Source organism: Calidris pugnax, unplaced genomic scaffold (assembly GCF_001431845.1).
Source record: "Calidris pugnax isolate Ruff unplaced genomic scaffold, ASM143184v1 scaffold183, whole genome shotgun sequence".
Classification (NCBI taxonomy): domain Eukaryota; kingdom Metazoa; phylum Chordata; class Aves; order Charadriiformes; family Scolopacidae; genus Calidris; species Calidris pugnax.
This window is the reverse complement of record NW_015090930.1, coordinates 2,970,030-3,114,208: the sequence shown is the minus strand read 5'-3', so window position 1 is coordinate 3,114,208 and position 144,179 is coordinate 2,970,030. Positions and strand designations below refer to the sequence as shown.

The 144,179-nt window shown below is 40.3% G+C and overlaps 2 protein-coding genes and 1 long non-coding RNA gene across 3 annotated transcripts in view; all 3 read right to left on the bottom strand.

The window, feature by feature from the left end:
• Window positions 1–3,500, bottom strand: part of SLC6A5 (solute carrier family 6 (neurotransmitter transporter), member 5) — a 41,048-nt gene extending 37,548 nt beyond the window's left edge. Inside the window, exons 1-3 of the mRNA XM_014951583.1 lie at window positions 3,243–3,500; window positions 1,799–1,972; window positions 238–765 (exon numbers count right to left, since the gene is read on the bottom strand). Coding sequence (XP_014807069.1) covers window positions 238–765; window positions 1,799–1,972; window positions 3,243–3,500 — 960 coding nt within the window. The remainder of the gene's footprint in view (window positions 1–237; window positions 766–1,798; window positions 1,973–3,242) is intronic.
• A 25,019-nt stretch (window positions 3,501–28,519) lies between these two features.
• LOC106893536 lies at window positions 28,520–30,609 on the bottom strand. Its single transcript, XR_001413095.1, has 2 exons — window positions 29,539–30,609; window positions 28,520–29,208 (listed from the first exon to the last, which is right to left on the bottom strand). It is a non-coding gene; the product is annotated as an uncharacterized LOC106893536 (long non-coding RNA).
• A 12,943-nt stretch (window positions 30,610–43,552) lies between these two features.
• PRMT3 (protein arginine methyltransferase 3) lies at window positions 43,553–104,863 on the bottom strand. The gene is made up of 16 exons (XM_014951638.1): window positions 104,836–104,863; window positions 104,582–104,714; window positions 103,750–103,832; window positions 102,612–102,661; window positions 101,294–101,396; window positions 99,375–99,528; window positions 95,999–96,140; window positions 92,909–92,974; window positions 87,110–87,231; window positions 83,777–83,876; window positions 74,518–74,596; window positions 68,413–68,600; window positions 65,470–65,556; window positions 54,028–54,078; window positions 53,737–53,824; window positions 43,553–44,241 (listed from the first exon to the last, which is right to left on the bottom strand). Exons 1-16 carry the CDS (start codon window positions 104,858–104,860, stop codon window positions 44,132–44,134), a joined length of 1,581 nt encoding a protein of 526 aa, XP_014807124.1. The 5' UTR covers window positions 104,861–104,863; the 3' UTR covers window positions 43,553–44,131.
• Window positions 104,864–144,179: the final 39,316 nt, after the last annotated feature.

The following is a 144,179-nucleotide window of genomic DNA, read 5'->3' as shown; positions in this document are numbered from 1 at the left end:
CATTGGAATTAGCCGGGAGTTATCGATTTTATATCGGTGTTACATTATTGGCACCCACCAGCAGCGCAGACCCCCTCTCCCCTTCCTCCTCCCCCCGCCGCAGCCCCATCCCCATGACTCGGACCTGATTTTAGGGCTTCAGCCCCAAATCGGTGCCGAGGGGCAACAATCTCTCCCTCCCCCGAGCTGGAGGGGAGGAAAAGGGGGGAGAAGAGACCCCGTGAGGAGCCGACTTACCCCCTCCACTCTGCCGGGGAGGACAGAAGTGTTGCCATCTGTGCCCAGTACCACCGTGCTCTGGCTCAAGGTCACCCAGGCGCCTTTGGCGTTGTTTTGCTCCAGCGTGCTCTTACCCGGGGTTAGGTTTGGGTCCCCGCCTGTGCTCTGCAAAGCAGGAATTTTGCAGGGCGGGATGGCAGCTTGCCCGGCGCCCCCGGCCCCGGGGGTGTGCTTGCAGGGAAAGGTTTCGGCGGATTCCCTCCGGGGAGCGGAGTTGGCTTGCAGCGGGGTGCTGCTGAGCTTGCAGATCCCGACTTTGGTCCTCTCGAAATCATTTGGTTGAGCTTCTTCGGAGAGAAGGGTTTTGTGGTCGTTGGAGAGCGATCGGGGCAGCCTGGGCACGGCGGCCGGGGCTGGCGGCGGGGGGTTCTGCGGCTCATTTTCGGGGCCGGTTCTTACAACTCCCGCACCTTCATGGGGTCCAGGAGCAACGGTTTCAGGGCTGTTCACAACCTGCTTGCTCATATCCCTTTGACTGGTGGAATCCTAAAACGACAACGTCACATATTTTACCAGAAAGGGAAAAAAAAAGGAAAAAAAAAAAGAAAAAAAAAAGGTTGGGACTGCAGAGATTCTACGAATTTCTTTCCTCCTACACGAAACGCGTGCGCTAGAAAACCTGGATACAGAACTGTCGCAGAATTTGGAGGTGCCCCGGCTCGCCTGCTTGCCCTCTCATTCAACGTTAATATTCGGGGGGGAGGGGCGGGGGGGGGATGGGAACAATAAGGTACACAAAAAAAAACCCCACAAACTCAAACGAAAAACCGCACCAGCGTCCGCAAACCCGTAATTCGAGTTTAAATAAGCGTTTCTACAGCACTGCGCCGCCAGCCCTCGTTAGATTTCACATCACGACTGTAGGATGCTCCCTTCCCTATCACCACTGTAGAAAGATTCTTTAATTTTACGCCCCATTTCCTTTCTGTCATTCAACAATGCACATCGGGGCTTTTTTTTTTTTTTTTTTTATAGATCTTTCCTCTCTCTTTTTCTTTTTTAAAAAAGCACATCGGGGTTTTTTTTTTTTTTTTTTTTTTTATAGATATATAGGCAATAGACAACCTGCCCTGTAGGCAGCCGGAGATGTTAAAAAACAAGCGAAATAGTGCTGGTGAGCATTTCTGAGCCGGCTACCACCCTTCAAAACCCAACAGCAAGACAGTGAAACGCAAAAAATAACCACACCACCACAGCGGGATTAAAGTCATTAACAGCTGGCTTTCCCTATTCTTTTCTTTATATTTTCGACTCGCACACTTCTCTATATTTTTTTTTAAACATTACGGTGTTCACTAAACAGATTATTGACGACAGTCCACCCCGCCTTTCCATCTAGTTTAAAATTATATTTTAAAAAGCGTTTTCTTTCGGTACCTTAAACAACCCGCAGACGATCCCTACCTTCTCCATCAGTTTAATGTTAGCTTAACAAATACACCTTCTTTTTAGAAGGGGGTCTTCCCAAAACTACCGGTCACCGCCTCCACGGCAAGTTTCCTCTTCCCCTTCATCCCACCATCCCCGTGTCAGGGATGATATGTGCAAGGACTCGGTCACTATCCGAGAGCACCTGGGGGTACCACCGTCCGTCCCCCCCCGCTTCTTTCCCCCGCAGCAGCCCTACCCCGCTCCGCGGGAGGCTTCCCGCGTTGGCTCCGCGGAAAATCCGCGGAGATCTCCCCCTCCGGCCCTTTCCAACACCAAAGAAAAGAAATTAAGCACTTACCGCGTTTTACACGGCCGCAGATGGACTCGGGAGAGGTAAAACCAGCAGCACAGGCAATTGACGGACTGGATTTTGCCCAGTCCAGAGCAAAGCTTTCTATAGTTCCTTGGGAAAGACTGGGTTTGCGTCAGTGCATAGCAAGGTGCCCTTCGTTTGACATTTTCTTGATAATAAGAGTTTGATAAATCATTCCCCTTGGTTTGGGATTTTAAAGGGAGCAGCAGCAGGCAGAGCGCCGCTGGCTGTCACTCAGGCGGCAGCGGGATTGCGTGCTCCCTGTGACTCATGTGGGGGCTGATCGCTAAACCCAGTCCAGCCAGCAGCGCCCAAGAACTTTCTGCTGGTTAATTAGAGGGAACATGTGAGAAACACGTAGTACTGCACCCAAACCGGCAGAGAGATGGGGAGAAACCTTCCATTTCTACCCCTCTCCCCTCCTCCCAGTTTCTGTAGTGTGTAATTCCTTTTTTTTTTCCTCTGCCGTTAGATCAGACGTTATAACAACTTACATATATAAAAAAATATATTTTTAAAATATATCTCCACATACCTATACAGACAGAGATAAGTTCACTGCGTGTATAGTACACAAACACATTTTAATTGTGTCTTCCCTGTTCTCGTTGCACCAGACAACACTGTATCATTTATTTTTACTGGGTTTCGTGGGGGGGAAACCCTCAGCCCTAATTAAATTAAAACGATACACATAATAAAGCCATCGCCGCTGTCATCAAAACTATCTTAACAGTTAAGAGGGAGCAAAGAGGACGGCAACCGCAGTCAACTTGGTGGTGGTCTTCCCCCACCCATCAAAGCATTTATGTTTGAGAATTGAGGGGAAATTACTCATCATTAAAAGTCAGACATTAACCCGAGAATTGCTTTTGCAACGAATTCATCCCAAATCCCCTCCCGTGCGTGCCATTTGCTATTTGAGGGGCTTTCTCAAAGATTTGCGGCGCACAAGATAACTTTGTCCAACGCCAACAAAAATAATAATAATAAAAAAAAGCAGACTGGCAAATCGGGATGCTCCCTAAACAACCTTCCCGGTTCTTTCAACGTCAGAGATGCTGTTCCTCCGCATTACAAGCTGCTGGCGTCAGCTTCTCCGGAGAGGATTTTATATTTTAGCGTAAGCGATGCGAAGTGTGCGCCCATGCGGGGGAGGGGAGGGGAGAGGAGGGGGCTAAACTCGCCATCACTCACGTTTGTGTTTTTTTTTTTTTACGTCCTTGATTTTAGGGGTTGCTAAGGCGGGGGTTTCAGTGGACAGAGTAAATAAAAATCGCAGTAGCCCCCCGATAATTTTGCCAAGCCTCCGGCCGCCCGGTGGCCGACGTGAGGAGGGGACCCAAGAGCTTTTGTTCCACCGCAGGCAGCCGGCCCGCAGCGCCAGGCTGCGGCTCGGGGTGCGGGGGGAGCTGCGGGGGCTGCCCCCAGCTCCTCTACAATCCAGCCCAAATCCCTTCGCCTTACACCTGGGCATCGCGGCCGGGGGCAGAAATTCCGCCGCAGGAATTATTCAAAGCACCGCGAAAGCCAAAGAAATTGAGGCTAGCAATGCAGAACATCGAAAATGTTTGGGTTTGTGGGGTTGGGGGTTTTTTTGTTTGTTTTTTGGGGTTTGTTTTTGGTTTTGTTTTTTTGGGGTGTTTTTTTTGTGTTGGGTTTGGGGGTTTTGGTTTGGAGTGTTTTTGTTTTGGTTTGGTTTTTGTATTTTTTTTTTCCAGAAAAGATCACCCCATCTCTCAACTGCAAAACGCTTTCCCCTTACAGCAGAGCTTCAGAACACGTTTAGAAATAACAGAGCTACCGTTAACTTATTACGCTGTTGCATCAAACACATACAAGCACGGGGGCCTATCTGTAATATAGGTGTATAATTATCATCATCACATACGTGTGGGGGGGTATTTTTACACGTCCACACTCTATGTGTAGATTGGTCCTATTTTCAAATACTCTCTTCTGCCTCAAACTCTCCCCCGGTCTACTCAAAAATGGAGAGGCACGCACAGAAGCTAGTTTTATAGGGGAGGAGAAGAAATCGGTGGTATTTTGCAGCCTCCCCCTCTTAGCGCATCCTCCAGCCGCAGAACAATCTGGTCGGAGGCAGGGAAGGCAGCAGGGTCGTTACCTCAGTTATGCTGCCCTTCAGGTTAAATTAACGCCTCTAAAGGCACAGATTAAATTAAAAGCGACAAGGCAGCAGCGTTTTGGTCGTAAGGACCCCCAAACCTCTTCTAGATGCACAGGATTGACCTCATTTGTTTTTCAGAAAATGGAAACTTTTCCCCCCCCCCCCCAAGCGATATTTTTACTTTCTCCGTCAGCACTGAAACGTGTAATCGAAGTTTCGCCCCCGGAAAAGAGGAATCGATTTCCTTTAGTTTCAGAAAAGGCAGGAGCACCCCTCTTTCCCCCCTGTAACCCGGGGAAGGGGCCTCTCGGTGGGGCACGGAACGACGGACCCGTGTTTGGGCAAGAGGGAAACCCCCAGAGAAACACGGCTCGGATGCCAACATTTTTTCCTCTCCCTAACACCCCCTTCACCGGGTATCGAGACTGCAAAACCCAGCTCAGATAGGGACCCCTGCCCTTGGTCGAAACTCCAAGTTTCGGTGATGGTTCCTTTCAAAACCAAACCAAATCCCCCCCTCAGGTGGGGTTTAAATGCCCCAATTAGCCACCAGGAAGTTAATTAAAGCTACTTTTCTGAGCTCTTTCTTGGTTTCTCATCATCTTTTCCATACGCCTGTCCCGGAGCCGAGCTGCCCCTTCCCACCTCCGAGCACGTAGCGAAGGGATTAAGGAAAAGGACGTGGCTGCGGGTCACACCGACCACACACCAACCCCCCCTCCCTCGGGGGCGATGTCACCGACACAAGGTGACAGGGTGTCAGGCTGTCCTGCCTGGAGGGGTCCCTACCCCTTTCTCAAAGCCATGGCCACCGGGGCCGCTCAACACCGCCCCTGGGAAGGAGGGAGGCTGCTCCGGGGGTGAGGGGGCTCCTTGGTCTTTCCAAAAAAAGCCAAAAAAATGAAGACACGCCGGCACCCCCCTCCTTCCCTTAGACAACCCCCTTGGGGGGCGCCTGCTTGCGGTGATCCCCCCGCGGAGGCGGGGCTGCCCGCAAAGCGGCCGAACAAGACCAGCTGGCTCGGAGGGTGCCCCCCTTCCTCCCTCCTAACACGCACTGTCCTGCCTCCACGCCGCATTCGTGCGGTGCCAAGTCACGACAGGACACGGCGATGACACCTCTCCGCAATCACGCCGACAGACACCCACGCAGTTCCCAGCCCTGCGCTAAACCCCCCACCCCGGACTTTATGACCGGGTTAAACATTGCAGCTACTGGTCTTAAATCTGCCTCCTCCTCCTTCTTCCTCCCCCCACGGGAAAGTTTGCCTAAAACTGACGGAGGCAGTCGCAGCAAGAAGCTGCCCCCTCTCCCCCTCCTCCCAAAACTTCCCGCCCCCGTTTTCTCCAGCCGCAGCCTTTGCCGTCTCCGCAAGTGCCACACGCTGAAGTCCCAGCTTGTCCCCTGGTCCTCACTTAGGAGGGGAAATCGGCTTGTGTCAAGCAATCCACACAGCACATTAATTCATGCAACTAGCGGGAGGTTTGCTTCTGCCTTCCTCTCTACGGTATCACCTTTTTTTTATTATTATTTTTTTTTTTTTTGCACGGAGCCTTCCGGCAAATCCAGAGAAAGCCGCTTTGGTGGGAGCCCTCCACAGAAGACCGCCATTTAAACTCCTTTCTCCCTTCAAGCTAAAAGGCAAATATAATGCTAAGGGGATCAGGAAGGGTGCGAAGACCTCGGGGAATGCCTTTAACTGCCCGGTTAGGATTGCAATTGAATGGCCTTTTTATTAAAGGTAATTAGATTAGAGAGCTGTTAAACGTCGGCTGTGAAATGCACTGATTCAATCTCTATCGCGCACTTGGTGGGTTTGACTTCCAGTCCGGTGTGGTTTTCTCCTCTGGTCGTTAGACTGAGGAGGAGGTGACACCGAACGCGGGCAAGTCCCCGGCAAGTGGGAAGAGCTCCTGCTGCAGCTCAGGACAGTCTCATAACCCCCTGCCCGAGAGAAGGGGGGGTCAGTTCCCCACCGCTGCTCTGAGGAGGCAGAGCTGCAAAGCAAACCTCGAGCTGGTGAATAAACCAGGGCTTGGAAATTTTGCAGAGAAATTCTGGTTTGGGGTAGCTCGGAAATGTTAACATACGTGTAAAAAGAAAGATTATGGCTTTACTTATAACCGACAATGGTTTTAAACCGCTATAGTGATTAATAGTATAGTAATACGTAACGCAAAGCCAAGGGCAATGTTGTACTCACTCAGCTGCGTTAGAAATCAAAACCAGCAAAAGCAAGTATCGATAAGCCAGATCTTGCAAAGTGATACTTCACCTTCAATATCTTGTATTTCCCTTTTCATTCTATCTATATACATGAATTTTTATAGCCTTAATTCAACTGAACAGTTTTTCCATGCAGAGAGCACAGACCTTTTCTTAAGACAAATACCCACCTTATCAGGCTGCAATATTTTGCCTCTCTCAGTTAATTACATCCAAATAATGAATAGACTGTAAGAATCTTTCAAGTGATAATTACCTGTTATTTTTCTCCTGTGAAATGCCTCAGGCTCACCTTCTTATATATTAGCTCTACTGTACACTTCGTGATGAGCTTGCTTCCAATTGCCTCAACCCACATAACTCACTGGATGGCCCTTGGATTTTCAGATAATTGTCTAAGCCTGGGATTGCTCGTTGTGAAAAAAAGTCGATTCCCGGAGAGATTTAACTCCTTCGGCGGAGATCACTGTAAATAACAGAACTAAAAGAAAGGGGGATCAGGTGGAGGGAAAACAGAAGCATCTGGAGGGAATTTCTGCACCACTGGCCAGGCATTTATGCTCCTAGCAGCTATTTAACCCATACATACATGTTTCTTCATTTGTCCAGACATTTGCCTTAACCACAGGGCATAATCTCAATACGGGGTATAATGACCACAGCTTTGAACTTCCACTTTGTGATAGGACAGGGCTTAAGAAAGCAGCACAAATTTAATGCAAAATTATAAAGACATACAATATATCTATAGAGTTTTAAATATATTCCCATGATTTACCTGTGCCATCAAGTCAAGGGTATTGTTTCTGGTGCCACAGTAAGCTCCAGGCTTAGCCTAGCCCAGCCACTTCTCCCTGTTCAGGTAAGAATGTACCTGTGTCACATAGCAGGACAACCTCTCCTTACCCTGAAAACAAGATAAAAATACATCTTTTTGAACTAGTGGTGCTCAAAACCGGATAAAGAGCACCAGTTTCTTCTAACTGTACAAATACATAATAAACAGGGGTAGCACAGAGAACAGAGAAATACAGCTCCTTAAATCCATGCTGTCTCTATGCAGCGAGAGCTGCAGAAACACCACATAAAGGAGTGCTTTGTAGAGCAATCCAAGTGGCTTCTGGATGTCATCAACCAGGTGGCTTTATCTGTCTCGGCACAAATCTAAGAGGGGTGACAGGACAGTGGTTGTGGGACAAAGAGGCTGGAACAGAAGCAGGTCCTGGCTGTGAAAGGATCCTGGCAGCAGCCCCGGTACCAGAAACAGCAGGTCAGGGAGACAGGGACAAGGAACTGCACATGGAGGGAGGTTGAACCCCAGCACATTCACACAAGAGGTTTGCCCGCAGAAAGGTACCTGAACCATCTCTGCTTGGGAAGTGGGGGAAGTTTTGGAGCACACAGACTCATTTGTCAGCTGTGAAGCATCAACTCAGCTAAATTTAAATATTAATAAAGATTATTACTCTAAACGATCATACAATCATTTAGGTTGGAAAAGACCCTTGGGATCATGGAGTCCAACCATCAACTCTACTCTACAAAGTTCTCCCCTACATCATATCCCCCAACACCACATCTATGATATATAGAATATATATTCCTACAAGGCTATATGAAACAAGTAATTCTCCAAACTGTCGTACCTTGGTCACTTGTTACCACATGAAAATACCACAATAAGGTTTGAAACCCTGGCCACAAATGAAAGAAAATATTATAAATCTCACAAAACGATAGAAAGTTTATTTCCTAGGCAGATTCCCTGGGAAAAGACCGTGAACATAATGGAAAAGATACAAAATTCTAGCAGATAACCAGTCCTTTTTAACAACTCCCTGCCTTATTCACTTGTGGCTGTTAGTCAAACCCAGTAAGAATGAACTATCATGGCACGCACCTCTGTGAGGCTATGGGAGCTTTCCAGGGGTCAACACCATTGACTGCACGGTCCCATTTTAAGAGGGGAAGATAATAAACATACTAATGTAACTACTTCAGTATTTCACAAGGCAACTCATGATAGTCATTTGGAATTCTGTTGGGGGGGTGGGGGAGAGAAAGAAAGCCTTAAACTTGTCCTGTGGTGTCTCACAAGAAGTTCTTGGTTTGTTTAAACCAGAGTGTTTTGCATTCATTATTTTTTTCCCCTTCTTTCACTGTGAACAGGGAAACTCCCCAACACATAGTGAATCGGCTAAAGTGATTGTCATATAGAGCTAACAGAACTGTTATCCCTCTGTCACCATAAAAACATCCCACACTTCATCTTGCAGACTGCCAGATCAAGAAACCCAAGGGCTGGTAACTCATCCCAGTGTTGGGATGCAAGTCTGAATCGGTGAGTGGTTTGTAGGACGTCCATAAGAGCAGCGAACTTTTAAGGTCGTATGTTAAATCTAACTTTATTTTGGCCAAAGAATAAATGCTAGGGGAAAACTTTCAGCTACTGCTTCTCTCCCTGGGATGTCCTTTGACACGGTCCCCCACAACATCCTGATTGCCAAATTGGAGGGGTACGGATTTGATGGGTGGACTGTTCAGTGGATAAGGAACTGGCTAGATGGTCGCATCCAGAGGGTAGTACTCAATGGCTCAAAGTCCAGATGGAGACCAGTCACAAGTGGTGTTCCTCAAGGGTCCGTGCTGGGGCCGGTGCTGTTTAACACTTTTATCAATGATATAGACAGGGAAATTAAAGGCACCATCAGCAAGTTTGCGGATGATACCAAGCTGTGTGGTGTTGTCGATACACTAGAGGGACGGGATGTCATCCAAAGGGACCTGGACAGGCTGGAGAGGTGGGCCCAGGTGAACCTCATGAGGTTCAACAAGAGCAAATGCAAGGTTCTGCACCTGGGCCGGAACAATCCTCGCCACCAATACAAACTAGGGGGTGAGGTGTTGGAAAGCAGCCCTGAGGAAAGGGACTTGGGGGTGCTGGTGGACGAGAAGCTGGACATGAGCAGGCAGTGTGCAGCTGCAGCCCAGAAGGCCAATCGCATCCTGGGCTGCATCAAAAGAAGCGTTGCCAGCAGGTCCAGAGAGGTGATTCTGCCACTTTACTCTGCTCTGGTGAGACCTAGCCTGGAGTATTGTGTGCAGGTCTGGAGCTCTCAATACAAGAAGGACATGGACCTGATGGAGAGGGTCCAGAGGAGGGCCACAAGGATGATCAAGGGGATGGAGCACCTCTGCTACAAGGACAGGCTGAAGGAACTGGGGTTGTTCAGCCTGGAGAAGAGGAGGCTCCGGGGAGACCTAATAGCAGCCCTGGCCCTGGGCAACCTGGTCTAGTTGGGGGTGTCCCTGCTGACTGCGGGGAGGTCGGACTAGATGACCCTTGGAGGTCCCTTCCGGCCTGGGAAATTCTATGAATTCTATGAATTCTATGAATTCCATGAATTCCATTTGGAGGACATCAGTAATGACTCCCTTTTCTGAACCAAACTGGTCCCAGTGTACTTGAAACAGCTCTATGGGAATATACTGGTGGAAACACTTCCCCTAATCACATCCTCCTTAGCAGACTCCCAGTGTAAATCCAGACAGAGTCCCTATTCTGGGGTCTAAGCCTTGGGTACGAGAGTGCTGGGTATGCCAACGCTGTGGCAGCTGGGATCTACCCTGTGGTTGAGGAACAGAAGACAGGGATATATTACATCACCACTTTTCAGCTCCATTACACCGTCAGATGGCTCAAAGGGGCTGGCATCACAGCAGAGAATCTGGCTTACAGCTTGTACACATGTGGCTGTTATTCAAAGCCTTCTCAGCTGTTAGTCAAAGCAACATAATCCTGTAACGTCTGCCCTTCACTAAGTGAAGCACTTCACTATGCTCCATAATCCCAGTGCTTTTTCCGGTCATGCTGAACTAGACTTGAATCTTAACATACCTTCAAGATACAACTCCCAACAATATTTGCAATAAAAAATTACATTACAAGTACTATTTACTCCCCAAGACAATCCGTGCATTCCGTTTAGGCTATTGGATTTAAAACAAAGACATTGAATTGCTAAAAACAGTTAGAAAAAGCAAGTAACCTTCTACCGGTTTACATACTGAAGTCAGGTGTAAGCATTCCCTTGAGCGTCAATCTCCAAGTCATTAGTCCTGAGGTTCGAGATTCATTGTTTAAATGACCACTTTGTTAATTCCTATGGTTCATCTCCTGAAATTCTGGGCAGATTCAACACTGAGCTCCAAATATACTTAATGCCTTTATCATATGAAAAATTCAAGGTGATCCACCCCCTAACCAGACTTCAGTGTTAAGATAATTTTCTTATTAAGCTTCCCAGCTCACTCCTACACTTGTCAGTGAGATGCTAAGAGATGCAAAAAAAGATCACCAGAAATATTTCAGTGGCCAGTTTCTCCTGAGTACCTTTTTCATGTAACCTTTCTTTGCCCTTTCCTAATAAAGCCATGTTTATCTGGGATATTCAGAGGATGCTTCCTCATCACATTGTGAAGAACTTAACAAAATATAGCTAAATACCATTATTTCTCCTCTGCAGCTAAAAAAAAACAGACAGGAAGGCCCAGCACATTGGATAAAACCAGAGAAGGAAGGAACCTACCTAGGACGAGGTGAGACTGGAGCTTAGCTGTGTCACAAGCCTCCCAGGTGACCTCAGGCACATCACTTCATGAGAGTTTGAAAGAACACGGACAGCGACCTCCGTTCTCCTCCTCCTGTTCAGCAATATATTCTTCTGAGCTCAGGTCTGACTCCAAGGACTTAAACCAGTTTCATATCCCCTTGTCTGACCTCTCACTAGAGGGGCCAATAAAAGAATTGGGATAAAAGAACTCAGGTAAGTAACTTTAAAAAGTATGAGCCATCTTAAGTTTATGCAAAAGTTATTGTTGTGCTAGCAGCCAGGATGAGGTTTCACAGTTTAAGGAATTAAGTTTACCCCTCCCCACTCCTCAAAAAAAACCTCTGTCAAGCCTTAATGGAAAGAAAAATTGGTACAAAAACCTGTCTATGAATCAATCTTTATTACATATTTTCATAGCCTTGATAAATATGACACTGCGATAAAACTATGTCTTGAGGCCATGGTGCAATGGTTAACCCATTCTGTGCTTTCCAAATTGCATCATACTGCTAGAAAACCTTCCTCAAGACTTTAGCATTTTAAGTACCTTGGCCTGAAACATCTCTTTTCCAATCCGGTGATTCACTTATTTCTTGTCCTTTGCACAGAACATCAATTGACTTGGCTTTATTTGCATTGTTCCTTCACCGTAGCATCTCACACTGACACCAGAAGATTAACTCTATGTTCAAAAATAGCTGGATATTATTAGGAAGCAATCTGAATCAGCAAAATCAGATTCCTCAGAGTCGCAGGAAAAAAAGTCTAGTGCTCCAGCAGCCAACTCTGTATGGATCGTGAGATCAGGTAACAAATCATTTTCAGTGCAAAGCCCAAGACAAAAAGAGCCTCACCGTTGTCTAAGGTAACAGTTACCCCGCTGGATCTGTACTTACAATTATAAAGAAGTCAGCAATACTCTAGAGCTGAAAGACAGCACTCATCCTGGAGCAATCTAGAAGCAGTTTCAAAATCACACTTGGTGGACAGGCACAAGGGACTAGAAATTAGTGGAGAAATTGTGAAGTTGGAAATTAGGTGTTAGTGGTCGAAAAAGTAAAGTTTGCCATCTGCTCATGGTCCTTAATGGTCAAGTTAGTCAAGCGACATTAGCGCAAGAGGAATAGATTTAGCACCACAGCATCTAGTGCCTCCACATGCTGGGGTCTGAGATCTTTGAAACTGGAAGTTAAATCCTAGATGGAAAGGACCCAGAGAGATCCTAATGACAAGCCTGCTTCTACCAGCTTTGGCAAAGCAGCTTCATTGCGCTTTTTAAACATTTCTATCCTAGCTTTTCTCATTACCTGACATTTTGCAAGCAGAGTCCCATTCACTATGACAAGAATTACTGTCATTCATTCGACCGGTCATTGAGTGTCTGACCAGCAGCTTAGGCAGCACTCTCTCAGATCATTCATATTTTCCACGTCAGAGCATGGATGAGGTGGTGTAGTGGGGCTGTCTCATCAGCAGGAAGACTGCAAATATGAATCAGCACAAGACAGAGAAGCTGCCCTGTCAATCTTTGCTTTCTCTTTTCCTCTCCTTTGTGGTTCTTTTCGCCTTGTTTTGTGATTTTTCACACTGTTGTTTTAGGGTTGTGGGGTTTGTTTGTTTTTTTGTGGGGTATTTTGGTGTTTTGGTTTTTTTTTAAGTAGCTCTTTTTTTTTTTTAAAGTAGTATTGGATTCTAACAGCAGCAGCAATAGAAAAAAACTCCAACCTCTCACCTGTTTTTATTGTTTTTCCACAAAAGAAAGTGTTTGCCACTTCTGAAACCTTGCAGACACCTAATAGAGAGGATTATATTCCCCATTTTCCATTTTTTTTTCTTAACATGCCTTTAATAAAAGATAAAAAAAAAAAAACCCAAACCTTTTCAGTTAATCCTATACAACCTTTACTTTCAAGATGTCAGACTTGCCTAACTATTTTACATTGTACAGCAAGACATCCATGCAAACCTCTTTCCTTTTCTGGATTTGCTACATTAACACAATATGGTCACATTTTCAAGGAAAAGTCTGAGATGGGAGGTCAATGCTCAGCCACAATTCTGTACAAGATTCTTATATTTGGGCTCAGGCATTCCCAGCTGATGACTACTCTTTTCCTCAATAAACACATGGGTAATGAGGGAATCTCTGATGGGTTTGACATATTGTCCTGCCACTTCTCACATGTGACTCCCCTTTTTTAAAAGGCAAAAATGTGACTAATTGACACAAACGACATTTATGCAAAAACAAGAGACACCCCAAAAGCAAAACTTCTTCATTCAGAACACATCAAAACACAGACCCTCAGAGCTACTTATGGATTAATTCTCTGCCATTTATCTACAATTTTATTTTATCTCTAGACGTTGTGCACCACATGCGGGTGGATGTTACAACAGCCAAGAGCAGCAGAGAAAGGAAACACACAATCTATTTATTGAGCAGGCCGTTTTCCTGACTAACTTAACAGCAGACTTCAATGAAGCTCATACAACACCTTACCCTTTCTTAGCTCTGCCCTTACCAGCCACCATAAAGCACAGCCCAAACTGGAAAAGGAGATCTGCTTCACTCAACCACACCAGGGAAATGCTAAAAAAATCCAATACGGAAGACAGGAAAGCCTTAACAAGACCAGCACACACACTGTAGGAGAACAGATCAACAAACAGAACCTCAGGGCTGTGGAAACCAGGAGTGGAAACACCCATGGTGCAGATTTCACAGCCCCAAGAGGTGACCAGCCCTTTTGCTTCAGCAGCTTCCCCGTCTGAGCAACTCACCACGGATTCACTCCGACTCTGGATTCAGACAAAGCTCATCATCCTTGCTCTACCCATCGCAGGCATGGAAGGCAAATGGTTCCTTTCCTCTTCAGAGGAAGTTTTGGGGTTTTTTTTAAAGTTGTATTTAAAGTTCCATTTCCCTTGCTCTTCTCTACCTTGAGGTAAATAGGTCTCAGCCTATTCATTGCTTCCTTTGTGCTCAGTTTTTCTATGTCTCTGCTCACTTTTGTTTGTCTGTTCTTACTGCAATTGTTCCATCTCTTCCTGAAATGACACTTACACAACTCTAGCTACACATGTAAAATTAAATACAACTTCCAAACCATTTAGAGATTTTCAAATGTGGTTAGAATTTAAACAGAGCTCAGTGGTTTTCAGCTAAGTTAGATGCCTGTTTTTCTTAGAAATTTTAAAAATTCATCCTACTTCAAAACAAAGCTTTACAATGAAACTATTTAAATCATAAAAACAAGCTCCCTCTCTAATTCAATTATTTCAGATATTTCCCTTTAAAAAATATGTGTAATACCACGAGTCAAAACTAAGGTGTATATTTTCAGTTTGAACTTAGCAGATTTGTAAGCAAATCAGTTACTGGGTTTGGGGGCAATGGCAGCCCATGTGCATTGCAGCTATCAGTTCATGTATTATTGAAACATACTAAAATATAATTCAAATCACATGCATTTGAAGCATGAGTCTCATAGTTTAACAATATGGTTGCCCTTGTTACTGAACTCTTCATTTTACTATAGTTATATCTTCTGAAGTTTATTTTTTCTGTGAGATTTTATTCTAAAGGTAGAAGAATCTTGCTCAGTGCCACGTGTGTGACTGGCACCATGGGCTCGGTGTGCAGTACTGTGATTGATTGCATCTCTCACGTACCTCTGCCTTTGTGTTTTCCACTTCAGATACTGGAAAAGCAAAAGAATCATATTACTTATGAAAGACAGTAATAAATATTCATAAACAGACATTTTTTATACATAATACTTTTCAAAGTACTTTTGATATTTCAGTCCAAACTTCCAATTATTTTGATGGGAGACATGCCTAACATTTGAATAAACGCTTCAACTAAAAAGCATAATTTAATACTCTTTTGTTCCATGACAAGATATGGTGAAGGGATTACAATTACATTCAGTACCCTTTCCGTAGTTTCTAAGGAAACAAGATATCACATCAAATTCTGCTTTATTGGAGATTGTATATTAAGAACTTCGCTGCAACTTAGCATCTAAGCCTCTCCAGATATCCTTACTGCAGAATTGTTGCTTTTTGGATTACAGGTTTCAATTGCAGTGGCTCATTGAGTGATGCTATGAAGCATTTTTTCTCCCTTAACTTTTTTTTTTCCTAAAAGTGTTTTCTCTGCTGCTGTGTGACCAATTCCTCAGTTCTCTTCAAGTTAGAAAAAAAAAAACAAAAACAAAAAACAAACAGAGGGAAACCTATAATTCACACATCTGCATCTCCTGTGTTGTGACAACGATGTCTCTCTTACAATCATAACAACTCCCCTTACAATCAAACAACTCCCCTTAGTTGTAACCGGGCAAATGGATAGAAAAGACAGAGTTAGTTACATGAGATGCTTGGAAGAGACTTTTTGACAGAGGAAATACTTGCATTTCAGCTCTGCCACCTCGGCGTGGGCGTGGGATTTGGCCAGGTGAGGAGATGAGGTGGGCTGGCTCACTCGTGCTGTCACCATCCCTGTCCCTGAGGAGGAAACAGCCACGGGGCCATTCAGACTAGGGTCTGGCATGGTATAGTGAGCCATAGGGTCTCACGCTGGAGACAGTCTGTGCCTGCACCAACGTATGCAATATATCCACCTAGACAAACCAATCACTTCAGTGTCAGTATTCTCATCTCTCCTATGGCAGAGGAGATTTTTCAGAGCAGTAGTCAGTACTTTATAGGAACTGGTACAAAACAGACGACACAGAGACATCTTTGATCTAGAGGATGGCTCCTGCCTCTTTCTACCCAATTTGCCCGTCTTTGAGCAAGACATCATTACTCAACTTTGAGCAATAACATTTAGACAGACAAATGAAATTGATGTTGATGTCTGGAGACTTTAACCTGAAGAATTTCACACAACTTGGCCAGATGTCCTTTCTGCAGCATCCTGCTGGGATTGACAATTATTAGTGGTTTCGCTTCAGACATAAAGAAACCAAGACTGTTTGGTCTGTAGCAAAGAGGCAAATTCCAGATATTACATAGCCCTCATCCTGAGGAAAAGCAAAGAACCCCTGAAGAAAGTGAAGGAGTGCACAAATGCATACTTCAATGCAACTTTGATTGAGGCAAATACAATTTGAGAGCACGTGTCAGGCACAGGAGAAACAATCAAAACCAAACCCAAACCAGATTGGAAATGAATGTACAGTCCAAGGAGTAGCAGCAAAGAGGTCTGCAAGACAGAACTGTTTCTTCTGCAGAGATGATCTGGAAACTATCAGCAGCTCGTGATAACAGAGTTAGCAATGTTGAAATAGGGCTGACCCAGGATCTCTTAATTTGGTTTTGGATTTATTTTTTTTAGCCTAGCAAGATCATTAAAAACTGCTGCAAAACTCAGATTTAGTTACAACAGGCAAGAGGACCTGACATACGGCTTCCCCTTGGACAATCCCAGGCAGGGGAAAGAGGGATATATGCACCCTCAGTATGGTGTGATTACCACTGAACACACTGAGCCTCGAAAGCTTCTATGTGGAGCAAGATTACTATTAACACCTATAGTAAGTTTTTATATCCCTTTCAAATCCCACATAACCAGAGGGAAGCAAGCTACTGAAAAACACAGTCCAGAGGATGTACTACAAAAAGATTAAGTGTCATCTGCATGATCTACAGTTGGCCTTTCATCAGATCCACGCGTAACCCCCTGTAAAAATCCTCCAGGTGATAGCTCATACTCTCCCTTCTGTTTCCATGCTACTGAGCATGAAAAATAGCTTCGCACCGTAAGCCTCAATAGGCTGTTAGGGAGCGAAGAAGAAAAAGAAATAAGACTTGTAGAGGCTTCTATGAAGTACAGGAAAACGTAATAGGATCTGGAGATATTTTCTTAAGCCATATGGAGTTCTAAGTGGAGTTAATTGCTATACCAAGTTCCACGTAGGTATTTTATTGCCTTTTATTAACCTTCCCTTTCATCTACATTCTTGTTACCAGCTAGGCTTACACATCTCTTAATTCAGCTCCAGTTCTAGAGAAAAGATAAATTACACTTGGCTAACTCCATCTAAGATTTTATTTTTTACAGAAGGCATAGAAGAGCAGGTAGAGGTGAGGCACTCTGGAAAGAGACTGTATTTAAAATATTTTATGCAAAAAAAAGCACATGATAGATCTGCCTGATCCCCCACTCTCTCTGGTTCTCCACATCACCATCTTTTCAAACAGACTGGTGAAATATTGCTTAATGCATAGTAAATGTCAAACAAACAAATAAAACACTTTGCCTCTGGACCACTTCCCCTCCTCCTCCAAATAAAGAAAGCTGCAGAATAAAACAGAATGAATGCAGATGGGGAAAGCGATTTGAAAATATGTATTTGTCCTCTTCCAAAGGATCACTATGCTTCAGTGTTCTAAAAATACAGCTGGCAACAACAGAATTTGCTGAAAAACAGATCAACTAGCAATGATCTACTGAAAACAAGGTTTGCAGTACTGGCAATAGATTAGCTGGGCATATGGACTAATGGGAAAAGCTTCCATTTTGCTCTCAGTGCTATAACAACACGTACAAACATGAGAAGTTATTGAAAATATTCAAGCACAGGGTCGTCCTGGTCCTCAAGGAGCAATGGCAGAACTCAGGAAAAACCACCGTGTTCTGGCAGGCATATATAAGAATGGTATTTTATTAAAAAACCCATTAAACTCCCCTGTAAGTTGACTGAATGCCTTTTCCCAGCTCTGTAGATGATCAAGACAATTTTTTGCTAGGAAAAAATCCACATGCACAGAGAAAGGGTGTGAGTGTTGTAACAACTCAGCCATTGCTTGCTTATTCCACTGACTGAAGCAAGGGTTTCAGATGGTAACTACACAAACAGGCTACAAGCTGATCTTACGGCCTTGATTTTGCTGAGGTTTTCCTGATGACAGCTCTCTTACCCGCTTCCTTCAATAACGTCTCAATTACTTCAAAAGTAATTAACTGTCACATGGATGACTAAGTCAGGCACAAAACATCTGATTAAAAAAAAAAAATAGTTGTGAGTGAAAAACAAAGTTCCACTAAGGGATGGGCTCAACCACAACCCTAACTCCACAGTACATTCCTTAGCCAGATGTACCTATGTTTTGTCTTAAGACTTGACCAAAAGAATGGATTAAAAGGCAATCTGAAAGCCATGAAAAATTGAGGCTTTTCTAGCCCTTATAGCACATCATCTGCCTGTTGATTTTTTTTTTTTAATATAGGAAGATGAGAAAAAGCACGACACTTTTGCAGTCTTAAATCATAGATAAGTTAGTCTGAAGAAATAATATTCAGAGAGTCTGTTTCAGAGAAAACAATCTTAAAGTATCTTTCACTTAAGACACTACAAAGGGCCCTTCACTTAGGCTTTTCAGAAAGGCAAACTCTTGTAAAAAATAAATCTCAGTTTCAGCAGAGCAATAAAAAAAGAAAATTAAAATCATTAGTCACTTCAGAAAATTTTGATCACAGCTGAATGGTTTGGTAGTTAAAGACGGAGCTTCCTATTTTTAACTCAACATGCTCTATTTCTGACTGCATTAACCTTCCTTGGCAGGTGCATGTTTCCATGAAACCACTACCCTTCCATTTTCCTCAGATGACAGTATGTGCCATGCTGCTCTTTGCAAGAGATGTTGGTTTCCTCTAGGTGACAAGTAAAAAAAAATTAGGGCCACCCATTTCCAGGTAGGTTGCGAAGTCCAGGCCTCATCTAGTACCTTAAAGGTGGTCAAAATTACATGCAAACCAATTGCAAGAGGATTATTCCTACCTTTAGGGACACTACATAGTATCTGTTATTTTCTAAGCTAAATCTGCTTCAAGGTCTACATAGATGCAACAGCTGTGAATGCTCTAAAAACACAATGCTTCCAAAATTAACATCAATCTATATATTAAAAGGAGGCAAGAGTTTCCTACTGCTTTATCTTCTCAGTGAAAGGTTTGGTACTAATTCACGAGCTAGCAGCACAGCACAGCTGTAACAGCTGAGTTGCAGAGAAGTCCTCCTCCTCACATCCAATTTTCCAGTTGAGTAGACTTTGTTTCAAGAACGTCCAGTGTTGTGACAGAAGTCAATATTATTAAGAAATTCCCTCTCTTCAGTGCTCCCCCTCTTTGCATAACTCATCAGAAGGTTTAATCAAAGTTCAATTTTACTTACTAAATCCTACTTGTATTTCAGGCTTAATTACCTAAACCATCATTACCCAAACTGGATCAACACTTCTTCAAGGGAGCTCTCTTCGTGGTATGTGCCACCCAGGATCTGTAGTTCTCCGCATGTTCCCCATCAGCTCACCTTTTTCTCCTGCCACCCTCGAGCTTCTCCTTTCATCCAGGCAGACTGCAATGCTCAGGGATATAAGGCAGTAGAACCTGGTAATTTTTAACAAGATTGACTTTTTAATGAAAACTACCGCAAAACAGTGATACTGGAGAACAAAGGTAAAGAGTTAAGCAAACACGTACTAATTTGATTGGATAGTACTGGATGAACAGTGTCCATTTTATAGATTTTTTTTTATATATATTTTTTTAAATCTGGGTCACTAAATGTATTCTGTGAATGTCACTTACTAAGAGTGGAAAAAAAATTTAAGATAGAGAGAAACCTACAGTAGCGCAGATTATATTCTAGTAAAATGGCATTATGTCCATGAGATGGGTTTTCACCAGTGGAAATTTCCCAGATGTGCTGTTTGAGGTAAAACAGAACCAATTTTCTGTTCAGCAATTTTACTTTTTAGCTAAGGCTCTTCTAACTCTCTGAAATTAATCTAAGTACCTGAATCACCCACATCCTTGTACTCACTGCACATTACTATTGCATGCAGATGTGACCTCTCCCAAATAATACAAGTCACTTTGGAAAAATCTACCCTGTATTTTGTATAGGCCATAGCATCCTTCAAGATGCTAGAGCGGCAAGAAAAAAAAACATTTTCTCATGGGTTTTTGTTTGGGGTTATCCCCAGCTTCACCTGGCTCTATTTAGAAGAAAAAAAAATATTTGAAAAGCCTCTCAATCACTATGTAAAGCAGGATTATTTTAGCATCTGCCAACTGAATCCAAAGAGAATAATTTTATTTGGGTTGTGGCTCTCACTTGTGAAAGGCTAACTTTAGTTAGTGTGTTTTCCATGGGACTTATTTGCTCTCCCTATTTCCACTGATGTTTTGAGCAGTACCCAAGTGGAAAATAGAATTAACATGTTGAGTAAGCTTTATTCCTCTTTAATTTGTTATTGCTGTCATTAAGAGTCTTTTATTTTGCTTTGCCTAATTGTTACAGGAACACCAATAGAAACATAAATCTGTATGTCGGTTGTTTCATGGTAGTTTTTCCATGAGGTGAGTCTTTTCCATTTATCATGAAGGACTCCAGAGCGTGCTGGAACCTGGGGGCATTAGTAAGTCAAAGAAACTGAGTAACACTCTTGCTATTCAGAAAGGGATATAAATTAAATTTGTTTCTATTTGGATATATGAGAATTGGCCAACTAGATAAAAATTCAGAAGCAGTTGGTAGACATCAGGGGACAGACTGTTACTTACAGATTTATGTACTGAGAAAGTACAAGCTTTTGAAATATTCTATTAACAAAATGTGCATAGTACCTCACTAGCCATAAGGTTTCTCCTTGCCCTTTCTGCCTTTGCCACTCAACAATACCATTAAAAATACTGCTTTTAACTGTGAAGTTAATTGTCTACCTATGAATTTTATATAAGGTCAAAAATAATATCAAATGTTATGTGCTCTTTTTTACTAAACCTGGAAAACCGAACATCTTCAGGTTCCAGTCCAACTATATAGATGTAACTCAAACTGACTGCTTTTTCAACCTCTTTAATCACACAAGCCCTTCTGCAAATTTATCTGCAGTGGTCATAACATGAAATGCTAGCTTTTCTCTCTGTTTTCCTTGCCTTCTCATGTAATACAATATTTGTCTTTTAACTGGATGTCACTGTTTCACCAGCATTAACATCTGCCAATGCCTGTGTAAACAATCTCTTTGGCACTTCTTTCAAAGTTTGCATATTAAGATTTTATTTTTTGTTACCTTTGAAAACTCTTAGATGTCGTTATTATGCAGTTAATCAATACTGTAAAAGCAGCAGCAATTCCCAAAACTGGTTTCTAAAAATAAAATTATCGTCACTTTAATCTCCATACAAGTCTTTAGTTTCAACTCTTGATCTTCCAACTCCCCTTCCAGGAAGGGTGTGGGTTCTTCCTACTTCCTACAGAAAGTCAGTCATAGCCAGGCTGTGACATTCCACTAACCTTGGTAAATACACACTTCTGTGGTTTTTCTTTCTGCAAGTAATTTAAACCAGGGACAGAAAATATTAAGCATCATTGCTATAGAGAACTTCAGGCACTATTAAACCGATAGCAGAGAAACATCCTTGAAAGAAAAAAAATGAAAGAGGTCTAAAAAACTTACAAGCAGTCTACCTTTTTCGGTTAACAGCTGTATCTCCCAAACCAGCTTTCTAAATCCTCTGTAGAGCTTTATCTACTTGAAGCTGAGGCTTTGTTTTTTTTCTGGATCACAGAAGCTTGATCTATCTCAATATAGCACACCCTATAGGACAAAATTTAGAAGGTCAAACCAAGGTGCATGCAGAAAACTCCTATTAGAGACCCCAACATGATGCACACCAAAAAAAACGTTCTGTAATCAAAGACCAGGAGCTTCCAAGATTGTCTTTCTTGTTTAGCTGCTCCATGATGGGTAACACCAGGAAGGTAAGTTTTACAGCTTAGCTAGCTAAACATTTAAAAGCACCGCAGAAGATGAAATAAGCAACAGATAATAATTTGGGAAAACCCCTCTAGTTTATAGCATCTAAGTAGCAAGTGGAGCTATGAGCATCCATGCTCTTTTCAGGTGAGGTTATTTATCTTCAAGTACACAGACTTTGGGCACAGATTTGCAAGCAGGAGAAGGTAGGCCAACCTTCAATTTTATTTGAATATTAAAATAACTTTTATGAATCACTAGTCACTCTTAACACCTCTGACCTTGGGCTAAGTATTATGTAAATTACCTTAGCATGAATAAAGATTGATAACTGGTAGTTGAGAATATTCCTAGCAAAAAAGGTTAATTATTGGATTAAACATTAAAAACTTCTGTACATTCAATGTTCTTCAGAACTCCTGGACTTCATTATTAAGCATGCCAAAAAGCATACTTTCCCAACCAAAAAACTATAATTATTTATATGCAAACCACATTTTTTCTAAATTATTTCCCATTTGATAAAGCGTAGAAATTACTGCGATGTATATTATTAAAGACAATTCAACGGGATCACAATCATAGTAATTAATCTACAAGTGTCTTTTTATAGAAAGATTTAGTTTAGCTACAAAACATTGAGTGAATACAATATGCGTTTGTAAACAGTATAATTAGTATATGGTATTTTGGAAATCCATGGTGCAAACTGGAAAATTTCAGTATACTTCCAGCATGGCTGTGTATATGAGTACGTATGGGTATGTATAGGAATATAAATACTGGAAAGACACACATATACACACTTCCATAACACTGCTACTACCTACCATGCAGGCTCTTTGGTTTTGCAAATGAAAAATCTTTGCCATCAAATGATCGTTGCCACCTACAATTTGGGGCAGGTAAACTTTCATCCCCTTGGAAAACAGACATGCTATTAGCACCAGGTATTCATTTGCCCCTTACTGTGCGCAAGTTTCACAAAATTAATTTATACAGTGAATTAAGGGTCCTAAATATCCCTGACGCCAAAAAAACCTTTTTTCTTCATGCGCATGAAACTAGATTGCACACAGCTTACGCAAGGTATCATAATATCATTTCATATTACTTCATGCATCTCACCATTGACCTGAAATTACCAATCTTAAGTCTTATTTTCTTCTTAATATCCTCCTAGATATGCATCATAGGCCAAATCAGATTTTTAGCACGCTTTAGTGGATCTCCATTAGTGACAACAACTAATTCATGCATTTTAAGGCCCGTAACAAGCCTTTGTTTGTTACCTGTCTCATTGCCATTGCATCCTATTTGTGCCGTGCCTGCAAACTGAGCCCACTCTGGGCCGTGCCAATTGCTGAAGCAAAGCTTACACTCGTCCACAGTTTGTCGCAACTGTCCAGAATAATCTGTACATTTAACATTTGGAATACAAGAAGGAGCAGGGAGAAGAGGAGCAGTCCAGGACTGGGGACACTGGGGACAGATGGGTGAGAGCCTTCAGATAACAGGAAGGTCATCAGAAATAAGAGAATGCTGTCAAGGCACATTAGAAGAAGCTCAAACCAAAACCCAACAAAACAAGAAAAAAAACCCAGAGGCCAGGGACAAGAGAGACATGGTCTGAAACGGAGCCAACAGCAAACAGCTTTGCACACCATGTCAGACAAGAAACACATGGGGAAGCAGGTTTGAGCAGGACAACAGCCAGTCAGCAGTGGAGTTTGCTCTCCGCATGGAAATCTGCACCTGGACATACCCGTATCTGGGACAGAGAAGGAAAAGAGGAGACAGGGAAACATCTCAAAGAAAGAGAGGCAGGCAAATAGATGCCAAATTTGCATTTCAAAGCTAGCGAGATCTAACCCGTAGGATATACCAATTTGGTATTTCTGAGCCAGGAAAAAAAGATTTTGTCACATAAGGAATTGCTTCTAAGAAAAACAACACTGTAAGGTATTTGACTTACTGGTTTTATGAATTTGACAAGTACTATCAGATGATAAGTGAAATTCAGGCTCTCTACAGTTTACTTTTTTCTTTCTTTTCTGAATATATGAGCACGCACTTAAGTAACAAATCTAGGTCTGAAACTATGACTATCCCAGCTGTTAAAAAGGTATTTTTAAAATCAATACACGAACGACTGATGAATGGCTATTTCTACAACTACAACCCGGCTGTATCATCATATCGTAAAAGGAATTTAAAGAGTTTGTAGGGAGCAAATGTCCTTGGCGGTACAGAAGCAGGCGAAGGTATTGTAACTCCAGGTCAAAAGAACACCAGAAGTTGCAGATGGGTGAGCAGAAGGGCTGGAAACACGTGGGAGAGACCACAACCCTACACACGCACATCAACATGACCAAGCAGCAACTCTGACCATCAGGGACTCCAAACACCCAGTACAGACAAATCCACGTGATTCTCATCACCCTAAGACAAAAATACCAAGATAAGGATGGTACTGTTTGCTTTTCCTCTGCAATGAGCTGTGGCCATTTCATCAAACAGGTCAGACATCAAGTGGCCACACAAGTACTGGATGTCAAGACCTGGAATCTGCAATGCAGCAGAGCTAGCTGGAGGAAAAGTTGTTACCATCACCCGGAAAAACAAATATTCTTACAAACTATGCAGAATGCACAACTTCCCATTTCCAGCTGTTGCCACAGCATTTTTACTGCTGGTGGGGTTTGTGTTCGGGCTTTTGGCTTTTTCTTCACATTCAGTTACAGATTATTTGCACCTTTGGCCACACGGACCACATGCCTACAAAGATTGACATTTTGCATGAAGTATTACTGTCTCTCACTGGACAAATTCAGGGCTATTTCTACTCAAAGCAGTTACTTTCCACTCTTCTGCCTCCAATTCATTCACTGGAGTCCCCTTAAAAGAGTATTTATTAATTATATTTCCTACAATATTTATTTCTCAGACTTACAATTAGGAAACATAAATAACTGATTGTACTGTCATATGAATCCTGTATTATTCAACTGCTAGGTTGAGAAAAGCCACTTAAAATTGATGGGCTGTTTCCACAGGACACTGCATGACACTGGCTATTAGATCAATTCCCACTTGTCTATTTAAAATTCTTTGAAACTCCAGTGCCTTTACCAAATGACTCTCCTCAGGCTTTACATTAATAAAGGTCTTCTCAGGATATCCTCTCTCTTGATGCAGTTGTTTTGTTTTTATAAGAGTTAGCATTTCCTTTTCTTTTACACATTTTCAAGCATCTTTTAATTTATAATCTCCTGTTATCGAAGTCTACACAAACTCCGTATAGAATCATAGTATTGTCTATGTTTGAAGATGATCTAGTCCAACCATCAACCTACCTGATAAAAACCATCACTAAACCATGTCTCTAAGCTCTATGTCTACCCGCCTTTTAAATACCTCCAGGGATGGTGCCCCAGCCATTTCCCTGGGCAGCCCATTCCAAGGCTTGATAACCCTTTTAGTGAAGAAATTTTTCCTAATGTCCAGTCTGAACCTCCCCTGGCACAACTTGAGGCCATTTCCTCTTGTTCTATCACCTCTGACTTGGGAGAAGAGACCGACCCCCCCTGGCTACACCCTCCTCTCAGGGAGTTGTAGAGAGCAATAAGGTCTCCCCTCAGCCTCCTTTTCTCTAGGCTGAACAACCCCAGATCCATCAGCCTCTCCTCATAACACTTATTCTACAAACCCCTCACCAGCTTCCTGGCCCTCCTCAGGACCCGCTCCAGCACCTCAATTGTCTCTTTTGTGGAAAAGGGGCCTAAAACTGGACACCGCCCTCGAGGTGGGGCCTCACCAGTGCCTGAGCAGAGGGGGACCATCACCTCCCGAGTCCTACTCCCCACACTGTTCCTGACACAGGCCAGGATGCTGGTGGCCTTCTTGGCCACCTGGGCACACTGCTGGCTCATGTTCAGCCCACAGGCCACCAACACCCCCAGGGCCTTTTCTGCCAGGCAGCTCCAGCCACTCTGCCCCCAGCCTGGAGCGCTGCAGGGGGTTGGTGGGACCCAAGGGCAGGACCCAGCACTAGGCCTTGTGGAACCTCATCCCGTGGGCCTGGGCCCATCCATCCAGCCTGTCCAGGCCCCTCTGCAAAGCCTTCCTGCCCTCCAGCAGGGCCACACTCCCACCCAACTTGGGGTCCTCTGCCAACTGACTGAGGGTGCACTCCATCCCCTCCTCCAGAGCACTCAGAAAGATGTTCCAGAGAACCGGCCCCAGTCCCCAGCCCTGGGGGACACCACTGGGGACCGGCCGCCAACTGCATCTCACTCCATTCCCCACCACTCTCTGGGCCCGGCCTCCGGCCACTTTTTAACCCAGTGGAGAGTCCTCCCGTCCAAGCCACGGGCAACCAGTTTCTCCAGGAGGACACTGTGAGACACTGTATCACAGGCCTTGCTAAAGTCCAGGCCAACAACATCCACAGCCTCTCCCTCAGCCACCAAGCAGGTCACTTTGTCACAGAAGGAGATCAGGGTGGTCAAGCAGGACCTGCCCCTCGTGAACCTGTGCTGGCTGGGCCTGATCGCCTGGGCGTCCTTCATGTCAGTGAGCACCTCCCCCAGCTCCCTCAGGACTCTCAGGTGGATCCTGAGATTTCGGGGGCTTCATTCTGCTCCCCATCCCTGTCTGCCAGCCCAGGGCTCTGGGTACTCAGGGAACAACCTACTCTACTACTAAAAACTGAGGAAAAAAAGGCATTAAGTACCTCAACCTTCTCCTCATCCTTTGTCACCGTGTCACCTCCCACATCCAATACAGGATGGAGATTCTCCCAAGTCCTCCTCTTGTTACAGATTTACAGAAATTCTTTCTATTGTTCTTAACATCCAAGGCCAGGTTAAGTTCTAGCTGGGCGCTGGCCTTTCTAATCTTTTCCCTACACAGCCTTACAACATCTTTGTAATCTTCTTGAGTGGCCTACCTATACAGGCCATTGCAATCTTTTTATTCCTTTCTTGCCTTCTATATAAAAATTTATACCAACATATAATCTGCATTTCTACAAAATCTGCAGAATTATTGAAAAATTCATGTTGGAAGATCACCTACTCCAACACCATTATCTCAAAGTACTAGTTAAACCAAAAACATGTGAAGCTCCCACTGTCTACTACATATCAGATGATCAAAATCAGATGCACATTCTTCCAACTTCTGGCTGCCACAGTACTCAAAAGACCAAATGAGAATTTTGCTTTATCTCTCAATATCCTGCATTTCTACAGCACCTTTCGGCAAAAGACAAAATTAGCGGTCCACCCTTTAGCCTGCATGTTTACTGTCTAATACCAGTAACTCTGTCACTAACTCCATTCATCAGTCCAATGCCAACGGCTTGCTTTATATCTAGAAGGTCAATTGTTCTACAGAGTTGAACAGTCTTCAGTTTCAGATCATCAGCCTCAAGCATTTTAACAACCAAAGATAATCCATGTATTTTCAAAATTAATAACGTCACCAGACTAGAAAAGAAGTCAGCACATCACTGAGACTTACACATCACAGGGTTCATACTTACCAGATAGTACTGTGAAATAAATCTTGTGTATTTGATTTTTTGCAGGTGCAATTGACTCATTTGTTACTAAGTTTTTATAGCGAAGTCTATCCTGAAAACAAAATTGTGAAAATACACAGGATTTATAAACGCTGTACAGTCCTGCTTAGCATAAAACCAACGCATCGAAAAAACACCACAAGCAATGAATTCATAGCTACTACTAGGTGAAGATAATAGCCAAGGTGTCAATATGGGTGGTCATGCCCGCATTTAGACCGTTAAAATGAGTTAACCAGACTAGGTGCTCAGCACCTGAACATTCTTACTACACCACATATGTGAGCTGAGCTCTTGAACATCTAGATGTTTCATCAGGATATTTAAAAGTTTAAAGATAACTCAATAGTTTTCAAGAAGGAAAGAATCCCCACCCAAGCCAAGGAAATTATCCGGATGCAAATTAGTAACTCCCCTGTTTCCACAAGAGCATAAAAGCAATACCAGACGAAATACAACTCCGCAAGTCTGTTTTCAGTTGAAGATATAGTAGCACTGTAGCAAATGTCACCTCCTTTTCATTGCCTGCTTCACTGTAGGAAATCAAGTGCTGCCTTGCAGGACCCTTTCAGCTTTTGGAATGCAAATTTCCACTTTTCTGCCAAATTGGCATTACCAATGGTAACACTCTTCTTTACTTACAGGCAAAAGACTAAGTATTTCACCTCATGAAACAATATACAATTACCTAAACTTTGTTGAGCAGATTCCAAGGGAAAGAATACCCTTCTCATCTTAGTCCTTTATAAAAGGTCCTAACATTATTTTAACAGCAGCTCAGAGATCACTGGCAAAACATTGCTATCTTTGCATCTTGAAACGATTTTTGAAACCATTCACAAATATATGTGTACAATACAAGCACAAACTGCTTAGCGTTACACTCTGTTCCAACTCTCTTGCAGTTTAAAGTGTTGAAACATCACGACACACACATCAATCCTGGATTGTTCATAGCCTGTTTCTGTAAGCAACAAAATTCACCGTTTCAGCAATTGCTCCTATTTGTTCATAGTATTTTTTCCTAAAGTTGCTGAAATATATGCTTCCATCCACCTATGCTCCAGAAAAAACTGTAGCCACAAATAAATGAGCCATCACTGGATAGATAGAAGAATTTCCAATTACACAGAAAAGAAGGAAACCAGCAACCGGCTTATATAACATACTCAGTTCATTTACTTAGATAAACGTAACTGAAATGTGATACAACTTTTTAATTACAGAACTGTAATAAAAATAAAGTCTTTGTTGCTGCCATCCTGCAGTTGCAATTCCAAACTCATTTCCTCTGGGATTTTCCAGCTATTGTTGAGGAGCACTGGCACATGATTTATCTTCTTCTTTCGTAAAAAAAAAAAAAAAAGTTGCAAAACTATTTTGCCAGTTGGAGAATAAAACAGTATTGACAGATTGTATTTATTATTCCTTACAGCAAGACTTCAATCTGATTTTTCTCACACAGCAGTCTCACATAACCCCAAACCATCTTTCTTCCCTTCCCCACGTCACACGAAACACAGCAGAATCTGATTTTGTCATCAGTCTCCACATCCCAGCGCAGAAGCATCCAAACAGTACTCTCCCAATTCTAGGTAAACTTTTCATGTTCTTGTGTGTGTGTATACATACACAAATCCAAGAGTTTACCTTTTTCAGATATTTAGAAACAGTTATCAACAGTTAAATCTGGTATTTAAATTTGACATTTCCCAAAGTTCTACGCGCAGAGTTTTCACTGGAGGCTGTAGGTCTGCTGCGTGTCCTTCACTGAAAGGGTTATGAAGAGGGACCGTGGATCCTTTCTGTTTTTGCGGACTGTTATCTTTCCTCTCAGGGCCTCTCCTGCAAAAGTAAAAAGGAAATTACTATGCTTAAATTATTGAATCATGCACAGTAGCAGCAAAGAGGTATTACATACCCTTATGTTGGATGACAAGGTATTCCAAATTAATCAGAATTAACCAAATCTATCAAGGTTTCCTTTATATTTTCAAAGCTCTATGCAATGGCCTCGATAGTAAACATAGGTCAAACTGGCTGCAGTTACACCTGGTGAGGTGCTGAGTTATGTCTGATGCTTTACTTCTCAGATGACCCACCCAAAGGGCTGCTATGCCAATTATTTTACTTGTAATTAGGGAAAAACCCACTGTATTCCTTGGATACACTAACCTCTCTTTGTATCTGGTTGAGTTGGATCTGCACGTCAGTATCCAGCATTTCCACGGACACACAACTCTCAGCTGGACAGGTACTAAGTGTCGTGCATAAAGAAAAAAGCCTCCATCCCTGAGCTTCAAATATCAGCTTGGTTTCTCATGAAATTATGTATAAGATCTTTAAATTCCTGAACATAGATTTCCATCTATGAAGTGAGCAAATTATTAGCAGTAATAAAACAGTATAAAAAAGCAAACTTGCTAGTCCACAAGATTTAATATTGCATTATTCCTTTGCTGTGCTCCCTAATTTAAACACACCACCACTACCAACTTTGAGTGAAACCAAGTAACCACAACAACCCATTCCACTTCCCACTGCATATGCCATATGGTTTGTATTTGCACTACCTTTGATTTAAGCTCTAATTCAGTAAAGTTTTTATCTGGGAGGAAACATTAACACAGAAATCTTCACAGCACTTCAAGTATATACATTATTAACAGCAAGTTTTGTTGCTCTGTTGACCACAACACTCATCATGTATGTGCTTCAGCTAAAACCAGAGAGAAAGCTTTGATGCAGAAGGAAAGAGCTGAGAGACATCTAGAGAGGCACAATTCTCACTTTTGGTGTGACTAAATTTATGTAAAAGCTTTTGTCCTAGAGAAATTTCAGGCCTTGATGTTTCTGTTGAACACTTTGTCCTAGCCTGCACCGATCAAGCCTGGTGCCACCCCAACCAGCAGCTACAGTTCCAAGGCACATCAAGTTCTTCCACATTTCTTCTTTACATAATTCAAAGGTCTGTTCTAGCTTTTAAAAGCACTTTCAGATTCTGAAATAAATGAGGAGAAAAATTAAACCTGCTGTGCCGACATAGGAAAATTGGGTATACTCTCTAAGGAGATATGCTTTACCTTTCACACACAAGATAGGAGATTATTTGTGGATCTTTAAGTCCAACTTCATGATCTAACAGTCCATTTTGCCTAATGCAAACATGCTCAATGGATAAGATGTGAAAAGCCTTTATAGCTATGCAACTTTCTGAAACTTTATACAGGACTAAACGAAGGAACAATGAACCCACTTCTCTATAGGCACAGCTTTTGTCATTCTGCACCTCCTCATTAGCAAAAAAGACCTTGACCTAAGAAATACATCATAACTTATCACTGTCAGAGAACTGTTTCTTCCCTGTGTTTTGGAATCATCTTCATGGTCTGACAGATACTTGACATTATCTTAGCCTGGCAGATCCATCACCCCACCACCTTACTTGTCATCAAGTGAAAAATACCACGTACCAGTCATGGAGAACTTACATGTGCCGGGCTGAATCTAGTCACGATGTCTACGCATAGGAGCAGAGATTGTTCCTATCCCCAAACCACCCCAATACTGCCACCAGGCAAGGCCACCAACAAGCAGGATGGCACTGCAGCTGGTTTCATTCCTTCCATGGTGCCAGGAGATGCAGCTGGGCCTGCAGGCCAGAGGAGCTGCTTGGGGTAACATGTCAGCAGGTATCGTTTTTATCAGAGGGATTCTGCATTCCTGAAGCAACTGCTGAACACATTTCCAGTGTAAAACCACCTTTTTGGAATAGACATGACAGAACTATACACAATATCTCCAATGAGGTCTTGCATGATTTTTTGTACAATATTAAAGTGCCTTTGCTTCTAGTAAAAACACCTCACCTTTCTCTCAGCTGCACGTCAGTAGCAGCTCCCTCTCACCCCCTGATGAAGCAATAGACCAACACCACCTCGCTTTCTAGGTTACTTCAAAATGAGAAGCCCCAGTTGTACAGAAAATTTCCCTGTAATCAGCTTCTAAGAGTTCTTAGGCCATTATAGTATTTAAAGTGGATGATTACTCTAATCCACAAGGTCATATAATTCTTCCTGGAGGAGAACTCAGGGTGAAAGTCTTCACAAAACTCCCCTAAGTCATCATTAAGATATTAATTGTCAAGATTAACAAGGCATTTCTGGTATTTTGAATGGCGACCTACTATGCTATCTACTAGCTTTCACACCATGCTCTCAGTACTACCCTCTAATCAAGTAACACCCTGCAACAGACCTAGATCCATCCTCACTCATTCAGTGCAAAGGCTCCTCCTCAATTTCAAAGACTTGAATGAGGCCCCTAGAGGCTGCGGCACAGTTAACATTGCTAAAAGAAGCACTCCGCATTTGGGTATAGAAGTATCAACATTCCCAGAAAGCAGTTTGAATTTAGAGATGACTTAGACCTACAAGGATCAATCATTTCAGAGACCTCAAATCAACTTTGCTCAATGATCATTTCAACCACCACAATGAAGAACTTTACCCAAAGACAAATGTCCACAGGGTAACAAATGTCAGAAATCAAGATGTCTGTAAAATCTTCTGGGAACCAGGCTGCTAAAACACGAGCGGCAGACACTGAGTACATGTGTTTTTCCAGCACAAGATGTAAAGAGATGTTATACAGGGCAGCCATAAGGACATCTCTGAACAAGGCAACATGCTTTCATGTTGTAAGTCCATGCCTCAAAGTTTAGGAGCACTCGAGCTTTCATAACAAATCACTCTGTACTTTTCGCTTTATGCGGAAGTTGCAGTAATGAGGAAGCCTACTGAGTGCAAAGTTTTCCTCCTACAGCATCATTTGTCGGCAGAGATTGCTTTTTAAGATCACTGTCATGCTGTCGATAGACAACAGAACTCTACTAGTCTTTTTCATTCCATGTGCAATTTACCACCAACAAAAAAATACTGCAGCTTTTCAAAAATCAATCTTTCCAATTCATGTGTACCACTATGCAGCAATACCCAAGTAAATTTCAAAGCAAAAATCTCTTCATAGGGAAGTTTATAAAACCTAAAGAATTGAATATTTATTAATCTCCATAAACATGGCTACTAACATATAAAAGCACAATAATGGATGCCTAATCAAAAGAGGTGTTGCAAAAACAAGAGAGAAAAGGGGCAGTTCCACTTGAAAGTTCCAGCAGACTGAGCAGTACTTCTAATCAAGTACTACTTGAAGTACTTCTCAGTACTTCAAGAAAAAAACACCAACTCCACACACACAACCCCTCACCCCCCCAACAGTTATAATAAGGTGATATAAAACTGATACATTCCGGCACTACACCTCCCACTACTAGATATATCTTCATGTTCATTGTACTAATTAACTCATTAACAACATCTTCAGATAAGGTATTGTTTTATCAGCATCTGACTTGCCGATAACAAAAACAGATAGAGAGGAGATCTGTAAACATGTCCAAGACACTGATGCTACAAATGGGAGTAATTTCTCTAGCGATACAATAATATTATGAATTATGGACATTACAGAGGACAAAGTTTTAACCTTGTGGCAACCCATTTAAGTCACTGTAGGATACAACGATTAAGTTTTCACAAAAGAAACACCTGTTGTACTACAGCAGGTGGTGCTGTCCCAACCCTTTGTTAGTTTTTCTACGAGTTTTTGTGCTTGAGAAAAATTACGTTATGTAGGGCAAACACCAACACATTGTTCCCCATTCACAATTGCTGGAGACTCAGAACACGAAGGCATTCTGCACTGGTATGGAGGACAAGAAGGAATCTAAACCAAAGCCCAGATCCATACAGGTATTTTCAACAATTGCAAGCCTCATTAAAAGCCTTCTCTAGCTCCAATTTCTGCGTTTCCCAAGACCTTGCTCTTTAGGTGATTGGTGCAACGTGAGGATGCAGAAAACATTGCCCTCTATAAACATGTCATTGTCATAAATTCCTCTGGGTTTCTGTCCTTTTCACCCCACAAGCTTCTGGACCGCTATTCCCTGTACTACGATATCTAACTGTGCAATTCAAACCAAGACAACACATGAAACAGTAAGGTCCTAACGTTACAGTTTATGTCATCATCACCAAAATCCAGAGTTTACTAATCGTGGCTCTACTTATTTTTTAAACAGTCATCCACAAAACAATACCTGCACTTCCAAACAATACCCTTTTGTTTCCACGTGCCTGCCCTGCTCTCCAGACACGCAGAAGCAGACTGGCCGTGCCTACGCCAAACCCAGAGAGATTCTCCACAGAACAAAACTACCAGTTCACTTCCACCCACCCAGGAGGATCTTAATTTTGTTCTCAGGCATTTATTCTCTTCCCATATGTTGCTATAAGACATTGGCTTCCAATCCAACACAGGTTTTATCAGCACATTGCCTCTACGGAGTATATTAAACCACTCCTAGGTACTTGCAATTAAGAATGGCATTTCATGACCTCAAGGAGAGCAATATAATGAAAACAATCATGCAGATACTACAGCAGCAGCAGCACAGAGGTCCCTGGAATACCCCAGGGCATTAGGGCTTACCAGTGTCCCCCACCAGCGCAGGGCTCTCTGCCACGTTTCCTGCAACTGAAGAAAGCCCCTCACAACCCCGTGAGCACATCAGTCATTCCTCACAACCTGCTTAGAGCCTGGATTTGCTTGTCCCCTCCACGCTTCAGTTTCCTGTTCAACTCCACTGAGTCTATTAATGCAGCTAAAATGCTTATACCCCACCTTGGGCCCTCTTTCTGGATCCTTTTGCTGAATGAAAGATGTATTAGCACCTACATTCAACTTAAAATCCTGACCTGCGCTAAATATAGACCTTCCATCGCTTGAAGGTCAGAAAGAGAAAAAAAAAAACCAACACCCAAGCTGAACTTAGTTTCTGGGAGGAGTTATTATATTTGTGCCATTTTCATCCAGACTCCAAGGAGGAATAAACACGGTCTCTCACAACATAAAACAAAAACATCACCTGAGAGAGAAAATCTGCTGAGATACAAAACAAACCCCAGGGAGATACATCCCAGCGGCCTCAGCGCCACAGATGAGCGAGTAGAGCTGTCAAGAGCGAGAGAATTGCTGAAATGGGCTGCATCTATCACCACGTCAGCTATGTCTTGCTGGTGGATCACTCCCTTTCAGGACAGATTAAAATGTAAGAACTAACTCAGAGGTTGATGACTTGAGTTCATGCTGTAGTTGGTAACATTTTCATTACTATATTCTGTTACCGACAGTAATTAGAGTAACCTCAGTAGCGCTTTCATCAATGCAAGCGTGCATTGCCCTGTATGACTGCATCCTTTTTGATTTTAATTTGTGTGCTTTAAATTGCATGCTTTATCTCACACAGAATCTTACTCGGTAACACTCCTAAACCGTGCTGTAAAGATCTAGCAGAGGAATTGTTTCATCCACAGCTGAGATAGAGATCTCTGGAGCTCATCAACACTGAACAGCAACTGGAATTTCCCCGAGACACTCGGGGATCACATTTCCATGATTCTAGATGCTCTCTGTATTGCACCTTCAATGTTTATGTTTCACATCAAAGATGGGACAATCAACAGCACAGTGTGACCCCGTGACAACACAGAAGAGGACAAACTGCTACACACCAGATCCCATCGGTATCAGCTGGAGTTCTGCCCAGAAGCTTGGGGTTGCTCACTATCACAATTCATTTCATTTCTTAAAGGTCAGATATCCGAGTCCTTTTTTCCACCTTCCTTAGCTTCCACCCCTGTTATTTTTTTTAATATGGCATAATGTAGACAACATAGTTTCTTCTTGCTCTTGGTTTTCCCAGAGTGTAAGATTTAGAAGTTTTGCTTCTTAAATACATACATTTTAATTAAAAGAAAAAGTGTAAAATACCAGACTTCCAGACATAATGAAACCTAATACACTGTTCCAGATCAGAAATTCTAATTAAGTTTCAGTATCTCCTATCGCTAATAATCACCCAGTCAGCAAATACCACTGACGAATTCCTTCCTCCGCTTGCCTTTCTGCCCCCAAGGTATTGCTGCCCCAATACTTAATTGGAAATTAAACAGTTTCTTACAGCACAAGCTGGCCACACTTGTACTCTGATTTAAAGTTCACAATTAGAGATGCTTCTAATGGTGGAAAAGAAATAATCAGTGTAGGAGAAAAAAAAGTCTTTCTTGAAACATGTAAAATTGACATTCTGCAACCAACGTTTTGTGGCAAAGAACTCTGAAATGTAACTTTCCAGAATATTCATGAGTTTCTTGCTTGGGAAGAGGAAACAGAAAGTGAAGAACCAAAGATGAAGATGCATGAGAAAGACATAAAGGTTCCTGCAGATAGGAAGATAAAGATGCTAACATTAAAACAGATTGTAAAAATAAAGTAATCCATTTAGTGGTGACCCAGTAACAAAGCCTAATGAAACAAATTGACCATGTTTTACAAGTTTGCTGCTGATCTTTGAAGACCAGGCATCCTTGAGTTTACAGCTCACCCCATGCCAAGGGGATGGCAGTTTTCCTCCTCACTATCAGTGTTACACCGTGTATTAAGCCAGTTGAGGACTTGTGCCTTTAGGACTGTCAATTTAGATTTCATTCACACTAAATCTAAACTAGCAAAGAAAAAAAACCATTTTAAAATAATTGTATATTTGGTCTGTGCTGGTATGCTAATTTAAAATCAGAAGTATTTGTCTTGATAAATTCTAACCTAAAAGACGCTAAAGAGGCATTTCTTCCTAACAGTTTAGCATTTAACTATTCATTTAATTTCACAGCATGTATTTTTCAAAAATCAATAAACCCAATACACAGAGGTATCCTACCCAATCAGCTAAAAAGCAAGGCTAACCCCCAGCAACACACAGCAAAAGATATGCTGTCCTGGTGGTAAAGCAACATTTTATGTTGCCAGCTGGAAGACTCGGGAGAAAAAGTGACCTTAATATACTCCTTTACTGAAGCCAGTGGCAAATAAATGCACTGAAACAGTTAATACGCTTCGTTCTGTGGAAGAGCAAACCTAAAGCCTTTGCTCTACAACTCAGTTAAGCTGGTTGTTCTGTGAACACCCTCAGGACAGTCCACAGGTCCTGCCCTTTTCAGCACAGGATTCCGGGAAACGATGGCACCAATTTGGAAGTCAGAAAGAAATGAAAGCGAAAAGAAAAAAAAATATCCAATAATCGAACACAATCCAAAATAACTCCAAGGACCAGAGACTGTCCACTGGCTATGTCATTAAAATCAGAAAGGAAAATATGAGACAAGAAGGGAAACAGACAATTGCGTTACACCGCTGCCTTGGATTATCCTGACTTGTGTTTCTCACCAGCCCCGCCGCTGCAGCGATGGCTGCGGGCAGTGACAGGCATTAGGAACAGACTTGTTTCCGTGTCCTTATTAACTGGTGTCCTCAGACGCTGACAATAATGTGTATAAAATACAGTCTCCAGTTGTTCTGTGCAGAGCAGCGCTGAACAACCAGATCAGCTGGGGCTCCCGCAGGGGAGAGGAGACAATTTGGACCTGACGGATGAGATGGACTCACCGAGCACTGAGCAGAGCGCGGGCCAGGGTTCTGTGTCTGTCTCAGAGCTACCAAACCTGCCCCATTCTCCCTCCCCCTATATATTGATCAAGGCAAACACCACCACAAAAGCTGGGGTCACTTTCAGAAAACGTGTTCCAACACAGAAATCACACAGAATATGTTATTGATAATCACATCCATACAGCATAGCAAATGCCCCAGTCAAGAAAGAGAACAGTAATACATCATACTTCTCCCTTGTCCCAAAAATCCCAGTAATCGCTGTCACAATCACATGTAACTCGGTGCAACAACACTGCAATATTGGTCCTTATAGGCTTCCTAATAGATCAATTGGGGATTTATTCTTATACCTATAGGGAAAGCGGAAGCTATTCAAGTGATACAAGCCACAAAAGCTGCCCCACATCTTAAGAACTCATCACGGTCTGTATTTAACTACACAAGGAAAACAGATTTATGTCAAAAGAAGCTAACACCAACTTTCTGATTTGTGGGTTATATAGTTCTCATTTATTTAAAAGCAACTGACCACCTCAACAAATTATTACTGTTTTGCACCAAAATGTACTCGAATTTCCTGAATTTCATTTAACACCACAAATTCTGGCTTCTAACGTGTCTTTTCAAAGAAGCAGGCTTGCAATAAAACCCTATTTTGGCAATGCAGCTGTCACAACTCAAACATAACAAGAATATTGCAACTGTGCTGCACAAACACTTCCTTCAGCATTGTTTAAGTGCACAGCTACATAGTGAGATTAGAAATAAGATCTGCAACTGCTGAGGATCAGATCTGAACCTTTGAGATGTCTGCACTGATTTGGGGCTTGGAAAACAAAACACAAATCACATCAAGCTCTGTGTTGGTTCAAACTTATAAGATCTATGTGTCTTCACGTCATTTTATGCCCGACACTCACTCACTTGAAATAATACAATAAAAAGAAGGGATTTAATGTCAGCCAGTCGACATCACAAGTGAAATGCAAATAACCCTGCTAGCAGAAGATATTTTTAGGGGATCTATCGCCAATATAATTATCATACATTCATGAGAAAGTCTCACCTGACTTACTGGAAGACTCTTCAAATTATTACAGTTTAATGAGAAATACCTAACATGACTGAATAAGGTTGATTATTTAACTGGGGGCTTTCCTGAAAAGGCTGGTAGGCTGGGTTCAACAATAACTCTGGTAACTGTATTAGCATCTTAATTACATAAAAATAATAGTGGAAACGTGACAGAAAATATTAGATTGACTTCAAATCACTAAATACAAAGGGGAAAAAAAGGGCCCTCGCACAGTGCTCCAGAGACTGCAGAGGCAGCACTGAGCAAGACACGAGACTGGAGGCAACCAAGCAGCTGCTGTGCTTGGCACTGTGGGTGCCGGGGAGCCGGCACAGCTGGGCACAGCTGGTCACAGCCCACCACGCACAGCTCTCAGCCAGTCCCTGGCTTCCCGCAGCCAGCACCCTGTGCCTGCTCTGGCCACCACGGCACAACGGGAGCTGCCCACCACACTGGGCCACCCTCCCCTGCACAAGGTGGACACGGTCTCAGTCTTCTCCCTTGGCTACGCGTAACCGGAATTCAAATATCGTATCATTGCATCCAAGTTCCTACTTTCCTCCATTCTGGAAGGATCACTTACTTTTCTGACATTTCCACATCTACAGCCATTTATCACTGCACTCGCTAAAACGGCCGCGTTGAAGCCTCTGAATGTGTGTCCAACAGTCCCCATGGACAAATGTCACTGTCCCCATCAACGTAACTGCCTGCACAGGCACCAACTCCAGCATCCTCCACTACTGCATGTTTGATAAAACTCATGTGTTACCAGCTAGAGGGTTAAAATAGTTTCCCTTAAATGAGAAGCATTTTCATCCTTGTAGGGCAGGATGAACAGTGGATGAGGGAAGCGCTTCAGCGGCTCAGCTCAGAGAGATAAGTGTTGCTTTTGCAGTATGTTGACGTTGCCAATATGAGACACATGAAAGCAACCTCTGACACTTGGGAGCCATCAGTCCTGGGGAGCATTCCAGCGCTGCAGTACGCCACCATAAACACTGCTAAGTGTCAGAAGAGCGCCTGTAGTCTGTAAATGGCACAAACACATTCTTAATGAAAATGCTTTTTCTCACAATACCTGCACAATTTCATGAGAAGCAACTGCTTAAGCTCTTGCAGCAGTTTGAAATATTATCTGTCAAATGTAATTTTCAAGGCAAGAACAGACTATCCGTCCTCTTATGTATTACCTCATTAACACGAGCCCAGCACGCCGACCTAGAACAGATGGGAGCCTGACTGGACCTGTCTGGTACGACTTAGGGGACGCTTTACAAGGTTTATCACAGTTGCAGCATCAGAAAGAACATTAAGGGTTTAAATAACAAATAACTATCTTCAGATGCAAATACAGTACGCCAGGTTTGCTGGTTTGCTAACATTAAGCTCAGCCACATTCTACAGCACAGTTTATTTGCAGTGAAGGCCAGTGTATTTCTCACTGACTGCTGGAACACAGCAATAGAAGAGATTTTGAAGTCTACACAAAAATCACAGTTCAGAGCTGAGAAACACACCATAAAAGTACCTGAAATTATATTCCAGGGTGTATATCATGCTTCTGTTTAATGTGCAATCTTCAGTTTTAAGTACTCAGCACAAAGAAACACTGCTTACAGATTTCTGATGTTTACCTTTATCTGTTAATTACACTTGTTTTCATGCATCTGATTTTTATGCATTAGGTATAATTTACTGTATCGCTAGGTGTAACTGTCCCAGGAGACATCCAGACCAACAGGAACAGTAATATAAGCAACAGAGAGAGGGAAAACACATACGGAAAGATCAAACAAAGCACTCGCAGGCCTCAAATGCAATGTGGACAGAATTTAGGTAATGACATCTAAAAATGCCCTTCAGCACTCTTCCTCAGCTCTTCTCTCCAGCCTACTTGCCGAGTCCCATCAGAGGTCATAGAATATCTCAAGTTGAAAAGGTCTCATAAGGATTATGAAGTCCAACTCCCTGACCCTTGCAGGACTTCCTAAAATTAAAAGATATGACTAAGAGAGACACCCAGATGCTCTTTGAACTTTGACAGACACCTGTGTTTTGCACAGAAACCTTGAGACACTGTAAAATCTTTCATAGAATCATACAATTGTCTAGGTTGGAAGGGACATTTAAGATCACAGAGTCCAACCATCAACTTAACTCTGATAAAAACCAGCACTAAACCATGTCTCTAAGCTCTATGTCTACCCGCCTTTTAAATACCTCGAGGGATGGTGCCTCAACCACTCCCCTGGGCAGCCCATTCCAAGGCTGGATAAACCTTTCCGTGTAAAAAAATTTCCTAATATTAAGTCTGAACCTCCCCTGGCACAACTTGAGGCCATTTCCTCTTGTCCTGTTGGGACTTGGGAAAAGAGACCGACCCCCCCTGGCTACACCCTCCTTTCAGGGAGTTGTAGAGAGCAATAAGGTCTCCCCTCAGCCTCCTCTTCTCCAAACTAAACATGCCCAGTTCCCTCAGTCTCTCCTCATAACACTTATTCTACAAACCCCTCACCAGCTTCCTGGCCCTTCTTGGACCCGCTCCAGCACCTCAATTGTCTCTTTTGTGGAAAAGGGGCCTAAAACTGGACACCGCCCTCGAGGTGAGGCCTTACCAGTGCCTGAGCAGAGGGGGACCATCACCTCCCGAGTCCTACTCCCCACACTGTTCCTGACACAGGCCAGGATGCTGGTGGCCTTCTTGGCCACCTGGGCACACTGCTGGCTCATGTTCAGCCCACAGGCCACCAACACCCCCAGGGCCTTTTCTGCCAGGCAGCTCCAGCCACTCTGCCCCCAGCCTGGAGCGCTGCAGGGGGTTGGTGGGACCCAAGGGCAGGACCCAGCACTAGGCCTTGTGGAACCTCATCCCGTGGGCCTGGGCCCATCCATCCAGCCTGTCCAGGCCCCTCTGCAAAGCCTTCCTGCCCTCCAGCAGGGCCACACTCCCACCCAACTTGGGGTCCTCTGCCAACTGACTGAGGGTGCACTCCATCCCCTCCTCCAGAGCACTCAGAAAGATGTTCCAGAGAACCGGCCCCAGTCCCCAGCCCTGGGGGACACCACTGGGGACCGGCCGCCAACTGCATCTCACTCCATTCCCCACCACTCTCTGGGCCCGGCCTCCGGCCACTTTTTAACCCAGTGGAGAGTCCTCCCGTCCAAGCCACGGGCAACCAGTTTCTCCAGGAGGACACTGTGAGACACTGTATCACAGGCCTTGCTAAAGTCCAGGCCAACAACATCCACAGCCTCTCCCTCAGCCACCAAGCAGGTCACTTTGTCACAGAAGGAGATCAGGGTGGTCAAGCAGGACCTGCCCCTCGTGAACCTGTGCTGGCTGGGCCTGATCGCCTGGGCGTCCTTCATGTCAGTGAGCACCTCCCCCAGCTCCCTCAGGACTCTCAGGTGGATCCTGAGATTTCGGGGGCTTCATTCTGCTCCCCATCCCTGTCTGCCAGCCCAGGGCTCTGGGTACTCAGGGAACAACCTACTCTACTACTAAAAACTGAGGAAAAAAAGGCATTAAGTACCTCAACCTTCTCCTCATCCTTTGTCACCGTGTCACCTCCCACATCCAATACAGGATGGAGATTCTCCCAAGTCCTCCTCTTGTTACAGATTTACAGAAATTCTTTCTATTGTTCTTTACATCCAAGGCCAGGTTAAGTTCTAGCTGGGCGCTGGCCTTTCTAATCTTTTCCCTACACAGCCTTACAACATCTTTGTAATCTTCTTGAGTGGCCTACCTATACAGGCCATTGCAATCTTTTTATTCCTTTCTTGCCTTCTATATAAAAATTTATACCAACATATAATCTGCATTTCTACAAAATCTGCAGAATTATTGAAAAATTCATGTTGGAAGATCACCTACTCCAACACCATTATCTCAAAGTACTAGTTAAACCAAAAACATGTGAAGCTCCCACTGTCTACTACATATCAGATGATCAAAATCAGATGCACATTCTTCCAACTTCTGGCTGCCACAGTACTCAAAAGACCAAATGAGAATTTTGCTTTATCTCTCAATATCCTGCATTTCTACAGCACCTTTCGGCAAAAGACAAAATTAGCGGTCCACCCTTTAGCCTGCATGTTTACTGTCTAATACCAGTAACTCTGTCACTAACTCCATTCATCAGTCCAATGCCAACGGCTTGCTTTATATCTAGAAGGTCAATTGTTCTACAGAGTTGAACAGTCTTCAGTTTCAGATCATCAGCCTCAAGCATTTTAACAACCAAAGATAATCCATGTATTTTCAAAATTAATAACGTCACCAGACTAGAAAAGAAGTCAGCACATCACTGAGACTTACACATCACAGGGTTCATACTTACCAGATAGTACTGTGAAATAAATCTTGTGTATTTGATTTTTTGCAGGTGCAATTGACTCATTTGTTACTAAGTTTTTATAGCGAAGTCTATCCTGAAAACAAAATTGTGAAAATACACAGGATTTATAAACGCTGTACAGTCCTGCTTAGCATAAAACCAACGCATCGAAAAAACACCACAAGCAATGAATTCATAGCTACTACTAGGTGAAGATAATAGCCAAGGTGTCAATATGGGTGGTCATGCCCGCATTTAGACCGTTAAAATGAGTTAACCAGACTAGGTGCTCAGCACCTGAACATTCTTACTACACCACATATGTGAGCTGAGCTCTTGAACATCTAGATGTTTCATCAGGATATTTAAAAGTTTAAAGATAACTCAATAGTTTTCAAGAAGGAAAGAATCCCCACCCAAGCCAAGGAAATTATCCGGATGCAAATTAGTAACTCCCCTGTTTCCACAAGAGCATAAAAGCAATACCAGACGAAATACAACTCCGCAAGTCTGTTTTCAGTTGAAGATATAGTAGCACTGTAGCAAATGTCACCTCCTTTTCATTGCCTGCTTCACTGTAGGAAATCAAGTGCTGCCTTGCAGGACCCTTTCAGCTTTTGGAATGCAAATTTCCACTTTTCTGCCAAATTGGCATTACCAATGGTAACACTCTTCTTTACTTACAGGCAAAAGACTAAGTATTTCACCTCATGAAACAATATACAATTACCTAAACTTTGTTGAGCAGATTCCAAGGGAAAGAATACCCTTCTCATCTTAGTCCTTTATAAAAGGTCCTAACATTATTTTAACAGCAGCTCAGAGATCACTGGCAAAACATTGCTATCTTTGCATCTTGAAACGATTTTTGAAACCATTCACAAATATATGTGTACAATACAAGCACAAACTGCTTAGCGTTACACTCTGTTCCAACTCTCTTGCAGTTTAAAGTGTTGAAACATCACGACACACACATCAATCCTGGATTGTTCATAGCCTGTTTCTGTAAGCAACAAAATTCACCGTTTCAGCAATTGCTCCTATTTGTTCATAGTATTTTTTCCTAAAGTTGCTGAAATATATGCTTCCATCCACCTATGCTCCAGAAAAAACTGTAGCCACAAATAAATGAGCCATCACTGGATAGATAGAAGAATTTCCAATTACACAGAAAAGAAGGAAACCAGCAACCGGCTTATATAACATACTCAGTTCATTTACTTAGATAAACGTAACTGAAATGTGATACAACTTTTTAATTACAGAACTGTAATAAAAATAAAGTCTTTGTTGCTGCCATCCTGCAGTTGCAATTCCAAACTCATTTCCTCTGGGATTTTCCAGCTATTGTTGAGGAGCACTGGCACATGATTTATCTTCTTCTTTCGTAAAAAAAAAAAAAAAAGTTGCAAAACTATTTTGCCAGTTGGAGAATAAAACAGTATTGACAGATTGTATTTATTATTCCTTACAGCAAGACTTCAATCTGATTTTTCTCACACAGCAGTCTCACATAACCCCAAACCATCTTTCTTCCCTTCCCCACGTCACACGAAACACAGCAGAATCTGATTTTGTCATCAGTCTCCACATCCCAGCGCAGAAGCATCCAAACAGTACTCTCCCAATTCTAGGTAAACTTTTCATGTTCTTGTGTGTGTGTATACATACACAAATCCAAGAGTTTACCTTTTTCAGATATTTAGAAACAGTTATCAACAGTTAAATCTGGTATTTAAATTTGACATTTCCCAAAGTTCTACGCGCAGAGTTTTCACTGGAGGCTGTAGGTCTGCTGCGTGTCCTTCACTGAAAGGGTTATGAAGAGGGACCGTGGATCCTTTCTGTTTTTGCGGACTGTTATCTTTCCTCTCAGGGCCTCTCCTGCAAAAGTAAAAAGGAAATTACTATGCTTAAATTATTGAATCATGCACAGTAGCAGCAAAGAGGTATTACATACCCTTATGTTGGATGACAAGGTATTCCAAATTAATCAGAATTAACCAAATCTATCAAGGTTTCCTTTATATTTTCAAAGCTCTATGCAATGGCCTCGATAGTAAACATAGGTCAAACTGGCTGCAGTTACACCTGGTGAGGTGCTGAGTTATGTCTGATGCTTTACTTCTCAGATGACCCACCCAAAGGGCTGCTATGCCAATTATTTTACTTGTAATTAGGGAAAAACCCACTGTATTCCTTGGATACACTAACCTCTCTTTGTATCTGGTTGAGTTGGATCTGCACGTCAGTATCCAGCATTTCCACGGACACACAACTCTCAGCTGGACAGGTACTAAGTGTCGTGCATAAAGAAAAAAGCCTCCATCCCTGAGCTTCAAATATCAGCTTGGTTTCTCATGAAATTATGTATAAGATCTTTAAATTCCTGAACATAGATTTCCATCTATGAAGTGAGCAAATTATTAGCAGTAATAAAACAGTATAAAAAAGCAAACTTGCTAGTCCACAAGATTTAATATTGCATTATTCCTTTGCTGTGCTCCCTAATTTAAACACACCACCACTACCAACTTTGAGTGAAACCAAGTAACCACAACAACCCATTCCACTTCCCACTGCATATGCCATATGGTTTGTATTTGCACTACCTTTGATTTAAGCTCTAATTCAGTAAAGTTTTTATCTGGGAGGAAACATTAACACAGAAATCTTCACAGCACTTCAAGTATATACATTATTAACAGCAAGTTTTGTTGCTCTGTTGACCACAACACTCATCATGTATGTGCTTCAGCTAAAACCAGAGAGAAAGCTTTGATGCAGAAGGAAAGAGCTGAGAGACATCTAGAGAGGCACAATTCTCACTTTTGGTGTGACTAAATTTATGTAAAAGCTTTTGTCCTAGAGAAATTTCAGGCCTTGATGTTTCTGTTGAACACTTTGTCCTAGCCTGCACCGATCAAGCCTGGTGCCACCCCAACCAGCAGCTACAGTTCCAAGGCACATCAAGTTCTTCCACATTTCTTCTTTACATAATTCAAAGGTCTGTTCTAGCTTTTAAAAGCACTTTCAGATTCTGAAATAAATGAGGAGAAAAATTAAACCTGCTGTGCCGACATAGGAAAATTGGGTATACTCTCTAAGGAGATATGCTTTACCTTTCACACACAAGATAGGAGATTATTTGTGGATCTTTAAGTCCAACTTCATGATCTAACAGTCCATTTTGCCTAATGCAAACATGCTCAATGGATAAGATGTGAAAAGCCTTTATAGCTATGCAACTTTCTGAAACTTTATACAGGACTAAACGAAGGAACAATGAACCCACTTCTCTATAGGCACAGCTGTTCTTAACTTCTTCCCCCTTCTTTCCTTTCCCCCGCACCTAGGATCCTCATAATAAGATAGTAGAAAACTAGATTTACAGCTATGAGGAGCTCCAGGAACTGATTCATACTATATCAATTTAAAACAAGACTATAAAGTTTGTGTCAGTCATGTAAAAGTCACATAAACTGAAATCCGTAGCTAGTCATAGGGTTTACTCTCAGCTCATTTGAAAGTTTTGTTTCAAAAACAGGTTTGAAACACCAAGCTTTCAACAAGATTCTTTATTTCCAGATACTAAAGCAGCTACTTTAATTAACAACATTATTCATATTTTTGAGTATTAAGCACAAATTTACTGAGAAGGCCGGACTGGAGGACACTAAAGAGAATTTCATTTTCTAATTAGCTTTCATCTACTTCCTCCAACCCCATTCCCATGCCCCAACAAAAAGCAAGCAAATTCCATGTTCCCTGGGCAGTGGACATGAATGACTGAGATAATACAAAGTGATTCACAAAGAATTGTGAAAATGATTTCACAGATTGCTTAAACAGAGACAGATCTGTCAGGTAGAAGGACAAGGTAAAGAAAAAAGGGCATTTTAGCTTATTTCCAGCTAGGAAGATTTACCTAGTTAGAACGCACAGATTTTCAGAACTGCTGCAAAACTGAGTTAATTATTTAATTAATATTATTAATATTATATTAATAATTAATATTACTGATTTAATGATTTAGCATCCTGTATATTAAATGTTTTAAAAATTGTTAAGCCTCTAAAAGAATTAAAATCCCACTATTTAAATCAATCCAGATGGCAATCTTACCTTTTTAAATTATAAAACAAAGCAATACAATAAATGAAGCAAAAAACCTAAATATAATTTCATAGATCACAGCTGACTTCACAGAACAGAACCCTGAGATTCTGTTTGTAAAGACAGCTAATGAAATGACCCACTCCATTTTTCTCAGCTATTTCTTATGCAGTAACCACATTAAATCTGCCTTTCTAAACAGTCTTTTCTGAGGGCTGAAGCAAACAACAGCAGTGCAACCAACTAACAAAAAGGCAGTTCTGAACAATTAATCAATGTCATGTAGATAGAAAATGACTGATGTTTTTTCACCATTCTGCTGTCCTACGAGCTGCCTGGAGGAAGCTGTCTCTGGGACTCAGCTGCATCACCTTGCTCTTATCATGCTCAGCTGAATGCAAGTAAACCACACAGTGCCATTGCAGTTTGATTAGGACAAAACTGAATCCATTACAACCCCCTTCCCGCATTTTTATTATCCCTTGGGGAGCCCTGAATTTTGTCCCCAAAAAGAAAAAAAAAAGGCAAAAAGAATTCAGCAGAAGAGCTGCACAAGCTTGCTAGCACAGGAATAACATCCATCCCTAGGTCCACACTGACCCACTGCCACGTAACACACATCTGATTAAAATGCTCTACAGTATACCCTATACACATGCTCTGAACACTCAAAATAGTTTATTTTGGTTCCGACTTTTACCATGAGTGAAACTGTAAGCAATCGTCTTTCAATTATGTTTGTGCAATACAATCATACATCAGACAAGCCTGCAGTCTGTGAGTGAAGACACCTCTCGGTGCAAGAGCCCTATGCCCTATCACTAAGAGCGTTTAGGCCCAACAAACCATATTTTTTTCAGTCTATAACTTCATTGATCTGAAAAGATTTGACCGAACCAAAGACTCCATGCAGTCTCCTGAATGTGTATCTGTAACAGGTGCTTAAAGCTCAAAATGATCCATGTCAATGAACTTGTAATGTGAAGAACTACCCTGCTTTCACCACAACTTGGGATCCCCTCCCTCTCCAATTATGAAAAAGATTAAGACAGTTACTGAAGATAGCCAGCAATCACGATCCTTCAGGTTTCCTTCTTCTCTTCCTGTGGAAGAGCTTTATGAAGCTAACAGTGAGACAAGTAAGAACGTGGTACTCACAGCATTCTTCATCCTGACCGCCACGAAAATTTAAGAGCCTTACAAAAGATCTCACTGCAATCACTTCAAAGACAGCTGCTAGAAAACTGAGGTGGGTTTGGGTTACAGACACCTTAACTACTGAACTGCTGGGGAGAAAAATTTTTACAGATCTCCTGCACTTCAATAACCACAAGCTTCTAAGAGGTAGTCATACGTGCCTCCGCAGTTACACAACAGTAAGCTTTGACACCGCTCTTCATGATAAGGTTGCCCCCGCTTGAGGCTGACAATTTAAACATTATCTATTTTTTCACCCTAGTTTAGACTCACTGGACCCACTGTCTTACGCAACTGAAAAAAAAGCAAGTCTCAAAAGCATTACTCTGGAAGAGCTGGCTAGAAAGTAGCTTCCACATACATCTATCTTCTGAAAATGAAACAGAACAATAAAAGACAGAAATCATTTGTGGTGGGACCAAGAGAATGTCCCTTAAATTCAGTCATTTATCCTTAATCTTCCTGTTCATCTTCCTAAACTGCAGGTACCTGCAGCGGTACACATACTGCCACCTTCCCCTTTGGACACATCTCTCACCAAATCCTCAACCCAGTGGGACCCAACGAGCAGTTTCTGGTGCTTACAAATGTTTCTGAGAAGTCAGCAGGATGATTTTAAACTGCAGATTTAGAACGACGGAGCATAAGACATGCAAGATTTAGTTTGACCTCAAAATCCAAGTTTTAACAATTACTAGGTTTTAAAAGCGAGCATTATTTTTGGAGGTATCACTTGTAAGTAAACAAGTGAGAGTATTCTACAGACACTATGCTGCAGCCGTAGACAGGCAAAACAGACAGTAAAATCTCAATTCGGAACCAAATTATCCAACTGGGATATACAATGCTGAAGTATTTCAGTATAAGATCAAAACATTCCGACAGATTAATTGTGCCAGTGTTGTTTTCCTACTCTTTACAAAACTGTCTAGGTAGGCAAATTAACATTTTTCAGTTTGCAAAGTTACAAACAGCTACTCAATTATGGAAACCAGGGAGTTAAAGATAATCAAGGATTTTACAGGGGCTTAGTCATGTGAGTTCTACTTCAGTTTTGCTGTGTTAGCCCCTTTTAGCACTGTAGAAAAACAAATCAAGGTTTTATTTCCACTGCACTGCAATATCAAGAACACAAAATGCCAACAATGTGCTGTTTTATTGCTAATAGAATTTGCTTGCATACGGATCCGCGTTTTAACTTAATGCACTGTTACTGAAAAGATTCTGTGTACCTTTTAAAATAATTTTTGTAAGCATTTTATGTAGTAAGTGCTTGACACACAAATGAGAATGCTAGTCTGTCTGTAATATTTTCTTTATGAAATTTACAAGGAGTATTTCAATGAAAGGACGAGACTCATGTTTGGACCATTAATGAGAAAAAGATACTGCTTCGACATCTCAATTTCACTTTTCAAAATACATTTTCAAGCTATTAAAAGGGCTGCTAAGCAAAGCCTTGTACTCTGTAGGGAGTCTACGATACAATACTCTTTTGTCTGAGAAACACCAGTTTTTCTGGCAATAAAACATCATCTGGCTTCTTTCTCCAGTTTCTTTAATTTTAGTGCATGCTAAGCAGTTAAAGCATATCCAACATGTCCATGCTATTTTGTTTTACTTCATCGTACATCAGCTTCAAGTCTCTTGTCACAGTCTGTGAGGAGGAAAACTAGCTTTTCAGAATACGTGAGTAATAAGAGACTATCCCCCACTCACACATCAAATCTAAACCAAATCAACAGAAATTATCCATTAAAACGATATACAAAGCTCTCTACCATATCAAGCTGTAATTCAGTGGCAAATCAGAAATATTAATTAGGTGTAACTTTTATTGCCTCACTCTCCAGACCTTTGGATCTAGATTAAACCTCTCCCCTTTCATCCCAGGGATCTGTGAGCATTGCAGCAAAGGAGGGAGGATCAGTTGCAAGCTTCATCCTTTGGCTTGTAATGGCTTGATTCTGTTATCATTAGAACAGAGATCAAAACACTCAGTCTTCTTTATGGCTGAGAAAATAGATCTATTTTTACAACAAATAACCTGGCATCAAACAGCTGAGAAAATTAGCTAGTTCACACTGCGGAACAAAACAATTTTGCAATGGCATAAAGGAGACTTTTCCTGTTAAACACCCAACAGGTTCAGATATCTGTGAAGCTCAACTTCTTTTACAGAGCAAATCAAAGCACAATCAATGCCTTACCACCAGTTCAGGCATATCCCCTAAAGCTATAAAGCATCCAAGAGAGACTTCAGGTCAGACCCAGGTTTTACTCAGTAAATCAGGTTGTGCTCAGAACTAGAAATCTGAGGGAACCACTCTTCTTTACTGCGGAAAAAACCCACCCTGTCTGAAAGATGCTTTCAAGACAAGAAAGCATTTCAAGTATTTCACAACCTATTAAAATACTGAAAGCAAATCCCACCACGGGTACACCGGTCAGGTAATTCCAAGACTCGGTGTCCCAATGGAAACCAGAGACAAGTGATGTTCCTCAGGGGTCAGTACTGGGACAAGTCCTGTTCAACATCTTTGTCGGGATGCGGACAGTGGGATTGAGTGCACCCTCAGCAAGTTTGCTGACAACACCAAGCTGTGTGGAGTGGTCAACACGCTGGAGGAAAGGGATGCCATCTGGACAGGCTTGAGAGGTGGGCCCGTGTGAACGTAGTAGTGGCCAGCAGGACTAGGGAAACAATTCTTCCCCTGTACTTGGCACTGGTGAGGCCATACCCTGTATACTGTGTCCTGTTTTGGGCCCTTACCACAAAAAAGACAATTGAGGTACTAGAATGTGTCCAGAAAAGGGCAACAAAGCTGGTGAGAGGTCTAGAGAACAAGTTTTATGAGCAACTGAGAGAACTGGGGGTGTTCAGCCTGGAGAACATGAGGCTGAGGGGAGATCTTATTCTCTACAACTCCCTGAAAGGAGGGTGTAGAGAAGTGGGGATCAGTCTCTTCTCCAAAGTCACAGGCGATGGGACAAGAGGAAATGGCCTCAAGTTGTGCCGGGGGAAGTTCAGACTGGATATTGGAATGGGCTGCCCAGGGAAGTGGTTGAGGCACCATCCCTAGAGGTATTTAAAAAGACAGATAGATGCAGCACTTTAGGGACATGGTTTAGTGGTGGTTTTGGCAGTGATAAGTTTATGGTTGGATTTGATGATCTTAGGTCTTTTCCAACTTAAATGATTCTATGAATACCTTTTGGCATAAGTGGGACTTCTTCGCTGTCTCCCAGTATCAAATATATACATTTCTTTTTCTAAGGATTTATACAGAGCATTAATGAATATTGGTAAACACAGGGATGGACATCAAAGCTGAAGCCTTCAAATGATGCAAATATGTTTCATCTAATATAGTTCCTTTTTTTCTTCAGTTAACTTGCATTTAGAAAAGTCCATTTGAAGACAAAAAGTTTCCCCAAAAGCTAAGCTTGGAGTGGATCTCATTCAACATGCCAGGCACAAACAACGGGTGGTAAAAAAGTAACAAGCAGTAATAACTCATTAACAAGTCACAGATGAGAAACAGCTCCAAGTGCAACCCTACATAAACTGCACAAGAAGTTTGAGCAGTTTGTTTAGCTGGTAAAATACGAAGTGAAAGACTGAAGAAATCAAAGAATATGGTTAACTACTAATTACCAAGATGAATATTTAAGCTGCTATTTTTAGAAAGAAAAAAAAAATACAAAAAAATGTAAGATAGGTAAATCTGTACTTGTTACTATATGTCTTGGGGGAAAAAAGATTTTTGGAACAGGAGAAGGATCAAAGCCAGAGAAAATGTTGGGGTTTTTTTCAAAAAAGATCAGCTAAATTATGCAACATTCCTACGTAAATATCAGGAAACACCTGATAGGCTTATGTCATCTATAAAAAACAAATATCCCACAGAAACCAAAACTGGGATTACAAAGAAAAAGCATATTGCATCAAGAGTTTCTCTCAGAACCTTCTCTAGTACTACAAAAAACAGGTAGAAAACACTAGATTGAAGTAGTAGTTTCCTATAAAATATAAAAACAGAATGGATAAAAGGATGGGAAAGGGGACCTTAAATAATTACAAAGAGGAGGAGACAGGTAGAAAGAGACATAGCTGTAACAAGATTTGTTATGGGAATAATCTTAATAAATATGAGCTAATAAAGAGAAAGGGAAGAGTTACAGCAAAAGTGATCTTGAAGGTCAACTAGGTTGCGTTCACTGCTTCAAAGCACGCTGCTTCTGCAGTTGCCTTCAGAAAGTCACTGCACCTAGACTCGAATTCTAGAGCCAGGCACACCTCCCAGTAATTTCACACATTTACCAAATGTCAAATGATCTATGTAATATTAAATAATGTGCATATTCTATCAAATGTCATTGCACTTAAAAAATTCTCACTTCACACTCTATGACATTGAAATTTAATGAGTTGCAGCAAGGAGACTTCAGTCAGCCTCATCCAGAAAGAGCAACCGAACAGAGCACAGGCCAAGTACAAATGCACCAATGCATACGCGCACCCCAAGAAGTGACAGGGCCTAAGAATATGCAAATAAAAATTACTTAAGAATATAAAGTGAAAGCATAAGAGAAATGATTTGTCAGATAACATAGACCATAGTGCATTTAGGAAAGAAGCTCCTGGTAAAAAGTTGTCATGGCTGATAGCTGGAAGAGGCAACTGTAAAAAGCAGTTTAATTAAGCACAGAAGTTGCTTTCACCAGTGTACATTCATAATTAGGTCTGTTAAGAGAGATAATATTCCATCTACATTAATACTTCTCTGTAACATCTCTAAGCTTCTTGACCTCAGGGTTTTTTGCAGCATCCACGTAAGTTTTGGTATGCTTTTCCCCAATCTGTCTGATCTGTTTATAAGCTATTCAGGCTGGGTCCATGTATAACTATGAATTTATCAACCAATCAGCAGAAACGAGCTCCATTCTGAGGTTCCTCCCTCGGTCTTGTCTGTAATGAAAAATGGCCCTCAAAGACGACTAATTCACCACTGGGTATGAGCTGAAAAGTACTGAGTAAATATCTAGTGGTTAAGTGGACAAAAAATAAAAAATAATAAAACAGCATAAAAAATTAACTACTTTATTTCCTTTGATTGTAAAGAGACTAGGTGAGTCTGAAAGAAAGTGCAGTTCTAGAGGAATAAGAGGGCAAGACTTAGAATTCTTGACCTGCTGTATGTCCATTCTATTGCATGACTATGCTGTGACGGTCACAGACATACTTCTGCGTCTATAAAGCAAGAAATGTTTGACTACTTGCATAGAAATGTATTTTCAAGACTTACCAAATAGAAATAATTAAAACCTCTAACAGACATCACTTTAGTTCAAAACCTTACTTCAATAATTCATCATCTGAATTTTGGGTTATCCCTGATGACAACAAATGCCTTTTCAGCTGCATCAAATTCAAGGTGACACATACTACGGAACTTATCCATTTTATAAAAATGTACAGTGTATCAAAATAACTTTTTCCATATTTCAATGGATTAAGTTCACGGTTCCGAGTTCTTTGAAACGGTATTTACAGAGTAATCCCACAGTGCCAGGTACAACACCCATGCATACACTCATGAGTCATTTAACAAATGTGGCATAATTCAGGAGCACTACAGAAAGTCCTATGCAATCACTTGATAAATATAATACTTAAGAACCAAAGGCTCTTAACTGAAGGTTAAAATTAAGAGAATGTTAATAGCAGCATTATGGTCTTACATTTTTCTTCCTCAAAAGCGCTTTGATATAGAAGTTTTCTCATCAAAATTACACTATGAAACTATGCAAGTATAAGACAAACACCCACTTACAATATACCTATGCAGACATTTATATGTATTTTTAACATGAATTTTGTTTAGATAGATATTTCCCAGAGCTTTGCTGAGACAAAAAAAAAAATCCTTAGCAGCAGCCGAAAGATTTATTTACTAGCTCTTCTTTACACTTACATAATTTTTAAAGTATTTTAGATTTAAATTTAATGATAATGGCAGTGTAACACAATCATTGTTGTACCACAACTGAATCTAAATATACCTGCTTCTACAGCAACTGGTTTCTCCAGGAGAAAAACTGTCTGTTTCCAGTGTGTTTTAGTACACTGGGGACCAGTTGAAAACAAGACCTGCAATGGAAGAGTTCAAGAGTTTGATTAAGAACAACATTTTTGATATCACACCACATCAATCAATTACCAAATGCACATGCACATAAAGTGTTTGCTACAGCAGAACAGACTCACTGCCAAACACCTTGAGGGAGAATACAACACAAACACACCCTCCTCTCTCAAAAACATTTTAAAAATGCATTACCCCAAATACTCACCTTGTTGTGACAGTTCTTCTCAAAAAATATATCAAAATAACCAGCAACTGCCTATAAAAAAAGAGGAAAAAAGACAATATAATAAAGGATTATAGTGACACTTAAGAAAAAGTGTCATTAATATGTACATATATTGGGATTGCTACTCCTTTTCAAGCCTTTACTGAGAGGAACAAGCTTAGATTTACACTTTCAAGCATGCTAGAAATCCTAAGGAAAAAAATAAGCTGTCATCACACCTTTGTTCTACTTGAGAATATTCAGCCCACTGTAACTGCATTTTATTACATATCAAATTTTAGTCTGAGTTTCCAAAATAACCTACGTGCCCCAAGTGCAAGTAAAATTACATGTGAGAAAACAGCCTTTCAGATGGGCAAAGCCACGAACATAAAATTCAGTCCTGGTCCTCTACAGCTCCCCTGACTCTCGCCAGACACACAGTACGAGGGACTCTGCATGACGTGTGCACTCTTTGCGTGGCTTAACACCATTTTCCACAACAGCAGAGCATAACCTGGCAGGGAGTATTTTTCTTCCTCTACTACACACACAGATAAGGAAAAAGATTCACAAATGCCTCACAATGGCCTTTTCAGCGGTTACCAGCCCCTAATGGTAACTCTCCATAATATTCCTTGGAGCACCACTTGTGTCCCTCCTGCCATCCCACTCCTAACCTCAAAAGGAGCCTCTCCCTTCCGTGCATAATTCATTAGTGGCACTTTTCTTCCAGCTCGAAGAGGAAAAGAAATACAAAACGTCCACACACAAAACAGCACACTGACATTATCACTTATACAGTCATCTAATACTGGCCTGTATTTTTCACGAAAAAAAGCCTTGTGAGAGTCCCAGAAATTCAAAGAATTCAAATAAAGAACTGGAAGACGCCAATAGAGGACCATCCACTCCAGTTTCGCCTCTGAATTCCTGTCCATGCTCACCTTTATTTACTTTCTACTGTCCCCTACAAAAAGGCTAAAGCAAATCAGACCGTGGGCCCAAGGCAGTTATGCTTTTCTATTTCACATCAGTCTGAAGAAATGACCCGGAATAGAGCTTTTGAGGAACCCCAACTACAGGGGGAAGGGATTCTCCCCACATCGGCCACAGTATGTTCCAACAAGATACATATAAATTCAATGATGGCAAGCCAGTGGCGTGAAAACTCACTGCAAACAACTGATTCTAACCTTCTGCTCATAGCACCAGTGGTTTTCTCCTACTTGAAGTCTGGGAAACTGATTGCTCCGAACATTTACAAAGGACAAGTTCTGCAGCATGCCCTTTGTGTAGACTCAGAGTTATATTGTGAAGGGAAAGAAAAAAAAAAGAAAGAAAGAAAGAAAAAAGAATCAAACGTGCCTACAAAATTAAGGTAACAAACTGAAGAGCATAGGGCTTTCTCATTATGAAATATGTAAACTGAATGATAGCTAAGCCTTTCTGGTATTTTTCCTCTCTAGTCTAAACCCAGAACAGCTTTCACCAACATGGTAGAGAATACAAGCAAGTAAGCCTATGTTAAAGCACTTGTGTTAGCTTTTCAAGCAAGGGTACTCCAGAGAAGACTGGCAGGTTCCAAACTCCAATGTGGGCAAATATTCTTCAAAAAAAATGAACCAAGGAGACACTGAGGGACCTTTGTGACAAACGAGCACCAGACGTTGGAAACAGCGAGTCTTCCATCTCTTTAGTAAAGTCCTATCACTCAATGCTGAGAATCTCATTCCCAAGTGAATTACAGCCTTGTCTCTAATATGCCTTCCTGAGTAAAGATTGAGAATGTTTTGCAAAGTTTTATTGACCCATCAGACTACTTTTGTTGATGCACAATCTTTTCTGGACATTAGTCAGAGATCTACTAAGTCCTACAAAATATTTTTCAATCATCAGGTCAATACTGTTGATATGTTTACAAATAAGACCTAGGATGTGAGAAAGGAAAACAAGGTTGAGACAACAAAAATACATTCAAAACTGAGGGGCGAAAATGTCTTCCAGAGAAAGTGAGACAATCAAGCTACATTTAGGACTAGAAAGCTAAAAACTCCAAGCAGACATACCATTTCTAAGGTGGATACAATTATCTATACATTTGGCAGCAAGAAGTAACAAAAACAGCCTATATGCTATCCTAAAAAAGATGTCCCCAGATTAACATTTTGGGGAGATCAAGTTCAAGCTGAGAGGGAACTGCAATTAGAAGCAAAAAACTGCTCCCTGCTATTCGCTGGCTCCTGTGCTCAGGGAAACAGGACTTATACACCTTCCGTAAACGGTTAGGATAAATGACCACCTTATTGTTTACAGTATCAATGGTTCCCTCACTGAAAGAACCTAAAACATTAACTTTGACTATCTAAATCAAGAGGTGGTAACAGTAATTATTACACTTCACAGAGACCACCTTACTCAGAATTCCAAGGATTACAGAGCTCAAGGGATTATAGAGAGCAAGAGCTCTATATTGATCTATTACATTCTTTTTGTTGGATATATGTCCTTCAATGTTGATTCTGAAATACTTGCTGAGCCAAAAGAAAAAGTATAGAAAAATACTCTAACCAAATAAATTCCTTGAGTCACTAAAGCTCCTGTGAATGTCTTCAGGTGCTCCCCAACACTCCTCAAATTTGTCTGACAACTCTTGACTGAAATCCTAGATCCCTTTCCAGATGTATTCTCTCCATCCAGTCAGTTAAAGCTGGGCATGGGGGGAACCCCAAAACCATAACACACACTCTGGTGAGCCATGTAAACAGGCAAGGTTCAGATCCCAGTCCTGCAGAGCTAAATATCAATTATATGCTTAAATACATACAGGAGAGAGTTAGAACGATGTTTTGAAAACTAACTTTAAGACCACATATTGCAATTCAGAAATCTAATAAGTATCATCTATGAATAGATATTTTCAAACCATTTCTGAGCCACCTTTAAAAAAAAAAGCCACACACACACCTGGCTTGACAATCAGTTGTAACCAATTCCATAAGACAATGTAATTTATTTTTAATAAACATTTTTAGGCAATCTACCATCAATCATTTACCAACACTGCATTTTATCTCCAGATAAAAATCTCTCCCCCCACATCTTAAATCTTTGGGAAAACAAAAAGTCTAATACCAAACCCAGAAGTTACTGACCAGCTGCAACTTTTGTTTAGTATTTGCTATGGCAGCTATTCTACAAGCCAGTTACAGCTGAGGAAATACAGAAAGTAAAAAAGCACAAATTAAATGTATCCCACTTGGATGCACGCAGCCTGTGGCTTACCATGTAAAACAGGAAACCAAACCAATAGTTTAAACCTGCAATTCAACAGAAGTAAATTATTTGCATATACCTAGGTAATAAACCTAAGGTCAAGCCTATCCTGAAGCCTCCCAGTAACTCCAGCCTAGATTAATTACCTTCTTCCTTTCCTCCTCTCTATTTCATGGGGAGGACTCCACATGTTTCCATGTCAGAAAAGAATTTTAAAAGGCATTCAATTTAACCAAATTATACATGATTTTAATGAAGAAATTCAGTTTTATTTCTGAACAGATACATTAAAGGAATTATTAAATTCACTAGCTCTTCTCAAAAAGGGTTGCTCCTTATGCTCACCCAAACACTAGGCTACACTTACATTTTTAAATATACTGTTGCCTTTTTGAGATCTTTCTGCTTTTGAGCTGTTTTGTCATATTTGATCTGCCCCAGGCCTAAGGGATCTCAGGCCAGCTACATGGATAACTACAGACTCATTAAAAACACACACCCGGCCTTCCTGAAACCAACCCAGACAGTTCTGTAGAACAAGAAAAGCAACCGATAAGGACAGTCACAACAAGTTTCAAGGCTGACATGGTCCAAAGCCTACATTAAGGTTTAAACTGGTAAGTAATTAGCTACAGATACTGTTTCCCCCTATTTCCTTTAGCAATTCATACCATCCATTCCAATACATCTATGTATGAAAGCGATTGTTCTATTAAAAGCTTTATCACAAGAAATAGGGCTGCTTCTATGCTAAAATACAGGGAGAACGTGCAGGATCCCAGCATTGCTCTAAGACCTTTCTGTAGAAAGCACACAAGCAGGGAACCCAAGAGAAAGAGAAGCCTCAAATTTAGCAGTTAAATTAGGAAACCTTAGTGGCTGAAGAGCAGGTGGGCCTACGTCAAAGGGAAACCTTGGTTTGTTGTTTGTTTTTTGTGTGTGTTTTTGGTTTTGTTTTTTTTTTCTTACACCCAATTTAATCATTTCTTCATACCAGAAAAAAAGTGGACAGCTTCCTTGAAAGAGCTATGAAAAACTAAAACCTGACTGCATTACAGAAACCTGTTTCAATACTCACAAATGCAAGTGCTAAAAACCCCTAACCTAAACCAACCCTCCTACCCTTGCCTTGCACCACTAAAGAAATCATCTAGTACTAGAAATGGTCTAGAAATGATCACATTAATGATATGGGGGGAGAGGGAAGGAGGTCAGAAGTAAGCTTCTATTAACTATGCAATACTAAAGAAAGACATTTTCAATGTTTACAGTTTGAAGGAAGATTAAGTCCTCCGTTCTTGTTGTAAAATCTAACACACAGAGCAAAATATAAGGAAAAACACCACTTACAAGTGGCGTATTAGAAGCACAGACACAAGCACACTAAAATGGAACATAGAGTAGACCAGATTTTTTATTAAAGGTGGCATATTCTTTACAAGAAGACAAACCAAAGAAGAGGAACAAGCAAGTAATGTCCCCATAAAATGTATTTTTTTTAAGCATAACGATAACAGTTTTTTCTTCCATTGCAGTTCTCCTCATCTTTTTGTTCCATCTTTGACAGCTCATTTACAACTTCACCAGCGACTAATCAGCAAGAACTTAAACCTTCTCTGGAAGAATCTTTCAAGTGCCAGTCTCCCAAATACCATGAAAGAGGAAAACAAAAATAATGATTTCTAAACTGGTGATAAATAACGGCAACTCTAGCCTGACACATGCTCTAGCCTCAAAGGATGTTAAATATTAGGAAACACCGCAGAAATATTATTCTTCCTGTTCTCAAATAAATTGCCAGGAGGAACGCAGAGCTATGAGGGCAAAAGGTCCAACTCTAGGACAAAGTCTCCACATCTACCCAGGGAACTAAGAAGGTTAAGTAAAAAAATTAAGGAAATATTTAGGAATAGATGTGCACTACTGAGAGTGCAAAGCAGTATCCTATAAGGGTCAAAGAGTTCACTCAACAGCTGAAACCAAAATATTCCTAAAATCACAATAGCAGCCACTAAACTCTACCTGATTGTGTCAAAACCAGGTTTTGATGAAGACGCAAAGTAGCTTAAGGTCTTCATCCATCACTGAGGGTTTCTAAGGTGTTCATGCAAACAAACGAAAGACTGTAAATGAAGCAATTCCTTCCGATAAGATTCACTTGTCTTCAACAAATTTTTCTTCCCTCCTAGATTAATTACTTTGAGCCTTCTCCCCCCATTTATTCATGTAATACATACCAAATACGTTAAAGCTTTTTATGATCTTAATATATGTAACAGATGAATATTAGTACATATTATTTATGCTCTTTCACTTAAAGTCCTTAGCTGAAATGGGAAGAGGAGTCTATATTTTAATTCATGCATTTCTGAATAATAAAGCTTTTTTTTTCTAAAGAAAATGGCTGGCTGTGCTGGCTGTGCTGGCTGTACAAGCAGCATTTTAACAGGATAAAACAAATGAGATCGCTCGACTCCTATGTGAACTCGTAAAGGCAACCTCGCCAATTCACTTAGGAACAAGGAAATTAAAAATTATCATCATCGCTATCACCTACAGTGAGTAATTTATCATTCTTGCTCTTCACTAGTATCATGTTCCAACAGTGAGTGGCTACAACAAATACAATTAGACAGCTGGCCACAGAAGTGGGAGATAATGTGCTTTTGATGGAGTTTATCCAAGCATGGAGATGGAATGTTTGTCATCCATGTGGCAGAGTTGCTGCATTTTTATCACAGGGAAAAGAAACCCCTCGCTATTAAAACCCAACATTTTTTGTTCTAAAAAGAATAAGAATCTGAAGATCACTGTAGAGGAGGTTACCAATAACTAAATAGATCAGAAGGACAAATCCTGCTTCATAACGTGATAGAGCAGTCTTTCCTCTAAATAGAAATAGGGATCCAAGGTGTGCTTAACCGCACACCCAAAGCCAGACTTCCACCTTTTAGCTTAAAAATTTAGTTTCTCACCTAAGGTTGGAATCAAAGACTTATATGCTAATAGTTATTGTTGGCTCCCAATGGAAGATTGGACATTAAAAAAATGAAACTGTCTAACATTTAAGAAGATCTTAAGCAGCAAAGATTTTCCCTTAGTCAAAATAATTTTCTCCAATCAACTCAACTTCCTTTTTTCCTCCTAAACGTTTTAATACATCAGTCACGTCCTCTGCTTCATTATCCCTTTTTCACCCCTTCCTCCCTCCCACTTTTTAAACACATCCCCTGCTCTTTCACAAGATCTCCTGGGAGCAATGAAGAGATACTGCCATTTTCCTCCCCAGGGATATTGTTATTCAGCTAGGAAAGATCAACCTTGATGGACTCACAGGGGAAATGCTCACAAACAAAAGAGAAAGTTTGTCAATTGATTTCTACACTGAGGGTAATCACCATTATATTTTATCTCAAAAGCTCACACAGCAATCAGCTTAGAATACAATTAATGGAATATTTTCCTAGCAGCATCTACTAACTGATATTAGCCAGATGTCTCATTAAAATCAGCAGTGACAAACCCTAGCTCTTTACCAGGAATATGCACTTTCGCTGGCTAATTAAATTTATTTTTGGCCATTATCTTTGTAAGACTGAAATAAAGTCAACTTGCCCTAAAAGTGCTTTGAAACAATTTCATATAATGATTCTATACAACCATTTCATGCTCTGAAAATCTTCAGTATTTGAAAGCTAAAATAATGATAAATAAAGTTAATCCTAAAATATATTACTTGGTAGTAAACCACAGGAAGGAAAAAAAAAGAAAAATCAGCAGAAAGAATATGTGTTCTGCTAGATATATTTTTTAAGCATATAGTGTGTGTATATATAATGCATATAAAATGCATTATAGGATCATCTGCAATATACCTTTAAGATGCACCTAGAGAGAGACATCAAGCTGATCTGTTATGAGCATGACACAATATTCTGCTAGGTTGGGGTTTTGTTTCCTCACACAAAAGTATGAGAGTAATTTAAAGTAATTTACAGGTGGAAGAATAGACCTAAATCACATAAATTTCAATGCTTTATAGTCTGAGGAATTGTGTGGTTTTTCTATTTCACACCAGCTCTTCACCATGTCCAGTCATTTATGTCCTGACTTAGCCCATTTATTTAAAAACAGAAACCAGCCTATTGCCTACTGAATTGCACAGCTTTCAAACAAACTCTGGTACAACTAATTGGGACATCATAATTAGCCAAGAGGTCAGCAACAAGGCCTTCTGACAGCAAGAAGAGCGATAATATCTAGAAAAGATGAGAAATATCTATTTCAGCACTTGCATTATCAGTTTTCAGGAAGTAAAAGGTTTGTACTAAAAAGTGACAAAGCGAAACGGAGGGAAAAAGAATAAATATCAAAGGATGAAAAAGAGGTGGGTGGCAAGTCCAAAAGGTTAGCATTAGGCGTGAGAAACTAATCTTCCTGTGCTCCCTCCAGCCATAGAGCAGGGAAAAAGCTCTGTTCCCTAACTGTCTCTTAGGCAAAGCTCTCCCCCAGCCTTTAGGAAATCCTCCCAGAAAGTGGTTCACCAGAACAATTTAGAAGAGGAGAAATAAAGTATTGGGAAATGAAGACAAGGTCAACTGTTCTATTGAGACTAAAAATAAACACAGAAAATAAGCACAGAATTTCAAACAGTATCTACTAAAGGAGTCGGGGGCGGGGGGGGCGGTGAAGAGAGACTGAGAAAAACTAAGGTCAGCTTTTAGAATCATAGAATGATTAGAGTTGGAAGGGACCTTAAAGATCATCCAGTTCCAACCCCCCTGCCATGGGCAGGGACACCTCCCACCAGACCAGGTTGCTCAAAGCCCCATCCAGCCTGGCCTTGAACCCCTCCAGGGATGGGGCATCCACAGCTTCTCTGGGCAACCTGGGCCAGGGTCTCACCACCCTCACAGCAAAGAATCCTGTTTCAGAGGTATTTCACATCTTGCCACAGAAACGCAAAGTGCAGTCTCTCCGGCGCAAGAGGTTCCTGGGAGTGTTCCAAGTCATAATCAAAGCAAATGCGGTAATGAGTTGGTAAAAAGACAGCATTATGGCTTCGATTCCTGTCAGTTTTTACAACTTACTTCCCTGTTACCACAGGCGTGCAAACGGGAGGATGGGAGGAAGCACCAGACCCCAACATGGCTAATGCCTCCAGAGCAGCCAGCTGAAAGTTTAGCTCTTCAATGATGAACGTTACGCTGCCCACTCCATCTAGACGAGGCCACAACGCTTTCTCCGAGTACTTCTGCAAAAACAAGTTCAGTAACAGCTGCCATGTTCAAGACTAGGCTGGATGGGGCTTTGAGCAACCTGGTCTAATGGGAGGTGTCCCTGCCCATGGCAGGGGGGGTTGAACCCAAACGATCTTTAAGGTCCCTTCCAACCCAAACCATTCTATGACTCTATGACATGTTTCCATGTGAGGATGTCTACTCTGTACTCCTCCACACCCACGAAGCGCCTTGGAATGGAAACCCACAGCCCGAGGAGACAGTGCAAATTGGGAGCTGATCTGCCATAGGATCCACAAAATTAACATTATCACCTAAGCTTTCCACCTGTTCGGTTTATAAAGACAGACCACTTGGAGGGAGTCCTAGAGGCAACACTAGAAATAGGGTTGAGAAAAAGCTGCTTTGAAATGAACTTCAGGTTGCGAGCTAAAAACCCCAATATATACAAGCATATAAGGATGGATTTCTAAATTCTTATTTCTGCAAAATATTTTTTTCTCTAAATAAAGCAAAAATATTTTAAACTGTTCATATTTTAAAAAAAGCAAAAATCGTAACAAACAAGTATAAAAAGCTAGATTTTTTGGCAATATATGCAGCTTTTTCTTTTTATGCAAAAATCAGAAAGCCAGTAGAACAACAAAACAGGGATGCAAAGAAGAAAACCATCAAATGTTATTTTCAAAGGACAAATTGCAATCTTAAAGCATCTCCTCAAAAATTCTCAATATAAATAATGGACTTCTATTGTTCATTTACTGCAAGGTTAGGCAGCCTGATATGATGGATGAACTGTCAACCCCCAACTAAACTTCTACAATCCATCATAGAAAGAGTGGAAATTTCACTCAAAGTGTCAATAAACCTAAATGATGAAGTGCAAAATACTTTACAGAGTTCTGATCATTTTTTAAAACCTGCATTCACGACAAAATATTGGAAACACTGCTCTTTCCCCACTCCCCTCCTCCCTGGAAGTCATAAAATGCAGGTGTACATCTTGATTTATAAGTCAATGATACCACAGAACCATAGAACAAAAATGAAGTTTTCGTAAAGGTCTAGTGCTAGGGAAAATGATGTTTACAGAATAAGCTATTTTACTCTCCCCAAACATCAAAAAGATCATCAAGTTTTTGTAAAGAATTCTGTTTAACTAATCAGTTATTAAAAAGTGGACACTTAAAAAAAATTAACTCACTGCACTGGAGCTGGATCTGAAAGATGACCCTTCCCTGAGGCAACCAGATTCTACATTCTATGATTCTATGACAACTAAAAACAGGAGATTTTTTTTTGTGAATGCACAATAAAATATACAGATTACCACTTAAAAAAAAATAAAATGTTACTGTCTCATTAATTTGGTGATAATTGACAAATAATTATGAAGTATTTATACATAGCTACTAACTCACACTAACAACAATGCTTTAAATTATATATATGGGACAACTTAACTTTTTAACACCAACAAATTCTTCTGCATCAGCAAAAGTGGTGGCAAATGTAGCAGCACAAACTAACACGTAGAGCCATCCAAACCCAGGTATTCTGTTGCTTGGCATAGGTATCCAAGAGTTTGTTATCACCTTGTTTACATTATACAGCAATATATTGTGTTGGTATCAGAAGCAGCCTGCATCTCTTCTTCAGATACACATGCGAAAGCCAAACCAACCAATTGTAGCAGACTTACTACAATATATTAAAAATTAGCTATCGATTACCCCTTTGGACTTGATTCTGTGATGTGCAGTGATTTACGTAGACCTAAGCATGAAACTCCCAGCAGAAGGATCACAATACACTAGACTACAAAAATTTTAGGTTTTACTACAGATCTCAAATCTGATGAGAATATTTTAATAAATTGGTATAAAGTGTTTATAATTAATGTTGAACATAACAGCACATTACTGCAATTAAAATCTGTAAAAATCAGGTCGCCTTGTCTTTGCTTACCATTCGCTGTTTAAAACCTCAATGCATTACTTTAAACTAAGCCACCACCAGACTTTCTCATCTGTACCTCATCTTTATCCCAAACACCTCGCTTAATGGCAATCTACAAAAAAATCCTTCAATTTGGTTCTTTTCTTCACTATTCCAACAAAGAAAGCAAGCCATGCATCATAAGTAAAATCAAAAAGCTATCCTCACATAAGTACCCATCTCAACATTTCTAATTGTTCATGTTGGAATACCTTATTTGTTTTAGCTTTAAACACATCGATAACATCTTTATTTCAGAAATCACTCACATGCTTACATGAAATATGTTAAAAACAAATATTTAGGTGTCTTCAGTGACTTATACTTGAAAAACAGAACACAAAACACACCACATAAATTGTATGGACACTTGTATAAAAAAATTGGGCCAATTTTTCATTAATCCGTAAATCAGTCTCTCTATTTTCTCATAACTAGCAGATACTGAACAACCAAGAAAAAAGCAGCAAAAATAATGTGTATTTATATAAATTCATACTGAACAATGTAGGCATAACTTCCAAGAGGTGTTTGAAAGATGTCCTACTACCAACTTTTCATTTAATTGCAAAACTCAGACTGAAAAATGTTTTTTCTTTTCTTTCTTTTCATATTGACTAGTGTTTGACAGAAAAATAATACTCAATTGAGTGAGATCACAGGCTCAGATTTGCCAGAGATCCTTATCTTAAAACCAAAGAATCATAGAATACCAAGTTGGAAGGGACCTCAAGGATCATCTGGTACAACATTTTCTTGGCAAAAGCAAGGTCCAGACAAGATGGCCCAGCACCCTGTCCAGCTGAATCTTAAAACTGTCCAATATTGGGGAATCCACTGCTTCCCTGGGAAGATTATTCCAATGATCACAGTTCTCTAAAGTCCAATGCGATACTGACCATATATGAAGAAAGTAAAATTGTCTTACCGTGCACTTTGTGCTCACTGTAATGGCCAGGGTGAAATCTGAAGAGAATTCTAAGTCTCGAGTGGATGCAGTATTACAGTCGATACGCTGTTGGAAAAAATAATACAATTCTGTCAGCAACAGTGCAGAACTTAATTTAAGATCTTCCTTTGGATGAAGGTTGTTCAGTTGCTCCCATACAAAGACAACTTTTTTAGGGCAATACTAACCTGTCCAAAAATGGGAAGAGACTAAAAAACCACCTAATGTTGTCTGCACACTGACAAAACAGCTAGATCCTCTCTTCCCCAAATGTCAAAGCAAACAGACACTCTGACTCGTAGTGGTTTGGAATTAGATGCAAGAGCTCACTCTGTTCAAAGAATTTGTTCTTAGGTAACCTTCTTGATGACAGCTGCCCATTGTGGGAATTAAGCAGCTTTCACAGATATCCACACAGATATCCTCAGCAGCAATTAGATTATAGGGCTGCAGTTTCTCAAGTCACTTCAGCTGCAGGAAAAAATCAGAGTTCTTAAAGAGTGATAAGCTTTGATTTTCAGTTGTTCATTAAAATTCTACATTTTTTCACTGTATTAAGTTCTTTAGTTGACTCAGCTAAAATGCATTAACCAAGAACATCCTATACTGCTGAAATTAAATGTCATATGCATTCATAATCAATATCTGTTGCTGTTGCCTTGTATTTCTTTGGGGAATATTTTTCTTCCTGAAAATTTACATTATGAACTACTTAAAATAAGAAACAGCTACTCTGAGCAAAGACACTAAAATATCTTCTGTAATAATCATATGATAAATCGAAACATTTTTAAGCTTTCCTTCAAAAATAAAACCCATTTGTTCTGAGGAATGGCTATTGATTAAAACAATTTACCTATAATGCCACTGTTGCTCAACTCATTAATTTTACTACTTTGAACTCTAACTCCAGCAAATGAGCTCATGCATTGACTTCAGGTTATTTTAAAAACCATGATTTTTACTGAGAACAACTGAATACAAAAGCATTAAGCCCAACAGTCATGCAAAATCCTGCATGATTACAAACTCTGCCATGTGCACACACCTGCACTGGACAGTGACTGCTCATAACTATATATTAGAAAGGGACATGTGCTATTACCAGTAAAGCATTTTGCTTTTAAAACAGCAGTAGTTTATAGACTGCATCGTGCACATTTAATTGTACTTAATGTTATCAACACTTTCCAGATGTTTAATTTACTTGTTTACCTGACAAACTGACAGAGCTCAACTTATCCATGCAGCTGTTAATTTAGAGCATGTTTTATCTGTCTTCCAAACTTGATCTATTTGCGAGATGTATTCAACTACATTTCCACCTGAATCAGAACATGAAAAATATTATAAAAACCCAGCAGGTGAGAAAAGTGCCTGTGCCGCATTCATTGTGCAATCAGCCCTGTCAGATGCCTACCAATTACAGCCTCAGCTTCTTGATCTCTGTACCTCTGTCTTGTGCACATTTGATCACCAAGAGGAGAATTTATCTTCCCTGTAATGACATATTTCAGCAACAGAGTTGATCACCCTGCCCTCTCCTTACACTCAAGGAAAAAAGACGCTCGTAAGCCTCAAGTCACACAACTTACTAGAGGTATCCTAAGGTATTTTATTTCACTGACTCTAGAGGGAGTCTAATCAACAAGCTCAGAGGATAAAATGTGAGACACATCTGTAATGACTTCCTCATCTACAAATAAGAAATCCTGAGCTAAAGGAAAAAAAAGTAGAGATGCACAAGGTGGCCAAAGTAGTTGAGTCAAAGAAATATCAGTCTCAGCACTTCTTACATTTGAATACTCAATTTAAGAAACTATTTTTTAATGTTCTCTGTAATAAAACTATGGGCAAGAAAAGCGAACAATAACTTGTATTGGGATATACTTACAACAAAACTGTACTTCACCTGTTACAGCTTTTGTGGGCAGTATAACAACTGATCACAGCAAACAGTTTCTATGCTGGAAGAGACTGGAACTACCCTCAATAGTGGTGTTAAATTCAGTCATGAATTATGTAAACGCATTTTCTTTTATATAAAAATAGGACAGGAATGCATTTAAATAGAAATTACCTCTTTAGTAAAGACAGAATTCCCACTGAAGGGCAGTAATTTTACTGCCTTGTGTTTTACAATAGACCGGTAACTATATGAACAATAATTATAATTCTATTGCAACAAAAAAATAAAAATCTTTGTTTATAATCATCCTAATCTCCATGTGATCTGAACTGTTCAAATTACAACTAATCACAAAGATTGCCAGAATTTCAAACTAGTCAATGCCGTGGGATTATAGCTTGTCACATAGGTGTTCACTCATACGAATCACTACCAGTTTTGCTGCTATTCCTCATCACAAAGGCGCCATAAAAAAAGACAATACAGAAAAGTAAGCATAAAATTAATTCAATGAGTACTGCAGAAAGTACTGCTGCCTTTTCAGACACGGTCATTCTGTTGGAAGAAGCTGTGGGTGATAGCAAGCGATCCTCCCCTAAAGATCCGTTAAGCCAGCTAGCTTGACACAGGAAAAGGTAAGAACTGCCCCCTGCAACTCAGTACTGGGGGGAAGAGGGAAGAGAAGGAAAAACTATATTCCAGGTTGGGTTTCTTTGTATAGTTTATATTTCAGTTAAGTAACTTGTAACTTACCAAAATGCAAGCAAATCTGGGCTTGGACGGAAGAAAATGTGGAACAGAACAATCTAAATATGGGACGATTATTAAGAGCTCAAACCTGGCAACTAATACAAGTCTTACAGTCTTAACACCTCAAGAACATTATTGCATTGGTATCATTTTGAAGATGCCAATATTCACATGTTTGTATTCTACCTTCGCCCCCCACCAACCCCTTAAAAAACCAAGAAACTTCTGAATACTAAAAATTTAAGAAGGCTCTAGTATGGTACCTTAATGACACTGGCTGTAGATATCAGTGTGTTTGGATCCAGCACCTCCACAACAGCTTCTGGAATTACAGCCTTCTTCATGCAAGACATGTCAAAGCCATATACATCTTCCCAGAAGAGTAGCTTGTCCGCATGTTTATTCATATCCCCCACAGCTACTAGACTGATGGTGCAAATGTCAGGATAAACTGTAACAACAGAAACAGATTAGTGAAGTTTTACTTTACACATTAAGAGGACTTCTTTTTTTCCCCTCTCTTTTTCCTTTGTGGTTAACATCTTAATAGAAGAAATAAAGTAACTTTTTTTCTGCTCTTGGACAAGACACTTTTCTCGCTACTTTATTTTCTGGAGTCCTATTTGTGCACAGAAGAGACCAGACAGTGGAACTTAATTTTCCCACACTAGTCTGGTAACAGTATTTCCTGTTCATGACAAAATACCTCTGTAATTCAATCCCACTGGCAAGAAATGACTGGAAACTTGATGTCTGAAGAAAATAATTTGGAACGTCCTATTCTGGCTTCTGGACAGAGACTGCCCTAAAACGTATTAAATAACTGTAGGCAGACACCCAAAGAGAAAAACAGGTGAGGGTGAAAAGATCTTATTTTCAGAAAAGAGCAAATATTCTCCTTCAAGAGTTTTATTCCTGTTTCTTATCAGCATTGGCTGGTATTTGCCTTACAGCCTAAAAAGTTACTTCTGGGTACTCAAAAACAATAACCACTCTCATACTCTTCAGGTGCAAACAGAAAAGTGACCTGACAGATGAGAATGTGGTCATCACGCCCCCCCCAGTTTTAAGATGACAGCTCTCATTCTTATACTACCATCACATTTGTGCTCTCCCTTCTCCCAAGAAGATCTTCAGAACGAGTACTTATTCAAAGCTTTTCCAAATAGTTGGGGAAGACTGACATTTGCCTTTTGAACAACTGTCTACAGCAAAGACAGGCCATCTCTATCCACTATTCTATTGGAAAAGACACAAAGAAGAGCTGCTATGAACACGGCTGCCTACAGCACTACCAAATAGTAAGAGAAGCTCAACTTATATTTAGTTAAGCTTCTTTCTGCAAAGAAATTCCCATGTTTTGATTTTAGAATTTTAAAGCCTTTAAAGCTGCATACATTGAATTCTTGATGTGGCTTCAGAGTAAAATAACTACTAATAAACACCTTGTTTTATTTTATTTTTTATTGATATATTAATGTGGCAGCGTTAATAAAACTGAAGCTGAGTTTCTCTTCTTCTCCCCCAGATCTGGTGAACTGTAAAATTAATTTTGTCCTCAGCTCTGCTTGAAATTGTAGCTTCTCAAAATGAACATGGAGAAATCATTGGTATAGCATGGTAATGATATCATGGTATGTCAAAAAAGGGGTATTTTTTGCCTTGTAAAATACTGAAGACAAACAGCTAATTGAAATTAGACCTTTTATATAGCGAGAGTAGATTTAGCCTAAAGGAAATAATCTTCCACATATTAATAATAAAGAAGAATCCCCTCTAAAAAAGCTTTTTTTTTTTCATATAAAGACATTAAAGTAAGCAAACACCTCTACATTTGGAATGACTAGTTTATAAAAAATATGAACACAGTCATTTTTCTCACTTCCCTACTGCTTAAAACAGAATAAATAAGTATTAGCAAGCTTAAACGGGAATCCCATTGGTAAGCTACCACTGTCCCTACTTTGCAGATAAGGAACTCAAAGCAGGTTTCTCTAGGAACAGCCCATAATTAACTCAGCAGTAAAAAGGCAGTTTGATGAGAATCAGAACAGGAAGGCATTCAAATTGTCTTGTCTGAAACAAATAATTTGGTTCCAGCACACCTAGCAGCTGTCAGGCAAGCACAAAAATTAACATCTGGCGGTAGGAGTGTCTGCAAGTAGTTTCTGGAGCCATCAATAAGGGATTTCCATTTCTCAAAGCTTTCACATTGCTGTTTACTCGTGTGACACCTGCATTACATTTGGCTTTACCCCCCCAGCATTTCAAACCTTTAAGAGCCACCACTGATGCTCAAAAAAATTAAAAGATGGCGTGAAACAGACAACAAAAGCAAGCGGTAACAGCCTCTGAAGGAATATGTTTAAGGGAAATGCTCTTCATCGGATGCAAGCAGCATTGTGAGAAGATGGGTGAAAAGGGGCTGGAAGTCCATAGTTATTTTATAACTTACAGGAGCATCCTAGCAACACTGCAATCAAAAATGAAAACCACAGCAAAAAAGCGATCAACTACTTTATAACCTTCCTTCCTCAGACTTGCCTGCATTTCTGGGACCTTCTGTTAACAGGAAAAAGTTTACCCTGTCTATCAAGCGTGAAATATTTGAGCAGGACAATAATCAGGTTTTATTAAATCTTTTTGTCCACACAGCAAATCCTTACATCAGCAGCTGAACTCATGATCGATTACAGAAAGTGCTTCAACACAAGGAAGAAGGTAAACATTAATGCTGCAATTTAATCTGCATTTTCAGTTTAGCCTATCAATAGCAATAAAAAAGTAGACAATGCCTTTTCAGACACCAACAGGGTAGAGGTGATACATTAACTTCCAAATTTACAAACTCACATGTGTCCAAAAGCATGTGCTATACTGAAGTTTGACTGGAAATGTAAGCGTGTTATTTAAATATCAGCATAAATCATCTGAATGCTGTAGAGTTTTGTAAATGCTTAAAAGCGCATTTTCCAATTCGCCCGTTATACTCCATCCCCCTGGAAATCCCCTGCTCTTTCTGCAGCCCTGTAACACTTCTCTGTGCAATCCTGACAGACTCGTCATTTTTTCTGATTAAGCCTGTAATTTAATAATTATTCCTTCTCACAGGTGAAATGAACAAAATGCTGATTGGACAAAAGCACATACTCCTCAGCGCTCTCACAGATTCATCGCTTTGACCATCTGTGTCCTTCTCGACTCAGTGCCCAGAAGTCATCTGTCACTCGGAACAGCTCACGTGGTGAGCAGGAGACGATGGGAAATCCTTTATCCCTTAGCGATGCCTCACAAACTTCAGGAGGCTGAAGGGTAAGGCAGCAATCCTCCAGATAGATGGAAATAATTCCAAGTGAATGCCATCATCGCTTTGACGTGAACAAGCAAACAGTATTATCTTTTCAATGACGCCTCCCTTACCTATGTCACCCCTTGCCAACACGCACTGCACTCAAATGTATGCAAAAATCTACACTCAAGCAAGTAACAGCTCTGAAGAATAAACAGATGGGTCCTGGGCAGCAAGAATTTTATGTTCCCAACTCAAGCTATTATATACTGTACGCATTACCCGAGACAGTTTGGCATAATCCACTTCAGTGTGCCAACGGGATAAACTGAAGGAACCGTGATATGACTGACTGAACACAAATTCAGAAATTTGGATTCTATTCCCGGCTCAATCACTGAAAGATCTGGCCAAATGGCAGCTGCTTCTGTGGCTTTTTTCAGCTTTCAAACAGTCCCTGTAATAATCATCTTGGGGCTCAGTAGTACAAAGCGGCTTGAGACAAAATTAAGCTTTATGGCAGTCACGAGTTTCTCTGCTAAGACTTCACCTCAGAACGAGCTCTTAATTTTAGCTCACCTGATTTTGGATGTGCTCACAGCTCTGCTGCTTTTCAACTGCACTGCAAAGGTGCTGCCTTGCTAAGACGATTGCTGAACAACTTTCTCATGCACCTCAGGCACAGCCTTTCACCTGCCATACCAGTTGGCACAAGAGTGGTAACTGGAAGCAACTTAAGGAAACAGCTTTCCTGGTCATTCTTCAAGGAGGCACTCTTAAAGGCGCAAGATAAAGCTATTCCCAAGTCCCTAAAATCAAGCAGGAAGGGAAGAAGACCAGCCTGGCTAAATAGAGAGCTTCGGCTGGAACTCAGGAACAAAAAGAAGGCTTATAATCTTTGGAAAAAGGGCCTGGCAGATAAGGAGAAATACCATGAAGCGGTGAGGATATGCAGGAGGAAAATTAGAAGGGCCAAGGCTCAAGTGGAGCTCAGCTTGGCCACCAATATTAACAATAACAAAAAGGGGTTTTTTCAGTATGTTAACAGCAAGAGAAAGGTGAGGGATAATGTGGGCCCACTGATGGATGAGGTGGGCACCCTAGTAGTGGAAGACACGGAGAAAGCAGAGTTGCTGAATGCCTTCTTTTCTTCAGTCTTCACTGTTAGGACTACCCCTCATGAATCTGTGGCCTTAGAGGCAAGGGGGATGGTATGGAGAGACGAAATTTTTCCTCTAGTAGAGGAGGGCCAGGTTCGGAACCACTTGGCCAAACTGGACATTCATAAGTCCATGGGCCCTGATGGGTTGCACCCACGAGTGCTGAGGGAGCTGGCAGACATTATTGCTGGGCCACTCTCTATCATCTTTGAGACGTCGTGGAGAACAGGAGAGGTTCGACGAGGGGCAACGGGCACAAGTTGGAACATAAGAGGTTCCACTCAAATATGAGGAGAAACTTCTTCACGGTGAGGGTGACGGAACCCTGGAACAGGCTGCCCAGGGAGGTTGTGGAGTCCCCTTCTTTGGAGATTTTCAAAACCCGCCTGGATGTAGTCCTGAGTAACATGCTCTAGCTCTAGGCAATCCTGCTTCAGCAGGGGAGTTGGACTAGATGATCTCTATGGTCCCTTCCAACTCTAGAAATTCAATGAAATTCAATGTCAAATCTGGCCATACCAATCCGTGACCGTGCAACACTGTAGGCTTTGTAAAGACTCAAGTAAGAGCCCAGGACCATTCTCAGACCACAAAGGATAAGTGCAGAACCAGCGTCTCTCGAAGGAAACTTTGGGAGGCACAAGCCAGCAGCAAACTTACCAGCAACAGAAAGACACAGTTTCTGCAGTTTCAATAGAGGTCAAAAATTTCGGACCCTTTTCAGGTGGCTTTGGAAGTAGTAGTAGCTAAACGTAAAATGATTCCTTAAAAATTTAGAGGATGTCCCCGGATTTAATTGTATTGCAACGTAAAATCATCAGCACATATCTATACAGAGCACACCACAACTGTGGACTGTTCTACATCACTGAAAACAAAAACTTCTTATTCTGTCACACTGTTCGAGTGGCTTCTAAATATTTTAACACATGAACAGTAATTTCTTGCTTTTATATTCAGCTTTGTGACCAAACACTGAACAACTGCATAAATCCCCCTTTTTCCTGCTGCACTGTGTAGCATACAAAAGCTCACTGCAATCAAAGGGAAGCACTGCAGCGAGCACTGTTACATAGTCATTAATCCAATCATTAAGTCAGTGTAGTGAAACTAACTATGTGCATGGTTAGCACAAAAGAGGAAAAAACCCCAGACTGATGACTGCGATTGAAAAGGTCAATATGAAATACAATACTGACAAAGGAATTAAGCCCAAGGAATAAAGCATGTGCAGAAAACTGCATCACATGAGGAATAAATATTTACAGGCATTTAAACACTGCTTAAGATGACACTAAGCTACTTAAAAGGATAGAAGAACTCTACTTCAAATTAAAACCTTTTCATTCTGTCACTTCCCTACCCTCCAACCATGAAGAAAAAGGGTGTATTCTCACCAGGATAGAATAAATATACTGAACTGAAACAATGTAATTCCATTAGTTATTTCATGTGGCTTCTTGCGCCTGAAACTATTTCCTCCCCAGGCAAATTCCCTTCTCCAGGAAAACATCCTATCCACGTTTCCTCTAATTAATCATAGCTTACTCGAAACAGTATCACATCCTACAGAATAGAACTTATTTTCCTCTGTTGGTAGTTATACAGTAAACGGGATTTCAAGAAGGGAAAACAAATGCCCGTGTGTGGGAAGAAGTAGGGAGGAAAAATTTAGACTGTATTTAAGAATAAATAACCCCCTCTATTCTTAAAAACACCATTAGCTTGAGACCTTGATACCTCATCTAATGTTCTTCTATTACCCATACAGTAAATTAATGCCTTGAAGCTCATACTAATGGAAACATTTTTCATTTAGACTGGCAACTTTCTCATCCATGCATAGCTTATTCTAAGTCTTTGAGTTCATTTCGTTTCCCCCCAGAGCTAAATATATTAAAAGAATTATGTGAACCAACCTGAGCCTCCCTCTGCCAGGTACTTGTCCTTTGCATAGATGACAGAATCCAGCATTGACTCAAAGAGAAGGAAATAACCCTGTTCAGAGAAAAGGCAAAGAATTCAGAAATCATAGTGCTTCTTATGTAGCCTACTTAGTCAATCTACAGATAGGTTTTAGCAACACAGTTTAAGAACATCATATGCCCATACATCTCAATAAGACCTAGCACCCAGTGAATTTCTAAAAAAAACCAACAGTAGTGGTTCAAAATTTTAGTTACATAAAGCATCACCTTTAATTTCCCAAAATGCAAGTATGTAGCACCTACTAAATTAATAAACTGCAGGCAATAAATATCCAAATCTATACCAACCATTACCTGATAAAGTCTTACAACATCAAATCAAATTCAACTCAAACCACGTGAAAAGCCGTACATATTGATTTTGTAGGAAGCAAAAAAGCAAAAAACCCCCCAAAACCAACCAAGAAACTCTCTCTCCACTTTGTACCGCAAGTAACACGAAAATTATTGTCAGAGAAACACCAAATGGAAAACATTTGCTAGTTCCCATCTGCAAGCTTGTGGTGCCCTGTACCAGGCTGGGCAATGCTCACTAAGGCAGGTGGAAACAAATCATACACCAAAGACGTGGGTTCTCTGGATGTTCTACATCATTTAGCGGCACCTGAACTTAAAAAAAAAAAATTTCTCAGACAAAAATGGTTAGAACTAGATTTACATAGATAGTTTGGTGGTGTTGGGATTAATTTGATAGCAGGTTAATCATACTGCTATTGATGTTTAAAAAAGCTTACTGTGAACTTAATCATCAGCCATTTTCTGAAACAAAAGATAATTATATTTTCTCAAATATTGCTGAGATTTAGAAAATGACATAACAGTATTACATATGATTAGTGTTTTACAGAAAACATCCGGTTTCTCAACTACTTTTAAATAAACTGCAGATTTCCAAGACATACACAGCCCTTTGTTTTCCAATTGATTTACTGATTTTACACCCTTCCTATCTTTTGAGTGTGAATACTGTAACACATTTCATCCACATACACATTCTTGTGACATCAAATCTATTAAGACAAATCATACTTGCATACATTTTGGATTTCCACTCAGTGTCCTAATTCTCATTTTGTTTAAAACAAAGCTTGGACGTATGGCTTGATTTATACACAGAGTGCCAGCAGGAAAGAACAAAAAAAGACAACTAGAAGTTCAGACTTCGGACCTGCAATCCTACAAGCCCATTCAGCAAAAACTAAAGAAGATTTTTTCCTTCATCTCTTCCTACCCTTCCATATTTGTACAATCATAGGAATTTTTTAAATTTTTATTTTATTTTTTGAAGTCATTATGCCAGACTACTGACAATAGACAGCACTGCATGGGAACCGCACTGCTAAGGTACCAAAGTTTACTTCAAATCTATGCCATCTTGGATGTTTATTTTGCCTAAGGATCTTAGGAAAAAAAAAAAAAAAAAACACTTCAGTTTCAGAATTGCTTACAAGCACTATCATCAACACCGCAGCCTTCAGAACTACAAACAAAACTAGAAAACCAGAAACTTAAGGCATTACATACTTGTATTCAGTAACAGAAATGCCCTTTTCTCAGCCTGTTTCTTCTGGTAACGGGACAGAGCTCTACTGGACACTTTTCTTTCAGATGTTGCTTGTTCTTCCCCTTTACTGCCTAACTTCTATGGAGTCCTGAGAATAAAGTCCCAGAATAACAACTAATTTTGTGAGCAAAATGATTTTTAGTAAGCTTTGCAAAGCAGTTGGAAGGGCCAGCAGCTCCGATGGCATCAGACAGAGATGCTTTTATGCCAAAAGCACAGAACGGAACCTAAGTTTTCTTTTTTTAAATTCTTATTCTCACAGTTCTAAAATCAGAATATGTATAGTTCATAAAATATCTTTTCAGATGCTTTTAACTGAAAATGAGTTGTTTCCGCAGTAGTTTAAATGTAACTTCTAGGACTTATCTTTAGACTAATTACCAGCAAGAGTTACAAAGTGACATTTTCACCCATCAGCTCTTCACTTATTTCTTCCAGCCTAAAATGCCCAACACTCACAAAGTCTGCTACACAAGCGCAAGTAGCACAGCTGGAAGACACACCTCCTCATGAGAAATACAGTGAAATTTTCACCGTCCTTTCGCCGACCTTTCCACTCTGGCACCACTGGTTCTCCCCCCACCTTCCCTCTTCCATCTCCCCCCCAATTCATTACAGCATTCCTGTAAGTTACATAAACCGTCAATGGTACTGAACCAAGTCATTTATTACTTATAGCGAAGCATTTTGCTCAGTGTGCTGTGCTCATCGGTAGTGTAATTTAGAATGTAATTTCACAGGCTGCTGGCTCACCTGTAGGGGTGCCATCTGGAAAGAGAATTATACCTGACGTCTTTTCCCCGTGATGCTGTGGGGCACACTCTTGCTTCCACCCCAAGAATGGTCAGGGTTTTGTTTTTTCTTAAGCAGGTATTCACAGCCTCAAAATTAATTATTGCAAAGAGATCTCTAGGACACAAATCTGTGAGCCGCATATTAATAATTCAATCTTGCTAGTGGCTCAACTAAGACACACAAAAGGTGACAAGTTCTCTGTTAAAGACAATCCGAACATATGGCACATCTTCAATCTTACGCCGTCATACGATGCGTTTACTCCTAAAAAGCTGGCCATTTCTCTCTCAAAATCAAGTTTCTTATTTTTATATTTTCAAAACTGAAATAAAATGGTTGTTCTCCAGCTAACAAAAAATCCCTCCCACACATATAAACAGACTTAGGAACAAAAATACACAGCACTAGAGTATACTCTGTTCAAGCATCCGTCCTACATCATCTCTGTCCAAGAAATCAGCTGTCAAAGATGCATGAGCCCACTGCCAAATTTGAATCCAGAGGAACGTGAATACTGCTACTTTTCTTAAATATATATTTTATATATGTATTTTATGTTTGTAACAGAATTTTGAAAAGGCTCACAAAACTTTGATGGCTTAATATACTGCACTGTTAAATTTCTTTCTATTATTCAAATACACTACAGTACTATATTCTACAGTACTAATATTTATTTTCATTTTAATTCAAAGCTACATAAAAATATGACACCAATTAATTGCAGTATAGGATGTTCCTTTAACATCAGTGCTTCAGTATTCATCATGATACTCTTCATTGAGAAAAACATATTAAGCTCTTTAAAACCATCAAGACACAAGAACAACACTAAATTCTGGAGCATAACTCATTGTGTGGAGAATATTAAAGAAAAATGCACAAATTACTTAAGATTAAAAATGCCTCTTCATCTACTTTTCCCTTATCCGTTCCTATCAAGTACCTTGTGGAACTTGGTTTTGCCTTTACTTATTTTCTACTTACTGGTGAGAGTCAAATATATTTCAAAAAGTGGTATTAGCATATTTACAATAGCAAAAATAAGCAGAACTTTTAGCACAGCAGAAAAAACATGTAAAGATAGAATTGAGAAGAAATATGTAACCACCTGAGTAAGTGTTGTGTTTCCACCCTGCCTTCCATCAAAGATCCATTTTATTATTTTCTGTAACAGAACTGAAACTGGTCTGGTACTTCAGATTTGGTAAGGTTAAACAGTGTTGTTTGGTTAAACAACACTGAATATTTAATCACGTGGAAGGCAACTATCAAATCACTGGCCCAGAGAATGAAATTTAAAAAAAAAAAAAATCCCCATCAGTATAAAAAAGTACACTATTTTCTTGATCTGAAGTTTCTAACTTCAAGGTTTCCATCGGACTGCAGAGCTAAACAAGTTACAGAGGGTATGTAAAACAGATAGAACAACAGATTCGGATGTAATCTTGCATTAACAGATGCACAAAACTGATGGGGCCCACTCAATTTTGTCAAAAATCACCTTTTACTTGACAAAATCCCCCCAAACCTGTGGCACACTGAAGCGAGAAGCAGCAGCTCCACAAAAACTCTTCTGCGTGCTCTGCTGCAGCACCATTTCCCTCATGCTAAGTCAGCCTTCATGCCGATGTGTGAGGTATGTTTTAATTTTAAGAAAAAGGAAATAATTCATTACTGTCAGAGCAAGCCTACACATTTCAAAACCACAGTTTTATTTTCTTATTATGCGCATCCTGTTGTGTCCTTAAACAAATACAAGATATGTGAGAACACCAAATGCGAAGATCTGAAGTGCTGAGAAATAATACTCATTATTGGCATTGGCAAAAAAAGTCCTTTCATGCAATGAAATGCAATCCCTTTATAAAAAACATTTTGCTGTAAAGTAGTTAAAGCATTCAGCTACTTACACAGCATTATTAAAAACACAAAAAAGAAAAACTCGATTCTTAGGTGAAATTATAAATTATTACTGTGTTAAAAAAATAGAACACTTGCATTAATGCACCTTCAAATACTAACAGAAACAACAGAGGATTTTAAGACTACAGAAAGGAGTCTTAGAAAAGCACCATCACTGCACACCCACCATAGAAATGGGAGAAAGGAGGAAGGAGAAAAGATGGTTTCCAGTGTTTCAGACATCCTCATTTTCTAGTCCTTTTCCCCAAATCCTGAATACCTCCCAATTCAACAGCTCATCCTGATACCACTTCAAAATTATCTACCAAAAAAAAAAAAAAAAAGGGACAGAAAAAAAGAAGACATTAGCTACCTGAGCTAGAAGACAAGAATAGCAGATTCTATACTTTGTTTATTTTAATTTGAGACTCCACGCCTTTCCCAGTTTTTCCTTGTGTAAAACTCTATTGCATATTCAGTACCACAAAGCACTGCATAAACCAGCAATTTATGAGACTGCACTGGGCTCTAACACTGTATTTGAGACAACCATCTCAGGGAACTGTCTCTCACAATAAAACCCCTTAGAAACAAGAAATGCAGATATTTTTCAAGTGAATAAACACCTCAACCTCTAACATTGTAATCTTAGCTAGAGAAAGGAAGTAAAAGCATTAAGAGGGGAAAAAAAATCTGCACACAGATGCAGCTAGGTAAGAACATTCCAGAAAAACATTATATGCATTTTGTTCATTTTTGCACTCATCTTTTCAATAAGCAGCCTATGAAATTCAAAATTACACTATCAAAATCCACGTGTGCAATAACACAGTCACCTTTGGATGTTGATAGTACATCTCCTGCCCAGCATTCAGTTTAACAAAAAAGGAGCTTCAGCACTTTGCACAGCATCTCTCATTTCAAACTTATTTACTGGATGTAAAATTACTCTAATTACAATAAAACATCACTGTTTCTTAGAAGTTGGTGGATCCGAGCACAATGCATAAACATGATCCTGACTGAGAGCAAGCCTACAGTGTGGACAATTCATAAGTGCCTTATCCACCACCTGTACAAAAAGCAGCAGGTTCAAGTCAAAATTCCAAACTTCTGATGAAACTTGAGCATTTGCAAACCATTTTCAGGGCAAGTCACTAACTGACAAGGGTTTTCATTCACTACACCAAGGTGCAAAGAAATCACTGATGTGTGCTCAGAAATGATTTGCATCAGATTGCGACTAGGCAGTGCATAGGGATAATCAATTAGTTGTCCCTTTGCTTAGAAACATAATTCATGTAAGTCTACAGTTTGAATAAGAAGATACGGTTGGACCAGATAGTCCTTGAGGTTCCTTCCAACCCATGATTCCAAGAGATTTGTTTGCAGGTGCCTGATGGTACAAGCAGACAATTCAAAAATTGTTAAAGGCTGCTACCTGTAAACACTAACAGTCACAGCAACATAGAACAGTTTTGGTCAGAAGGCACCTTAGAGATCTAGTTCCAGCCTATGGCAGGGACAATAATTTGTAGTTTCACAAATGAGGGCTTTTGAAAGTTTCACACATTGGAGCTTCAGGCAGCCAAGCAGAATGGTGCATCAGAAGCTCACAGCCCTGCTACAGAGTATGAAACGATCCTGGACAGGGAAACCTCTACAAAACCAAGGCCAGCAGTGAGATCTTCTATAAAATTCACCCATTCTTACATTCTAATAACCTGTCTCCAAGAACTGGAAGACTTTCTCCTTAAAGAATGAGTTTGGTTAGCAGAAAAAGGCATTACTTGGCTGTTTTTGCGTTCTCTCTTATGGCAACATGGTTTATTGGGTGAACTGGCTCTTTGGTCCACCTGCTCTCCCCTTGTGCTCCTGGGTCACAGCCCGCAAGAATCCCTTGTGTCAGGCTGCACACTTCATCAATGTTTTGCTAAAAGGAATGCAGAGCTGTCTTCAGGGTGAAGAAGTCTAAATAGGTGACTTCATCTGGATCTTAAGTAGTCCAACAGGTCCTCCATCTTCAGCAATCTGCCTTTTGGACACCAGCTGAGCAGCTCAACACACCTTCCACTGTCTCTCTCAATGGTTTACATACAGGTTTTAATCAAACACAGTCACACATACCCCCTGCTATGATCTGATTTTAACAATGTCAAACATGCATACTTCAGACATCACAAACAATGAATTTAAGTCTTCACATTAAAAGCAAGATCACTGCTAATTTATTACACAGGCTTAACTAAAGCCACCAAGACAATTGCTCGTCATTCAGCCTCCTAACATGGAACGGGACAAAATATTTTCCAGGTGAATTTAAAACTAAAATATATTATTTTGGAAGATGCCAAATATACATTTGAAACATAATTTGGCTACATATATATATATATACACACACAAACACTACACAGTGGGTAGGGGTGTATAGTATGCTGCTCCCGTTTCTGCATATTTTAAGGAAACAAATTTTAAAATGTAAGAGAAGCAGGAATAGCAAGCAGTTTGTGAAAGTCATAGGTCACTTACACAATTAAGAAAATGATCAACAGAAGCCATTATGTTGGAGATGCTCATAATACAACACTGTACCTTTTCCAATAGACTGTGCTATGTGCCTTTTTTCTCCCAAAGCCTGTTCTAGAAACATTTCTTGGAGATGCAGTATTTTTCCTCTCTCCAGCCTCTGCTCTGCCACTTGACACTGGTTTTTAATTTTCTGATGCTCCATACATAGCTCTAAAAAAGCTTATATTGTACTGGTCTTAAGGACAGTTCTGTACCAAGGACTACAAAGCTATGGCTCCACGAAAGGGTTTGATGTTTACTAGTCTAAAAGCAGTTTGTTTTCTAAACTGAATAGTAACTTGTCATATTTTTGTTACAAATCAAAAAAACCCACTGTTAGCATCAGAATTTTCCTGCTAGTTCATACAGATTCTGCAAATGAAGAGCTGAAAATTGACATATATTGAATGCCTTTTCGCTCTCACACTTTGCATTTCCAACATTTTCAAGCATTTATATTCACATATAAACAAAAGATTTCACACTGGTCAGTATCATGTAGGGAAGGAACAGAAAAAGCAAATTCACACAAGAATGCCAGACAAAGAGGAATCTTCATTTGCATCTAGACAACATAATGTTCCTTTCTGGACAGTGTTGGAACAGTGCATGCACTGTCCAGCTATCAATCTTACTTCCACACTATTGTCCTCTTTTATCTCTGTATTGCAGCAACCTATAAAAATGCTAACATTCCTAAATATTTAAAATACCTAATTAAGTTAAATGCACATGGCTATATAATTATGACATTAAAAGGTAAATTAGCACACAAATGGGAAACATGGTATATGCAATACTTCATTTCCTAGAAGAGCTGCTTTTCAAAATCCTTTACTTCACCTTAGAGCCACTGATTTACAACATGACTTAAGCTCTTAAGTGCCCAAGCCAAACAAATCTTTGGCTCCAGAATAAGAACTGTGATTTTAGGAACATTACTCTCGGTGCACATATTAGGCAACTGATCAGAAGTTTCCCTGAAAGAAATGTAATTACGTTTCTAGTGAAGTCACTGTACTGTCAGAAATCACCAACCATAACACACTATTTTTAAACCACTAGTTTAAGTCAAAGCCTTAAACCTTCCTTGAAACTAGTGACCTCAACACTAAATTAAACTCATGCTTCACATAACATTCATTATAGCAGCAGAGGAAAAGCAGCTCACTGAAATATGTAATACAAAAAAAACCACAGAAAACCCAAAGCAAACAATTTATTTCCACCTGTACCTGGAAACTAGTTAGATCCATATGGATCCATAACGAACATGTGGCCTCGCTCCCAAAGAAATAGGGATCTTCTACTATACTACAACAGCCACAATTCATAAGAAAAACCCCAAAACAAAACCAGGTAACTTTGAATGTAAGTTTTCATTATTGATCTTGAATTTGAAGGACAAAGAACTTTTCTTTAAGTCCAAACAGTGAGAATTGGCATGAAGAAAACCTGTATTTTGAAGTGCTTTTTGACGGTCTGCAATATGAGGAGACTGAATAGTCGAAGTTCACAAAAGAAATCTCAACGTGTGTTTCCTACCACATTTTTGATAGGGAACAGGCTTATTCAGCCACTATGAAGTTCATCATAGCATTGAGTCTTGTCACACAGTTTTCTTTATTAGGGTCAATGGCAGGTAGCAGGCACACCTGTGTCACCAGTATGACGACAACAGTCATCAGCCAGCACATGAAGAAAGGTAACAGGCCGACAGCTAAAATCCAATGAATTCCAGGAAATTGATCGTTTACACCCTGCATACTGCATTTCCCATTGGCCATCATCTTGACTATGTACTTTTAATATCAGTTATTTTATTCTTATACTAAAAAACTGCAATAAATAGTAAAGCTGTTTACAAGCGCTCCATTTGTGGATTTCCCTCGCCTCCTTACCGCCTTTGCCACACTCACCTTGGTCTTTAGCCGTCTCTGTGGACTAAAGGTATTTTACTCATCAGAATGATGTGGCTAGATGACTAACACAATGTTTCTCCATTACTTTCACCTGAGCAGCAATAATAGTATGATTCAGGAGTACAGAGGACTCCTGTAGATTTGCACGCCTACTACATTAACAAACTTAACTGCTGTACCCAAACCAACTCAACTGTAGAGAACCTTGGCTTGAAAGAGTGTGAACAAGAGGGATCAGCAATTGTATCTGAGTACCACATAATCAAGACTGCCATCCTATCTCCCATGTTGTCAAAGATACTGTTGCAAGCATGATAAGTTTTTGGTCAAAAAAAAAAAGCATTGCTTTAAGGGTAATTTTTCAAATGAAATAAAACAACACATTTTTTCCTAAAAATAACTATGTCTTGAAGAGAACATTCATGCACCTTACCATCCATTCAGATATAATTACATCCACTTTTTCCAAAGGCAGATCTACTTCTTCGATTCTTCCTTTGACTAACGTAATGATATTTTCCAGTTTATTTAACCTGCAAGTCACAACATAAACAAATCAGTTTATATTTTCAATCTATGCTGTCAGAAGAGATATACCGATGTCTATAGTTTGCATTTCTCCCCCGAACAATTGTTCTTAACTAATCAAGAACGCAGTAAAACATAATACTCCTCAGTTATACTTCAGTGGAAATGTTTCTGAGTATCCAAAAACTGTAGCAGATTAAGTCTCAGGCAAAGATAGCAGCCAGTAGATCTGTATACCTCCAATGTGCTGTGTGTGGAAAGCTTCAGAAGCCAAGGAAAGAGAAAGGAGGACAATCTAAAATGAAGCTCCTTTTTACTTACAAGTTGCTTGTTAACAGTTCTCTTTCTTTGACCCCTGTAGCAGAAGTCTCTGGTGCTTAGAGCCTACTCATCACACTGGGATGGCAATGGAAATTCACTTCCTCACAAAGCTGTTTTGCACGACTTGGTTTTTTATTTAACAAAACTAGCTGCAAAGTCACCGCGAACAAACCTTCCCTCTGGATCAGCATTACAGTTATTCCACACTAAATACATCCTGCCCACTGTGATTTTGGCCAAAATCATCATCTGCAATGTTTAGTAACCACAATAATGAAGTATTACCTCATGTGCAAGTAACAGTACTACCACCCTATATAAGGAGGAAGGTACTGTGACGTGACTAGAGTTTTTGAAACAAAAACTGCATGACAGTGAAATTACTAAATATATAAACCCTTTAAATTTAGTGCTTTTCTTCTTGGCAAGCCCTATTAGTCTTTCTTGCACGTTCCGTTATTACAATAGCTATTCTAACAGATGGCAGAAAAGTATTTACACGAACAAAATTTATCTTTCCGTTGCGGTTCTTATCTCTGCCCCTTCCCTCCCTGTCCTGATATCTTACTCTCACATTCTGTCTGGCCTTCAATGCAGACCACTAACCACATTAAAAATTCAATCTAAAAGATAATAGAGAAAGATCAGAATGAAGGGAGGGAAAGGAAAGGGTCAAAGGGCTACTTGAACATGTGGGCTATTGAAAAGATCAATTAAATACTCTACACACGACAGTCTTCTGATAGAAGACTAGTAGTTCATCACTAGTATCATAATTTAATGCTGCAAACAGAAGTAAAACCCAAAGTTCAAAGTGAGAAATAAAACGCTAAAGAGCTATCACCCACAACAATATTTTAAGAAGGACAAAAAGAGATGTAAGGATAACTTCCTAAATGACCGCATACAAGGACATAATGACTAATTCATTACATACTTGTTTTCAGTTGTAAGGTATAAAAGAAAAACCCAACCACAAAATAATGTAGTTTACACATTGTAGGAAAAATTGCTGAGATGCCATTTAGGAAGTACACTTGAGCTTTCTATTCTAGAGTAACAGTGATGAACGACAAGAAAATCAAGTCATTCGCTGCAGTAGAAATTTCAGGAGCAGCTACTCACAGTAAAAAAGAAGGCAAACATTTAGTTAAAAGTAAATTTATTATGTAACCTTGGGAAAGAATCACACCACTCTGGCCACTTATTCCAGATTACTTACACACAAGGTTTCTCGTAATTAGCATGCCAGAAACGAACCTGAATTCTGGGAGGCACAAAAGCTCTTGAGCACAGCCTGTAATCCCAAGTGGAGGCACACTGCAGTAGTCATTTTTAAGCTACACAGAGCTGTTCAGTATTCCAATAAACACGTGTTATTCCATTACAAGTTTGTCAGCTTTATTCTTTTTTAAAAAGTAGGTTTAACAAGACAAATATAAATTGTTTTGATGTGAATCAAAAACTGTAATGTGAATTGAACCTTTTATAGCAGAAGGTATCTATAAATGTGCAGCCATAGCAATGGTTCACTGTGTACTTCAAGCAGCAATTCATCACTCTCTAGAGAGCTCATGGGTTTGGATTTGTTGTTTTTCTGAAAGGCTTCCCCTTTTCCTCACCAAAGGTAATACGTGTTGCCTGATACTTCTATCCTCCTCTAAGTATAAATAACACCTAAAGGACTTTGTGGGCACTTGTTGAAAGATATGACAAACGTAGGATTGTTCCTCTACTGCATTAGAAATAAAACACCATTTCAGATTTGTAACCACTCTGAAGGTGACAAGGACTCCTGGGAAAAGTTCTCTTCAGAGAACAAGTTCTTGTGCCATAAAAGCATTTTGGTCGAAGTTGCATCTAATGCTCAGCATGGTACTATTCTTCAACAGGCATTTATTTAATAGAATTATTTTACAGCATCCAAGTGTGCCGTGTTGCATCTCCAGTGTGCGAAGTGGTATCTAACATAAAAATTCTGCCTAGACAACCTTATTTCTGTATGACTTAAGCTTGCATAGAAACTCTCAATCCCAAATTCCTCAGCATCTACCTTGACTTTCTTTTCAACAGTTGCTCTTACAAAAACAACCAAGCACAAAAAACCTAGACACCTCAGCTATCAAGAGTACACATTTTCACCTACAATTCTCCTACCTCACGCTAGGAAATACTTTTTAAGTCTTCAGATGCCGTTGCTTAATTTTTACGTATACTCAAGAGTCTCCCATATTACCCTCTATAGGTAAATTAGCAAAATGTAGAGTGGATAAACGAACCATTAGATGGGTGGAAAGCTGTCTAGACCATGAAGTTCGAGAGGTCACAGAAGGAGTACAGAGTCCAGCAGCCGGGTACCAGAGGTGTCCCTCAGGATTCAGTGCTAGTTCTGATACTAATTAACACCTTGATTAGTGACCTAATGGGACAGAATGCACCCTCAGGAAGTCTGTGGATAATGCTGAAGTCGGGGGGAGCTGTTAACACCCTACAGGGTAGGGCTGCTCTTTAGAGGGACTTCAGACTGCAGAAACATTCTGGCAGGAACCTCAGAGATCTGGTGTCTCAACTTTGTTCGTTGTCTAGAAATTTATGATTTTATCAGTAGCAACATTTAAAGCATCAGAACAGAAAATGGGCTGGCAACAGTCAGTTGGAGCCTCCACAGCAAGGTAGCACTGGCCACGTGCTAACATTAGGAGAAAGATCTGGAAAACACCCTGCCTTAGCTACAGCCCTGTTTTTATTACCTCTATTATAGGAGCAAACAACTTGACTCCACATCAAAACCTGTGTTCTTAGGACAAAGGACTTCAGTAAATGGCATATTGAGTGACAGGTGATAATTAACGTATAACAGCATTTTAATAACTTTTTACAGCAACATTTACCATGCTTTTCTCAGAGCTTTTCCTACCTGATGATGTCCATGGCCTGATAGATGATTTCAGACTGGTCGACTCCAATCACTTTCTTCGCACCTGCTTTGGCAGCAAACATGGAGAGGATTCCAGTTCCGCAGCCAACATCCAAAACCACCTGAAACAAATATAGTGTTTGTTTTTACCTCCATCTACCTCCCTTACTACGATTTTTCTACACATCTTCCTACGTCAGTGAGACCCCATGTTCCAACAGAAGGAAGAAATGGTAGCATCAAGTCTTACATTCAGAGACATCCAAGTCAAACCACAGCTCTAACTCCACACCCTGTACTAACCCTCTGCAGACAGCCAGTGAAGCAGACTCGCTCCAGCCGCAGACGAACTCAATCCCATGGGAAACACTCATCAGCAATTATTTCGGCAAACAGCTAAAAAGTTACACGAACAGGAGAAGTGGGAAATCGAAGCCCTTTTATCAGTGAATCACTAACAACTGAATTTAAAACTAGGCCTGAAAAAAAAAATTCTAGTTACAGTTTCTCATTAACTGTCTATTCAGAAATTTTATTTAGGAATTCTCTGCTAGAAATGGCCTCAAAACAACCATGGCTCAAGGTGACTAAATTTCAAAATGGTGACTGGCAGTGTTGTAACACCTAGAAATATTTTCTGTCTGACACTACATATAATGAAAATAGGACCAAAAAATCCTGGAAGACAGGATCCCTAATTTTTCATTACAGAAAAATAAACTTCAGTGCTACACTTGGAAGAAATACACTCAACACAGGAACAAACTCACACAAATGCTTGTTTTTGATATCTCAAATATTAGCTACTGTAGGAAGATTGAAAAGTTTAAAAATGTGAAGCGACTAAGAAAATAGTACTAAATACACTAATAAGTAGAGTTGCCAGCAGTGTTGAACTTCATAAAGCAGAGATTTTACCAAGTAGCTTTGTTCAGGCCTCAGTATTATAATTTAACTGCTGGAAACTTCTCAATAGCTTAAAACCTAACACTTTTAATCTTGATTGTGTTACAGTAGATTTTTAAGCTATGAATTTCACATTTGATGTTTTCACAGAAACACTGAATTGTTGAGGTTGAAAGGAACCTCTGGAGATCACATTCCAAAGCAGGGTCAACTAGAGCAGGTTGCTCAGAACCACACTCAGATGGCTTCTGAATATCTCTCCAAGGATGGAGACTGCAGAACCTCTCTGGGCAACCCACGCCACTGTTCAATTGCCCTTGCAGTAAAAAAAAAAATTGCCTGGAATTTTATCTGTGCCCACTGCTTTCATCCTGTCCCTGAGCACCACTAAGAAGAGTCTGGATCTACCTCCTTTACTCCCCCACCGACCAGCAGGCATTCATACACACCAATTAAGACCTCCCTGAGCCTTCTCTCCTCCAGACAAAACAGCTCTTTCATGGTCTCCCTGTATCACAAATGCTCCAGTCCCTTCATCACCTTTGTGATCTCTCACTGGACTCACTCTAGGACACTCATCTCACCCTTGCACTGGGGAACCCAGGACTGGGCACAGCACTCCAGAAGTCATATCTCCGTGGGGTACAAGAGAAGGTGCTTCTCTCTTGACCTGCTGGTGACAAGTCTTCCTAATGCAGCCCAGGAGGCTTGTTGGCTGCATTTATCACAAGGGTGTGTGTCGCTGGCTCACGATCAACTTCGTGTTGACCAGGACCCCCAAATTCTTCTCTGCGAAGTTGTTTTCTAGCCAGCAGCCCTCCCAGTTTTGCATCAGCTGCAAATTTGCTGAGGGTGCATTCTGTCGCATTGGCCAGATCATCAGTGGTCTTATTGTTAGACTTCTACTTAATACAGTTAAGCTTTACTAACGGTATTAAAAAATTCTAAGCACTAAACCCCAAAGCATTCTGAAATCTGACAATCAGAAACAGTTTTCTAAACACTATGTACAGTCAGTCGTGTCATGCAGAGCATTTAAGCACTAACAGAATCCGAACTGGAAAGACAGACTTCCTTCCCCATACAAGAGACCTAAACAAGAGAGCAAGCACAAGTCACTCAAACACTTCTAAGCTAACTGGAACACTGAGTCAGAATTACTAGTCATAAAAATCATTTATTAGAAAGGAATATTAACGTATTCACTGTCTCTCCTTAGCACAGTATCCGGGGTTGTAAAAGCTGTCCTCACAGCTTTCATGACAACAATTTTTTTTTTCCAAAGAAGGGATCAAATTACTCAGTCATCAGTCCCACACTTGAGAATTATAACCCCATTTTACAAAATACATCAGGGCAATAACGCACCCTCACAAACTTTCTAGCTCATGAGCTATTGAGCATTCTTGCTTTGGCACAACAAAAACTTGCATGTGCACTCTCCAATTCCACCTGACAAACACTATCAAAGTGAGTACTTGAATGGTCCACACATGAGGTCTGTTTGCCTTGCATACAATTCTATGTTTTGATGACGGATATAGAGCAATTATTCTGAAGCCAGCATGAATAAAAATAGCCATTTATCTTTAGCAGCACAGTTTAAATGACCTTCCGCTGTGGTGTACTGGGAAGCCATGACTGAAGAGCTGACTGCCACCTGTATTCATACAGCAACCTACAATCTGGAATCACTCTAGAAAACATTAGCGTGACGAATTTTTTACAGCCTCTTGTGTAGTTGTGGACAGAGTGACTTGTTCCACTTGGAACTCTTTACAGCTATGTTCCAATAGGAGTCAATTCTACAACTCATTCACAAGTTGCATATAACTAATGGCTACAGAAATCCCTAGGCTGAAGTCTTCTGGAGACAGAAGTAAAAATCAGTGTTCTTGCAGCTGCTGAAATCTCACGTCCCCATAACATCATCTATTCTAACATTTCACCCATGGTAGTTAACAAAATTGGTGAGCCACGAAAGCTGGAAGTCAGAGCCAAAAACAAACCTCTGTGAAAGAATGATCTTGATGTACAGTTGCATGAAAGAGAGCAATCACCACAAATTGGAAAAAAATCAAAACAGACACCACTTTGGAAAGCTGCCCTGGTCTCTTAAAAACCCAGATGGAACTCATCTAGCCTTAGGCAGGGGATAGGGGTGGAGAAAAAGGCACAGGAGAGAAAATATACAAGCTGGAACACATCTGAGGAATAGAAAGACAAGCAGAATGATCACCAATTAGCCTAAGAACAAGGGTCTACAGCTAACGCATTCTTGCGGTGATCACATATGGCCTCTCACCAGAGATCTGGAGCAGCTGGACTGGCGATTTGACTACACCATAATATACTGCAGCATCACATCCTTCTTTGCAGTCTAATCAAAATTGATATTCTACTCCTAGTTAACAGAAAAAAATCACCCCAAATTCAGAAAAAAGGGAGGTCAGATAATTTGGCCAATTAAATTAATTTCACCAATGAACTTTTAGTATGAACAATGTTTAAAAGCTCGTTTTTCCCCCTCAATACGGCATCCATGCCTGCCTTAGACTTCTGTCTACCACAAAAACTAAGCATGGCAATAGTGCTTTTCTAATCAATTATTTTTCCGACAAAAACTACTCTCACTGTAAAATGGATCACATTTCCTTTTACTGAGTAAGGCCACCTTAACAACTCCTGCTGGGTAATTTAAATTGTCCTATTCTCACCTCAAGTACATCTGACAGACTCATTCCAGTTTTAATAATTCCTTCTGAAAGCTGGGAGACAACAGATTGGCTGATTCTGAATAAAGGAAGCCTAATAAACAAACCTAGATATTCTGTTATCATCTGTTATCATGCAATCACACCTCTTTGGGATACTGCGGATTTCCATCAAAAGCTAGTGTGACCTCTTTGAACAAGCTCCTCCCAACCTAACTCACAGGTGTCCTTTCAGAAAAACAAGAAGCATCACTGTGAATTTTCTAGGGAGGAATATCATATAGAAGTGTAAGAAACACAGTATCAGACTTTTACTCATTTAAAAAAAAAATTTCATCAAACTTTAAAGGAAAACAGCCTATTTCCTCAAGTTGGAAGTTTCACTCATTAATATGGTTCTGAGAGAATCATACGATACATAATTTAAACAAAACATCATAACAGTTCCTTCAGTAGAATTCTGTAACAGATGTCACTTAAAAGCTAGATCTCTGAAAAACAAAAATCCCAAATATTGTCCACAACAGCATACCAAGTGAAAGTTACATCAACATTTAGTCAGACATGGAATTTGTGGGGCACTGGTCACCCGGACAGAAGCTGCTGGGAACTCAAAGCAGTTGAGAATCTTTCTTTCCATTCAACTTTAATAAACTATGATGGGTTTAGAGGTCAACAAATTTGAGGTCAAAAAACTGCTGTAAAAACATGAGTTCAGAAACCAGTTTGTAGATGTTGCAGTAATAGACAAGCTTTGCTTTAGAAGCTGAATGCTTTCACGTGAATTATATTTTCTGGCTGATTCCTGAGCAAACGCATCTACAGCTGGGGTTGAAGCACCATTGTCTGTAACAGTTCACCCACGATTTGTTTCAAACGTTACCAATACATCCAAACAACAGAGGAGAAATACAACCAATCCTGAAAAATTACTGGTTCACTAGGACATACTTTTCCTGTAACTTAAGATCAGTCTAACCCTGTGAAAACCTGCAGTTATCAATTTTAGGGGCATCTTTGAAACCAAATTTCTCCCAAGAAAGTTTTCTTTTCTTTATTGATCCTCTGTGTTGTTGGATGAGCCACCCAGCTATGAGATCACTTGCATCTTTTAAGTAGCTGGGAGCACTTTCTACAACACTTTGGCTTATTCTGTCATTATAACTAAAGAACTTAGAAATGTTTAATAGAAACAAGCTTGGGACGTGGCCTAAAACAAAAAGAAAGAAAACTCTTTTCCTAATATTTTTCTGCTGTGGTTGCCAAAAGAAAATTGAGGTAAGGTATACAAAGAGTACACACTATTTACCACCTAGGACAAAATCTTACTTCAGTTCCAACTGAGGAACTATCAGATAGTTTTATTGCTTCCACCACTATTCTTGTATTATCACTTCTTAAAAAGGGCTCAATCAAAACCAAAATAAAAATCTACAGTCATTGCCTTCCATAAAGCTAGACATCGTGGCTTCACACTAAGAAATATCCATGCACAGTTTAAGAAGGGTAAGCATGAAGTAGAGGAAAGCTAATCCAGAGCAGAAGGCTGCACAGTGTAACTCAGAGCACAACAAACTCAGCAGAAATACGGAGGGCAAGATGAGGATCACAACTGTGCAGGGGTCACAAGCACAGTAAGATCACAAACAAGCATCAGTGCAATCTTTCCTCACTGCAAGTGAATACTAATTCTTGGCTTTAAGTGCCTTACCAATAACCTAGTTTGAAGACACTAAACAACACCAATTCGATAAATCAGTTGCATATTAACTTCTTCCCCAATTCTAATTCCATAGTGTTTCCAGGATGTTTTTACTGTATCAGGCACAAATTGAAATCTATTTCAATTGTGCTAAAGAGGCCCTCTAAGATAGATTCCACTTAATATACTGGACAAGAAAGGCTCAACCTAACCCCGCCAAAATAATTAATGAACATCCCAACATGGCACAGAGAACAATGACAACAGCAATCAGCACTTCTGTTATCAGCGCTTTGCACCCTCCAGCAGCTGAATAGCACTGTACCACCTAATAAAGCCAGAGTACATTAAATCAAATCTTGTCAGGGCGATATTCCATTCCCAAACCTACGAAGTAGCCAACCTGAAGGATTTCTACCACTTGAGAAAAAAATAAAGCACAGAAAATCACTCAATTTTCTGAGATGTTTTACCTACCTTGTCCTTGAAGATATGTGGGTTTTGATAGATGAAGTCACGATAGCTTTCTGTACGCACTTTATCCTATGATTAAAGAATAAAGAAGTGTTCGCTTTTTCTAGTTAGGTACAGCATATAATTTTAAAATACTGAACACTTGCTTTTTAACTTGGCCTACAGCTGTTTTGTGGCTACTATACTTAGAAGGGCCCTGTAATCATGACACTTCCTGTACGATATTCTGTCAGAATTTATTGCCTTTGCAAATCAAGACAGCTGAGCCTCTGAAGGAAAAATAATAAATTAGCTTACACTTTTCTGACCTGCTACATTTGACTTTGCATCTTAACAGTTCTTCACCACATTCCAGGAATAGCAGTAACAAAGAGGTAATACTGCATCAGTTTTACATAACAACCTCTATACAAGGGTAAAAATTTGACTCATGAGCTCATAAAACGTTTTGTATCATTTTATTCTCTGACACTCACTCCCATGACACACAGATTCCTTCAAGAAAGAGTTATGGATCAGATTAACTTTTTCTCCTTCTGAACAAACTGCAAATTTGCAAACCTGAAGACAAACTAGTAATTAAAACTGAACAGCCCTTTCTATAAAAGCCCAATATAATAAATTAACTGTAATACATAACGACCCAAGAAGCTGGAATGCTTTCAAGCATATAACTAAACATTTATAGTATCTTAGAATATGAAAGCTAGCAGTATAGCTCAATCTACCAGCAAGGTAATCTATTAAACATTGATTCTCCTCTTATGCATCAGGAGGTACAAAAATTGACAGCCAAGTATAGGTTTTGGAATTGCTACTGCACTTCAAGTGTTAAAGTAAAAGAAAAATTTTAAGCAATTTTTATCTAGTAAAGATAAGCCCATAAATAATACTGAAGTATAAAATCCAATTGTTTATATTTAAGTTAGCATTTCTCTACTATGATTAAGTAAGATTTTTCAGAAACAAAATGTAAACTAAGAAATTTTCTCTACTGATAAAGAACAGAGTCTATTTTGTTAGAAAAACAAGATCAAAAATAGAGACTGACAACAAAAGATATGTTCATAAAAATTCTGGAGATAAAGTATTTTGAGGCTTGAAAATCCTAAAATTCAGTTTTAAGTTTAGGAGGATTATTAAACACAAACAGCCCAAAGAAACAGTTAGAAATTATTTCAGAAAACAGTACTTTAAAATTATACGTAATTAATATAAATAAAAATAATTGGGATCTTTTATAACCATACTGGTTTACTATGACGTTATATGTTCAGAGCAACTATTTTTAGTACTTCACCTCTACTGCAGTATATAATAGGATTTGCTGAAATAACAAAAAAATTAAAAAAAAAAATATTGTTCAGCATCAATCAAGAAAGCAGTCAGCTGGAAATCTTTCAGCCTTACATCTTGCCCACTCACATTGCCTCAGCACTGCCCCAAATTAATCAATACAATTCTAGCTGCTGTCTCTGCTGTATGCACTGCTGCTCCAGTAAGCCGTGGTCATTCACTTCAGGTCTCTCTATTCATCAATTCCATTCTATCACTCATCATTTCAATGTAACGCTTTTTTTGTTTTGTTTTTAAATGAAATGGTAAGGAAATTTATTAAGATGATAGTCAAGGAATTCTCAAAAAAAAAAAAAATAGAGCAAGGGAAACACTAGCCATTTGGCCAGTGTAAAGTAACAATGCTCCTTCCCCCATCTCTGAAGTATTTGCAGCACAAAAAAACCCCAAAACTTAAAACTTCATCCTACCACTACCAAGTATATGAAAAAAAATTAAATAAAATTTCAATGGAACAAGCCACTATATTTATATAAATAGACACACGTGGAAAAAAAATAAAAATGAATGCCTAGCACATAGAAAAAAATTCTACCCACATGTGACAAAACCCAATTGTTTTCCTAGGTTTAAGAAAGTCAAAAGTCTTCCTAAAAGCTTTCCGACAAATATTCCCTGAAAACAAAAAAACTGTACCAATCTCCTTGTGCAGAGATGCAGAATTACTATAAAGTTTAATTAGCAAACAGAAAGGCTTCCTCATTCTATAACCTATAACATCTCAAGCAACATCTTTATACAACTCAAACCCAAACTTCTATCATTTTTATTTTTCTTCAAGACTTAAACAACATTTCTCTAGATTATACATTTTGGAAAACATCCTTCTACTTCTGCAGACATCTCTGAACTCCTGTAAAATATACCCGCTTAAAATTAACCTCATGCTTATACTATGCTTAACACAAATTCATGTGCATTTCTACATCGGGGCCACTAAATTATTTCTAAAACAGAAAACTTTATATGCTACCTGTGTGGACAAAGTCACTTCACAATTCTGTATTCTACCTCTACTTCAGGCATGAATATTATTTATTTCTGCTTTAAAATACTAAAACTGTTTCTGACTTTCACAACTATGGTACTTTCTCTGAAAGGAAGCATTAAGAGTTTTTGATTTACATGTTAATTTTAAGTTGTTGGGTTTTGTGTTGTCTAAGTTGTTGGCCTACACAGGTTTGCCTTTTAAGAGTTTTAAGCATTATTTTTTTACCTTTATCATATAAAAGGAGCATACAATTTTGCCAGCTGTTCAATGTCATGTTATTGATACACTGAACTGTGCAAAAATACCAACAATTTCTGTTTACCTAGTGCAATAGGAGACCACAATATTTGACAAATGCTTTTGCCTAACAAATTTCAATTGTTAGGAAAACATAAATGAAAAAAATATTCATTGTCCGTATCATGTTTTATCCTTTATCTTTTAAGCACCCAGAAAAAAAAGCTTCTTTTGGTATGGTAATATTGTGGTACAGATATTGTAATATAACTCCAAGTATATCTGTAGAGTAAAGATTTTATGTTCCTAATCCTTCCCTTAAACAGAATTTATACAAAGGAAATAAAACTGGAAAAAGATCTCTCAACCCTACTCCTAGGAAAAAACTCTCATGTATAGAAAGGGTTAAAAATGCAGCTGCTCTGCAGTATATTTATAGGCACACAGCCCACTTCGTTCCATCTTTCCTCTTTGGTCCTACTAAGATGCAGTTGAGATGACTTTCTAACCTTTAGCATCTCTTCGTGTATCCCATAATGCCCATAGGAGCTGAAGTAAACACCATCCTCATCCTCCTGAAGGTCTGCAATGGCGCCGGATGACGAGCCGCTCCTGACATCTGCATTCATCACAAAATCCTGTGCAAATTGCCTGTAATCAATTTGAAATATACCCTTGAGACATGTTTATGGGACCATGAAAAGGAGGCGGGGGTAGAGGGGGGAGAAGGGGCTTGAAAGAGGTAAGAAATCCAGCCTGCCCAGGGGTTTCTACAACAATGGGACTGGTTTTAATTGTGCAGAACCTCCCTCTGCCGGCTCCTCCGGGCTGCTGCACCACCATTCTCCGTCCATCACCCTCCTGCAGTCACTAATTTCTGCTTGCAACCAGCAAATAGCAGCAGCGAAACATTTGGACTTAATTTCTCTCTTTAAGGAGGAACTATGCATTTTGTGCTCACTAGCGCAAAAGCACAGCGCTCAAAGCCTACAGGGGAATAACACACGTTTTAGGCTGTGTAATACAGATAGGGACCCAATACATCAACCAGTACAAGAAATACAAACCATACAACACTGCATGAGTAGTGGAAGGCAGAGGAAAGTACTTTAAAACTGAAGCATTTGGGTGGAAACAAACCAGAGCTTAACATTCAATTTATTACTTCGATTTCATGCTGCTTCTTTTTCCTCCTCGCTGGCCTTGCATTCCTAATGCGCCATGTTCTCCTCTCATTTCTCAAAGCAGTTTTGAGGACAAAAATAGACAAATCAAGGGGTTTATCATGAAAACACAGTTAAAAGTTGACAAGCTAAAAGCTCATATTATACCTACAATGAAGTGAAAAAGCAAACACGCTTCAGCCAGACAATAATCCTCCAAGGTCTGCAGCCTAACGTCAAAACTCGCATCCTAGACCTCTCCAAAGCAGCCAAAGGTCACTTTCAACAGTGCTTATACTTTTTTTAAACAGGAACTTAATGTATAAAAGCTGTAGGTAACATCTCATTATCAGTACCACCCTAGTAGAACAAGAAAACCAGAAATACTGCTTCAGTCCTGACATGCGAAATACTTCTCTGCTTACCTAGTTTGGATGGGGAAGAGGTCGTGATAAGAGAATTTGCATTAAAAGTTTGTCAATATCATAAACTTCCTGAACTTCCTGACATACTTACTTTTAATATCACTTTTAATGGGGCAGTTTGTATTTTCCTTTTAGGTAAATATCAAAACAAAAATTGAAACTTATGAAAAATAGATTCTCTGACATACAATTAAGAAATTTAAACTTGATTTTAATTTTAAAATTATTTTAAATGGATTCAGCCAACACCTCCTCCAGCCTATGCCCGCAGCGCAAGGCCAGGCTGGATGGGGCTTTGAGCAACCTGCTCTAGTGGAGGTGTCCCTGCCCATGGCAAGGGGGTTGGAAATAGATGATCTTTAAGGCCCCTTCCAGCCCAAACGATTCTATGACTCTAAGTAACAAACTCTAGATACAAAGCTGCCCTCTCTGTCTTTTTAATCCAGAAAAAAGAAGGTAAGTAAAAACAAAAGCCATCATCTCTAAACAGGGAACAGATGTTAAAAAATTCAGGATATACAAGCCATGATCTTAAATCTCTAAGTTATATCAAATGCTAAAGGTAACCTGATTTAGAGAGTTGTTACCATTTGGGGGGGGAAGCATAAGGTCACTAGGCCTCCAGCTACCTGTCTTTGCTGTGGAGCCCTTTCAATTCTTGTAATTCTACAAGTCTACTCAGTCTAGCAAACTTGGAAAAACATTTCTGCCTAAATTATTTCATACTCAATTAGTGGGTTCCCTCATACTATTATATTAGGGAGCTACATGACTGATCCTGAACAGGCAGTCATTAAAAAACCTAAAGTACTTTCTCCACATCTTAGAAAGCAAGACCTGCATAAAGCAGTCATGTTCTAACTGAAAAAAAGTACAGTTCTCCCAAGAAGTCTCTATAGATAGGTAGAGCATGAGAAAGCTCCTGGATCTAGCCTTTTTTACTCCAGAAGTTGAAGGCAGCCAATGAGCCTGATAAATTTTGGTACAAACCTATTTCCATGGCAGAAAACACTAGAAAAACAGGTCACTGTAGATTAAGGTCCTGTACACTATTTTTGCTCTACACCAGACTTTCAGGTTACCCTAATTTCACAGAGGTTTACCTGAAAGGAAACATCTGTAGATGGTCTCTTTCAGTGGAGTAACCTCCAGTATCACCCTGGATTACAGCATGTAGGCTACTACAACGCAACTAATTAATCTGCCTATAATTTCAAATGGTGCTGCTTCATCAGATCTACATCCGGCTATTTCTGCTGCCAGCCGATCCCTGCTGTATTGAAGGGCCTGCACTGACAAAGAAAAATTAAAGGCTCCCTTTTGCAACAGCAGATAATTTGATATACTAACCTCAAGAAGAAATCTATAAGCCTGACTGAAGCTTAGAAAGCTGAAAAGAAATTGCAAGTGATAACCTGAAAAGGTTTTTCTTTCTTTTAAATGAAAAAGAAAGGAAGAGTAAGACAAAAAAACTCACAGAAAAGAATTTTTACAACTGCAGTGATAAATTTCTTTCAGTTCTTATTGTTTATGATGAATTAATGCATAATATACACAGAAATATCAGAAGTGCTGTATGCTATAAAGTACAATTTGCAAAAGTTAAACCCTACTGAAGACAAACCCATTCATATTTAACATGTATAATTGTTCACAGCTGATAGGATTTGAATACATAAATTTATTTTTGGTATACTTAGTTACTGATAACATCACACGTGCACTCTCAAGACATAGAACAAACTCTCAAATGTATTTTACTAAACAAGGTTTTTCCGACTTTTCCACAAAAGAACATGAATTCTTTTTCCAAGTCTCTTAAATACAATCTCAGTTCTTCAGTGCCCAATCAGTGTGATCTTAAAATGACATTTTTGCAGGATTTAATCTTATGCGATCCCAAAAGAAGTTTATATTCCCATTTTATCCATGAACATAATCAATTCATATTTTGAAGACAACAAGATTTAGAAGTAGCATGCACAGCTATGGGAATATCCTGATTGCGATGCACTGAATATTCTTACTAACAGAACCCACACCTGAGACTGAAAATAAGGTAGCTGAAAAGCTGGTTTATTAATTTCACTGAGGAATTCTCCAAATTGTAACTGAATTCTACTAATGATAATCATTGTTTGGAGCCATCTCTGAAAACGTTTATAGAGTCCCATATTTAATTTGTCAATACCTCCCTCTTCTCCACTGTGTACATGTTCAAACATGAACATCCCATCTCACCTAAAATAGAAATTTTTCAAATAGAAAAATCCCAAAACTTTAGGTCAAACACTTACTTCATTTTTTGAAGATCATCTTGTGCTCTAGCCAAGGCTGCTTCTGCAAGTCTTGCTCTGTGTTCAGCATGTTTTAATTGCTCCAGGAGCATCATGGTATCATTTAAACCATTGGAAGGCAAAATGTTTGCAGGTTCACAAAGATCTTCTATATCTGATGAAATGGGGAGGAAAAAATACCTACTAGTCACACGTTGCTTCACAGCAGCTCATAAATATTATGTTTTTAGTGTTGCTATTTCTGGCTGTGGATGATTTGCAAAAGAAGTCTGGCTTACTACTGGACCACTGAATTTGATAGGACTACCTGCAGAATACAACACTACTCAGTAAATGCAAGTATGCTAGAAGCAAAGCTCTAAGTTCACAAAGCAAATAAATCCAGAATTCAGGTTTCTTTAAATACCAGTGTTTGATTATTGACAAAAGAAGACTTTAGGTTTAAACTGTAGTTAATTACAGTCTTATCCTCAGTTTTTCCACTTATGTTATTCTGAGGGTAAAAGGGCTGTTAATGGCAATGATAAAAGGTAAGAAGGTACAGAAATAAAAAAATTTATTAGTAATTAGACAGTTACTCTTACTTTTCAAACCAATGCCTTGGGCTTTTATAAAGCTTATGAACACACAAAACTCAAAAGAACATCACCATAAGCAGAACGAATCTAGATGAAACATTGTTTTTTAACTACCAAAACTCAGACTCAGCACTAGTTCCCATTCACCTCTTTGTTAAATTCAGCTGGTGACTACAACAGATGTCAGTGGACATAAAAAATAACGGTACTACTGTTAATTTGGGTATAGTAAGGAATTACTGCCAGCTTATTGGACAAAAGACTTTAAAAAAAACCAAAACACGTATCTATTCCTTTTAATCATGGAAGACTATTTGGCCCTGTGGGACTGAAACAAAGCACAGATACATAAAATAAGATTTCAGAGATTCAGATCACCCCCATAACTCTTTAGCAATTGCAACGGCACTTCAAAGCATTTCAAAATCTATAGCTTGGGCAAAGAACACACATTAGGCAAGAGCTGACACAGTAAAACATGAAACTCCTGAGTAACCAACCAAGTGTCCTCTGCAACACATTAGCTCTATCATGCAACAGGGCTACCTGAGAAAAGGGCAAAACTGCAATCCAGGCTGCAAGGAGAAGAAAAAACCCACAAGCCCTAAGTATCTTACGGCTTAGGTAAAAGAAAGATGTACAATCAAGTGCAAAATAGGAAGAGAGTGCAAAAAAGGCCCGTTAATGGCAATGGTAAGAAGGCACAGAAATTACAAGTTTCTTAATCATGGGCAGCAAAAGTAATTTCAAGAGTCAGACTGAATTCTCTCAATGTCATCTGATGAACTGTCATGAGAGAGAAGCTAAGGCTGCTTGTACTGGCTGCTAGAACTGCTAAAGCAGTGGAACTCTGCTGTGCAATTGCAGTGTATCACACTGGGTTGGTCCAAAATAGAACCTGTACAAAAGATGAAGATATTTTGACACGGCAAATTACTTGCTCCTGGCTTATAACACATTTTTGAATTAATGCATCTGATTTTAAATACCTACAATTAGAAGCTTTAAAAGCTTCATACATCTTCCAAGGAAGCTTGGGTGGAGTACCTCTCTGATCCGATTAATTACTACGTACAGCACCTCCCCTGTGAACATCAGATCTACAATAAGTGAATGTAGATAATAAAACAGGGCTATGGAAAGTTCAGTCATTAAAAACCCTCATGTAACATACGGTAAAAAATTCAGAGCATGACTTAGTGTCATGACTTCAGCTAGCATGTGGATTTTCTCCTGTATGTCAATTAAATAATAGTGATGATGCTTCATATGACACAAACTCTGCCAATACCACGTTTATCCCACAACACGCTACAGTCATGCTGAGGCATATTTATTTACCAAACTGAAGTAGAAGATCATCTTCTAGCTCCGGTTTCAAATATTCCTCTTCTTCCCAAGGCAGTGGGCTGCTGAGAGAACTGAAATATGCCACTGTTGGTTTCTAGGCAGAAGGAAAAGAGCACATAAGCTATGTTGCTTTGAAAACACCAGCCCTTTAATTTCATTCAGGAAAATAAGGCAAAGATTTGTTCTTCCACCCATTAAAATAGTATTAAAGTAGCTTCGTAGCAAAGACTGAGAAAGATACTACTTTTAAGCGTGACTACCAAGAACAGTGAAGAAATTAACTCCTGGCTTCCATCCTGGCTCTGACAAGTACTCACTACTGACACTACAACCATGGTGACCGGAGAATAGCATAAAACTACACCTATGAGTTAGCCTGGGTCCCAAAGCCCAGGAAGCTACAGGACCAAGGAATTCAGTAAAAGCAATAAAGTACAGCAAATTGATAGATGCAGAAGGCACTGCTATCAGGAACCAAGTTCACTCAGGTGTTTGACTGTGTCAAACCCACAGCTTACAACAGGGCTAATCAACAAAAGCCAAGATAGTAATCATGCCAAGTGTTCATTACACAAACAGCACCACAGGGACAAATTTCAGAAATGCTATATTCTCTCCCGTTTGCATCTGGCCAGTGAACAGTTGTCAGGAAAGGAGAGGTCAGGTTCTGGACTTCAGTATTCCCATTTCTGTGTTTACTCAGCATAGTTAGTTATACCTTAAATAACTATTTGAGAATTAAAGTAAAAAATGCTTAATTACCTAAGATTGCATTAAGTCTAAACCTAAACTTTCAGGGAACAACCATAAGAATGTACTTCAAGGGCATAAAATACACAAAATATACCCAGGCCTAACTTAAAATTGTAGCTTTCCTGATTCTGGTATCATTTTAACAGAGATTAATTTTAGGGTTTGTGACCTAAGGGATCAGGTGTTGTCCTTACTAACACTGCACTAGGACTCTGAGCAGCTCACGCCCCCAGGAAGGACTCTTTTGCATCAACACACATGCAAGGACTGAGAAACTTCAGCTGTCAAGAAGCGAAGCCATTACTGGAGTGAGACAGCAGAGTCAAAGGCTGAAATGAATTAAACCAACATAATACTAGACAGCATGAGCTAAATGAAAACAACTTCACATCTAAATAAATCAACCAATAGCTATTTTAATTCCGGTAATTTCTTATTTCTAGAAGCATAATCCAAAGTTTCATACAGTTATTTAAAAAGAGCAAACTGAAAGCACAGCATCTTGTTTTCCCATTCTCCAGACATAGGTTATAGAAGTAATACACATCACACCTACCTTTAATCTGACAAAGTTTATTAGTTTAACGTATCCATAAAAATCAAGTCCTAAAAAGAAAGGAGGAAAAAAAAAAACAGAAAACTTGCATTACAGAAAGCCTGTGTAAATTTTACAATTATATGAATGCTAATTACTTATTCAATTGGCCAGCTTCCCCTTAGGGTGTACATCATTATCCAGGGCAGTATCTTAGGTTAGCTATTTACATTTTTCTTCTCTTCAGGACCAAACCAGGAAATTCTTACCCACAGGACAAATGCATTTACAACGAGTTAAGAATGGAACATATTATAATGTGGATTACGAGCAACGGTTTCATTCATTTGGCAAGCAACTACAAGAGAACAGGCACATTTATCTCCTATTAGCTACCTTGCTGATATTTTCGGCTGTTGTGCTCTTTTGCTCATATTTTTAGCCTTCTGCTTAATAAATGCAAATTTATCTTACTCATCAAGAATACACACCAATACTGATTTAAAACTGCCCCCTTGCTCAGAAGTAAGAGTAATTTAAAAACAGTTTTGTGCTTTCTGCACAGCAAGGATACAGCATAAACTCGAAAGACTTTCCACTGGCTTATAGACAGAAAACAGACCGGATCTTAGAATTTTACGTGCAGATTTCTTAACACATGTGGTTCCTATCTCTTTATCTCTCCTTTTTAGTACACACTCTTAAAATTGCATTTCTCCAACAGTGTTCCCTTTCCCCTGCTTTCCAGTTTTGCTCTATACGTAGCAAGATATGGATTTCAGGCCCAGTAGTTCAGCACTTACCTAACACTTTCCAGGACACCCCCCCCACTCCATATATACCCTTCTGTATGTACCTGACTAAAGTCACCACTTCAGCCTAAATACGAGAGCTTCGAGCAAAAGCCAACCCTACACTTTACTTGGCAAGAACAAAACAGACATTGGAGGCTACGCCTACCTGCAATCACCCGAGGGAACATATAGACATTTTACATATAACATACAGGCATTTTTCTACAATAGCTTTTCTTGTTCAAACTTGGAATCTTCAGCTACAAGCAGAAAATCCATTACAAACAAGCTAATCTTGGCAATTTATTTTAAACAAGATGCTGACACACAGAAGGAAACGACAAGTCGCAAAAAAAAAAACTTACCATGTTTTCTGATGACATCAAAAACATTAAACTGATGCTCTGTTTTGCAGTGGGAGAAAACATCTTCAGCAGAACTAAACAACCTGTCAACAACAAACCATTAAATATGCATTTTGATATTTAAAAGACATGATAAAAAAAAAAAAGATAAAACACTACTATGACCTTCATATGAGTTTTTACTCTGACCTGCTAAGCAACGTATCCAGAACACATCATTTTTGCCTTAGAGAAAGAACAAACAGGTGCCTGCTTACTTGCACACCTCACAAAGCAGCTTTGCCTTATTTGCAAAACGTTTTGCAACAAAAGGAACACAAAAACTTTGACAAAACCACACACCCTGTTAACTCGCAAAAATTCCTTGAAAGCAAAGCCAGTGTTAAACCCAAAATATAAGCATAACATATATTTAAGGTGCATTGGGCAGCAGGATCTGCTGCAATAAAATAATAATTCTCATCTACCTACTGACGATGAGAAAAGAAAACGGAGAGAATTCAAGAGATAAACTTCCATATGGCTTCAGGGCGAGGAGAGGGGGAATTATCTGTTTTTCACATTACTTCTCCCTCTTTTAACCTGGCTTTACCAGACCTCTGCCTCTAGAGAGGCTGTATACAAGACCAACACGCTCCAGTGCACTGTTGCAAACTACACATTGTTTATTTTCCCGAGGTGGCCGCCTGCCACAGGCCGGGCCTGGACGGTGCCACACACCCCTCTTTCCCCCTCAAGGAGTTGCAAGGGGCTTCAGGCGGCCCCTCGGCCCACGGAGGGAGCCCGGGGACAGTACAGTGTCCCTCACCACCACCCCACGTTGCCGGCAGACCTGTCACAGAAGAGGCAGCGAGTCAGCAGGCCTTCGGCGGCGCCTTCCTCCTCCTCCTCCTCCTCGTCCTCCCAGGCCTCCTCACCGTCGGAGAGCTCGGGCATCTCCTCCTCAGCGGGCGGCCCGCCGGGCCCTGTGGAGCCCACAACAAGGAACCGTTACGCACCAGCGGGGAGGTGTGGGGGGGGGGAATAAGAAGGGGAATAAGAGGGGGAAGAGGAAGGAGAGCGGGTGGCGCACATCCTGATACCGACCTGCCGCCGCCCCCCGAGAACCCATGGCCGCCACTCCCCCCCCGCCGCCACCGCTCCACGTGCGCCGCTTCCGGGTGGACGTCAGCGCGGAGGGGCGGGGCCCAAGGAGGCGAGCGCGCCCCCTGGCGGGGCCCTCCGCTGGCGGGGAAAGGGCCGCCGGCCGTTATTTTTCAAACGCCCGCGCTTGAGTGGCGCGCGGAGAGGGCGGCGGCCGCCATCTTGTGTGTGTTGGGGGGGGTGTCAGCTCCGCTTCACCCCGCGCCCAGGCGGCCCCCGCCATTAACGCCTGGTCGCCTCAGGGAAAAGAAAACCAGGCAGGCGGATAAAGGGTCGTGGCCCTCAGCCAGGCTAAAATATAAGAGATTATTTCGGCTTGGAGGCAGAATTGTACTTTATGCGCTTGACAGGTGGCTGGCTGGCTGGCAGGTGCCTGTTTCTTACAGGTAGCGTGGCTGCGATAGGAGACTTAAAGGCAATAACATGTGTAGCAGCTTTTAAACAAAGTTTAGCAACAGACTTTTATAACTGAGGGCCTCATTGAAATGCAGAAGTTAAAAGTGGCTTTAAAAAAAAAAAAAAGGATAGAAAAACAGAGCTTGAGGCTCATCTTCTGAGAAAGATAGTATTTGACAATCTATGCGGGTTACCAAATCTCCTGTTTTCTCTCTTCATTTTGCGCCTGACAGAAACACACATCTCTTCAGAACCAAACAGTGCCTTTCCACAAGTTCCTATGGTGGCTCCTCAGGAGCACCCAGTTGAGGAAATGTCAAAGCCAGAACTTTTCCAATTTGTACCCTCAAAGTGTGTAAATTTGCATTGTGCTACTACAAATATTTCCCAAAATAATGCATATACCTCATATGACATACTTAGGGATCTCCTATAGCTCATCACTGCTGTTAGACAACTGCACATCCTTAGGCATCATACAGTGATTTATATATGTCGTTATCTAGCCTTGAAAAGAGTTAAATAACTCTTTTTTTAAAAACACCTTGTAGTTTTTGATAAAACGAGGTATCTGTGAGAAGGTTAAAAATAATCCTTTTTCTTCACCCATTCAGTTAGCAAAGTTAGGGTGCCACTTTAGGAGATCCAACGTGTCCTTCAAAAGCTGATGTGCCAAATTCTCCAAATTTCCATCCTTTGGTCCACACCACAGCGTGGTCCCACAACACATCAAAGGAAATCCTTTTTCAAACTGAACCTGCTCCAGGGCTGCAGGTCACAGGGCCAGACTACAGCTGCTAGCCCAAAATTAAAAAACCTGAAGAATCCAGGCACTGGGTTTTCAGCACCAAATGTTTTGCTGCACTTGCTGTACCACACTACTTGCCAGGGCAGACACGACAATAGCTTCCTCCCTTTTCATCTCCAATCTCGTTTTTCATAAGAAGCTATTTTATATTATTTTACAAAAACTTAATCTGCAGTAGCACTCGGCATAAGTGAAGGTAACAACTGCTGGTTAGTACATGTTAGTTACTTGTTGCTCAGCAGAGGGAACGCCAGCATTAATCATCATCATTGCAGGTTTTGGTCATTTCTAGAAAGGCGGAACCAAGAATCAGATTAGAGTGCAAATTGAGTCATTTTTTGCTGAATAAAAAAGTATAGAGATTTGAATTGATCGGTAAGCAAAAAAAAAAAAAAAACAACCAAAAACCAACAACTTAGGAGCATGCAGGATTCAAGAGGGGTTTCCCTGAAAGTCTGAATTTACTTGTCTGGGTCACAGTCTCTGATTTCTAATCTGTACTTGTAAATCTGTCCCACATAGCTTAATTCTCTTTTTCACTTACCCCCTTATCTCTCAAAGCTAACAAAGAAGGGTTTTGAGTATGGTACTAATTAAACAGATTAGGCTTGCCTAGTTACAGGCAAATCCAACGGGACATGTAAAATCTAAATATGGAAAACTGGTTTTAGGTAAGACCAGAATGACAGGTTTGAAAAAGGATCTAAGAGCCACTAACTCAAGACTCCTTCACAAATTCTGTTTTGTGTTTTTAAATTCCATACCCATTCAGAATTACTTCTGTAGGTATGACAAGATAACACCAATTCTGCCAATGCCACTTAGTGGTGTAAACCCATGCTTCTCGTGGATTATTATTAATTTTTTTCCTTACATAGTAACTCAGTGCTATTCATCAAATTAGAATTAGCACAAAATACTGGCAAAATACTGCATACCCCTAATGCACTGAGAAATCTAGGCAAGTCAGATGCTTCTACCTTTTCCTCCCAAAGTAGGGTCTGATTCCCGTGAAAGAAACAGAAGCGATGCGGAATGAGAAAACATACTTTTCCTCTAACTCTTGCTCAAGCAGCTCATCGCAGAAATAGACTGAACAGCCACCGCTCTGGAAGTAGCACCCGGGCTGATAGCAGCAAAAGCAGAAACAGCAGCTTCTTTGTGTTTTACTGAAATTCTCCCCCACCGAAGGGGCAAGGGGTCACTGATTGCATAGTCTTTGCTCCATTGCACACCCTCGGCTATTGTTGAGTCCACTCGGAGAGCAACAGACTGAATGTGCCGCGCAGCCTTGTAACTGAATCTTCTTTTCTTATTATTGCTTGAACTAAGATTCTGAATAAATGTAAAGCACCTGTTCGTTCGGGTCAGTGTATATAACATGTTGGGCGATGGCTATGAAATCCTGCAGCACCAGTGTCTAACACCGGCACCTCTTGAAATATGATCATCTTTGTTACAATCTCCTAATCCTTGTAAAGGGATTTGCATGGTACAGGAAGATTTACAATGTAATGGATTGCTATTTCATAATCCGGGCCAAGGGGAAGAAACTTCAAATATTTACAATTTTTTTACTGCATTTCAAACTTTTTTCCAGATCTGGAAACACAACTCTGGGGAGGCTGTTAGAGAGTGTTCACAAACAAAATATGGTAGCAACGTGTCCCTTGTGGGCTTTGTTTCATCTGGATTTCCAAGCCTGTGTAACTTTATTCTCTACCTGTGTCACTCTCTTGTGACCACAGTGCTTGTCATTATTCAAAAGCAAAGAGAGTATGTTAATAGAAAGTGTGTAGGAAACGAAACAGTTTTGAGCAAACTACTGTTAAATGGCTATGACCTTATCCTGTGTAAAGTATATTTGAAATAAAGAGAAAGAAAATGTTTTAAAAAAAATTATTATAGGAAAGCAAATTACTTCTTAGTCATCTATGTAGTCAGAGTTAGATTTTTTTTTGGTTTTAACCACTCAAGATCTCCAACAGAACAGACAACTGTGCAGAACCATAAAGTTCAAGACTGAAAATGATTTTTCAAAAGCATTTTCTATCTAGAAAATCCAAACAGTCTGAAATTTTTGCTCTTACACTCCCTGGATACTGAGCCCAGCCTGCTGCGTGCAAGTGCCAAGAATGACACTCCCAGAAGCACAGAGTATGATCACAAATACTCTCAGTCCTCCCACCCCAGTTCATTGCATATTTTGTTAAATTAGTGCTGCAAACTCCTTGTAGCAAGCAGTCTAAAAGCAGAGAGCAGCTTTTTCAGTAAGTCTTTAAGACGTGTAGCGACGAGGAGGTTCTCACAAAGCTATCACTTCCCAACACCACACAGCAGCGAAAAGCATCGCTGCAGCAGCGAGAGGTGTGACAGAAAGAGGTACAAGTAAAACTTGTTAATACCAGAGACCTCCTTACACCTTTGTTACCCTCTCAACTGAAAGGTGAATGGAGACTCAGTTAAAATGATTAAGAGCTTGGAAAGATTTAAATGAAACATAAATCAAACAATCTGGGTGCCGGTTTAGTGTCCGGAGGGAACAAGCTGTAGTCAAAAAATATTTTTTTTATTCCTATCATCAGGAAAAATGGGTGATATTGAAAGCAGAATTGCTGAGCCAGATTTACATGCTCAGTCACCATGCTCAGTCAGTTTAAAAGTTTCATTAAATGATGGCCATATTCCCCTTAATATAATTCTGAACTGAGATAACCGACTGGGATATTTTTCATCCGGGCAAAGCCCAGGGGACCCCATGTCGGGCTCGCCCTGAAGGCAGGGTTAGCTTTAAGCTTGATAGAGAAAGCAAGCCTGGATCTGCTGCTGAGTTGGGGCTGGAAGGGGCTGCCAAAGGGAAGCGTGGGCTGCAAAACAGAATTTTTTCATCTGGGCAGGGGCAGGTTTTGGTTTTTTGGGATTTTTTTTATTATTATTATTTGGGGTATTTTGTTTTGTTTGAGATTTGGATTTTTTTGTTTGTTTTGTTGCTAACAAAAGCTCACCCTGGAACTAGGGTTAGGGTTACGTTATGATGTCCGGGGCTCGGTATGTTACACAAATAATTTTCAGTCTCCTCCATTCTTTCTCTATTGGGGGAGCAGCAGGTAGCAGGAATGTACAGCAGCATGTACAGGCTTAGAAAATCACTCATCTTCAGAGTTACTTTCGGTGTGACTGTCCAAAAGGTAGACGCAGATAAAAGTACTTCTCAGCATCTTAAGGGTGAAACAGTGTTCACAGAGAAAGCATTGGTAAATAATTCAGACTCTTCTATCTGTTAATATCTACAAGGAAGTAATATCTGAACTTAGAATAAATGATTGCTCAGATAAACTACAAAAGAAATCCTATGCTCATCTGAAGTAAAACTGTTTACCTTAGACCATGTCTTTACGGTGAAAATACAGGATCTCTGTTCATTCACAGGAAGAAAACAAGTGAGAACAGGCATTCGGTGATGTTCAGATCAGCTCACAGGTCACACAAGTGGAACTAGAGGGCTGTGCATTAAAAATAAAGCCTCAAAAGCAAAGATTTGGGACAAATATCTACAAGATATATATCTATCTTTTTTATATCTACAAGATATTTAGTGTCACAACAGTGGATGTTCAGTGTTTAGCAAACTTTGATTGTCAATACTTACATGAGTTACTTCAAAACTGAAGTCCTTCTTGTGAGGGGCTGAGCATCTGAGAATGTCACATCCACCAGAACCAGCTCTGGTCTACGTTCACAAGGAGTAACAGACTGAAGACAGTGGAAACTTGATCTCTGCCAAAAGAAAGAAAGGATCAAATTGCCTAAGGCCTAAATAGCAATATCATAGCTGAAGAAAAAGTTAGAAATCATAAATGAAAATACAACTAGTGCATATTTTCAAAGCTATTTAAGGAATCTGGTGCCTAGATTTCCAGGGCTTGATAAGGATGTCTTCAAAAGCAGAACTGAAATGCCAGAAGAGGAAGAGAGTGTGAGTTTGTAGATCACAGGGTAATAGGGACCAGCGTATGACCGTTGTACTTCTCATGTCTTTACAGTGTAAATTATTTCCCTTAGCGTGCATGACATCACAGCCCAGACCAGTCTCTCCGTTTTGATGGATGTACAAAAATACAATATTTCTTGGTTCAGCTCCGCTTTCGCCATGTTGTGGCTGCCCCAGCAGACTAAGGAACGATATTGATCATCATAGCAAACAAAAACAAGTTAGAAGTCAAAGAAAGAGACAAAAATCAAAAGTAGAATCAGGCATAAGACCATGTCCCCTGACACTGCTTTTCTTGCAAAATAATTTTTTCTTTTCCAAAGGTGGAAGGAAGTATCTATCACGTTGCATTTTTCAAAAATAAATGTCATAGCTAATAGGATGAATTCAGTTAGTTGTTTCCAGCAAAGGAGAAAACCAAAGAGACTTAACACAATGATTTGACAACACACAGATAAGGAATATTTCAGGAGTTCAAACGTTTTGAAAGATTTATTGCAATGGTTCAGCTAAATCGTTGTAGAGGTTCTATAAACACAGGAGTTGTTCATATTGTTAGTATTGAAAAGACAGTAACTGTCTCCTGCTGTAAACTTGGAATAAAAACGCTTTGCAGGAGAAGATACCAGACAGCTTGGGAAAGTTATTTTCTAGCTACCTCAAAAGGCTTCTCCCAGAGCTCTGAAGAATGGAGGAAGCAGGAAAAAGAATTACGTACCCTGCACAAATAATGTAAGTGAACAGTAGCAAAATGTGAATGCAATCAAACGATATTTAAAGCAGTTAAACTATGCTATCTATTCTGAATCAAACAAGAGGTCGTTAAGTAGCATTAGGCTAGTGTTTTAATTTTTGTGCCAGCTTTTTTCAAGTTTTAGCTTTTCTGTTGATAGATTTTTGCCTCATTTTCAGTTCATTTCACTGAACAAAACTAATGTGAAAATGGAAATATCCTTCAGTAAAACTGCAAATTCTCCTGATAAATATTAATTCCCGCTTTAAGAGGTGCTTGTTTGAGGTATTATGAGTAGTAGCTATGTGTGTTAAATCTCCCATTCTTTGTACCGGCTTCTTTAAAAAAAAAAATAAATAAATCAGCCAATGAAAAGTGCCTAGACCGACGCTGTCTCCCTCGGTTAATCCAAGGCCAGTAGAGGGATAATTTGATTAAACTGAGACCCTAATTTATTTAGCTTTAGTTCTGGATCAACCTCTTCTTAATAGAGTGCTGTCGTCTCCAATTGTTTGATGAAAATTAAAGTGACATAAATACCATGGGACTTTTTCAATCTGATTAGTCAGCTAACTTGCATCAATACTACCCCAGCCATCAGGCGCTGGCGTCCTTCCTTTCACCAGCCTTACTAACAACTGACAAGTTCTCCTTGAAGACCGGGCACCCACGCTGCCACTCAGACCCCCACACTTAACCCATCATCCCTCCTCAATGGGTCTTGTTTGACAAGGTGCCCACACCTTTTTCCATTGCTGTTCATCAGACAAAGCTAAATATTGTTTTATTAGCAATCAATAGCCTGTTAATCCCAAACGATTTCACAAATCCACTGAGCTCTCAAGCTGATTATAAACGTTTGGGGTTTGGTAGTGGTTTGTTTTTTTTTTTTTTTAAGCTGCTAAATTTCAGATGGATTTTCTCCTCTCCTCCCAACCCTCCGGCTCTGATATGGGACATTGTAGCTGGTAAGCAAAGCCACAAAAGCAAAAGATCTCTGTTGTCTTTAATGTTGCCTTTAACTGGATGTTTTAAAATGTCAGAGTTTTGCAGTTTAAACGTGATCAAACCTACACCACCAAACCCTCAGATTTCCAAGCTCCTGCGCTTTCTATCCATCAGTTTGAAACTTAAGATTCTTAAGAGAGCTTCTGAGCTTTCCCTTTTCTTTTACAGCAATAGGGTGAATTCTTGCTTAGCCTATGGGCTGGGGGACTAAGAGCGAGAGAAAGAGAGAAATAAGCTTCTTTGAGTTACAGTATATAAAATGCTAACAAAGCTCGCCGTTGCACCATTGAACGATGTACCATTCACATCCCAGTCACAGACAAAATGCTTGGGCATGCCTGGTACACTCTGATGATCCCTTTGTTTGCCTGTTGGGTCATGGATATATGTTCCGTGAGGCACAAGGGGAACAGCCTTAAAAACACACTTCCTCTTGGATTTACCGATCCTTCCCTGCACCTGCTGTCTGCCTTTGCCCTGGAGAGGTTGATCATGGTAGCTGATAATATAACTATAGTTCACTTATGTGACATCATATAAATCATAGAATGGTTCAGATTGGAAGGGACCTTAAAGATCATTGAGTTCCAATCCCCCTGCCCTGGACAGGGACACCTCCCACCAGACCAGGTTGCTCCAAGCCCCATCCAGCCTGGCCTTGAACCCCTCCAGAGATGGGGCAGCCACAGCTTCTCTGGGCAACCTGTTCCAGTGCCTCACCACTCGCACAGCAAAGAATTGCTTCCTAAGATCTAATCTAAATCTCCCCTCTTCCAGTTTAAAACCATTGCCCCTCGTCCTATCACTCCATTCCCTGATACAGAGTCCCTCCCCTGCTTTCCTGTAGGCCCCTTTTAGTTACTGGAAGAGGCTATAAGGTCTCCCTGGAGCCTTCTCTTCCCCAGGCTGAACAACCCCTACTTTCTCAGCCTGTCCTTACCAGAAGTGCTGCAGCCTCTGATCATCTTTGTGTCCTTCCTCTAGACTCGCTCCGACAGGTCCATCACCAGCTCAAGGTGGACAGGCACTATTGGTAGGCGTGTGCTGAGTGTATGGAGCTTCCAGAAACAAGATGCTGACTTTCAATGCCTTGATGAGCTGCCTTTGCAAGTCTAGGTTATTTTCTGCATGTCCACACTGAATCCTTGTTCTTGTAGAATGTGCTTCCTCTACAACAGGGAGAGAAGGGTTGTTGGTGAGGTGATGCCTCAGCAATGTTGCACATACCCCACCTGAAACACAAATCTTGAAGTGGATGGTCTTTGCTTTTCAGTACAAGAAAGTTAACTCTAGTAATAGTTCTTGTTGAACTAAGTTACCTAAAAACCAAAATGGACTAAACACGCCTATGTTACTGACTAATGTAAACATAACATTTTTGCTGTCATGCCAAGAACACTATTATTCCAGAGTTCTTCCCCAGAGGAATAATCCCTGTGAATCACTACAAATTGTCACAGTTTAGAGTCATTCCTCTGATGTTTCACCTGCTGTTAGAGGTCGCCTGCCTCTGCAAACCAAGGGTAAGTGTTCATTGATGATGCTTATGCACTGGCACAGAATTTAGATCACCCAGCTTGTTTACTGGAACTCTTTGACTGGTAGCCAGATCATCCAGCTGGAAGCCAAGGCAGATGCTCAGCAGCTGCTGTCCAAGTTACATGAGCGGGAAGGAGATTTACTGCTTTGCTCAAGTTCTCCAAGCCACTGGTTCATTTCTTTGGCAACATTCAGAGCACGCTGGAGACAGCAGTTATACAGTTTAGCTATTAATTGATCAGGCATTTTTGTTTCTTAGCCACAGTTTTGGGTAGATACGACTTGGTTTCTTTAATGGCCATATAATTTGTATGCTGAAGTACTGTTTCCTGAACTTTAAAACTCCAAAACTGAACAACAGGACATTCAGAGAAGCTTGACACCAAATCTAAACCCAGATCCAGGCTATAATTTCAGTCAACAGGGCATGTAATTCCCAAGCAGACACATCTGGATATACAGTAATTCAGTAAAATTAAAACTGACTCTCAGTGGCTTTAAAAGTAGTAGCTTACTTTGACTTTCAGCTTCCATGCTTAGAAATATCTGGCAATAAATAATTCTTCTGTTAACATTATTTTCACTGTTGCTCCCTAGAAGAAATCTGTGATTGCAAAACCATGAAAAATTCTGCCTTCAAAAGCGTGGGATGAGATATTACCACTCCTGTGTTACCGTTACAGTAAAACTGGTGCAACTCTATTGAACTAATACTCTGCTGTTTTATCCCAAATCTGTCCTCCCCAGCAGCTGTCCTGTTTCTCCCTTCTCAGCAACACTGATACAGAGTTCTGTGTTTGGTCTCCTGTCTTCTGCTCCCGCTGCCTGCCTGCTTTATGTCTGTTCTGTGAGGTACAGGTCCCTGGGCTTGCCTTCTGGGAACCCACTCACTTTGAAGACACGTTACCCGAATATATTGGCATAATAGAGGGAGGAAAGCCCTACTCAATATGTGGCTTCAGCTACTTAAATGCAAAAGTGCGTGACCCTCCAGTGAACCCCTGATTTGTATACAGCACCGGAGGGCACTCCATAGCAAGCAACAACTTTCTATATATTCACACAGATTTTTCCCATCCTGCTTACTTATTCTTGCAAGCCGCTGGGGTTCCTTTTAAGCGCACCACCTCTCGTTTTCAAACGAGCTGCTCTTCTTATTCCTTTCACAAAAAGATTATTCTAGACTTCATTTTTTCCAATGAGCCTGCGAGCCGGCTGTGCTGCAAGAGCAGGGTGAGGGGAAGGGGCTGCTGGCACAGCCAGCCAGCTGTGACCTGGGGACACACTCTGCTGTGCAGCATTGCCTGTCCCTGGCCACATCTGCCAAGCCCTCCGGATTAGCCTCCGGGCCGTTTAATGTAGCCATACCTGGCACAGCTGATGGCACTGGAGTGCATTGGCAAAACCCTGCGGGCTGTCCTTGCCCTCTCTGGCAGTGGTCACACGAAGGCTGCAAGGACATCGCTGTGTTGTATATTCTGGTTTTCAGGGGTTTCAGCCTGAGCCCGCCCTTTCTGCTTCTCAGAATTTGCTGCATTTGCTGAACCCAGCATTTGGAGTGGTGAGAGTAACTGGGCAGCCTCCCATCTGCCTTAGAAGCTTTCCACAAAACGCTGCATGGTAGATGTATTTTCAGTGATGGCTTTGGAATCCAAACAGCTATAAAATGGTCAAGATCCCAAAAGTCCTTACAAAAAGGCTTCACTGGAGCCTGAACTGGCTCCCTGTAAAAGTAGAGCATCTTGAGAAACTTCCAAACTGTTTCTGCAATGGAATAAACACTCCAAACAGATTGGACTACCCACTTTTTCTGTATGTTGTAGGTGGAACTGAGAGCAGAATCTGCCCTAACCAGGCTAAGTTAATTTAGTTGTACGCTCTTCTAAGGAGCCGGGCACAGGAATCCTTTTGTTCTTTTTGTTAACATTCATGGTACAAAACTAGATGCTTCCTCCGTACCGGGGATGTGTTTCCCAAAACTTTATCCTTTTCACACACGATTTTTCTGCTGTGGACACAGGAGGGCAGTGCAGTTCTAATTTGGATTCAAACATCTATGAAGCAGATGGACATAAAGGGGGGAGAAGAAAAAAAGGGGGAAAAGGAGGGAAAAGAAGGGGGAATGGAGGAGAAGGGAGAGAAAAAAGAGGGGAATAAAGGAGGAGGAAAGGAGGAAAAAAGTGTAAGGAAGTGGCTCTATCACTGCCAACATCCTGGAAGTTGCTGATCACCTACAGTCGCTCAATCACTGGGGTCCTGTGCCATTTTTAGGTGCTCGGGGCTCCCTGGGCTGCCCTCAAATGCAGACCAGGCATGTCTGGTATTGATCTTTCCAAAGGCACCGAGTAACAGCTCTGTGAGATAGAGCTCGTCAAACTTCTTCCAGACTGCAGTCTGTATTAACCAATATGCTGGATACTGAATTCAACACGGCAGAGGTTAGTGCAGCAGCCTTTCATCCCTACCACAGGGGATTGAGATTAAAATAAAACAAATTGAGTTGCTTTCTTACATGTCTCAGCCTTTTTCAGCATCTTAAAAACAACTGTATAACCCATGATGGGCAGAGCGTATCAAGAGACTTAAGTCTGTAATAAGAAGGCAGTGCTAGAGGATGCCAGTGGACTGAATTTTTTGGAGGGGCAAAACCTCATTGCTAAAGGAATTAATTGCTTACTGAAAACGAAGACTAAAAGTTCTGCCCGCAATTTAATGTCATCTTCAACAGGGAATTAAAAGGTGCTGTTATGGGTGAAAAAGCCAAAACTACAACTTGTAAGCTAAACTGAAAAAGGGCAAATTTCCATAGGAAAACTCTGATTTCACTGATTTTGTTTCTCCCATCTCTAATGGCTTTTGGTTTTTCCCCATAACAGTCCTCCAGCTCGTTGGCCCGGCTCGCTCTGGCAGTGCTGCCGTACCCATTGGGCACTGCGTTTATCTGTAGTGCACACAAACAAGACTCAAAGGCATTAAAAAAAAAGTCAAGTCAGGATGCCAACTCACATACACCTCTACATCTATTTTAGAAATTTTACTGCAGGTAGAAACAGTAGCTGCATGGTTTTAGAATGTGTGAAATAAGTAAAGGAAATAGCCACTTAATAAAATTTTAGAAAAGGTTAGAGATTATTTTTTCCTGGTAATCCTTTTGGCAGATTTGTTCGGATCCCTTCTGCTGGGTCAGCCTCCTTGTTCAAATTCTCTCTGTAAAATGTATTTCTACCTCAAAGTCTGTTTGTTTTAGTGTCTTCATTTCACAGCAGTTCTTCTACGCAAATATCCTGGTGAAAAGGCATTCTGCAAAGCAAATGACTAATTCCACCCAAGCAAATAGTCACTGAAGTAAATGGGGCAATAAATTTATAGCCACACCAGCAGAGAAGATTTTGTGCTGAAATAATCTTAACTGGAGAGACATTTTCCTTAAATTCTGTAAGTCATCCATTTGTGGCACATCCTAGAGTTTTTCTGTTTGACCCTTTTCATGAGTAATTTTGTTCCTTAGGAATATATATACTTATAGTGAGAGATACAGAAATTTCACAAATCATTGTTGATATCTGCGGCCATTATATTACATTGTTATTTTACGAGCCTTTCTAGCTAATATTTTAGTGAGCTGCATTGTATCTTGCTATATTATCTGATAATTCTGCATTTACTTTTTCTGTATTTTAAATTTCATATACTTACTTAGTATTAAGACTGATAGTACATTTCATTTTCGCTCCTTGGTTCATCTCCAGCGTGAAACAACATTATGATTTGATAACATAATCAATTGAGTAGTTGCAAGTAGTTATGCCAACTAGGTAAAAAAAATAAAAATAGAAGGCATACTAGTAGAATAGTCACCTTTACAAACACCTCCTAAGTTATAATGATAAATGATGACATAGTAGTAGTAGTAGTAATAATAATAATAATGTTTCTGACAAAAGAGGAGGTACCTTGCTTCGGTTTCTGGTTTCACGTTCCTACCACACCTTAAGATACTCCCATATAAATGAAAACCTAATTTGTCTGAAAACTAAACCTACCAAAAATGGATCAGCCAGGTTGGTCTCTGCGCTGCCTTAACATGTGATGAAGGAGGGCTCAATTTGGACTGGTGTAAACCTGAGGCTATAACCTTGAGACCAATTTCCACTGAATTCAAGGGAGTCACAGTGCTCTGATGCCATTCACTGGGGCCACTTTCTTATAACACCCTTCAAAAAAATTCTAGATCCACTAAAAAAAAAAATTAATTCGCAAATATCAAGGTAATAACACAGCGTATATACACCTTCATTGGGAAAGTATGCCTTCACAAGAAGGTATGTGACATAAAAAAGGGATGAAATGGCTAGAAGTCAAGTGGTAAAAGAAAAATCACAGCAAAATCAAGAAAAAAGAAGATGACTGAAATTAAGAAGAAGAACTTAAAAAAGAAATACTAAAAAGCATTTATGGATCCAGTACTATGGAACTCGGTCACACTGGTACAAAAATGTGGAGGAGGTCCCTCTGCCTTTCCTTTGGTAACAGGTTTGTCATGTACAAAGCTAACAAGGTAATCAAAGCAGTTACTGGAAAATTATAAATGAATTTTAAAAAGGAAGGAACCACGGAATATTAGTTTCTAGCATCCTCAGTGGGATGATAGAATTTTTTATGTGCATTCATATCAATATATATGTTACTCACCACTGCTATATATGCTGCTGATTCATGTAACGTGTAGCTACTTATCGTAGCCAATACCATTGCAATTAATAAGTAGTAACCTATAAAAGCTGTAATTCCTTTTGAATTTTGACTAAAGCCATCTAGTCAAAGAGAAAAATGATACAAGGACTTATACACAGCAAAAAACAAACAGCAAAGTATTTGAAATTTGCTTAACTTAGTATTGTATTTTTTCAGCAAATTAAGTTTTCGTATTTTCTCGGAAAAAAGTGATGCCTCTGAGCTTTTTTTTCTTCCACATAAAAGTAAAGGAAATTTGAACAGCTTCACACAGAATCTTCGTTAACATTGGTTTCAGCTGCAATTATCTAATAACAGGTTTTCTTCCATATTAATGCAGCTGACAGTGAAAAAGTAATGTTTTCACTGTGATTGGGTTGGGTTTGCAAAACTTTAAAGACGGCAGTGTGGCAGGGCTAGATTTTGGACTCAATCATCATTATGAAGTAGCTACTTTGCTTGTGACAATTCTTGTTTGTAGAAAAACCTACTTATTTGTGGAATTAAATAGTAGAAATCTTCCTGAGTATGCAGTGAGCAACTAGTAACTGCAAATAATTGCCTCCAAGTGAGTTTCTGAACAAAATAACCAAAAAAAAAACCAAACCAAAAGGGCATGAATTAGCGTAGCCTCTCTGTAAAAGCTGAAATATTTTTCTATGGTTCATGCCCTTTTGGGTTTGTTTTTCTTTTGGTCATTTTGTTACAGTAATCATAAATACCTTTTTAGCTGTTAATCTAATTTAGAGAGGGAGCTATTCTTTTTTTGTAAAATGGAAAAAGAATCTTTCACTCCCCCATTTCACTGTTCTAATTCTGCTTTCGTTTGCAATCTCTGTGAAACCCCGCATGATACATAGGAACATATCAGAAAAAAAAGCACACTCACGGAGCTTTTTTTTTTTAAAAGCACTTTTCTAAGAGATTATTCAAAATTACAGGATTGTATTTTTCTTTTGGTATTTCAGGCAGAGCATTCCTGAAACATCCATGCCCTCCCACCATCTTCAGGAAGCTGCTTGGACAAGTGTGAAGGTTAGCAAATAATAAATGTCAAGAATATTAAAATAATGAGATCATTGCCTGGCAGACAAACTGTTTTGAAAACTAAGATCCGAGATACATCTCCTGCGCAGCCAGAGGACGTGACTGAGATAAAGGGATGACCGTATAGAAATATACCCCAAAATCCTATAAGCCGTTTGTCTATAACTGTTTCCAGCCACCGGAATCAAGAACAAACAAACAAAGCAATCTGACCTCAGTAGAAAAGATAAAGTGAACTGCAAACAAATCTCAAATTCCATCTCCCTCATCAACATGCTCAAAATGCCCTCTGCAGCCCGCGCCGGAGAGGAGCGGGAGAGCCCAGCCAGCGCTAACTCCGCAAAAACACCCCGGGGACCGCAGAAAGAAAAAAAAAAAATCTCAGCAGCGGGATGAAAGAAAGTGCCATATCAATTTCATTTCCATTCATCATTGTTAAGCTTCAAGTTTAAGGAAGTTTCATTGCCCGTAAATACTCAGCTCATAAGCAGCTGCGCATGATATCATGTAGAGCCCGGTTGCCCAACACGTATTTCCCCCGAGCTTTGTCCCCGGGCCGTGGCCTGACAGGCATCAGAGACCCAGCTTGCTGCTTTCAAACAGCCTGCGCAGCGTTTTTACGTTTAGCAGCTGAACCAAACTCGACAAAAGCAGCCCGAAAAGAATTGGTAAAAGGTTAGGATAGATTGACTGTTTCCAAATTGGAATACTAATGATGATCTTTAATGAAGCCTGACAGTACAATCTGTTTCTTATTGTTCCCTAAGTGCTGGCTACTGATCATATTCACTGGCTTTAGGTGAGGGGGACAGACAGGGACAAATGGGCCCCACTGGTGAGCAGGACTGTGCACAGCTGATCTTTCAACAAGGATTAAATTAATTAAAATTATTCTCCCATCAGAAGCAGCAATCTTTTGATTTGTTATCATCGTAGCAGTTATTAATTTTGAATGATGTCTAATTGGTGCCACTGCTGTTTGGGTCAGCTTAGTAATCTTCTTAGAAGCAGTAAAGAATACATAATTTTAGTAGCTCTGGTAGGGAGCAGAGGAGCTGAAGGAGGATAAAAAAACCACCGATTTGATTTAATACCTCTCATAATGTGGAAGAACAATGAAGAAAGTAGGCAAAATGCCTGCAAGACCCAACTGGTTAAAACTGACCTTGCTTTATTCCCGCTTTTAGTACAAAATGAGGGTGCTTGCTCATGATGAGAATCTTAAATAAGTGTCTTATTATAGTGTTGATAATAAGGAAATTGGAAATATTTCATTTTCTGGGCAAAGACAATACGCTCAGGACTGGGCAGGACTCAGAGAGAAGCCCAGGCTGATCAAGGAGGTTGCCACTAGACTTCAGAGACAGAACTTGCATGGGCTGCATGGTATCTGGCCTGGCCAGTTCAGGATTTGGCCCCAGCTCCACAAACAACATCTTCCCTTTATCGCATAACTGGTCAATGTCAATGACCACAAGATTAGGACCGGGAGGATCCGGTCTCCTACTCAAATTTTTAAGGGATTTAAGCACGTTAAAACATCAACAGGAGTTTAGGAGAGATCACAGAAGCACCTGCACGTCAAGCAAGGTTGCCCATCTGCGTGGTTTTGAAGCGTTATCTCCACAGCGATACGCTCCAATAGCACCTAAACCATCCCTGCAAGTGGCTTGTGGAGCTTCTTGTTTGTTGTTTAGATCAAAGCGACAGAGTAGGAGAAAGGCCATGCTCTGTGCCAACAGATATCTTAATGAGGTGAGGACACCACTGCTCCTGACGGAGCTGGTATAATGCCAAGTTTTTCCTCCTATTCACTTTTGAAAGATGAATGTATGAGTGCCGTGGGTGATCTGAAAGAGAGCTAAATCCTGAATCTTGGATGATATTCACACAAATTGAAGCCCTGGAGATTTCTACTGAAGCAAGCAATATCTGAATCTCACTCAGATGACAACAGGGATGTAGTTCTTACTTTTTGTTAGTTTGTCTTCTACACATAGGCAGTTGTTTCTGTCTTACCTGTCTGTGATCATAAACATACAACAGCAATGGCATTACTTTGTGAAGGGAGCAGTTCATCTGGGAAGGCATCTCTCAGTGGAATAAGTGCTTAGATGATACATACCCGTATAATCTAACACATTTGAGGGCTGAATGTGTTACATCCCTCTTCCCTGCAGCTGGAAACAGGAGGCATCGCTCTCTCCACAGTTTCACCTTCCCTTTCTCCAACCAGACTCTCAGGCTGGACAACCAGACTGTCTTCTGGAAAAAGGAAATACATTGCAAGATAAATATGAGTGGTGCAATCCTGATTTCTCTTGGAGTGATCTCTTCTCCTCTAGGAGGATGGCACAATTGTAATTCACATGGTTTATCTATAACCTGAGTTAGGCTGGAATAATAACACTTTTTTTAAAAAGTAACAATAAAAATTAATAAGAATTAAAAAAAAAATAGTTCACGCATATTAGCTCTTTGAAGTCAACAGCAAAACCATCAACCCAGGAGCATCTGTCCTCTACATTAGATGAAAAACAGACCTTTTACAATCTTAGCTACATTCTGTAAGAAATGCTGCTTAACCTGATCTTGTCAGGCTTCACTACAAGCCACAATTCCCACCAAACCATCTTCATAACTCAAGTAGTAAAAAGGGATTTAAAAAACCTGTTCCTAATTCCTCATCCTCCAGACGGTCATTCTTCAGCTATAAGAAAGCAAGATAAACCTCAACCAAATTACAGGTCATTATAACAGAATAAATAAAATGCTTTTTTATGGTAGAGCCCAGATCTTCATCCAGGTTTGGGAAGCTGGAACATCCAAGACCTAGGTCCTATTTCATAGGTTAAAGGCATTTATACTTGTTAGATGAAGCTTCTTTTTATCTTTCCTCCACACACATTTCCCCTACTTGTTCTGCTGTGTTTGGCTAGACCTGGCGCATGGATCTTATTCAATACCCTTAATAACTGTTTAGACAAGGAGTAAGTTACAGACTGTAAAACTCAACTACTTTTGCTGGCCCCAGAAGTAGTTTCTACCCAGTGCTACTTTGAGATATATATATATATGTATGTGAGACTGAGTAAATTGTGTCTTTAGCATTTCCTTTGGTTATTTGTTTGAATGTCCTGTTCTGCAAAACGATTTTAAGCAAATAGCTTAAAAGTATCAAAAATACTTCACAAAAAGCTAAGTATCATTACTAGTGCTCACACAAATCCTTTTTTTTTTTTTTTTTAAAGAAAACAATCACTCCAGCTTTTTTTTTTATAATTCTTTTTAAAACGGATAGCATGCGTTTCAAAACTGGACGGAACCACAGGCTACTGAGTAACATTCAGTGGGACAACACTAGCTAGCAGAGCTCCTGCTTACTCCCCACTGCAAAATGTCTCCTCAACGTTTAATTTTTTTTTTTTGTGTCCCCCAAAATCTTTTTTTTTTTTTTTTTAAAGAAAACAATCACTCCAGCTTTTTTTTTTATAATTCTTTTTAAAACGGATAGCATGCGTTTCAAAACTGGACGGAACCACAGGCTACTGAGTAACATTCAGTGGGACAACACTAGCTCCCAACTGTCATATCCAACACATTCTATCAATTTTATCACATTTGCAGTCAGAAGAGATAAGCAGGTTAAAAGAATGCCATTGAAATGCATATTGAGAATTTTATTTCCACAATGAGAAGAGTGAGACACACACAAAAAAAAGAGATTAAAATATTTTGAAAGCTACACAAAGCTATCATTATTTAGTTAGTCTTTGAATCATGCTTGAGCTCAAATCTTCTTATTATATTCTGTTTAGAGATGCAGCTGTTTTGACTGGAGTTTCAAAATTCCTCTGAGTACGAAAGGATTCATTAAAGCAGGCACATTAAAGAATCCACTTAATTCTAAATTGAGTTCTTCAAAGTGTATGTGTTGCCTTGCTATCTAGTCTTGATTTTTGTCCAAATATATCTAAATATAACACTTCTGTTCTTCCTTAGAAACATGATGCCTTTAATTTAAGAGTTATAATTGCCTTGTAGCTAAAAGCTGTTTTACACACCGGGAAGCTGTGGTGTAGATCTGCCACAGAAAATCCAAAATGCAACCAGTAGGACACTAGCTGTTTATCTCCCTGGATCAAACCAGTGATGTAGCTGGAAGTGGAATGAACATCTTCTCCCTCAGGACAGCAGTGGAATCCAGGGTTTGTATTACTGGAATCCAGTATGTTCACATACACACACACGAAGTTTTAGTCCCGGGAACCGTATTAGTCCTTTAAGGCTGTATAAGTGCCTATCTTTTCTTCTCCAAATCTTGCTCAAAACCACTGTGGACAGTTTCATATCCAACATAGAAGACAGCCATGTTGTCCCTAACAGCCAATCACACCAAAAACCAGAAGATCCAACAGACAATAGAAATATTTCTGGCCACCTACATTATAAACTCTTCTTCAAACTAGGACAAATAGCCTGAGGAGTTTTAGTTATTTCAGGACTGTCCCAAGTAAACAACCAAGTAAACACCAAACCCTGATGAGATCCTGCTTTGAACGGTGTAAGCCTCCAACAACTTTTTCCTTTGATTCAGATCTGACTGTAAAATTACTACTTAATTTACAAGCTCTAAAAAAGAAGTCAGATCTTGAGAGGCATAACTACATCAAAGGAAAGCAACATGGGAAGGGAAAAGTTGTGTGTACATTGAAAACAGAGCTTAAATAGAGCCAAACTAAAGTATTTGCAGAGAATGCTCTCATCTCTTTCTAGCCACCATGATTTCCACACCACCTGTTTGGATACTGACAGATTTTTGTAAAGAAAACTCAGCTTCTAATGATGGTTTTTAGTTTATATGGCGACAGGCTTTCTGGAATTCCACGTCTCTGCACTCTTTTTGTTCCCCTAAATACTTTCCCTGCTGGAAAATGCACTGATTCCAAACAGCTATAATGGCTAAGTCCTCTAGCAAATGTCTTAAGTACCTGATTTTGAATAACACCTTGTCCAAGGAATTGGTCAGTTGTTAACCTTTAACCCTATGTACTGCCATGCAGGAGGAATCCGCTTAAAATTCTCATTGTAAAGATACACAAGGAGTAGCATTAAGGCTATTTGACCTCAGGATTTTCTGAAGGTAACTTTTGGATGTAATTTTCTCACATCTCTTTGCATTTGCAAATAATTCCTTAAACAACAACCCAAACAAACTTACTTTTCATGGGGCATTTTGTTTTCATTTTTGTGATCCCATTTAGCAGTGAGGGAACTGCAAATTCTTTCCAGAAAAAAAAAAAAAAGTTGCAAACAATTTAGGATTCAGAAGTGCCTAAGAGTGAAGCTGTATTTACTTTCCCTGGGACAGGGAACATAAGCTGTCTTTGACAACTGATCTTTCTGATAGTAGAGTTATCCCGAGGGACCAGGAATGGTTCTCTGGGAAAGGTGAAAACCTGGGTATAGACCTGCCTTATGCCTGGAATTAAAAAGAAACCCATGTAATGCGGATAGATGCCCAAACATTTTTATGTAATAGAAAATGACCACCTAGAACAAATGTGCAGAATATAACTGTTGCAATCAGATAGGGAAACTTGCTTGAAAAAGCAGCAAGTATAATTCTACCGTACCACATGAGGTTCTCTTTCAGTAAGAAAAGAAGTCAGACGTAGCAGTTATCTTGCATCTAAGTTGCAAGAGTGCTGAAAAGGAGCTGTGAGATGAATATGATGCAGAGTTACAACTTCCCTCTGGTACTCCTGATTAGAAAATACGATCAATGCTACAATCTATTTTGGTTCTCACTTTCTCTTTCACTCTATTTCCAACCAATCCATTGAAGCCATAAGTGAAATCCTGCCCCCAATGAACTTACTGGAAATTAAACTCCTGATTTCAGCAGATCTAGGAAGTTGTCAGTCACAGGGAGAATTCCCTTTGCGCATAGCAATGCTTCAGTGATAAATAGACACCAACTACTGAACCCAGGCCTCCTTGATGACTTGAAATACATAGAGAAGACAGGACAGGGTGGGGAACAGTCAAAGCAGGACAGCATTAGGTGTCTGGGCAGCTCCGGGCAATGTGTGTGCACGTACGAAGGTCTAGGGGACTAGATCATCACTAGATCATACGTGAAGTATCGCGTGCCCAGCTCTAAGGGATCGTGCCTGAACAAGGCAGTCTGGAGAAAAAGGAGGTGGAGGGGAGACCTTATTGTTCTCTACAACCACCTGAAAGGTATGTATGTAGGAAAAAAATTCTTCGTAGAAGGCGTTATTAAACATTGGAACAAGCTGCCCAGGAAAGTGATTGAATCACCATCCCTGGAGGTATTTAGAAGATGGGTTGACATGGCGCTTAGGGACATGGTTTAGTGGTTGTTTTGGCAGTATTAGGTTAATGGTTGGACTCAATGATCTTAAAGATCCCTTCCAACCTGGGTGATTCTATGATTCCATGGGATGAGGGCAAAGCGCAGTGGTGTAGCTGGAAGTATAGAAGATCCCAGAAAAGGTAGGTAAGCTGCTCCACAGACACTCCTCTACCATCTGCTTACAGCCACATCATGAAACACAGTTCAGGACAAAATTCAGTTGGCTCAGGCTAGATTCATAACGTGGATATTGATTGTTACCGTAACCCCATTTCTTGACTGGGCATCTCTTCTTGTCAGAAATATCTGACTGTTAGTGAGCAGAACACAGGATTTCTTTAAGCAACGTACAGTTGCTTGCTGATGGTCCTACAAAGTAGAGGAGATATTAAAGATATTCTGATAGCCTGGGAATAACATATTTAGCACTGTAGGGCACTATTTTTGAAGTTAAGGGGGTAAAAAATGGATTATGGATTATCTTTTCTACGAATGTGTCTATTTCTATGGTATTAAAATGACTCATAGAAAAGCCAACACCTATAGCCGGATCCCAGCATCTGAAACCCAAACTGAAACTCTCAGGAAGTCTAATTCATAAAAAGTTGTGTCCTGGTTATAAGGGTGAGGGGTTTTATTATTTACACTGCAGATAGGGGAAAGAAAATTTTAACAGTCAGTTCCTGAAAACAAATGCGTGATTCATCTAACCCCACACTTCTATTGGCAAAAAAAATATCACTTTGAGGGTGAACAAGGAGAGAGATGGTATTCTAAATCATAAGTAAGAGATCAGGCTGAAAAACATATTTTTCTGAAATCTAGAAGAAGCTACTGTTTAAACTAAAACTGCTATGAACCCTGGCAAAATCACTTTGCCATTTCTGGTTTAGAACCGAAGCAGCAGATTTCAAAGAGCATTTGCAATGAAGCAGGATAAAATGGAATTCTTGAAAGTGCAATATCACCAGTCCCTTGATTATGATGTAGAGGAAGATGTAGATGTAGATGAAGTAGAGGATGCTCAGCATTTAAAGGACTCACTTCCAAAAGATGAACATTACCTGGGAAATTAAACTGCAGCTAGTCTGCTGAGAGTCCATGGACAGAAGATGAGGCACATACTCCTTTCTCTTCCAACCCCTAAGGCTTCTCTGGCTTGCAAGACTGGCAGCTGCCTAAGTTCCTAGTACCACTACTGGATTTGTTTGCAAAGTACAATTGCTAATTAAAAAACTTACTATAAGTGATCGCTATGTGTTGAATCATGAAGACGATCTGAGGAGTCTGACTGTGGGGAAAGCCTGAAGGGCTGAATCTCAGTGGAAACCAGACGCTGCTGAGGAACACATACAGCAGCAAGCTGGAGGTCAGTTGCATCTTGTATAACACAGGGTCTCAGTCTCACATTAGAATAGACATATACATGTTCAGTAAACAAGAAACACTGCATGGCAGTAATTGTTTTGCCTTTTAGTGGCTTTGAGGGCAATTCTGATCCCAGAAAAATCTAAAGGATGTTTTTGCCAACGACTTCCACAGAGGCCAGCCCTGCCCTCATCTTTCACGCCTGTTTGTCCTTTGGCTTGTACCAGCCTCAGAACTTCACAAAGTCTGATCGTCAGTCTTTGCTAATGGTGCACTGCTCACTGCATGTCACCTGGCAGCTGGTTTTGTCATCCAGTGGAAACCACCATGGATTGGTTCTTCGTTTCATTTAATTAAATTTTAATTTAATATTTACTGTCACAGTTTCATCTTTCAACATGTATTCATTCATACAGCCCTTGTGTTTCTCCATACTGGAACCTGGACACATTTTCAAACATGCATTTGCTTTTGAACACTCTATTGGTTTACTTTCTTCAGCAAATCAAGGAGTATCCCTTTTTTTGGATGCAGTATGCACTCTCCTCAAACTGCCAGAAGTAATCATACTTGCGTTACAAAAGAAACCAAACAACAAAACCAAACAAAAGAATTCCCACAGAACAAATTTTTTGTGTAACTGTGCTCTTAGACACAATTCTTTTGCTCCCACTTATGGTAACTATTACCAATGCTACTATCAAATCAGATATTTTTCTTTAAAGTTTCCACAATGTTTCTGATCTGCTCTGTCCAAGTACACTTTTTTCCTACCACGTCTTTTGCATTGACTTCAGACTGTTGCATTTCATAAATTCAATTCCTTCACCCTCTCAGCTCTCAAGTAAAACAGAGTCATCAGTAACAGATGTTGTTGCTTCACTGAAACACCTATCAAAAGAAAAATATTTTTTCCATGCTTTAGAGAATTCCTTAATCTTTCTGAAGATTCATATTCTTTGTAAATACTCAGAGATTCTGGCTCCTGGGATTTTTAATAGGTACAACCTCAATGAACTTTCCTCACCTTCTCAATATTCAAAGCAACAGCACACAGATATAAAGCGTACAGAAAAATAGCCAGTGGTCCCTTGGCTATCTACAAGTAGCACAAAACATTCTGCCAGCAGGACTGTAATCAATATGATTCAAATTCTCCTTATCGTTTCCTCCAGGTTATTTTAGAGGTGAACAAAGAGCAGGAGGATGACGGAATGATACATGCTCTATTGAAACCATTTCACTATGTCTGGCTTTTGCCTGTCCATTAGTCAGTGTCTTTTATCTTACCCAGGGTCCAGTGCGTCATTTCCAAATGCAATACACGTAGCAAGAGGTTATCCAAAAATCAGCCTGAACAATACAGTGTCCACAGGCCACCTCATGTTCCAATTTACGGACCAGGAGAGCGAGGAAACCTTAATATAAGTGCCGTATAAGCAGATAAGCCAGCCTCATTTATCCAAAATCCTTAGGTTCAAGAGATTGATCACTGATCTGAATTTGCAAATTTTGGAATCATGTTTGATTTTCAAATGCTTTAAAGTGGAAAAGCACAAGAAAAGTTCAGATGCAGTACCTTCCTCTAAGTATATATGTTTAGTTAGGGTTGGTCAGAGCAAACAGATGAACAATAGATATGTATGCATTAAATCTAAGAGGCTTTGCGCCTTTACATTTGTGGACCCAGTTTCAAACACTTTACCCTTTAAATCTTTGTCTCGGTCTCCCCCTGTATAATGATGACAATTCCATCCCAGTCATTTTGAAGATGAAATCAAAGCTTTGAACTCATTAAAGGCTACCTGGGCCCCCCAATTTCTGGCTTCACCTTAGCTCAAAAATCTAGCGAGGTCCTCTACTTTTAAATAACATTTACATGAAAGAAAGAGTAATTGGAGATATTACTAGTGTAATAAAAAGAAAACCCCACAACATCACATCCTTTTTGGCAATATCTTCAAATGGGCCTTAAACTAAAATTTACTCCAAAATACCTCCTTTCCTCTGCTGACTGGAGAGGATAAAAGCTGCCATTCATTGGGCATCTTGTATTTAATTTTGACACTTTTCAGATGATGCACTTGTGGATTTCTACTATATTCAGGATCACCTGTACATGGAAACAGCTATGCCTCTGTACCTCATTGTTCATAAAGCAGAGATCTTTAAAACGATTTGCTAATCTTATCTTAATTTCTACCGCAGGCTTGGATAAGATGGCACTGAAATTCTTCAGGGAAATACTGAAAACTGCTATAGATTTGGCATCGTATATTTATGCGTATGGAATATTTGCTGTTTATGAAATGACTACACTTAAGGAAATCTTAGACAGCCAAATAACAGAGGTATCAGCTAACAAATCATTTACATTACGTGCCCTGGTCTATGAATACCTTACTCATATCACGCCACTTTTCTCTGCTGACACAATAAGTAAATGCACTGAAATGTAGAATTCCTTGCACGGTGAAGGAACTTTTTAAAGAAAGGTCACCAAATAAGAAAAATTAAAAAGCAGAAAGCTGTACTGAGCCACTGAAACAACCAAAGCCCCAAAGAGATGGCTCATCCTTAGAAGTGGTGTATTTTGTTTTCACTGTACACTCTTAGGCCGCAAGTTCTTCCATGGAAGAAGGAGTTGGCTAGTTGTGACGGGGAGAAAATACAGGTTAATCATCTTGCCATGCTTTACATTTTAGTCAAAAGTATGTGAAAATTTCACATAAATGTTAAGTAACTGTTAATGAAACTCCCCCTTTGCCCTCCCACGGCAATTTCCCAGGCCACTGGGGTGGAGGTGGAAATCTCCATTCCTGTCCTGGGGAGTTGTGTACGGCTAAAGACCAAACCAACCGGATTTATTAACTTCATATCTAGCGGCGAGGAGTTTGTGTCAGACCCACCACAGCCCTAATAGATCTCCTACTGGGCCACAAACACCAGGACAAATGGCAGGGCTGCCAGCACAATCCCAGCGTGAATGGGCCTAAATTAGCCAGTGCCTAATAACCAGTTTACTAACACCTGTATTAGTACTGTATCACTGTGGGGAGGACTGCTGTTAGACAAGGCCTAATCCCATAAGCTTGTCATTTGCATATCCCTCATTAGCTGATTAAAACCTGAAGGAGGCAGGTTTTTGCAGCCGGTGGGTCCATTCCGACGCTCCGGCTGCCTGGGTGGCTCGATAATGAAGTAAGGGTGGTGAATGTGAGGTTTATATGTATGGAAGGGATTAAGAGGCGTTCGAGTTTGTGTGAACCGATGTTGCCATATTCTCTCTACTGGATCACAGTAATTGGATGGGAGGAGCAAGAGGGGATCCATTAGTTTTGTCTGTTTGCCCAGGAGCTGGGTGCTAGAGATTCAATTTTGCTTCCTTTTGCTCCTTTGCTTTTGTGAAGCATGGCTGCTTTGTCTGGGCGAGCCCTTAGCACCTCTGTACACTCCCCGTGCTAAGGCGATTCAGCCACAAAGAAGAAACCTCGGAGACAGCCAACATAAAATGCAGCCCAGACTCAAGTACTACTTGAGGGCAGCACAATCCTGCCCAGCCCAATCCTGGGAGAGAAAGCAAGAGATAATTGAAATCTATAAACACCTCTGGAGCCTTTTTATTATTTTATTAGTTCTCCACATTTGGGCTTAACAAGCCTCATCATCAAAGAAGCCGTGAGCTCCTTACAAGAAAACTGAATGGCTTGAAATTTCACTGACTTAAGGAGCAATTGTTGAGAGTATTTGCTGGACCTGCATAATTCTAATGCAAAAAAAAAAATCCATTTCCTACATTATTTGTACAGCTGGAGTAATCACTCCGTGTGACTGATGATGTAGAAGAAAAAATAAATTTGCAAGATTGTCTCTCCCATAGTGCCAACAATGCACCTTCAGCGCCGGCAAGAAGAAAACGTGCTGAACAGCTCAGGAAAGCCCGATGGCACAGACAGGCTTGGCAGGATGCAAAGGCACAAGCTATGCACAATGGACATTGATTAGAGACACAATGGGCTTTGGGGGAAATATTTTAGGCATTCTAACGTGGCCACACCATTTCAGCAACAATTTGGAGAATGCTTTCTTCTACTCAGGATAGCTTAACATTTGAAAAATCACTACATAAACGAAGCTGTGAGGCACAAAGAAGACGGGACTATTCAAATATAATAATAACCATAGAAGCGATACCCACAGGCAGCATACTTTTTCCAGTTTTTTTAATATATTGTTTTGTCCCCAAAGCTTAACACCAGCATTCTGTTAACTGCACTTCCCTGAATTTTGGTAGTAAAATCTCTATTTGTTTTTTGTCGCCTCCTTATTTTGTGGTTTTATCCTAAACAATGGCAGTTGTTTGTGAAATAAGGGAAACTAGAAGTTCCTTTAGCTAGAGACATGAGAAAACTGAAAATATTCTGGTCTTTATGAATAAATAAATTTTAGAACAACCAAACACACAGTGGCAGTGCAACGTTAAGAAATAATGTGTGATTTGCCCTTGCATTACCCCTGATTTTCCTCATTGGAACAGCTTTATCAGCATGAAGCTGTAATGACACAGACCCTATTTATTAAGAATGTGTAAATCTGTATTACTGAATCCATATATGGTCAATATAGTTACATGCCCATGATGCTGTGATCATCTATTGCCTTCCACCTGCATTTTACAAAGGAAGAAGACTATGCTGTGTTTCTAATTGGATGAAAAGGGGAATGTTTAAATTAGAGACACCCTGACATTTACTCCATAATTCTATACCTGAATTATATAGACTTGATTAATGCCTGCAGCAGGCTGTGAGCTGATCTGATGAGGCAGCTCAGGAAGATATCCATCAAAAATAGCTTTGCATCTTCTTTCTCTGAGGCTGTTAGGGGAAGAGACAGGCACAACCAACCTGCCTGGCTGCTGGAGGCCCTGAAATCCAGACAGGACTGCAGCTTCCCAACTACAGCTTTTGTCCCCAGGAACATTCCCAGCCCTAAGCACTGGAAAGGTTCTCTGGAAGGTGACAAACTGTAGGTGCATTGGCTCTGTCACCTTTGGGTGACAACAGGACACAGAGACCATGGAGCTTCGTATTCCCACAGGTGAGTCCTGGATTCACTCTTAAACTGGGTGCTGTGAGATACAGTGCTGACAGATGAAGATTCACAGAGTCCAAGGAGCGCTCACTGACCTCCAGCGCGTGACAACCACATCATGGACAATATTCCTTCTCTATAGCTCAAGCCCACAGCACATATAAACAAGGACTCCTGCTCTGCCCATTCCCCATTTAAAACAGTTGATAGCAGCCAAGAGACCAAATTAAAATCTACATCCAAATTATTTTCCTATTTTTCCCATAAAAAAAAAATAATTTTGGAATTACACTACTTAAGAAGTGTCTGCACCTACCTATCTCTAGAAGGTATCACAGTAGTGCTCTGTCTACCCCCTGTCTGCCATTAGAAACAAGAAATTCCCCGTGTCTTTACCCACTTCTCATTTATGGCAGCCACACACCTCTGCTGAGATTGGAGAATTCAGGCAGACTACATTTGACCTTGGGGGAATTTCAGAAAGCTACGCAAGATACCACCAGCTTGTGCAAGCAACTGTTTCGCTTGATGACAAAGCCTTTGATTTCCTTTCTTCTTTCTCTCCTTGTTGCAGGAGCTGAGCCCTTTGCAGCAGCTCTGACAAGACTGGTTTTGTCTGCAGGGTAGTGCTACCTATAACACCCAACGCAACCTCACCAACTACGAGAAATCAGGTCACTGCCACGCTGTATAGATGATTAATGAAACAGCACTGGTTGCCAAACTGCTGCTGAAAGTACAAGACACGTTTACCTAAATAGTATGCTTCCAGAAACTCAGGTTCAGCCAGGACTAGTGACAAAAAGGAACTTTGAAGGGTCTGTCCTGGAGTGAGCTGTAGGTGTTTCAACAGCTGCTTATGTGCTCTGCTCAGTGCCTCTGCTGGTGAAATCCTGTAGGGTCTCAGCTTCAAAATGGAAAGGGGCATCAGAAGGTCCCATGCTACCTCTCCATTTCCCAAGGAAAGTATATTTTTAATTCAGATTCTTTTCACGTGTGGTTTTATAACATAGACCCAACAAACAGATCTGCTGTCAGATTAAGCTGTGGTCTCACTGGCTTAAACCAACTCACTGCAGTACACTTCAGCTCTCATACCAACTCACTCCTTGAACTGCACCCCTCCAGCTTCTAGCACTTACGTGTCCAGCCGGATTGAGGAACCAACCCAGCCCTATGAAAATCTGGGGATTTGAGGGCTGGGGGTTGTTTAGATTTTCATGGATCAGTTCCTTGATCCAAGTCACTGAGCACAGGAGCACTCATGCTGTCTTCACAAGGAGCCACACGGAGAAGGGGCAACAGGTAAAAGTTGCACCAGGAGAGGTTTCATGTCAACATAACAAAGAAATTTTTTACAGTAAGAACAATAATTCACTGGAACAACTTCCCCAGGGATGTGGTAGAGTCCCCATCTATGGAGGTTTTCAAGACGCATTTGGAGAGGGGGCTAGATAATCTCATCTAGACTCCCTTTCCCATGAAAGGTTGCAACACAGGATTTTTTGAGGTCCCTTCCAATCTGGGCTAACTGAGGTAGTAGAAAGTAGAATTAAATCAACAGGCTGTGAAAGACAGAGAGGCATAGCAAGAGAGATTGGTACAAAAGTACTTGATAGCTTCAGAAATAGCCTAAGGGACTGGACAGAGTCTGCAGAGGACAGACAGCAAGGGGTCCTGTAGTCTTCTCGCTGGAGGAAGGCCCTCAGGCCCCCTTAGGGCTGTGCCTTTTCAAAACAATATAAACTGAAATCCAGAATGCACACTTCATGGAGTTAGGAAAACAAACTTTTTAAATGAATGAAATTACTTTGGGGAAAACAAGGGACACTTCATGTCCCAAAGTAAAGGAAGTTCAGGCCTTCTTCAACCTAACATTTTTTGTTAGGAACTCACAATGACTTTGGAGTAGCTTATTATTAATAATCACACACTGGATCTGTGGGATGCATCTTTCTATCAAGCTGACTTTATGTGGAAAAAGACCACTGTCTTCTAAAATGACTGCAATAAGCTGTAGGAGAAGGCTGCCAAATGAATCATGCTGTGGCTGCACTGTGGCAAATTCCAGAGCACGTAATAACGCTCCCAGTTGTTTGTTTGAATCATCTTATGATGCTGCACGCAAATTTAGCTGATGTACCAACACTAATGTACCGTGCCATTCTTGGAGTTGGAATTATAGAACATCTCATAAAAATAAACAGCTTTATTGCCAGGCTCATGAATGATAATCCCACAGATGCAAATCATTAATCACAGAATGTATCAAGGTAATTACCAAACCAGGGATCTGTTTTGTGGAGTCTGTGGGTATGTGGTTGGATTATGTGCTTTTTGCACAAAGCAGGCAGCAGTTGCCTGCTGCTGGAGTCAATCTCTACCCACAAGAATCAGGTCCTAATAAAACAGCCGTGTTCAGCCAACCCATGTCCATTTCAGCACTGCCAACGTACCGCCTGCACAGAACATTTCCCTGACACTTTTATTTAGCGCACATGCATACATACATCTCAACACTGCTGCTGATTTGAAAGAGAACCAAAAAAAAGAAAAAAAATCCTCATTGCATGCTTATACTTAACAGGGCCCAATTCTGAGATCAGGAAAAGATCCTTACACAGAGCTGGTGTCTATTTTTCTATTTAATTCCTCTCCACAGTGAGAAAGGAACCTTGTTTTAGAAATTTCTGATCCTGGGTTTTGCTACAGTTTATGTTCCTTCAAATAATGACAGAATAAAGAATGAGGGCAGGGGTTTCTATTTGTCCTCACTTCAAACCTTTGTGTTATGAAGACTGTAATAACTTTTAAAGCATTTTGCATTAAGTTATTTGCTAGTATTATTGATTTCTGCCATCTTAGACAATTTATTTTGTTTCTAGTCAGCATTACCATCCCATTTTCAAGCACTATTGTGACATAGCACCGGGATTTAACAACACTGAAAGCAGCCCTTATTCCCCACCCTCCTTATTTCATACCTTCTCCTTTACCACCATTGCCACCCCCCAAAAAAAAACCCATTAAAAACACTAATGGGGAAAGACCGTTACAAACTCCAACCTAGACAAGTCTCCGAAGCACATCTGAGCCTTGGGAAAAGCCTAGAAACACACATTGGAAGAAAGCTGTGTTCTCTGATTGATAGGGAAATAAAACATTTAGCTGCATAAGGACAAAGGACTACCATCAGAGACATTAGTTCAGAACCATCACCTCCCACAGGTGCTGGAGTAATTCCAACCATTGATCCAGCTTCCCATCAAGATGGCATCAAGATTGCAAGCAGCCTGTGTCTCACATCTAAAATGGGCAGAAGGCTCGCTCTCCAGGTTATTCTCACTTTCCATCCCTATCTTGGAATTCTCATAATCAATGAAACCCACGTACAGCAAAAATAAAGGGATCCTGCACCATGCAGAGCTTTTAAACAATGAGCTCACCTTGAAGCCTGGACTGCCTGATGTGGCCACCAGAGAAAGGCTGCAGTAGCCCTATCTGGAGAGTAGGAAGCTTGTGATAAGAACCACCCTGCCCTAACAGCTGTCTCCATGCAGCTGTGCTGGCCCCGTTCCCCTCAGGAAATGGGTTCCCACTGCCCAAGTCCCCACAGCTGTGCAGGATCAGCTGTGGAGGACACTCAGTGAGAATCATTTCAGCTCTAAAAGGAAAATCAAAGTGTCAGTTCAGAATGACACTACAGAGAACAGCTGAGGCTCAGTTGCACTTATAAGCCATCACCAAGGGTGATTAAATTCTGCTTTTTGGGCTGGCTGTTTCTCTCTGTCCTTTAAGTCTACCTATCAGTGACTTCTAGGGCTTCTGCAGTTTCTTCTGCCTAATGAAAAGGAATAGACTTTTATTTACCTTTTATTTACCTTTATGGCATGGAAGGAGATTTTGTTCCCCATTGCACCACTACAATTCAGTTTTCATGCCCTGGGATATTTTGGTGAATGACACCTTAAAAACTCACAGCACTTTACTACTTACTGTACAGCATCATTGTTTTAGCATTACACAAGCACACAAAAAATAGAAAGGATGAGAGCCTTTGAAACCAAAGAGCATGAGAGTTGAGAGCACCACAAGGTCCTAGTTTGCTGAACCTATTGTTTCCTGACACTTAGGCGGTTGGACTGCATGATAGTCGTAGGTCCCTTCCAACTGAATTGGTCGATTCTAAGGTTAATAGTACTTTAAGTGCAGTTTTCTGGAAGAGCAAGGAGCAATAGTAGTGACCTAAACGCAAGAACAGAGTGTCTTGGCAAAGTTATAAACTTATAGTGCATCGTATCACCTTTCTCTGTGCCTATGCTTACTCCAGCGTTGCCCCTTACTAAACACCCAGTAGCTTCTCTCTTGTATGCTGCTACCACAGAGTAGTTGAGGCACAGTCAGACACACCATCAGTTATATCACAGAATCCATAGAACAGTTAGAGTTGGAAAGGACCTTAAAGATCATCAAGTTCCAAGCCCCCTGCCCTGGGCAGGGACACCTCCCACCAGATCAGGTTGCTCCAAGCCCCATCCAGCCTGGCCTTGAACCCCTCCAGGGATGGGGCAGCCACAGCTTCTCTGGGCAACCTGTTCCAGTGCCTCACCACCCTCATAGTGAAAAATTTCTTCCTGGTATCTAATCTAAATCTCCCCTCTTTCAGTTTGAAGCCATTACCCCTCCTCTTACCACTATATGCCCCTGCAAAAAGTCCCTCTCCAGCTTCCTTGTGGGCCCCCTTCAGATACTGGAGGGCAACTTCTTTTCTAACCATCAACAGGTGGAAGAACCTTCTTCGTGATGCAGACTACTGGTATATAAAACTACACAATTTTTCTGCAGCTACTCAGCTGCAAGCTTTTTTACACTGAAGGTGAAGCAAGACTGTAGGTTGATTTTTATATCTTCTTATTTAACGACGGGAGAGTTAGAAGCCTAAGCCTGAAGTCAAGACCTATGCTAGGCAGAAGGACAGAACAAGAAGAGTGCCCTTGAGATGAAGAGTGTGATCGTCAGTTAAAATAATCCCACAGTTTTGGATCACTTAACTGTCAATTAGCTGTCAAAGCACTGTTTCTTATTCTCTGTCAGAACTTCGTTGCTCCTTACTATACTTTCCCTTATATTGCAAAGGTGGGAGGTGCAAAGAGGTCATTGACTCAACCCAGACAGAGACCCCTTTCTCTTCCCCTTCCTCACACTCCAGCCAAGTACCAAACAGCACAGCTGACTCTGAAGAGACTGACACTGGGGAGCCTGTATGCGCCTACAGACACTTTACATCTACCTAAAACACAATTAACCAGCGCTGGGGGAAAAAAGGCTTTTTGGGGAACAATACTTGGATTTGAAAAGTTTGAGTTTAGCTGAACACACACTTGCATTATTTAACACACGTTCACCCCTTGTTCTGTCGGCTCGGTCCCCACCATTTACTGCTAAACAGGTCCCTTATCTTTATTGATCACTTAATTTATCTTTTCTTAACTCCCCTTGCTCCGTCTGGTGCCGTGTGTCCAAGGTATTGAGGCTAAACATCCGTCTGTTCATACTGTCATGACTGGTTTGCCTTTGAAAGAATAGGGGGAGCAGGTGGTGTGACTAAGTAGACCCTCGACAGAATAGGGGCACCATTGCTGCGTCCTGTCCCAACCTGCCAGCGATTCCCCACCCTCCCAACTGTTCCACATTAAAGCAGTCAACTGTGGCTTTACAGTCCAAGTTTTACACAACTGTTTTACAAACCAGGAAGAATTTCTTTTGTTGAAAATCTTTTGTTAGGCAGCGCCTGTTTGCTCCAGGGTAGCGATGGATAAGTAGCTCTTAGCTCGCAAATCGGTGTGTCTGAAAATGACTTCACTTAACATATATGAACAGAGGATGCTTTAAAGACTACTTAAGCATCACCAGATTAAATAGGGATCTAAGAATAGATGCCTAATGACATTTCTAGCCTAGAGAGAGAGAAAGAGTCGGGGGGGGGGGGGGGGGGGGGAAGAGGGGTAGAGGGAGTAGAGAAAGCCCGTTCTGAGACCGAGTGCATTTTAATGCGTATGTAGATATACACTACGCGATGTGCCAAGCCGCTGAGCTCACTCCCTGTGTATTTCTGTGCTGCTTTTAAGCTCTCTTTGAAAGCACAACATTTAAAATACATCCATCTTTTTCATTTTTGGGGGGTCTTCTAGTCATTTTCCTTTACCACTGTTTACTAAAGCATGTAAGACTGAAAACAACCACATAAAATCAACTTTATAACATTTTTTTCCTCTCAATAAAATATCTATTTTCAGTGTTGCCAAATTATTATAAATCCGTCTAACTGGATAGACATCCCCAAAGAAAAAATCCAGATTTGTGTTTCAATCACATCCCAGTATGCGATGAGTCGTGCTACAGGCACCACGCCGCTCCTCATCTCTCTCACACACTGTATTTCCTCACAGGGTTTGGTGGTGGGTATTTCAACACAGATGTGGTGTTTGTACGCTTGCACACATGGGTTATTTCAGAGATAACATACCCTGAAACAATCTGGTCCACGGGAGACACAATATTTGGGAACTCTCAAAACAGAACCCAGAAAGAGCAAATATTTGTTACAGCTGGGAAACTAATCTGGTATCACCAGAGTGATGCCAATCCTTGTACACAAAACCTGAACCTACCAAATTCTTCTCGTTTGCTTTTTTCCTTCCTCCCTGTGAGAATTCACAAACTAGATCATCACAAATTTTTCAAAGCCAAACACAAGATTTGGGTATTTTAAAAGGAAAGGTACAAGTTTATGTGTACTCACATATTGCCCCATAAGTTTTTTTTTCCACAGGCAAAAATATATGGAAAGTTCTATTGCAAGCTCAGAGACAGAGATCCTTTCCCTTTTTTAAGGATATTGCAATCAATTGCTTGACTCTGATAACTGGACAGGAAAAAAGTTGGTTTCTCCTTTCTCTCCCTTCGGAGACTTGTCTGTCTTCCTTTCCACCCTCCCACCCCTCCCTCCATCAGGCTGCAGTGGAAAGATAAAAGCTGAGACCCTGCTCCTGTAGCAGTCAATGGCAAAATTTCTCTGAGGCTGGAATTTCACCCAAACTGCCAAGTCCTGCAGCAACCACAGAAATTAGTAACTATTGCCTAAAGAAAGGATCCACATTCGTTGCTAGATCATTGGGACAGTACTGAGAATTAATCCTAGTAAAAGCAATGTTTTCTGTTAAGAGCCTGATCCTCTCAAATATTCAAGTAATTGACTTTTCAGTTCAACTGATATAAAGAATCCAGTTTAGATCCATGGGGTTTTTAGCATAAAAATATCAAAAAACATTCAGAGCTAAAATGAAATGCTTTGGAATGTAGCATATGTTTAAAAAAAAAAAGAAAAAGAAAACAAAAGAGAAAAAGTGTATGTTCAGAGAAATCCAGACTGACATATGCCTGCAGCCCCTTCAGGAGCCTTGCCATTAGGTCACTCAGAAGACTTGGTTTCAGTCCTTCCCTTTCTTGAAAGTACCTGAAGGGCTCCTACAGAAAGCCTGAGAACCACCAGGATATATGATGACATGGGTGCTATATGATTGCCAGTCTCTCATACTACTGCAGTTCCATTGTGCAAAAAGGAGATCTTTGAAGGCAGCATCAGAAGTATCTTTTCTCCAAGACCAGTGTCCTAATCATGACGTTTCTTGAGTCTTATTTTACATTTCTTATCTCACTGAATATGTATGTATTACATAGTGAAGCACTACCTACAAGACAGAGGGGAAGCTTACCTCACCCTTTCCGTCGTTTTAGAATCATAGAATCATTCAGGTTGGAAAACACCCTTGGGATCATTGAGTCCGACCATCAACCCCACTCTACAAAGTTCTCCCCTACACCATATCCCCCAACACCACATCTAAATGACACATTCAGAGATGGTGACTCAACCACCTCCCTGGGCAGCCTATTCTAGTGTCTGACAACTTTTTCTGTAAAGAATTTTTCCTAATGTCCAGTCTAAACCTATCCTGTTGCAACTTGAAGCCATTCCCTCTTGTTCTTTATGCCATGGTGCTTAGGACAGTCACCCTGCAGAAGGGAGATGAAGATTTCATTTTTCCTGGAATGAGGCGAAAACTGAAACTAACGCTCCAAAAATATGAACAAATATGTTATTACTACAACGCTGGATATAAAGGGATCACTGTGGCTTATTTTCAGTCCAAACTTTTCCTCAAAAGCAGCAAGCACTTAAAATACTTTCTTGACAACCAAGACAGCAAAATTATAGATAGTAGTACATCCCCAAAAGTTTATCCAGACCTAGAAATGATTACCAAGGAGATGAGGCTCAGCATCACCAAGAATGAAACATACACAGTGTTTTCCCCCCAAATTAATGTAATACTTTCACTGCAAAAACCGGAGATCAATATTTTAGTATTGTAGGTAAGCAGAGAAAGAAGATATCTACAGATACCTATACAGAGGATATCTACAGAGATCTACAGATCTTGAGTTTCTGTGATTTAAAAGTGTACCTAGCCATTTTCTCAATAACAGATGGAAATCTGTGTTAGTAAATCTTGAGGGAAAAAAAACCATCTTACATCTCTGTTCATTTTGAAAGTATTATAATTATATACCTACTTCAGAAAAACTCTGCCACAAATACTGCATTACCTGTAAACTACCAAGTTGCCTTCCAATTGTAAAATGACAAAATCTACTCATAGATTAGAAAATCCTTTCAGATTTTTCATTTTGAATATTGTATATGATGTCTCTATTACCACATTTAACAATATCATTTTGTTCATGCTAACTTCTTAAATGCTGACTAACTTTTCCCAAATTTTTATGTGAAACATCAATACATTTGAACATGTGACATTCGAAAGATAGGTATAAAAAAACAGGTGGGAAGTCCACAATCAATCTATTTTATCTACTTGTGTAGGTTAGTTTCTGTGTCTAAAATCTCTTTGTCTACAGAAATACTTAGACAATTACCGAATCAGTTATAAATTTATCCTTAAATTATACTTAGGATAGACAGAGAACTAAATAGATAGGTTGAAAAATGTGAAACTAGAGAAGAGATGACAAGGTGCCCCTAGCAATCTGCAATGCAAATCTGAATTGGATCACAAACAATCTAATTAGATCTGAAATGAGTCTTGTGGTCTTTCTGATCCTCGATGGACATATGTCTACATCACAAAAGCTACCATACCGTTTGGCACAATTTGACAGACTGGCGTTTTCAGAGAGGCTTATTGCTGGCAAGGCACAGATACTGTAGGTCGGAATAAGAAGTTTTGTTGGCTGCTCTGCTGTAGACAAGGTTACATGGCAACTGCCAAAAGCTGCCTAGAACCAACAGTGCTTCCTCTCCAAGAATAATTGAATTAAATTTATGAAACGTTTCAGCATACGGATACAAGAAACAGCTTTACAGGAGAGTCAGCTACATGAACCTGTTTGGTCAGAGGCAAGAACAAGCTTTCTGCACTAGTACATACAACCTTCAAAATCACAGAATCATATGGGGTTGGGAGGGACCTCTGGAGATCATCTAGTCCAACCCCCAATTTTATTTTTACGTGGATTTTGCTGCTTTTCTAAAACATCGCTGTCACTTGCTGCACACATCAAACTTGATTTAACTTGCTCAGAAGTCACATACTTGTATCCTTAATATATATAACACCTTCATTTTACTTTTCAAATGGATGAACAAAATTAAAAGAGGAGAGGGGGGAAAATCATATTAGCTTCAACTTATCCCATTGCAAACGCAATATTTGTGTAATTGTGTATAATCGTTTAAAGTATAATTTAATACATCCCTTTAACAACCCACAAATTATCACTTGACAACTAGAAATAATAGGTCTTTTTGTTAAAAACAGAAAGCATGTGAAGACTAAAGGTTAAACAGGTCTTTTCATCATGATAAATCACTGGTTAATGAGCCTGGTATTGTTGGGTATTATACTTGCTCACTTTAATGCCATTACCTTCTGGTTGTAAAGCTGACACTACTAATGATCTTCATTCTTTGAACTTTTCCACAATATTGACTGGTTGCATAGAGCAGATGTTACTTGGATTTGACTGCAAAAGTGGCAATTCTTCTAAGGCTTGGAGCAGCCCTGAAAAGAATGATATTGAAACACAATGTATTTTGATGCTTCGAAGTCAAAAGAGATTCTTCTCCCCGCGTCAACTATTGCTCTTGCAGTTCCTCGGTATCACACAAAAATCAGCCACAGATAAGAGGTAAATATTGTTCATCCATTTTCTGCAGTTGCTAGTTTTAAAAATAGCTTTAATAACATAATGAAACAACACAAGGAATTTTGTATCTCGTCTCTGTTGTTGTACCCGTAATTTCTCCTGCATTACAGCATGTACAAGTTAAAAAAAACCAACATTCAGCTCTGCATTTCACAGCTTTCCTTGCTCTTAACTGAAGGTCACTGAGGCCACCAAAAGCTGTATTAGTGCCCCAAGTGCTGAGAAAGCAGGACGCAGAAGGCCTGCGTGCATATGTTTGTGTACCCACATCCATCACTTCTTACTCCGGAGGGAAGGAGCCTGGTTCTCCGTGGGCTTGGAGAAGCAAGTAGTCACTTGACACCTCTACCATATGAGGGCTGTCTCTATTTGTGTGAAGGACAAGGTTCAAATAAACTTGCAGGGCCTTGGGACCAAGGTGGAAGACTTAAGTGTAAGAAAGCAGGGTTTGCTGACTTTAATTTAAAACCAAAGCAATGTGGAAGCTTCGTGTTTATCTTTATTCCTTTTTCTTCCTGACCTTGGCCCTTTTCTTGCACCTCTTCTTGCTCTGTTCCTGTCACGACTGGATTCTGTATTTAGCAACTGTGGGCCATGAGGCAAAATTCAAACCTCAGGAAGGCAGACGTAGTTTTATCTCAATTTACATCAAGTTCTGGGCCAGAAAGATTTTGCTACATATAGAACCTGAACAGGGGCAACTGAGCTCACCATCCCAGACATCAGACCTCAAACCATTACACCCTTCACACGTACGTTCATTGTACACTTCTGTGTAACAGCAAGCACAAAAGCTGCATAGTTTAGCTTATATAAAGGCCATATTCTGCCCTCTTTGCAACAGTGTTACGCCTAGTGGACTTCAAGGACTTCTAGATTCTTTTCTGCTTTTACTCAAGTTCGGTTTTCTTTTCTTTCAGTGAGTTTGGAAAGAACGGAGAAGGAGAATGTGATTGATTTTATAAATATCATTCCAGTTAAGGAGTGAAGTTTTGTGTGAGGTGAATGGAAAAAAAAAAAAAAAAAAAAACCACAAAAAACCACAAACCAATTTCTCTAAAGAAATACAATGAATTTTTTCAGTATGGGCATTTTAGTATTTAATCTCCAAAAGGCATTTTGCTATCAACTCACTGGTGCATAAAAAAATTATTTTTTTTTTTTTCTTAAGTGATTCATGAAGGCTTCATCCTGAAGGTTTAATCCTTAACCTGCCTGGGAAGCTTGAGAAACTTTGCAATAATATTAATCTCACAATATAAAAACATGAGCATGAATGTATTTCCTGCCTGTCCCGTCTGATCCTACTAAACTCAGCTGGGTTGACAGAAACATTTTTCATATAATATGTCTATCACACCAGCACCTGAGGCTATCTGAAAGAACTTAGAGCTACTCACATACAGGAGAAAATCCTGAACAAGCCAACCAAAGCATCAACAAAATTAAGATCTCACTAGACAAGTAATTAGATAGAAACAATTCATTTGTTTAATGGGGGGTGAGGGGTGTGCCACAGCTTTAATAACCCCAAAGGATGCAACCTAAGTATTTTTCATTTGACAGGTGTCATCTCCAACAGTATATAATACACCTGAGCCTAGTACTGCCCATGTCCTAGTGTCAGAGGAAAACTGTCACTTGTCCCAGCTTGCAGTTAGCCGAAACATTTTTAAAACCACTTCCAAAGTTGCTGTTAGATCTATCTAAATGTGTATTTATCTATCTGTGTATCATCCCACAATCAGAACTGCAGTCTTGCAAAACCTGTGTTGGCTTAAACTATATAGATATAAATCCTCCCCTACTCAGAGTTTATCAAACACATGGAACAAGAATTTTCATTTAAAGAATATTTACTTGTTACAGCAGCCAATTTCTTTCTATTTTAGTGTCT

Bases quoted from the DNA above. Each gene is read 5' to 3' on its own strand.
- PRMT3 (XM_014951638.1), bottom strand. From the start codon at position 104,860: ATGGGTTCTCGGGGGGCGGCGGCAG. The intron at 104,715-104,835 runs GTCGGTATCAGG...TGGGCTCCACAG, and splicing joins TTCTCGGGGGGCGGCGGCAG to GGCCCGGCGGGCCGCCCGCT. The intron at 83,877-87,109 runs GTAGGAAAAGCT...TGTGACTTGCAG, and splicing joins CAGGCCATGGACATCATCAG to GTTAAATAAACTGGAAAATA.